Source organism: Pseudonaja textilis, chromosome 3 (assembly GCF_049901715.1).
Source record: "Pseudonaja textilis isolate UNSWEBS1 chromosome 3, rPseTex1.2, whole genome shotgun sequence".
Lineage (NCBI taxonomy): Eukaryota > Metazoa > Chordata > Lepidosauria > Squamata > Elapidae > Pseudonaja > Pseudonaja textilis.
The window spans coordinates 40434555-40570171 of NC_141992.1; the positions used below are offsets into that span (position 1 = coordinate 40434555).

Here is a 135617-nt window from a genome sequence, read left to right on the forward strand (position 1 = left end):
GCATTTACTACCTACAGAACAGTGTTCACAATACTGTGTAACAACTATAACAAAAAGCTATCCTTAGACTTCAATTGTGCAATTTGTGTTCAGGAGAGGCAAGAATGGCACTTGAACTTTAAGTGTTATGCTGACAACTACATACCTGAGAATGAAGCTAAGTGAAAGCAAAATTGATATTTGATTTAATTAATATTAAAATATAGTGAATATATTTTTCTCACTTCTATTTAATGTTCTCTTTTCTACTATACAAAAAAAAAAAAACCCTCTCTTGGAGTAAGAGCAGTTTAAAATTCAGCCATAATTTCTACCCAAATTTTAGGTTAGCATATTTAAAGGCATCCTTCTGGATAATGTTGCTGGACTGAAGAATTAAGAATATTACATAGGCATTTCACAGGGGCAATTTCAAGTGATTCATTCATTTCCAAACCTTGCATTTCTGGCTCAACTCATGCTGATGTTTTTCTCAAAATAGATAGTAATGCCAATCTCTAATAGAAAATATAACACATATAAATGGTCTGTTAACAAAGCTTTTTAAAATATATCTTTCCCATTTAATTGTCCAACCAATTTTGAAGATTTTTAAAGCAACCATTTTAAGGAAGGCAGAAACATCCACGAGGCATACAACTTTTAGCAATCAATGCCTATCCTTGGTTATGTCGAAAATTAAATTCTAAAAATGTGAGTTATGGTTATCTGCCAATTGAGCTGTATTTCTAGAAGACATTGTGGACACTGGATACATTTTTTATTTGTTTTCTCTCCAGCTGTGATTATCAGGCTAGTGCAATAAATATTCCAGCTTGATAGTTATTCAGACCAGTTTTGAAGAGGCAAAAACAATTGCAGTCATTATTAAGAAGTGTAACCTCTTTGTAAATAGGTCTATATTAGTTGATCCGGGCCATGCATTTTATAAGTGCGGGGATGTTAATCTTTTTTTTTTCCACCAGGATTTTAGATTTGGTAGTGGCTGAATGTGTAAATCTCATACCATAAAATGACATAAAAACACAAACCAACAACTGACCAAAAGTAGAGTTTTTCATTGTGCTTCAGTGTGTTATTGCTGCTATCAGTTCAATAGGCTTTAGTAATGTTAAGTTTTGGATTTGTAAGTGAAAAAAGGGGCCTATCTGTAATCTGTTCATGCTTTCTGAGAAAGATTTCTAGCAGCCTTTCCTTGGTTAGGAGTGAGATAATTCTTCCTTGTGACAGAATACCATATCCCTAAATGGAAGCAGCAATGAATACACAATTACTCTGGACTTACAAGGAGCTAACTCATTTAACAGTGGAGGCAATACGTTGACCTGGCAGCAGTTCTCCTGGAGGCTCTCTGCCCAAAAATTCCCATAACATTTAGTTTCTCTCATTCCCTTTTTGTGCCCCTGACAATGTGAAAGATAAATCTATGTTTTTCAAAGCTGTCAAGTTTTTATGCTAGTCATCTTTCCTGAGCCTGCAAAATTCCTAAAAAGCAATGCATTGCAAAAGATACTGCTATTGTTTACAATGTCAAAATCTTTCCTGGGTGGGATGATATTTGCCAAATCTGCAAAGTTGTATTTTCCAAAAAGGGAAGGGTATGCTCTCACTCTTATTGCATCAAAGTAGCTTATCTTGACATATTGCTATGATTGGAGTTAAGCCAGGAGGAAGCTATCTTTATGCATAGCACATATGTACACACCAAGAGCTAGTTTATCGAGAGACAATTGTTACTCAAAGGTAGAGGCTTAGTCTTTCCTGCTACTCAAGCATTTTGAGCAAATACCAATTCAGGGTTCAGAAAAACAATGACAACATTTTGGGTTCGCTCAGTGTGGCTGACCTACCTTTTACTGTTGATTTTATTTATATAAAATCTATAATAAATAAAAATAATAAATAAAAATTTATTTATTGCACATCCCGGCCATAAACATGTTTTAGTCAGGTCTTGTATTGCTCTGTCCTCAGCCCAAGAGGGTGATATCATTGGTTCTTTGGGTTTTGGAAGCAATGGCCACATAGAATGAGTACATAAGGTTTTATTCCAATACAAGATAGGAAAGTAACAGAATATGAGGCAGCAATTTAAAAAAATATTCAAGAATACAATAAGACAAAGAAAGATGTCATGCTCTTTCTGACAATCATGACACCTAAGGATCTTATAGCAAAACGGACCTCTTAAAGCCAGAAAACATGAAGCAACCTTCTAGTTAGACCTACACTGAAGTTCCACCCCATGGTGGGTTTTGACAGCTTAAATAGCTCTTAAATAGCATGATTGAGATTTTTGATGGCCACATCTCACTGGATTTCATTAAGGACAAAGAGGATGAATTTATTTTTTCTTGGAGTGCATTGCCTTGTCCAGCCAGGAATGAGTCCAATTGTTTCAAGGTTATGGGTGTCTGCCAAGGATGAGACCATCAAGGTTAAGGAGTATTAGTTTATATCCGTAGGCAATGAGACTATCTCAAAATTAAGAAGCATCTGTTTCTCAAGTCTTTTGAATTAACAATGAGAAACATCATTCTATTCTATACAAGAACCCCCCTCCAAGGACAGGATAAAACAAACTCTGACTGAAATATAATCCTACAGGGTCTAAAATAAATACTTGTTTAATTCTGTAATATGTACTCAACTGTTAGAGATAAAGTTCCCATGCACCTAAAGAAAAGAGGCATTCAGATCCTCCTTGCCAAACTTCCAGTAAAACTACCAGCATTGCAGTAATATATGTATAATATTTCTGACTTTCTTCCATGTTATGATCTTAACATATATGTACTATTTTCAAGGAAAACATTATTATTTTTATCTATGTTGTTTTAATTTCATATACAGAGCTCTATTCTCATAGATACGATCAATATTTTGCAGACGCAGTCTTACCCAAAATGATGCCTTCCAAATGTAGAGGCTATGAAACATGTAGTGAATTACAACAGGTCTGAATGAATCACTATTACTAATGACCAAATGGTTAATGTGGCAAATCTTCCTACTTGATCATCTTTTGTGCTTATTAGAATGAGTGAATTGTTCTGGAGTGGGATTAAGAAAGAATTGCTGTAACTGGGGAATGGTCAAGAGCAAACACAGACCAGCTGGTTCTAAGATCAGAGCTGCATTACTGAACCTCATACCCTAATCCTAACTTTTTGCCAGAGTAACCCCTTCATCAATTGCACCATTTCCTACAGTATTTATTAGTTCTGTATACCTATAGCAGTGTTTCTCAACCTTGGCAACTTAAGCTGTGTGGACTTCAACTCCCAGAATTCTAGGAGCTGGCTTGGGAATTGTAGTCCACACAGCTTAAAGGTGCCAAGGTTGAGAAACACTATCCTATAGTATAATCCTCCCTCTTTCCATTTTTAACAACAGCACCCATGTGAAGTAGTTTGAGATAAAACAACTGCATCAAAGTGCTCAGTGGGTTTGCTAGCTCAGCTTTGGTGGACTTGCACCTACCTGTCCCTTTCACTATTTGCATACTTAAAACTTCCTCTGACAACAATGTAAAGTGTATCAACAGATCTGGTTGCTTCTACTTAACATTTGAATCACGTGTATGTCTGGTGATTTTGCAGGGTGAAGAAAAAGCATCTTTGAATATAATGACAAGTCAGCTAGTCAATGAGTCAAAATTAGACTGAAAAAGGTGTTACACACATGACTAGCAGAATATATGTCTGCTAGTTTCTAAAGCTGAGTTCAGTAATGTAGGCAAAGATTGAGAATGAATTTCTATCACCCTATTGTTGTTAAATACAAGCTGTAATACTACCTGTCCATCAATGAGTGGAGAATATATGTTTAATCTACACTTGAGGAGTCCACAATAACCAGAAACTTTCAGTTCCAATTTATTTTATCAGTCTTGGAAGGAATTATGTAAACATTTCTGGAAAGTAGAACTGGCTCAAGGCCAGAATTAGTCATGTTTAAATGCCATTGAAATAGAACTGTAATCAATTATGATATATGTCATGACTGTTGCTGAATGTCAGCCTTTTCAAAGAATCAGCCCTGAGTGTCCCTTTCCCTTCAGAATAATTTATTTTGGGTAACTCTTTTCTTAAAACAGGAGTGGTGTAGTGGTTCAGTGGTTAATATGCTGGGCTTGTTGGCTGGAAAGTCAGCAGCCCAGGTTTAAGACCTAAGCACCATACAATGAGGTGAGCTCCCATCTTTGCCCCAGCTCCTGCCCACCTAACAGTTCTAAAACATGCAAATTGTGAGTAGATAAATAGGCTCCACTTCAGTGGAAAGGTAACAGCACTCCATGATGTCGTGTTGGCCACATGACTGCAGAAATGTCTTTGGACAGTACTTGCTTAATGGCCTTGAAGCAGAGATCAGTACCATCCTTTATAGTTAGCAATGACTAGCAAAGTAAAATCCACAGGGTCTTCTTTACTATTTTTTTCTTAACATGACTAACTTCATTGAAACAAATGACATGTAATAATAATGCAAAGGATGTATTGAGTTTGATGGTGCTGATTGAATGAACTGAGATGCAAACAACAAAAAATGCTTCCTGAAATAACTCGAAATTACAAACTGACAGAGATGCAATTCTCAAGCAACTCTGAGATGTTACATAAGAGGGAGGAAGGGCATGCACAATCTATAGTCCAGTCAGATTTCTGTCAGTAATAATTTGTGTGAGGCCAGAAGCATCTACTGGGTAAGCTATGGAAAAGGTTTAAAAAAAAAAAAGAATAGAGGAATATCAATCTTATCCTGAGATATGAAGGAGCTGATAAAAAAGTGACAGAAGTTACTGGAAGGAGTGATAACTTTTAAGGAGGCGGAATTTCAGCAATGTAGGAGACAGATTCATGGGGATTCTTAGTTACTATGGTAAGTATGTATAGTTCTTTATCAGATTAACAAATAGGGAGACCCTACACCATTTCTGACAAATGGCAGTCCAATCTCTTCTTGAAAGTCTCAAGTGATGGCGCTCCCACAACTTCCGAGGGAAAGCTGTTCCATTGGTTGATTGTTCTGTCAGAAAGTTTCTCCTTATTTCCAGGTTAAATCTTTCCTTGTTCAGTTTCCATCCATTATTCCTTGTCTGGCCTACAGGCACTTTAGAAATAACTTGACCCCTTCCTCCCTGTGGCAGGCCCTCAAATATTGGAAGACTGCTATTATGTCTCCCCTGGTCCTTCTCTTTACTAGACTAGCCAAGCCCAGTTCCTGTAACTGTTCATCGTATGTTTTAGCCTCCAGTCTCCTAATCATCCTGGTTGCTCTTCTCTGTACTTTTTCTAGAGTCTCAATATCTTTTTTTTTAAATGTAGTGAACAAAGCTGGATGCAGTACTCTAGGTGTGGTCTTAGTAAGGCTTATAGAGTGGTATTGGTACTTCCCTTGATCTTGATTGTATCCCTCTGTTAATACAATTTAGGATTGCATTAGCTTTTTTGGCTGCTGCTGCACACCGCTGGCTAATATTTAGCTGGTTGTCCACTAAGACATCAAGATCCCTCTCACAGTTACTGCTATTGAGCCTGGTTTCACCCAGTCTATATGTGTACTTTTGGGTGTTTTTTGCCTAAGTGCAGGACTTTACTTTTTTCTACATTGAATTTCATTTTGTTAGATATGGCCCAGTGTTCTAGTCTGTCAAGATCCATCTGGATTTTGAGCCTATCTTCTTGGGTGTTAGCTATTCCTGCCAGCTTAGTATCATCTGCAAATTTGGTAAGTTCCCCTTCTATTCCTTCATCTAAGTCGTTAATGAAGATATTGACGAGTACTGGGCCTAAGACAGAACCTTGTGGCACCCCACTGCTTACTTCCCCCCATGTAGACTTAGACCCATTAAGGACTACTCATTGAGTACGGTTTGCCAGCCAGTTGCAAATCCATCTAGTGATGGTGCTATCTATTCCACCTTTTTCTAGCTAACAAAGAAGTAGGTTGTAGTCTACTTTATCAAATGCCTTGCTGAAATCTAAATATATTATGTCCACGATATTTTGCTGGCCTTCTAATTTAGTCACTGTGTTGAAGAATGAAATAAGATTGGTTTGGCATGATCTGTTCTTAACAAACCCGTGCTGACTGCTTGTTATTACTTTACTTGTTTCTAGATGTTGGCAGGTCTGTTTTTTTATTATCTTTTCCAGTATCTTCCCGGGTATTGATGTTAGGCTGATTGGTCTATAGTTTCCTGGGTCTGTTTTTTTCCCTTTTTTGAAGATGGGAACCACATGATCTCTTTTCCAGTCCTCTGGTAGTTCCCCAGTGCTCCAGGATTTTTGAAAGATATGGTGCAGTGGTTCTGAGATGACCTCTGCCAGCTCCTTTAAAACTCTGGGATGTAATCCATCAGGCCCCAGTGATTTGTTTTCATCAAGATCAGACAGATGTTCTCTTACTATTTTTTTTTTTGCTTATTTTAACTTTTATTTCTGGTCTGTCTTTTACAGTTATGTTTTTGGTGGGTTGAGCTATAGTTTCTTTTTGCATGAAGACAGATGCCAAGAATGAGTTAAGCAGTTCTGCTTTCTCTCTGTTGCCTGTTACTTCCTTGCCATCTTCTCTCTTTAGTGGACCGACTGTTTCCTTGATTTTTTTTCTTGTTATTTATATGTTGGAAGAAACTTTTTTTATTATCTTTGACTTTTGTTGCAAGTCTTTGTACGTTCTGAGCCTTTGCTATCCTGACTTCGTCTTTGCAGATTCTGGCTATCTGCTGATATTCTGCCTTGTATGTCCTTCTTTCCATTTTTTGTACTTGTCCTTTTTTTCTTTCAATTTGCCAGAGAGATCTTTGTGTATCCATGCTGGTTTCTTCTTGGATTTCTTGTTTTTCTTTCTCAGTGGTATTGTGCTGGTCTGGGCTTCTATGATCATACTTTTTAGAGTTTCTCAAGATTCTTGAGTTGTTTTCCCCTTTAGGATTTTCATCCATGGAATCTTTCCCAAGTTCTTGTTCCTTTGCAAAATCTTAGCCCAAGATACTTTGTCCAAAATGAACCAACTTATTGTAGGATACATAAAGCAGAAAAACATAAAGCAGAAAAACCTACCTATTCCTCTTCCCATCATTGCCAATAAAAATACAATCCTAATAAAACAATTCAGTGTCAGACTATATCTTACTTCCATCTAATGAGAAGATTGATCTTGTAGTCACCATTTCAGAATATTATTGGGATTAAAAAAGGAAATAAAGGCAAATATATTTCAGTAGCTTATCTTGTCTTCTAGTAGGAAGACAGTAATTTCAAAAGAATGTATGATTTTTATGAGGATTCAGAGTAATAGCTGAAGTGATAATTTCTATGAAAGGGACATTACATATATAAACATTCAGACAAGTAGCACAGAACCATGTAAATATATTGAAGATACTATTAGGTTTTTTTAAAAAAATCTCTAAAATCAAATCTTTAAAGACAAGTCCTGGTGACTATGCAGGTATGACCATGTAATTTTCTTAACAGCAGTAAGGAATTGGTTTGTCACTGTCTTCTTCTTACACCATCATTACCATAAGATAGTGACTAATTAGTAACATGAGTGAAATACTTAAATGTATCAAAGGCATATGAATAATACAGTATTAATTGCTGAAATTCAACACAAGCTAATTTTTTTAGTAATGAAGCTGAATTGAATTCTATTAAAAGCAACCCATTATAAAATATTGTGCTGCCATAATTCTAATTAAGCATACATAAAGTCAAAATAAAGTTGTGTGAAACTGTTTAAACAACTTGTTTTTCATAACATCTCATACATTCTTTCTGTCCAATCTGTGTCTGATCACTTATGAGACGATAATGATAACATTCAACCCATTAGGTTGAATGTTAAAAAGTTCCAGAATTAATTAAAGTGAAAGCTGGTAATGAAAAAAAGAGTCCACCCTCCGATGTCTGAATGACTTAGAAGCAAAAATTTTTTCAATTGAGTAAATAAAAAAGAAAAGACAGTTAAACCAAGGAATTAACTCTGCTCTGACTTCAACACAGAAAGGGTTACTTTATAATCTTTCTTCAAACATGTCATTTTAGAAACCAGAAGGAAGGGTGCTGATTGAAACAGGAAGTATGTGGCTTGTGAGGTGGAAAAGGATGTATTGACATTTTCACGCAGAGACACTGTCACAGAGAGCTACCCAGAGAAATACTTAAAGAGTATTTTGTAATCCACAGTTCAAGTAACGGAGATGCCCACCTGAATTTTTAAGAGAATATCTCCTCCCACTTTGTTGCACAACCTAAGAGTAACATTTCCAGTTAATAGATTGCTTGGTTTTGAACAAGAAACAGATGTTGCCTAAGGGAAAACATCTGTTCCAGATGGATAGCTTGGGTCATCTGGCAAGGAGCCAGGAGACTTTTCTCACCTGGATCAAGATACCTATTATATCATTGTCTGGTTGGAAGTCTTTATATTCCCTGGAAAGTACAATAGATATATTTTCCACTTACAGTTTGAATTACCAATTAGTCTGTATTTACTTCACTTTTAAACCTTATAGTTAATATAATACCTATTCCTTGCTCACATACCACAATTTGGCCTTATCATGGTTCATCGCACAGCCAGCCAAATGTTCAGGCTTGATTTGGCATTTCTATTATTAACATTTACACACTACCCAACTGCCAGCAACTAGGGTGGTTTGCAAATTATTAAAAATATCAATATAAACAAGGAACAACAAGGGTAAGAAACAAGGGCAAAGATGACAGAATAACAAATTGAGTGGGGAAAATGGGAGGCAATAGTGATCCTCTCCAAAGGCCTGGATGAGGAGCCAGGTCTTCAAGACCCTTCACAGAATACTAGCAGGGTGGGGGTCATTCAGCTCTTAGGAAGAATTTCTCAAGAAGCTGCCTTGAAATGACATTTCTTGCCATGCAGTGCAAAGAAAGAGAGAAACAGCTAGAGAGGATTTCAACAGACATGAAAATAACAGGAATATACTTCTGAATAAGGTAACAGATATTATGAAACAAAAACCATTCACGTAATAGAACACACTACTTGTTTAATACTGGTTAGATAATCTTTTTCCAACTTGATGGGACTCTAGATAGTTTCTTTGAATCCCAGACAATTTAGCTATGCTAGCTAGGAATTAAGAGAACTGAAATCCCTGTATGTAAAGAAAAACATTGGAAAGGCTGGATTAGAATAATTTTCAGTAGCTTCAGAATCTAAAGGGTTTGCCTTTGCTTGTTTCTTCTTACCAATATAAGGCAATCAAATCAGTTCTTAGTAGCCCCTTTATATTTAAGGATTGGGAAAAAAATGTAATCAAGTGATCTAAACCTTTTCATGAGGTGGCATCCAAACACATACACTCGTCCAAACACAAGCCCCCCAACAAAACTATTATCCAGTTCAACCTTCCCAATCTGCTATCTTTCTGATATGGAACTCCACCTTCCATAATTCCAAGCACAGTGTTGACTATGCTGAGATTTATGAGAGACAAATTAGGACTAAAGAACTAAATTAGGTGTGACAGATCTAGCATATACGAAGCCATAACCTGGAGTGAAACAACACATGAGGCTAAAATATTTAATACTCTGACAACTGATGTATTTGAGTTCACTCATGTTGGGTTAATGTAAAGTGGATATTGTACACTTGCAAAGAGAATGTGGGAAGACCTGAGAAAGATACAAGGATGCCATAAAGAAAATGATCAAGAATTATTTTCCACCACCGCAGAAACTAAATCCAGAAATAATGGATGAAATTGCAGCTTTCTAATAGTTTGCTTATATATAAAGAAAAAATTCTTAACAGTAATGTTATGTCCTCGGGGCTGACACCAGTTCCCCATCAGGTCCGCAATTCCTGCGGGGGCGTTCTTAGTCCCCATTGGCTGGCTCCCTTCGACAGTCGGCTATAAAAGCCGGCTGCTAGGTTGAGCCAGCTGCTGTTCGCTGGCAGGTCTGCTGTTAGCTGCAGACGCGAAAGCCCCTTTATTCCCTGAATAAAGCGTGTTATGAGTAATGCTCTGGTGTGGCCTCCCTCCTTCTCCGAACTTAACATTGGCGACGAGGATGGGATCTGGCCAACCAGCAGCAATACAAGAGCTGAATGTCACGAACCTGAAGCGCTGAGCCGTAGCCGCGTCGCTGAGAGCTCGGTCAGCCATTTCTAATGGAAACGAAGCGGAGCGTGTAGCCGCTCAAGAACACAAATGAGCTACAAGAGAGTAGGGCACTGAGAGCCTCAGTCGCCCAGCAGTATTCTAGCAATTGTGCCAGAATTCCGTGTAGCGAAGCCCCAGCGCGACGCTCACGACCGCTGAAATCTAGGCGCAAAATTCAAATCGCTGTCAGCACGCAGCTGCAGCCATTGCCGCCTCGCCCTTGTAAGGGCGTGAATTTCAAACAGACGTCAGTTATAACGTCTGTTCCCAGCCACCAAGGGCTGCAGAGAGCGAGAAACCCAGAGAGATTCCACGAGCTGAATCACTAGACCGAAATAGCACTGCGAGCCGCAGCTGCTACCTGTACAACCCAGAGAGAATTCAAAAGCTGAACACTCGTCAAATAGCACTACGAACGGTAGCTGCTATCTTTCCCAGGGCCTGTATTCCCAGTGAGACTTGTTTTGCCGGCCGCAAGCTGAACCAGACATGAATACAAATCCGGCGTTCCCGCCATTTAAGCCAGACGAAGATAAATGGGACTCTTACAAAAACCGATTTAACCATTATATTGACGCTGTGGGTCTGGCCGACGCTACAGACAACAAAAAGAAGTCATTCTTCCTGAGCTATTGTGGGGCCACCGTATTTGACACAGCAACAGCACTGCTCGCCCCACGAGAACTCAAGAATGTCCCATGGTCTGAGCTGCTGGATACCCTCTCCAATCATTATTCGCCAAAACCGTCGCAGATCGCGAGACGCTTCGCCTTTCGCATGAGGAAGCAAGCGGATGGAGAAACCATAAACCAATATATGGCAGCCCTCAGAACCGCAGCCCTGCACTGCGAATTTAAAGGCTACCTTGATGACATGCTCCTGGACCAACTTGTCTGTGGGGTCAAAGATACGAGGCTTCAGAGGCGGTTGTTGGCAAGGAAGGACCTCAACCTTGCACAAGCCATCGAAGAAGCCCTGGCTGCAGAGTTGGCAATACAGTCAGCGGCTGAAATACAGGGAAGCACCCCCAAAACTAACCCAGTCACTGTGCATTCCGAGGAGGCAGTGAACGAAGAAGAGCCTATCGAGCAATCTGAGGTACACCGTCTCAAGCCATTTAAGCAGCCACAGGTAGGGACTAGACTGAGAGAAGGCAACGCACCTAGGCACACCCAGCTGTGCCTCTCCTGTGGGGGTCCCCATGCCAGGGCAACGTGCAGGTTCAAAACTGCCACCTGCAACAACTGCAGCAGAAGAGGACACATCGCCAGGGTGTGCCAGGCAGCGCATGTGGCTCCACAAAAGCCACCATCTTACGCCCCCTCGGGGCCATCCAGGCAAGTAGAAAATTGTTTTACCTGCTATCAAGCTAACCATACCTTCTTAACACCCAATAAAATTAAACTCTCCATTCATTTAGAAGGTAAACCCTGCCTAATGGAGGTCGATACCGGGTCAGCACTCTCGATTATTTCATGGAGCACACTCAAGAAAGTACGTCCCAGCCTGTCCAGAAAGCAGCTGCAGAAGAGTCGCCTATCCTTGCGAGACTACCAAGGGAAGAACATTCCAGTAATCGGAACAGGCAAGTTCCTAGTAAAATTCAGAACCTTTAAAGGCCACCTGCCATTAGTGGTAGTTGATGGTGCCCTTCCCAGTCTTTTGGGGTTGGATTGGTTCCCCTTTCTTGGCCTTAGCTTAACGGGGGTACATGCTGTCTCATCCTCCGACACCGACTCACTTTTCTCTGATTACGCTGACGTTTTCAGCGATGAATTAGGGTGCTACAAGGGCACACCTATTTCGTTCTCAGTAGACCCCCAGGCAGTTCCCATCCGCTTGAAGCCGCGAAGAGTGCCATTCGTTCTGCGTTCTAAGCTGGATGCGGAACTAGACAAATTGTTAAAACAAGGGGTAATCGAACCCACGGATTTTGCTAAGTGGGAGACACCTGTTGTCACACCCCTTAAAAAAGACGGTAGTATAAGAATGTGTTCAGACTACAAGACCACAATAAATCGCTATCTACAGACTAGCGCATACCCAGTGCCAGTAATCCAGCACTTACTGCACACATTCGAACCCGGAACGATATTCGCCAAATTGGATATGTCACAGGCATACCAACAGTTTCCTGTGGACAACCAAACGGCCGAATTACAAACCATTGTTACCCACAGAGGGGCCTTCCGATGCAAGCGCCTCCAATTTGGTGTGAGTGTCGCCCCGGGCATATTCCAGTCGTTAATGGAACGGATCCTGCAGGGTCTCCCTGGCGTGGTTCCGTACTTTGATGACATCTTGGTTTCAGCCCAGGACAGAACACAGCTTTTTCTCAGAGTCAGAGGGGTGTTGGACAGATTCAGACAGCATGGCCTCAAACTAAAAAAAGAAAAATGCACCATAGCCACTGGGCAGGTGGACTTTCTTGGGTACCGAATAGACGCCTCTGGCATCCATCCAGTAGAATCGAAGGTTAAAGCCATTCACGAGGCACCCACTCCTTCTTCCAAACCAGAACTACAAGCCTTCCTAGGCCTGCTGAATTTCTATGCGTCATTTCTGCCGCACAAGGCATCAGTGGCAGAACCACTGCATAGACTCTTAGATAAAAATGTTCCATGGCACTGGGGACCCAAGGAGGAATACGCTTTCAGGGCAGTCAAGTCACTCCTCACTTCAGACGCTGTACTGATCCAATTCAACCAGAATCTACCGCTAGTTTTGGCAGCAGATGCTTCACCTTTTGGGATTGGGGCCGTATTAAGTCATAGACTACCCAACGGGTCCGAAGCCCCAATCGCGTTCTTCTCCAGAACATTTTCAACGACAGAACGCAATTATAGCCAAATCGACAAAGAGGCCCTAGCTGCCGTAGCCGCGGTTAAAAAATTCCATGAATTTCTGTTCGGGCACAAGTTCGAACTGGTTACAGATCACAAACCGCTGCTGGGACTTCTCTCCGGAGAGAAGCAAACACCGCAAGTCTTGTCCCCCCGGATGACAAGATGGACCTTATTCCTGGCAGCATATTCATACAAGTTAGTTCACCGTCCAGGAAAAAATCTCAGCCATGCCGACGCCCTCAGCCGATGCCCGCTACCAACGCCCGTGGAGGATCCGGCCCCAGTCCACGCCATTTTTGACACCAGTGAGTTCAGAATTCCAGTCACTGCGAGAGACATTGCCTTCCAATCCAGGAAGGACAGACTGATCGCCCAGGTCCTGGACTGGGTACGGAGGGGGTGGCCGGGTAGTAACCCTTCTAATGAATTTTCACCCTTTAAAGTCCGCCAACAGGAACTTTCCAGTTTACAGGGTTGTCTGCTATGGGGGACCAGAGTTGTCATTCCGGAATCACTACGCAGACCCGTCCTGAAGGCATTGCACGAGGGGTACCCCGGCATTGTACGAATGAAGGCATTGGCACGGAGCTATGTATGGTGGCCGGGCATGGACGACGAAATTGCGAAATGGGTAAGCTCCTGCCGTCCCTGTCAAGAATCCCGGCCAGCGCCCCCAGTCACCCCTCCCACCAAATGGGAAAGCACCAACGCACCATGGTCTCGTCTACATGTTGACCTGGCCGGCCCATTCCATGGCAAGACGTTCCTAATAGTAGTAGATTCATTTTCTAAATGGATCGATGTGGCACTCCTACTCTCAACCACCACGCGAGCGATTGCCCAAGCACTGACTCGTTTGTTCGTCACACACGGTCTCCCGGACACTATTGTGTCAGATAACGGTCCTCAATTTACGTCCACGGACTTCAGCCGGTATGTCGCCAACCTGGGCATCCGGCACATCCTAACGGCTCCCTTTCACCCCTCGAGCAATGGGTTGGCTGAAAGAGCGGTCAGAACAACCAAAGAGGCCCTCGCCAGGTTCACCCAAGATGATTGGCACTCCAGACTCTCTAGATTCCTTATAAGCCAACACTCGACCCCTTGCACAGTCACAAACAAGTCTCCGGCAGAGTTACTGATGGGCAGACGCTTAAGGACAATACTAGACAGGCTGCACCCTCACTATTGCCCAGACACACCCATTGGGTCTAACAGTAGGGTCAGGAGTTTTGTCTTACAGGATCGAGTCTTCACCAGGAATTACGCGGGAGACCCGTTATGGGTACCTGGCAGGATCGTGGCCATCACGGGGCCCAGATCGTACCACGTCCAGTTAGAAGACGGGCGCATTTGGCGGAGACACCTGGACCAGTTGAGGAGCCGGCAGGACGAGCACGCCACCACCGATCCAGAGGCCACGGCAACATTCCAGGCACCGCATCCAGCACCTGGCTGGGACACTCAGAGTGACCTGTCTCCACCAACCGAACCGAGGGAGCAGACGGCTGACCGTGACCATCCTACAGAGCCACCAACCATCCCCAGCAGTTCCTCTACCGCACCTGGAGACCGAAGCGATTCGACAACCCAGCCGGCGACCGGCGAGCAAGATCGGGTGGCTGGACAGCTCCCAATGGACCAAACCCCCGCTGTCCCGAACTTTGTGCCACCCAATCCTGCACCCAAACTACGGCGGTCAGAGCGGCAACACAAACCGCCTTCATACCTTAAAGACTATTCATGTTCGTATCTGGGGGGAAGGGGTGTTATGTCCTCGGGGCTGACACCAGTTCCCCATCAGGTCCGCAATTCCTGCGGGGGCGTTCTTAGTCCCCATTGGCTGGCTCCCTTCGACAGTCGGCTATAAAAGCCGGCTGCTAGGTTGAGCCAGCTGCTGTTCGCTGGCAGGTCTGCTGTTAGCTGCAGACGCGACAGCCCCTTTATTCCCTGAATAAAGCGTGTTATGAGTAATGCTCTGGTGTGGCCTCCCTCCTTCTCCGAACTTAACAAGTAAGATCTGTTTAACTCTAGAATAGTTTATTTTGGAAGCTGTGGATTCTCCATCTTGGGAAATTTTAAGAAGCTAAATGGCCATCTCTTAAGGATGATTTAATAGGTTTTCCTGCACATTGTAGGAGGTTGGAAAAGATTATACATATGATCTTTTCCAAATCCACAATTATTTAGTTGAATGATTCTATACACAAATAAAACTAAGACATTCCATTATTCAATATCCAATAGTGAGGCCATTTAAAGAGTAACTGAACAAAAGCAAGCAATGGTGGTATAGATTTTTGGAGCACATAGAAGCAACTCAGAAGATAATATTTCTTTTTCTACTAGAGAAAAGGTGTGGGAAAATATAGGTTAGACACACCCTTGTCACCACTTGGGTGAGAAATCAACACATTGGATTTCCTTAACACATTAAGTGTAGTATACAGGAGAATGTTCCTATGGGACACTGTTGCCATCCTGTGGTCATTTATGTCTACTTTTCTTTTCACTGTGGCATAGTGTGATTTTTGAGATGCCTTATAACTGGCAATGAAGATATCAAAGTGGTGGGCCTCTGCCTTTTATTGTCAACCATGAACAGCAAAGGAGCAAGCAGTCAAGAAATATGCCATAGACTAACACGGTCGAGTAGCCATGAAGGCCTTGGAAAATATATAGTTTGATACCATGATGTCTCTATACCTAAAAAATGAGAATCATGCAAATATCCCTGTGACACTTTATGGAAATGAAAGTTGGACTTTGAAGAAGCAGGCAGAGAAAGAGTGTTGATACTTTTGAACTTTGGTATTTGGAAGATTCCTGAGAATATTAGGGACAGTCAAGAAAACATCATTTTGGAGTACATTTCTTTGCCTGCAACGTGTATCTGCATTGATGTTTGTCAAATATTTATTAAATCTGAAAGGGCAAAACATTTGCTGATCTTAAATCCATTTCAAAATAAGGAAGGAAGACCTAGGAAAATAAAGACCTGTCAGCTTGATATCTATCCTGGATAAAGTCCTTCAACTGATTATCATGTAGCAGTTTTGTGAACATTTAGTTAGGCAGGCTACAATGAACAACAGGCCAACAAGGGTTCGCTGCAAACAAATTGAGCCACACTAACCTTAATTTTCTTCTTTGATAGTCACTATTTTAGTAGATTAGGGGAATGCCACAGATAAGAAGCACCTGGACCTCTACAAAACTTCCAACAGATTATCTAATGGTTCCACTCATTAATGAAAGGAAGAATACCATATTTATTTATATGGAAGACTGTTGACACATCGAGAGTAAACAGGAATGCACTTCCCCATCTAAGAAAACCACAAGACATCAAAAATATGCCCAATGCTGTCTAAGTACCGTCTGGACTGGAAGAGTTCCATATAATGCACTTCTTTCCAAGGTCCTTCAAAGACACTATTCAACTTTTTTTTCTCACCAATCTTCCCAAGAACTTTTGGCGCATAGATGATATTTATCCATTTCTCTTGCATGGCTTGAAGGGGTGAATTACTGCCTCCTTCAGAACTGGCAGAACCACCCCCTCTGAGCCTGCATTAACCCTTACATGGATTTAACCACATGCCATCTGCACACAGGCCTTCACCAACCAGGAGGTACATGGTTCTTAAAACACTGATGACCAAACTTAGTTTCAAGGATGTCCAATTCCTCAGGACCAACTCAAACTCTTCCCTGATAGCTTATTATAGATAATAAACTCCATACTACCAGTAGGTGTATAACTGGCCCCCAAGTCAAAGCAGATCCTAGTAATTTGATCCAACAGACACCAAGAGCATTCCTTATAGGAGCCTAGCAGGTGCTTTCTTTGCTCTTTCACCATACAGAAATAACTGGGTCACCTTAACTATATTACATTCACCGTTCTTGACTCAAGGTAAACCTTTACCTCACACAGATTTGCTCCTTGTCTTCTACTAACAGTCCTGTAGGCCAGTGCCCCCCAACCTTTTGGGCATCAGGGACCAGTTCCGTGGAGTTTTTCTGTGGACCAGACAGGGTGTGGTCTCATATGCTGCCTGCATCCTGAGGATGGAGCTTCACTGCTCTACACCTCTTGTAATTTCATCTCCTGGAGTACTTTTGAAAAACCAGAAGGCTCCATGGGATCTATGTACGGTCTGCATAGGCATCATCTGATCCAATGCTGCAGTTCCTTACCTGTTTTCAGGAACAACTACTTCAGTCAAACTATGCACAAGGACTCTTAGCCAACCCAATATCCTCTCGAAACGAATGGGGATTATCGGGTACCTGGTTGGATCAATATAATATGCTCTTGCTTGTAGCAAAGAAATCCCACACAAAGCTTCACAATTAACAGGAAGTGACCTGTCCAATGCAAAAGAACATTTCCAGATCATGCCACCACTGATCTGAAACAAAATCCGGAGTGTCCGGAGTATGAGCCTTTGATAACCAGGGCAAAGTTCTTGGTGGCTACAAATCTGCTCCCAGTTGGCTTCTGACTCCATGATGAAGGAGGGCAGATTGAAGTCTTCCAGATCTGGAGAACTTCAATTCTAACCTATCTATGACATCCAGCAGTTCAGGTAGGAAGGTAGTTACACAGCAGGAAACCTAATACAGTATCAGCAAGCCATCTGATTCTTAAAGCTCAACTTCAAGAAACGAATTTGACTTTTGGATGTTTGAATAACTCCATCCCTGAAAACCACAACTCTCCCAGATAACAATAGCCACTTCCCAATCCCAGGACTGCAACTGATGCCTCTCCCAAAATCAGATTGGGACATTTCCAATAGGAGCTCCCCTCTTGTTCAATCATAATTATGTTGAAAACTATATAACATTAAAAATGGATTACAGCAGAGCTGTCAAACTCCCAGCCCATGGGCCAGATGTGTCACATGCTGGCCACACCCCTACCCTTTTTAGCAAAGGGGAAAAAAGTCCCAATACACCACGTGGTACCACTGTGACAACGTGAGTTTGACACCCCTGACCTATGGCCAAGCTTGATTCAGAGGTTTTACTTATGTTTAGAAATACATTCCTCCACAAGTTTATGTCTTTACTGCTCTCACATTTCTTTCTGTAAGATTAATACTTACAAGCTAGTTTTTATTGAAAGTAATCCAGTAATATCTTTATAGGACTCTAACTTACACCAGCCATTTAATTACCAGTATTTTGCAGTCAATTCAATTTTAAAATGTTACCACTCCCTATTTTGTTAAATAAAATTAATACAAATAAAGTTCTTACATGAAAGATATATAAGGAATGCTCAAAAGTTCAAAAGTAATCCTATTTTCCTCTCCATCTCCTAAAATACTTTATATTATTGTTTTCATCAAGATACAAATAGTGGTTAATAGTAAAAAAAATGGAGACTTCCGGTTGTCGGCTTTGCTAACAGCAGGGATTCGCCTTCTCTGCGATTCCTGCTGTGCTAGCCGCCTTGGTGCCTCCGATCCTGACAGATTTGGAGGCTAAGGCTGCCCTTTGGGGCAGCTGAAGAGAGGGGATCAGACGGGGGTGAGAGGCATCGCAACCCCCCAGCCGGCAATAACCCCCTTTTCTCAAGACGGTTCCAGCGGTGGTCTTTATGGCCACCATAAAGAAGCCGGCAATTGGATAATAAAGAATGCGCAGGAGGGAGGAGTTTTCTTTTTTTTTTTAAAGAAAGTTTTTTCTTGGTCGAACTGGGACCTTAAGGATATATTTATCACCTGGGAAAGTAATGACTTGGAAGCTATTGTTCCCGATTGATGTTTTTAGCTGCGAAGAAAAGTGACAAACAGGGGAAGTTACTCTCCCTCCCTTATGGAATTAACAAATGGAAAAGGGAAACCAGCCTTTTGGTAGAAGGTAAAACCTAAACTCCTTTGTTATACGTGGGAAGGGAGAGGCTTGCGAAAATCAATTTTTACTCTAAGACTTTGCTGGAGGAGATGCCTTGAAGATAAAGAGAATTTTCTTTCCCTAATTTGACTTCACCCCTAGAAGAGAAACTGTAAAAAGAAGAAGCTTTTACTCTGCCTGGACTGTCTGATGACTGTGGGACGTTTGGGAACTGTTTTAAGCCTTGAAATAACTGATTGGTTTAAGAAGAGGATACAGAAAAGAGAAGAAACTTTAAAATGGCTCTATCTCTTGATGAACTAAAAAAACAATATCTAAAAACAAAGAAAGAAGGCAAAGATGTTATGGGAGAAGCCCTTTGTTTCCTAGATATGGCGCTTGCTATGTGTCAGCAAATTAAACAACAGCTTGAAGAAATTGAGGAAGAAGAAGCCATTTTTAATGAACTAAACGGTGTGACTAAGAAAGAAAGGAGAAAGAGAGGAGCGAAAAGGAAGGACTTAAGAAATAAAAAAATATTTATGAAAGAGAAAAAGAAGATGCAAAAACAACAGAATGCTAGAAAGCAAAAGGAAAGAGGAATGCAGAAAGGGGAAATTAAGAAGACAGAGGTTTTGAGAGGAGGGGTTAAAAAGTTTAGGCAGGCTAAGAAGGAAAGGGAAAAGGGGGAAAAAAGTTTCAAAGATATAAGACAAGATGGAGATAAATAAATTTTTTTCAGGGATAATGGGTAATATATGGGTTTTTTTTTTTAAAAAAGGGGGATTCTGCAAAGTACACATGAGTATTGTAATAGTGGTATTTGTATTATACGTAGATAACCAGAACTTTTTAAGATCTAATAAAAGGCTAAAATATCAAGGTATAACTTTAAAAGGTTTAATAATGAATGATAATAAGTTTTAATAAAATACTAAAGGGAATGTTTAAAATATTAGTTTGAATATAGAGTTTAATGGATTGATGTGTTGATTGTTATGGATTTATTATTGTAGTATTGGTTTTTGAAATAGTAGAATGTACTAAGCAGAATCAGATTGGGATTTAGGTGTTATTTTAAATTTTAACTTAGGGGAATGATAGAAAGGCATCATACTCCGATTAGTGATTCCAGGGGAAACTATTCTTTTTTAAACTGGAAATGAGACAGATGTAAATGGAGAAATGGACAAAAGATATAAATTTTTTTTTTAAAAAAAAGTAAGATTAAATATATAAAACAGAATTAAGATGAGGCAAAAGTGGAGAGGAGTTATATAATAGATATAGAATGGTAAATAAGATGGGTAATGGTATATAAGAAAAGCGTGAATACAACTGAGTCCATACAAAAAGAGGTAATCTGGGGCCAAGTTACTTTCTAGAAGAAAGTTTTATGTTTTTTATGTCTGTGTTTTATGTGTGTGTGTTTAATTAAAAGTTAAATAATAAAATCTCGGAAGAAGACTAGATGAGAATAATTATAAACAAGCCAGAGGGAAATATAAAGTTGATGACTGGATAGCAGATAAATCAGAAAGGAAATATGATTGCATAATGATTAAAGAGAAACAATGTGGAATTTGGTAAAGGGAATTTACGTGTTTATATGGAAATGGGATAAATTATAAGTATGTGATATAAAGCAATGTTACCTGCCTTGTAAGGATCTACAATGGAAAGAGGTTTTATGTTTTAATGTTTAATGATGTTTTGTCTTGTTTGTTTGTTTGTAAAATCAATAAAACTTGTTTAAAAAAAAATAGTAAAAAAAAAAACTTTTCCCTCTAAAACATCCCATCTTGTTTAAGTTATGTATTCTCACATTCCAGTTCACTCACAAATTCCTTCATCTATATCTCCAGAATAAAAATGTCCAGGGAACTGCACATCAAAGGTAATCTTCCCCGTTTATTATTGTAGCTCTTTATTCAGAGTCAGACCATAAGAGAAATTCCATTACATATGAACACAATTAACATTTAATGTTAAATAATGGATTTAGAAATATATAGGAATGCCTGGGAATATCTAATAGGTAGTTGCAATTACTTTCAATTACCTTTTCCTTTTGATATTACTGAGTTACTGGATCTTGTGAAATAAACTTATACAGAAATTAATCCTGTATTTTACATTTTCATCTCTATTAAATAAACATGTGAATTCTTCTTGTTTAGCTACAAGGTATAAATGCTGCTAGATTACTTTGAACATACACTGCCAAGTACTAAGCAATCAGTCCCAAACCAAGACTGACATATAGTGATTCTTTTGTACTTTATTGTTTTACACCAATAGAAAAAATCTTGCCAAACTGAGCATTCTACTATCTTCATTTACAATATACTCTGAGAATTATTAGGGGTTATTTTCATCTTCTTTCTCTCACACATAATATCTGGTGAGAATAACCTCTTACTCCTTTTAAATGTACTTTTCCCTTCTAGGAATCCACCTCCTTTCTACATTTTATCACATAGGTTGCAGTTAGACATCTACTGCATTTGGAGAATAGCAGTTAACAGACCTTACTAGACCAGTGTTAAATCTTTAAAAAGTGCTATTTGCTGATCTACTGAATATCAAGCTTTACTGAAGTTTGATAAAATCTCAACCTGATAAACTCCGATCCTATGCCACCAATGTGCCACTATTTTAAGAGTTGCATTAACTACAATAAGTCAATTTCTTAAAACAGGAAAACCTTTCTCCAAGCTTGTGAAGAGGCCTGACAAAACACTTCTGAATTATTTATAAGTGTGTGAAACAGCCATATTTAGAGAAAACAAATGTAAATTTCATTTACATCATTTTGTGATTAAATTTGCAAAGATATCTCTTTTCTGAATACTGTGAGGTGAAAATATAAGGAGAAGAACCCTTTCAAGGAGCTTTCAGAATAAACGAAACCATGATACATATATTTTAATTAAAGATAGAAATTGTACAATTTTGGAAGTTTCAACTTAATGTTCGATTTAGAGAGATGCTTGGGCAGATTTTGACAATGCTTTCAGGTCCAAAAGGCATTTGGCAATGTTCTCTTTCTCCTGTAACATAAAAAAGAAATTAACATTTTAGTTTAAAGAACCTATAGAAAATATTCAAGATCTGGAGGTCAGTTCACTGCAGCTTTATGATTCTACAAAACTGACTTCTGTACAAATACAAATTACATACTATTAAATATACACAAACTTTAAAACATTTAGTCTTGACTGAAATTAAGAATTTAAAATCAAGAATGAAGTTAAACTGCATTTGACCTTTCTAAAAATCAGTATTAAAAGAAAGATCATCTACTGATCAGATATAAAACTGCACAAAAAATAAGAACATACATGGTTCTTAAATAAAATATACAGGTCCATGAAGGAAAAATGTAACACAAAGAAACCCATTCCTAGATAATCTAATTGATATCATGAAAGATATTTGACTCTTTACCCAATCCTCTCAATCAAAAGTTCTGCTATCTTAGAATGTAGATATATAAGATTTATGAAGATTACCCTAGATCAATATCCCTGTATTTAGAATAAAAATATTTTGTTAAAAGCATACTGTTGCTACATGAAGTAATCTTTTCAGCATGGACTGATATGAAAAAAGATAAGACAATTTTATGAAGGAAAAGGATGCCATATCATATTTTCAGAGTTTCTCCATTTTGAGCTAAGGAAAAAGCCATAATTAATCATGCCTTTCTATCACAATTACAATGGAAAATTATCTCTAAACACAGTGATTACTCTAAAATGTTTTTTAAAAAGCCAAGATCAATACATCTCTCTACATTTGTATTAATGTTTGGAAAAACAAAAGTTATGGTTGATAACTAGACATTTAAAGTAAAATCTGTTTTGGGTTTCTAGAGAAACAATTGCACTCTATTAATTTTATACAGAAAATGAAATATTAAAAAAAGACTTCCCACTCAAAATTCCAATGGTGTTCCACATACTTTATGCATTCTTAACCATGATTTGTTGAATAACTCATACTTAGCTGAGTCTATAAGCCATGCTTTACCAAACTTGCAAAATAAAGAACAAAGCAGTTTTGCTTAGAGACCCACATGGTTCTTAGCCCCAATTGATTTCACAAATAGGTTAAAAAGTAATAGCTGTCATTCTAACAATGAATCACGATGAAGTTCCTAATCTCTACAGAGTGGAGATTGGTGAAGTTTTTGAGGTATATTATTGGGGGCTCTCAGAAAAATAGCTGGGCAAGTCACCACGACACACATATAGAAAGGAAGCCTTTTCCCATGCCTCCTTTACTTTTAAAGAATGAGAATCTCAGTTTATGCTTGTCTTTATTCCCTTCCAAATAAAATACCGGGCTGTCATCTATTACTTTGTAATAATGATTCTGAAGAGAATCCAGTAAAGAAGATTGTACTTTGTTTTACAGTTTGCTATATTTAAAATACAAGAACCAAGATTGAGAAAGTAGTTTGGCATCTAGTTGCTTTCCTGCCTGCCCATTATTTTCAAAATGGAAAGTTGATATATAATTCTTCTTTATAAGAACACCACATTACACAAAGTAAAATAGCACTTTTCTATAGGCTAACATTTATAGCCCATGACAGCCACTTGTGACAGTGCTTATAATTTTCACTTAAAATTTCAGTAGTTCCCACTGGTCCCAAAATATTGCTTATTCCTCAATAAGTGTTAATGAGTAACAAGAGTTGCTTTTGTTTATGTCTTGTTTACTTCAAAAAAGATGTACATATATGCTTTGAAACTAATTCAAAATTACACTGGAATTCAGAACTGTAGGATATCTTTAGAGCAGCCAAGCCACATTTTTTTTAGACTTCTGTGTGACCATGAATGCAGCAGTGTCTCTTTCCAGTCTGTGGAAGCTTGAAAAAAGACATGGTTGCCTTACAGGAGGGTTCCCCAACGTGGTCAATACTAACCCCCCAAAGTAAATGTTGGGTTATTATTATTGCAGTATTATTAAAGAAATATTTATTAAATTATTTTGATATATATATTTGGAGATCAGTGAACAATCTGAAACTTTATGAAGAGGTTGATGAGCTGATAAGTCTGCAAGTCCAGCATATATTCTGAAAACCTCTTCTAAAACCTTTTCTGAGAATGTGCAACATTAAAAATATGTTGCATATACTTATTACATGGATATACACCACAGAATATGAAACAATACGGTACACATGAACATAAATAATTTTGATTAAAATGGTTCATTAACAAAATACAGAAGAGTAAAATCAATAAAATGAAAGATCAATTCTTAGATCAAGAAGATGCATCTATCACCCAATTGGATAGATATATTTTTTCACTATGGAAGTAAAGGGAAAGCTATTTCAGCAGTAAAATGGTCACAAGCAGTGGTGGTATTCTACTGGTTTGTCCTGGTTCTGGCATACCAGTAGCGCTGAAGATCAGTGGCAGAGACCCATTTGCTCCGAGCCTCTCCAACACTCTGCAGTTGGGCCCACCCACCTGCCTGCCCCTGCGTTCTTTTTAACCTCTCAGCTGTTTGGCAGAGAGGATTGCTGTGCTAACCAGCTGAGAGGTGCAGTAGCTTAGTTTTTACTGTTTTAACATGTGTGCAATCTCACACCTGCAGCCATGCCCACAGAACCGGTGGTGGGAACTTTTGAATCCCACCACTGGCCACAAGCCATCTGTAAGGGAATATCTGCTAAGTACCTGCTGGGCTGAAACACTCTGCCAAACGCTTTTTTCTATCCAGTTGATCATATGATCTCGTTCCATACGACGCTTGAGCTGCTGTACAGCAACTTGATAGTCTAGCCTCTTCTTCACCTCCCTGGATACAGTGAGAAGCCTTTCTCTATAGTTGGCCTCCAGGATCATAGCAATATTGTTCTAGAGTTACAAGAAAACATGAGATTCCTTATTATTTGGGTTACAATATTTATGTGACATATTCAGGGTTCATAAATAAGCACAAAATGCAAATATACATAAAAAGCCACAAATTCAACCAATCTGAAAATAATCCATATTCCAAAAGCAAGATATAAACAATAAATTTAAATAGTTGCTATTTTTTGCAGATTTTTATTTCTGACATCTCCGTTCTTCAAGTATGTTATCCTTATAACATGCAGGTAATCCTTGACACATGACAATTGACCCCACATTTTCTGTTGCTAAGAGAGACAGTTGGCTAATGAGTTTTGTCTCATTTTATGACCTTTCTTGCCACAGTTGTTATGTGAATGACTGCAGTTGTTAGGAACATACTTGTAAAGTGAATCTGGCTTCCCCACTGACTTTGCTTATCAGAAGATTGCAAAAGATGATCACAGGACCCCGGGAGACTGCAAACATCATAAATACATGCCAGTTGCCAAGTGTCTGAATTTTGATCATGAAACCATGGGGATGTTGCAATGATCACAAAATGTGAGAAACAGTCATAAGTCACTATTTTCAGTGTTGTTGTAACTTCTAACGGTCAGTAAACAAATTCTTGTAAGTCAAGAAAAGGGATCTCTTGAAACTGGATGAAAAGAGATGGCTGTGGTGGTGGTGCAGTGGCCAGAATGCAGTATTGCAAGCTAACTCATTGCTCACTCCAAGAGTTCAATTCTGAGTGGCTCAAGGTCGGCTCAGCCTTCCATCCCTCCAATGAGGAGCCAGATTGTTTGGGGCAATATGCTGATTCTGTAAACCGCTCAAGAGACGGCTGTAAAGTACTATGAAGAGATATATAAGTCTAAGTGCTCTTGCTATTTGGCATTTTTATCCACCTACTGAATCCTTCCCAAGGACCTGAGATAGGCAGATGATGATGCTTGGTGTGAAGTATATTGTTGCAGGATGTAAGCTGTTCCAAGTAAAGCTTTGAAAACTGATTCTGTCAATGCCAATTTGTGTTCAAGTAGTGTTGCAACTTTTGGGATTATACACAAGAAGCCTACTTTTGTTTCTTTTTTCTATTTCTATTTGCGCTTTTTGTATTTTGTTATTCTTCTCTAGTTTCTTCTCTTCTGCTATTTCCAGGTGCTACCATGTCCACCATCCAGCTTTTTCTTCTTTTTCTTTTTGACAGTTGTTAATTCTGGGGTAGCAGATGCCTATCTGTTTGAATTCTAAAGTTTCAAAATGCTTTAGCTTCGTCATTGTATATTAATTTCTCTATTTTATGGTCCTACTAGTTCTTGCTTGCAGGCAAATGGTATTTCTTGCACACCAGAATAACAGGAATAACAGCTGGAAATGTATTATGAAGCAGGTGGCTGTCTGTTTGAATTCTAAAGTGCAAGAGCAATTTTAACGTCTTCATTTTGTATGATTTTCTCTATTTTATAGTCCCAATAGTTCTGGCTTGCAGACAAGTGGTATTTCTTCCAGATCTTCCAGTGCACCACTGTTGCTACTTTGTCATGCAGTTGCTTGTAGTTAGTCTGTGTGATTTTCTTGCAGCAGTTAACCAGGTGTTGTTGTTATCATCATAATTTCTTATTATTACTACTGATTCATTAGTCAGCCAGATGTTCAGATTAGATTTGGCATTTTTGTCTATTTATCAAGTTCTTTCCAAAGACCTGGGATAGGCAGATATTGATGGTATTATATTGTCACAGGTTGTAAGCTATTCCAAGTAAAGCTGCCTTTTGCAATTGACGGAAGAATTAGTATGTGGTTGAAACATAAATATGTTCATGCATACAAATATAGCATAGCTGATTTAATTGTTTATAATCAAAGTGATATAACTAGTGAAAAAAACACAAGTGATGATAATCCACGTTTTGGTGATGTCAAAACAAGCATAGAAAAGTACACAAAGAAAGGAACACAATGGAAAAATAAGTTTGAAAATAGGACAGCAAAACATATGAATTTTGTATGAAAAAGTGTAAGATGATAAAGTGCAAAGAGCAGAGGGCACCTGGATAAACTATTCTGTACAAGTTGTACTTTTTAGTATATAGAGTATGTCAGAACAGTCCAGTTATAACATGACTAAGGTATTAACTCAGTACTAGTCTCATAAATCACCAATATGATCATAAAAATGAAACATGTATTCATTATTATAATAGCTGCCAGAGGGCTGTGTTCTAGAGTGAGGGAAGCTATCTTGATAACATCCAGAAGTTTGGATTTTAATTCCTGTCAGCCCTTGCTGGTTTGGACAAGAAAAGTGTTTGTGAGAGTTGTTTGAAAGCAATTTTTAGAACTGTCCCATTTCCTACTTTACCCGCTTGGCATCAAAGAGATAGTGGCGACCCTCAAGTCTCCATTGTTCTTTCTTCTCCTCCTCAATTCCCTCCTGACATCTATTTATAAGAGCACTTTTAAAGTTCTCATAAGAAGCAAGTTCATCCTAAAATGAAAGAAGTATAAGTCAGATTAATCCTAAAAGAAATCAGAATCTTTTGCTACATGCCAATTTTACTTTAATGTAATATTATTGGCAAAAGAAAGTATAATTATTACTTTGAAAAAAAATGAAGTTACAGATAAACATTGACAAACACTAGCAATTTAACATCATAGGCTGCACTCAGACTGAATTCTGGTATAACCATTAACAAGCAGAATACTGCTCTTATTTGGTTCCTTCTACCAGCAAGAATAGCCAAGCATATAAAGATGGTTACTTCAGTTTCATTTATATGATACACAGAACAGTGGTTTGTTAGAAGAAACTAGAATCATTAAAGACCTATTTTCTCATTTTGTGAGACAAATGCGGCAGACTTCCCAGTTCATATAATGTTGAATACAGGAGACAGTATTGCCTCCCCCATTAGTTAAACAGCAAACAAGAATACAGGTTGCTTATAATTAAACAGCTGATTATATCAGTTTTCATTTATTTCTCTCTACTTGAACAGATAAATAATACCTAAGCTATTAAATGAAGTATAACTGAAGCACTATACTTACGTCCATTTTTTTGTCAAGAAAAGCTGCTACAACAGGACCATACTTCTTGATTCCATAGATTAGTAAACCCACAATCATAATACTACTTATTGTTTCATGATTTATTACATAAATTTCCTTAGACAGGCAGTAGAGTGTCAGCCCAGTTGCAAGCATATATGGACCTAACAATAAGCAAAATATAATATTATACAGGGGGAAGAAATACTAAATATAATGGAAACGAGCTAAAATGATCCTCAAGAATATTGTACACATTATCTTTCTCCGTATGTAAACTGCAAGTGACAAAAGCTATTGCTCTTGAAGCAGATCACATAAGCCTGAAAGAAGAAGTGCAAACCTCAATTTGTCATTTTTTTCTTACAAAATTTCATCAAGATATAGCAGTTAAGCAAGTTTAATTAACATTCCTTTTAAAAATTAGAGTAATATTTCAGGGGCTTTATCATTTTACCACTTTCTCTAAAATGCTACTGTTTATATGAATCAGTGTTGACTCCTGGTGACTGCCTGGGCAAGCTTCTGTAGTTTTCTTGGTAAGATTTCAGAAGGGGTTTCCCATTGCTTGCTTCCTAGGATTGAGAATGTGAAGGTTATGTACTGTGCTTTTGCCTAAGGTAGGTTTAGACTTTACAGACACATTTCTTAGCTTGGTGCTAAAAGCACTACACCAAACTGCCTCTGCAATCATAATAGAATCAACTTGTAATAGGGCTTTTTCCACATGATAGAACAGCTCTGCTATATTAACTTTGAAATGACTTGATAGATACACTGGTACCTAACTATAAAAAATATTTGTCAATTTTTAAAGAAAAATTGCAGTACTGTTTCTCCCTCAGGATATTTAACCATTCCACCAAATCACACAGGGTGGGTGTGCCCCAGGTCCCATCCCTTGTTATTATATAGTGGAACTTAGAATGTGTATCTTCTCCATTCCTGTTCCTGACCTGTGGAATACCATTCACTTAGAAAACCAGAATGCCTTGGCATTTCTGCAAATATTTGGGGTAGAAGCCCAGAAAGGTAGAATGCTGATATGTGGGAATGTGTCGCCCCAGACTAGGGATCTCTAGCCTTGGCAACTTTAAGACTTGTGGACTTCAACTCCCAGAGTTCCTCAGCCACCCTGGCTGAAGAACTCTGGGAGTAGAAGTCCTCAAGTCTTAAAGTTGCCAAGGTTGGAGACTCCAGCCCCAGACTGTCAGTTTTTATTGTGGTTATCTGGCTATTTGCTAACAATAAATACATGCATTTAAAAATTCATTGTACATTTTCCAAAAATATATTTAAATGCATAATTTAAAAATAAAATCATATATTCATAGTATTTATCATTTTACTGCCAGTAATTAGTATAAAATATCCCTCTGTTAATAATAAGCCCTCAATATTCCCTAATGCATATATAAAATAGTTTGAAAAATCAGAGATTGTGTACTAAATAAATACTAGAATAGTTTCAAAGGTATACCTGTAACTCCTGTTTTAGGATACATATACTGGAAAAAGTCTTCAGGGATTATTCCATGGCGAACTTTTCCTCCTTTCTCTGGAAGTGATGGCACCGGAACCAAGTGCTGCTCACTTTTGTGAAGTGATCTTGATGCATGAATTATGCTGCAATTTAAAAAGTCAGTTAATAATTTTGCTAAAGAAATCCAACCATTTTAATTCATATTATTTTCTTGATAATATTTGAAAGCACATTTGTGATTTTAAAAAATATCTGGGTTCCTAATCTGCATAGTATAGTATGCCATTCATTATTTGTTTGCCCTGCTTTGCCATGGGAGAAGCCAGAATATTTCTCAAACATTTGTAAGTACATTGCACCTTGCCTGATTATGCAAATATAAACATAACTTCCCAAATTCTTACTTCCCAACTGAACTTTTACAAAAGAAATACAATATTGGCTTCATGTTCCATAATTTTACTAAAAATAATCAGGCAATAATGTTCAAGGGACATACATGTGAATAAAAAAACCCTTGCATATTGAATACTATGAATACACATATCATCTTAAGGAGAAATACAAATGTTTTAATCAATTCATTATCACTATGCAAAGTTATGTCTGCACAAGAACATTCCAAAGACCATCTTTCTTATAGCTAATGGAGACTTGAATAATTGTCTCATCCTTCACAGTACGCTTTTCAAAGCTGAATTACTTGTAGCCATTCAATTACATTTTTCAATTTCACCAAACTACCGAAAGCAGAGGGTTTTTTTTTCTTTCTTTCCTATATTTTCTGATAATAAATCCACATCAATGTATAAACCACAGTAAAGGTGGTCAAAAGCCGCTGACCGACTTCAGGGTTCATTGCAATTTCCTTAATTTCATCTAAGGCTTTCAATCAAAAGGTCTTTGCCACCCAAATGTTGATGATATTCATATGGCATGTGTCCCAGTCATCCAGGTCATAGTTGTCCCAAAGGTGCTTTTTTTAGGAGGCAACTGGACTTTTTTGTTTTCTCTCTGAGGAGGTTTCACTTCTCAACATTCAGCTCTGACAGGATAGGAATCCTCCCATTCCCCACTATCCTGTCAGAGCTGAAAAAGCTTCTTAGATGATAAGCAAAACGTCCTCAGAGAGAAAACAAAAAAGTCCAGTTGCCTCCTAAAAATGGGACAAATGGCCGTGTGGTTCATTTGAGGCAGGAACAAACTGGTATTCTTAACAGAGAAGACCCAGATGCCCGACTGTCTTTCAAGGCCATCAGCGCCTTGACCCAGCTATACTCACCCCGATGACAGGGAGGGTAAAGCCACCGAGCTCTTCAGGCCGCCCGGGGCTGCAGAGAGAGAAAAAAAAACAGAAGCAGATCAAGTCACAGTGCAATCACCCCTCCTGGCTTCACGCCCCCTGGGCCACCCCGCTCTCATTTACTCACCCAGGGCACGCAACGCCAACCGAGAGAGCATCGCGCCTTCCCCAGCACTGCCCGACGTCCCAATGACCCCCGGTCACAGTACTAAAATGGCCGCCCCGTCACCAGAGTCTCGCGAGAAAACCGGACTCGCGCTGTGGTCTCTTAGCGCCTCCTCAGACTCCGGGGTTATCGCCATAGTTATCACCAAGGCAACTGAGAGTAATTTAAAAAGATGGGAGGGGAGGGCGGGGAACCCGCGGAGCTTAAAAAAAAAGTTCGACAGGAATATCTGTTGGTGAATGCAGGACTGTATGTCGTTGATGCTGAAATATTATGCTCTTTTTTTTTCAAGCTTCAGTTTGTGGGAAAATCTGATAAACAATTTTAAACAATTGGAAAACTGACAGTGGTTCCTATCACCCCACAACATAAATATACAATTGTTCTCATTTTTCCAGGCTGCGGTTGAGATCAGTTCAAGGCAAGCCAATACCACTATTTTATTTTTTGATAGAACATGTCTATTTCCTCTTTCGCCTCTAAAATGAACCTCCGTAGTTGTTACAATCAAAACCAAAATGAATGAGCAATTATGTATTTACTGCACGGAGAAACGGTTAAGCTTCATAACCTAAATTGCTTCCATCATGTCTTGATTCTTCTGTTAAAGTGTCTTCTATATTTCAGTATTTCTCAAGCTCAGCAACTAAAGTTGAGTGAAGTTTAACTCTCACAATTCCCTAGCCACTTGGGGTATTTAAATAGAAAATTCTGGAAGTAGGACCACACAACCGAAGTTACTGAGATTGAGGAACATTGTTCTGTTTGGTTTCTATTCTACTCTATTGGTTCACACTCTATTCTATAGAGTTTGATTCTGTGCTCTAGAAAAATACCGCAAGAAAATCTTTGACTGTCTTGAATCCCACCTGGAAGGGAATCTTGAAAAGTTCTCGCGAGATGCTGGCTGAGGAATTATGGGAGTTGAAGTCCATACAGTTTAAGTTGCTAAAAACTGAGTTGGTTGCAACTCTACAGAATTCGATGATATGGTCTAGGAAAATATCGCGAGAGAAGCATGCATAGGCTTGAACTCCGCCTTGAGGGAATTTTGGAAGTTCTCGCGAGATAGACAGTACTCTCAGGGCGGTACGGGTGTCTTTTTTTTGGAACACGTGGGCTTGCTTGAGTTTGTTGGACTGCATTTCATTGCTGCACCTATGGAAGAAGCCAAGGCGAGTCCCGGCCCTGCAGTGGAGGCAGAAGCCGAGTGGAATATTCCGCCCAACGCTCCCGCCTGCATGGAGCGCCACCTGGGCGGGGCCCATTACCGAACAGGTACCCCTTGAGTGCTTACCAAGTTGGTGTCCCCAGGCGCCCTTTGTTACAACTCATCACCACCGCTGCCTGGGAATAGTGGCAGGTGCAGCCCCGAACGTCTGAATGGCGACAGGCTGCATTTCAGAGATCTTGCAATCTTTTATGGGGTTTTCGTGGCTTGGGATCCGAGATGTCGTATGCCTTGTGGGTGCGCACGTTATCTTTCTCGTGAACTCCGCTCTCAGATGGAGCCTCTCTTTAATTGGCTATTTCTGCCATGTGAACCGAGTTTCATGCTGTTATGCTTTATGTCGTATTCATTATACGCTATTTAAATCTGTCTTCTTTGATGTGTTTATAATTTCTATTGTTTGGCTTTTTTTAAAAAAATGGCAAAAACCTAATAACGATTATCCTGCGATGTTCTGAATCGTCACAGAGTATAAAACTCTTACTGTAGGATCAGCCTTCCCACAGCCAATCTCATTATACCCATATTGTACTCTGACAATAAAAGTAATAATAGCTTCAAACTCCAGCTATTCTTGCCTACCATTCTCATCCTTCATAACACGTGATCAGGATTGACAGTTGTAGTTGCTAGTCTGTCTGATGTAGGCAACCATCCTCTATTCTAGATCAGTCGATTTCAAAAGTGTGATCTCAACATTTTAAAATGTCTGTTTCAAATTTGAATACAGAAAATATGAATAAGTATCAGCTGGCTATATGAAAGTTCTTTGAGGTCCTCAATCACTTAAGAATGTAAACTGCTGGTAGCAACTGCTGTGCTTTGGTCTGTTTCTATAGTTGTGTCTTAAAGTATTCATGTGTAGTGCATAATCTGTAAACCTGGACACCAATCAGGAAAGACAGCTTTTCTCCATAGGTAAAGGTTCAAACTCCCCCTGTTGATTGAAGGGCACATCTTATGCTCAGGAGGTATTTTTATCATTATTATAAAAGATGGATAAACTTTTGTCATTAAAAAATCAGATTCAAACCTTACCCAAATTGAACAATCCTCTGGTCTTTTTTTAGTTATATAAAAATCTTAGGTAACAGTTTGGTGAGCCCTGAGTCTAAATTTTCACCTTGGTAAACAGCTAGATCATCTGTGAATGAACTCCCTTCCAATACTCAGATATTTTGAGTGCCATCATGAAATATACTTTTGTCCTCAGCATTCCATTAGCTGCTTCATATTTTTATACTTTACACATAAACTCATACTCTTTGGTAAATTGTGAGTATACAGTTGTGCTCATAAGTTTACATAACCTGGCAGAATTTATGATTTCTTGGCCATTTTTCAGAGAATATGAATGATAACACAAAAACTTTTCTTTCACTCATGGTTAATGGTTGGCTGAAGCCATTTATTATCAATCAACTGTGTTTTCTCTTTTTAAATCATAATGACAACAGAAACTACCCAAATGACCCTGATCAAAAGTTTACATACTCTGGTGATTTTGGCCTGGTAACATGCACATAGGTTGGCACAAAGGAGTTTGAATAGCTATTAAAGGTAACCATTCTCATCTCTGATCTGTTTGCTTGTAATTAGTGTGTGTATAAAAGGTCAGTGAGTTCCTGGATTCCTGAGAGACCCTTGCATCTTTCATCCAGTGCACTGATGTTTCTGGCTTCTGAGTCATGGGGAAAGCAAAAGAATTGTCAAAGGATCTGCAGGAAAAGGTAGTTGAACTGTATAAAACAGGAAAGATATATAATATCTTATATATCTTATGGATATAAAAAGATATCCAAGGAATTGAGAATGCCAATCAGCAGTGTTCGAACACTACTCAAGAAGTGGAAAATGAGGGGTTCTGTTGAAATCAAACCATGGTCAGGTAGAGCAACTAAAATTTCAGCCACAACTGCCAGGAAAATTGTTCGGGATGCAAAGAAAAACCCACAAATAACTTTAGGTGAAATACAGAACTCTCTGAAAACGTCGTATGGCTATTTCAAGATATATAATAAGGAGGTACTGGAAGAAAGATGGGCTGCATGGTGGAGTCACCAGAAGAAAGTCATTACTATGTAAATGCCACAAAGTATCTAGCTTATAATATGCCAAACAGCACAAAGACAAGCCTCAAACCTTCTGACACAAAGTCATTTGGAGTGATGAGACCAGAATTGAGCTTTTTGGCCACAACCATAAATGCTGCATTTGGAGAAGAGTCAACAAGGCTTATGATGAAAAGTGCACCATTCCTGCTGTGAAACACGGAGGTGGATCGCTGATGTTGTGGAGATGTGTGAGCTACAAAGGCACAGGAAATTTGGTCAGAATTGATGGCAAGATGAATGCAATATTTTATCAAAAGATAGTGGAGGAAAATTTGCATTCATCAGCCCGGAAGCTGAACTTGGGACATACTTGGACATTCCAACATGACAATGATCCTAAACACAAGGCCAGGTAAACCTGTCATTGGCTGCAGCAGAATAAAGTGAAGGCCATCTCAGTCTCCTGACCTCAGTATCATTGAGCCACTCTGGGAAGATCTCAAATGTGCAGTTCATGCAAGACAGCCCAACAATTTATAGGAACTAGAGGCTTTTTGTCAGGAAGAATGGGCAGTTTTGCCATCTGAGAAGATAAAGACCCTCATCCACACATATCACAAAAGACTTCAAGCTGTCATTGATGTTAAAGGGGGCAAAACACCGTATTAAGAACTGGGGTATGTAAACTTTTGATCAGGGTCATCTGGATAGCTTCTGTTGTCATGATTTAAAAAGAGTAAACAAAGTTGATTGACAATAAATGGCTTCAGCCAGCCACTAACCATGAGTGAAAGAAAAGGTTTTGTTTTATCATTCATATTCTCTGAAAAATGGCCAAGAAATCATAAATTCTGCCAGGGTATGTAAACTTATGAACACAACTGTATGCCAAAAAAAAAAAAAAAATCCCTGTATTTCCCTCTCTCACTTTGAATAAAATCCCAAACTGGACTAAGAATTTAAGAACATCATTCAAGACAAAATTACACTTTTTTATTAGAACAGTTCTCTGCTGAAAAATCCTGGATAAAATGCAAAACTCAAGTCTTTGTATGCTTTATTAATTATACATTAAAATATTTATACACTAATCTCTTTTAATTTTGCTTTTCAGATGGTTCTCTGCTTCTGGGAGCATCCAGTTTAAGTGGACGTTGCTGGGTTGGTTCCATTTGGGTATTCAAAGATACATCAAGAGCTCCTAATGAAGGCTTTTGCTCTGCGGGTGTTCAAACTGAAGCAGGAATAGCAGATCTGAAGTGGGTAGCAGACAAAGGAATCTTGGTAGCATCAGATTCAGGTGAGTGTCAAAAGATATTTGTCTCCTAAAACTTGTTAGAGTTTAAAGATAGTGTCAAAGATAGAATGAAATTTCCTAGAATATGTTCAAGAATGTTGAAAACCACTTCCCATATTGGAACAATCACTTCCACAAAATAGCAGAATGATCCTATAGAAAATCAGAATATTCTGGAGGAACTGGACAGTGGAGTTTGGATACAAAATGCAAGCTTGGGATTTTGCTTTATTTCTTTCTTAAAGCTAGTGACAAATTAAAAGTGTCTACTTCTCTCTTTGCCTTTTCTGTTCCACATGTGTGATTTAGCCAAACAGTCAATGATACAAAAATTATTGAAGGTTCTTGTGAGTGCTTGAACAATTGTTTTGTAATGAAGCTGCATTTTATTGTAGTTTAGGATATCCCATATTTCCGTGAAATTTGATGGAACAAATCAAAACACTACTTATCACAGCTGAGCAACTTGGTTACTATTTAATTTTGACACACTGCTCAGTACTGAAATCTTTTGGGGGTTTACAGTTGAATATTTTTCTAAATGCAGGCATTAGAAACAATGATCATAGCAAACTTAAGCATATTTTAAAATAACTATTAAAACGAATTTTTAAAGCCTGGCAGAAACATTTGCTTTAGTGGGTTTTTAAAAAGTTAATGGAAATATTAGACCCATCTCTGTAGGAAATGTGGTACAAAGAGCTGAGGCTGAAAAGAGAAGGCTTGGTTACAAATCAGACAAATTCTTAACAACTTTAGTTACACTTAGGTAGACAATCTGTAAAAACATGGATGGATGTTCATATGAAACGAAGTGTTCTGTCAGATAGCCTGATCTTTAGGGCCTTAAAATTGTCAACTAGAGTGCTTTAAGCACAGATGTAATGTGGTCTCTTTATATTCTTACCAGGACAAGCCTAGCCGCCAAGTTATATACAAACTGAAGTTTTGGGACTAAGACAATCAAGCTACAGTGTATGGTTTTGACATTCTTCTCCTCTGTTCCTCAGGTGCTGTGGAATTTTGGGAGCTGGATGAGAATGAGACTCTCATAGTGAACAAATTCTGTAAATATGAGCATGATAACATTGTGACAACTGTGAGTGTTGTTTCCAACAACACACAGGCCATCAGTGGCAGCAAAGATTTCAGGTGACTCTTGTGCTGTTATTTTTCTGCTTTATATAAAAACATCTGTTTTTTTTCATAAACCTGATCTGACTTTTATGTCTAGTGTGAAGATCTGGGATATCCCTCAGCAAACAGTCCTCAGCACGTACAGAGGTAAGAACCAAGCTTGCCAAATATTTCCTTACTCATCCTGCCTTTCTTCCCAAGTAAATTGCAAGTGATTCACCTTTGTCCCAGTGTATCCTCATGTGGGAGGTTTGAGGAGAGTTATCTCCTCATGAATTAGCAGAGATGAATTAAAATGTCTTCCTTCAACATACTGATGTCCAGTTACTTACTTTTCTCTTTACATCAGTGTATATGAGTAGTAGACACCCAGTAGTTTGTTGTGATAGGTTTACTGTTTTTCAAGTGGTCTTATCAATCTAATTTTTTTTAGCTGAAATCCTCTCAGTGGGATGAAGACTATGCCTTCCATGCTGGACAGGACTGATTTGCTCCATTTTACAGGGAATTTGGAAGGAGTAGCCATATAGCTGCTCCTTTTCCTTTGTCTGAGCCATGTTTTGAATTCTGTCCAGTATGGATTGGAGACAGAAAGTTATATGAAATTTTTGAATCACCCAGATATTTAAAATTTACTGCAGAACAACTTGATGTTAAAAAAAAACAGGATATTAAAATCAGAAAGAGGCACCCCAATTTCAATTTTTAACAAAGGATTATTAATCTACTTAGCAGATACGTGAGATGAGTCAACATTTTGAGCCATAGCAGTTATTTAAGAGATGATCCAGGAGAATTTTTTTTACCCTTTAATTGTTTAAGTTAATTGTAGTGGCTCAAATTGACTAAAAATATTCTCATACCAACAAGATAGATTTCAAGCAATTCAAAGTATCATGGGAAATTCTTGGATTATTGAAATGCACTCATTTTAGGTTTTTGGCTACAAAACATTGCTTTTTACTGCAAGATATTAAGATTGTTATCTGAATAGAGTTCTGCTTTTTACTGCAAGATATTAAGATTGTTATCTGAATAGAATTCTGCTGATAATATTTTTACAATTGTACTTGCTGTAAGTGGTCCAAATCAACAAAGCCACCAAACACTTAACCATGAAATAATAAATCATATTTCATTATAAAGTAACTCCCCACAAACTTCCTGTTTTACTACTCCCTTTGCACAAGGTCTGTTATCCAGGTTTCACTTGTCTGCTTTTTGAGATTATTTGGAAAGTTATTTAAGAAGAAAAATTGTACTAATCAGGAAAAGACATAGAGAAGCACTGTGTGTCTCGTTCTATGCAGATTAATATATCTGCTACGTTCTATTTCCATATCTTTGGCAAAAATGTATTTGTATAATTGTGTATATATTTAAAGCTTTATAAAACAAACTTTTAAAATTGTATAGACATTTTAAAAAATTATATACCTTTTGAAACTTTTTAGTATGCCTTCTTTAAACTGAGTGCAGTGTTTTAGGAAATGTGGATCTAAATGTATTTTCTCAATTCTAGGATATATGTTTCAAGTTGGTTTTGTGTCTGAATTGGAAGTATTCTCATTCCTTAAATAATCCTGTTTATGGCTATTCATTCCCATTATGGATTTATTTATAATACACATACACACATATGCACAAACACATTCATTCCATTGTGGCTTTATACATTTAATGAATAGGTTGGGCTGAGTAATGATTATCTGTTGAACTTCATAACTAAGGGAGCTTGAACTTTTATTTGTAACACACACACACACACACACACACACACACACACACACACACACAGAGTGAGTGAGTTATTATTTCCACCTTCTGAGCAGCTTCTCAATTGCATTTGTGTAGAAAGGTTTTTGCCTCGTGTGAATGCAGTGATGTTTTCTGGAGTATGTTTGGTTTAAATCTTAAGCAAATCCGTATTAATGGGATATATGATACTATTTGTTTTGATTTGGCTAGCTCATTCTGGACAAGTGGCCTGTGTGGCCTCCTGCCCTGGAAAGGATACAGTATTCCTGTCCTGTGCTGAGGTAAAGTCCAGTTTTTATTTCTAAATTACCGTAGATATGAGTTCAGACTTTCTCAAGACAAAAGTGAATGGAATCTTTAAAATCATCAAAGGGATGAAAGGACAGTACAGTATTACAAAGAAATGGGGAAATGTGGCAAAACTGGAATGTTGGAGTGTATATTTTGGTTGGCAATTTCACTTTTAATTCTGTTTTATTAATTTTGCGCTCCTCTAGGACAGCAGGGTTTTACTCTGGGATACCAGATCTCCAAAGCCAGCATCTCGAATTGGTATGTCTCATGCTTGATAGTTTTGTGGAAATGTTTCTGCTTTAAGTAGAAAAAATGTTGTTCTTTCCCCTCCAACATAACCTTTGAGTGGGCTATTTAGTAGCCATTTGGAAGATCCTAAGAATACCATTTTTTAGATACTCATTCTCACATATACTTCTGCCCACCCACTTCTTGGTGGAGGTGGATAGAGTATTTTCATCCATTGCCACCAGTGGAAAGCCTAAAGAAACATCAATTTTACCTTCTTAATACTGTCACTAAGTTGTGGTGTGTAAAGTCACTTCAAGTCTGAGTTTGGGACATTCGAATTTGGCTTTAATTGTTAGTTGTGGAATGAAGAAATATTATTCCAAGTCAGTAAAATGAGAAGAATGGATTTGAGGTGGGATTGGATAAGAAGCTTACTGCATGATGCAGACAGATGGAGTATATTAATCTGCCCAAGACTAGTGGTTTACCAATATGCCTAAAAGCCAGCTCACATCCCAGTGCTTAACATAATTATTTGCAGCAGACAGTGTCACTTGAATTACGTAATTCAAGAAGGAAATCCAATTATGAATTGTAAAAGCTTTATGTTAAATTGTCCTTACTGTAGAAATGCATGCAGGATCCAGAATCCAATAGTAATAGTGTTACCTAATGAAGTGCTCAAGTTATTTCTGGACAGCAGCTTTAAGTATTCCCTCCGCCCCTTTGTATCCCAATCTTTTTTCTTAGATTTTGGTCTTCTAAAAGGAAAATCGAAAGATATAAGGTTGAAATAGTGTAGCATAAAATATAGAACTGTTTACATTTTCCTCTTAAATTTGAAAGGTCACTTATGGTCAATGATGCATTCTCAAGATAACCAACCTTTCTTGGTGGCTCTGGGAATAACATTAGGGGAATTCCTAATTCTAATTCTGCCCCTAGATCCCAAAGAAAAAGCAGAATATTAATACAAGAAATAAATAAATGACTAAAAAGTTTCTCAATGTTTTGTTTTAGGTAATCAGGTACTTTTAGATAGACGAGTAAAATATTAAACTTCTTTTTTTTAAAGAAATAAGTTAACTAAACATGTTTAAAGGAGGAAATGTCTATTTGTGTGTGTTTCTTTTGAATATTAGCTAGCAATCAGTTGTTTTCTCTGAAACAGATTTGCAAACCGAATTATATTTTTTTCTACCATTTTTTTGCCATTCAGCCTGCAATGCCTCTTGTAATCTTTCTACCTCACTGGCATGGCATCCACATCAAAATGAGACTTTTGTTTTGGGTAAGGAATATTTAAAAAAAAAACCTTTTTACATATTACATATTTTTACATATTAAATACCCATTTAACTCCAGCTGTTGGTTCTCCATTGTTATTTCAAAGGTGACGAAAGTGGGATGATTGCACTTATAGACACAAAGAATCCAGACACTATCATCAGTTCAACTGTGCATTCCCGTAGTATCACAGGATTAGCTTTTTCTGCACACAGGTAGGACTGCAGGGTCAAAAAAAAAAAAGGAACTGTATCTAGTTTGTTATTTTTATTTACAAATGTATGTGCCATTTACTCGTAGATGTCAACTCATTCATGTCTATATGTGTACATTATCTCATAATCATATGAAAGCCAGTGTGAGGTAATGGATAAGAGGTTGGACTGGGAGTGGGGAGACTCAGGTTCTAGTCATGGAAGGTGGCTGAGTGAATATATGTCCCTATATAGTTTTTATCCTGTTAAGATTGTAAACCACTCAGAATTATCCTGTGGTAAGATGGGCAGCCAATACATTTTTAAAATCAATTAAATAAGACAGTTTTTTTCTACCAACCTTTATTGGATCAAGCTGATAGGTTATAATCTATAATCTTCATGAGCAGGCCTTCATCCTGCAGTGGACTAATTCAGTCTCATAATAATTACACATACACTCACCAGACAAAGAAAAGCTTTCTAAACATTGTACGAACAGCAGCATGAAAACTGAAAGGCCTGTTAATCCTGCCTTGCTATTACAAACACTATAAAAGCATTACCACTTTTTACTTTCCAAGTGGATATACAAATAGTTTATCTGCCAAAACTTCTTCCCTTCCTTGGTGTTTTGTAAAATTGCTAAATCTAGAAGAACTTTCCCATGGCCATTTGAATTTACAAAGATCTATATAATTCAGAAGCACATGGCTCTGGTGTAGGTTGTCACTTGGGACCTGGAAGATTATTCTGCTTCAGTAATAAACAGAAGGGGAAGTCTCTGTGGAAAGTCTTTTTCAAGTTTACAGTTGTCTTTAAAAATTTGTTCAACTTTAGATTTCCCTTTGAAACAATGAAGGCTAAAAAGTTACTAATTCTTCTAGATTCTGCACAAGCATTTCTTTTACAATAAATTTTTATTGATATCTTTATTTTCAGTTGATCACATGGTATAACAAAAAAGGACTTGATTGGTACACTTGGCTAAAATTAAAGTACAACATTGATTTTACCAACCAGTTTTCCCTTTTACTAAAATATTGATAATCTTTTAATTTCATATTTAAACTACAAAGGCTACTTTATCTTTGGTCATCTTGTGTTGTGTTGTTACAAAAAAAGATTCTTGTATGTAAACTAGTCCGCTCTTTCTCTCTGGAACTCACTAAATATATAGTGTTTTTTTTTTCCACTTCAGACAATCTCTTTTATACCTCTCCTTTTGGATGACATTGTTTGCTGTATCCCTTATTAATCTGATAATTATTTCTGTTTCTTCCCCAGTTTCAACATATAGATTACAAGGTTTTCTTTGCTATGACATGTATTTTTTATTTATATGTCATTAATAAGCTCTCATATTTGTTTGTCACATTTAAACAAAAACTAGAAAAATATTCTATGTGTTAATAGAAGCTTTTTCTTCCTCTAGTTCACCTCAGCTGGCTTCTATCAGTGAAGATTGTTCTGTTGTTGTTCTTGACTCCAGTTTTTCAGAAGTGTGAGTTTCAAAAGAGTTCAATCCACTTCTCTCTTGCAATTCTCTCAGTTTCTGTGCCATATAATCATTTAGGCTCTTCCTGATTTGATTGTCATCTTGGTTATTTAAATTATTTATAGCTCACCCAGTATTCATTAGTATCTTCAGATGGTGGAACACCAACATTATCTTTAATGTTAGTGTTCCACCATCTGAAGATCCCAATAGATAATGTGCGGGCTATAAACATTTTAAATAAATCGATATTCCTTTGGCTTTCACTAATAAGGCTTTATGTAAAATTGGGAAATTAAATGCAGGTTGAAAGCTGGATTGATGTCTCTCTAGTGGCTGAATATTTTTGGGGAAATGGGTGGGACTTTAGTGAGGACGAGCCTTTCCTCCAGAAGCCTTTTCATTGGTTTGTCTCTCATGCATATGACGGAAATAATAATGTCGTCCTACCTTTTGCTACATGGAGAATGGCCCTTCAAGAACAGAGCAAAGCAGGTTTTGCCCATTGGCTTATTTTTGAAGGAGCATAGTCTATGTTTACAGATAAGCCCATGTGGATTGCTTACAAACATTAGTTCTTCCTCATTTTAGCAATTCACATCTTTCTTCTAGTAATTTGCAGGTAGTCTGGTATTAATAATTATTTCTTTATGAACTCACCTGTGGATTTCTAAACTAACAGAAATGTTTCCTATCTTTCCCAGTTTTAGGAATCGGTCTCATCGAGATTTTGTAACAGGCTTATCATGGTCTCCCTTGAATAAAAACTCATTGACAACAGTTGGATGGGATCATCAAGTTCTACATCACACAATCCCAGTGCAGAATAACCACCTTTCTGGGAAAAACGATATTATCACTGCATAGTTTATACTTCCTGGGTTCTTTCCTCTGGAATTGCTCTTTTTGTGGGGAGAAATAATGGGGCTAAATAATGTTCCATGCAGCAAAGAATGGTCCTATAACAATTTCAAGTTAGATGAACAGAAGATGCCTTCCAGCTGCCTATTATAGCCAGTCAAATTCTACAAGAAGTTGAAGTTTTATAGTGGTTTGGACAATAATACAAAAGAATTGGTTTCCTTTAATTTTGGTTGGCAATACTTTATACAACTTCGAAAATGTTGCAGATGCAATTTTTCTTTGTGTATTTTTTACTGTGGAATAAATCTTACAGCCCTTTCTGGACTTGCCTTCCAGATTTTAGTCAGATTAATAATTTAATATACTCAGTTCACATTTCATATGCATCAATTTAGTTGTAGGGCTTCCATTTAGACATTCTAGTTGGGGAATCTTCTAGTGTGAAGCAAAAAAAAAATCTTTCCAATTTCCTGACACAGAATTTCTTATACATTCAATCGTGTAGTAATAAAATCCAATAGTTGGATTTATGTTTCTTGAACAGCAACTCTTCATGGTTCTCTAGCATACATTGCAGATAAAACCTCACTTGTAACAATAGCAAGATGCATGTAAAATACTTTTTGTTTTAACTTTAGGATGTACTGTTTAAAAAAGGATGGAGACAATAGTTGGAAAAAAGATTTTAAAAATTATTCTGCGTAGCATATCTTGTTGGACCTGACCCAGCCTTCTAAGTTTCCTTTTTAAAGTCCCCATATTTCCCTAAAGAGAGGGCATTTCAGAAAGCTACTGTATTTAGAACTTCCATAGTTTTGTTTTTAGCAGATACTGAATATTTCACTCTACTTCCCCCTACCCAGAGTGATAAGTAATATAACAAAAATGGTAATATGGTAAGTTCTATCAATCTTAAAGTGCAGTTTGCTTTTAAGTTGTCTTACAATCCTCATTAGAAAAGCCTTCCCAATTGGGCTTTCTCAAAACACATTGGGGTTGCTCTTCCCATAGCTCATCCATAATTATCCATATGCTGGATAAGAATTATGGGAATTTCAGAACATCTGGGAATTAGGGCAAACTGTACTAGACACTGTTCTGCAGATTCCCTTGCTTTGCTGCTTGGAAAAGGATTTTGGATATGTTTACATTATGGCTTCTAGTTTGGTTCAACATTTAGAAACGCATGGCAGGAGGAGGGAGACACTTGGAATCTGATTGCTTTAATTTAGATTATATAACACACCCAAATACATATCAATGGAAAAGGGAATTGGCTATTCCGAAGGTATCAAACATTCCAGGATTCCTTGAGTATAAATCAAGGATAAAATCTTGCAAACTCCTGTTTTCAATATGAGCTTCCACATTTTTGGGAAAGGCATAGAAACGGGCAAGTTTGGTGTAAAATGTGTTAGCTGTTGGGGTTGTCCACTACTGATTTTTAAAAATTTATGCTTTTATAAATGTGATATTTTATTCACTGTATTCCAGCCTAAATTTCATAATGGAATAAAAATTATAGACATATTGATGTGGCACATCATGGTTTGTAATGAGATGCTAGGAGAACTTCTTGAGAAGGTAGAGAAACAGTTATTTGATGTTCTTAACGATTGAGTACTGTCCCAATGACTTGTGAAGCTGAAATGCATAACAACCATACTCAAATGAAAGGCAGTTTTTAAAATAAACTTAATTTTTAAATTCGTGACTTTTGTTTGGTTTATTTGAATTTTGTCTTTTTTGTCTTCAGGTTTTAATAAAATTGGGGACTACAAGCAGTCTACAACTTATGACCACAATTGAGCCCAAAATTTGTTGCTAAGTGAGAAATTTGTTACGTGAGTTTTGCCTCATTTTACAACTTTTCTTGTCATTTGTTAAGTGAATCACTTTAGTTGTTAAATTAGTAACACGGTTAAGCGAATCTGGTTTTCCCCATTGACTTTGCTTGTCAGAAGTTTGCAAAAAGGGATCACATGACCCCAGGGCACTGTGACTGTATGAGTCCCTTGTCAAACACCCAAATGTAAATCACGTGACCATGGGGGTCCTGCAAGTTCGTAAGTGAAAAATAGTCATAAGTCACTTTTTTCAGTGCCACTGTAACTTCAAACGATCATTAAGTGAACTGCTGAAACTCAAGGACTACCTGTATTACAGTACTTTTAAAATTGCATTGATAAATGTCACTTAACCACAGTCCATAGTTAAAACTGATCAAGTTTGCATTGCAAATGATCAAGTTCCAAATGCTACTTTATTCCCATGAAATGGAAGATCAAACAACAAAACACCAAAAATGTTTGGTGAGGTGGTATTCATTCTGCTACATAAATATGGCCTACCTACTTAGTCAATAATTGAGGCTTTTCTCCACTACTAGCAGTGAATATTTCCACTGTTGTGCCACAAGGAGGCAGCTTCTTATTATTTACCTTTGCTGAATATAGTACTTTACTGCAATTTGCCCTATGTATCAGGGATATTCAATTCTTCATTTCAAAGAGGAACTATGGATCTTGTGCAGCCAGAGAATATATGCAGCTAAGTAAAGTAATTATGTCTTTTTCATTATGTCCCACCTGAACCTGGAAAAAGAACTTAAGGTCATTATTCCATAACATGCATCCTAGTATAATAGAAAATAGGTGAAGGCTTTCTTCATTGTGACATCTCTTCGGGTATTTTGTTGATTCTTCAAGAAATGGAATATGTTTATATGTTTAAATACATACAGTATTTTAATTTTTAACAATTTCATTCTGGCCAATATGCAGAGTAAAATAATTACTTTCCATGGTTTTGAAGATCATATTGATACAGGCTAAAATCATGTACTGTTCATGAAGCATATCACAAACTCCTATTCAATTGCAATTACAAATTCTTGTTTACAAGCAAAAAATTTGCCATCTTGCTTGCCTAATAAGATAATTTCTGGTTTTCTTTTCTCAACTCAGAGGAGGTCTCTTGAGGTTTATTTCCCATTAACCTCTTGGTCTAGAATCCTACTTATGTTCTGCTCCAGAAGTCTGTTTTTCTTGAAGTTCAAAGTATTCAAGTGGCCTTAGCTCAAAGTCTCATTAAAATCAATATATTTCCCAAATTACATGTTCACTTTCCCCTAAGCATATGCTGCTTTTAGCTAAGCTTCCTGTATTAATACCTCGCCAAAGATAGCTAACTTCTTGTAGCTTCATGTATCTTGAATCTAGAGGATAAAGGGTCTTCTAGAGGGAAAAGTCAAATGACGTATTTCCAGGACTATACTTGGCAGGAGTTCGTCATTCCATAAATATCTATGTAATTAAGATCTCCATCACCACAGGCTGCATGCCTATTTGAATGATCCATAAAACCACTGTGCCTGGATTCACACAGGTGGGAAACTAAATCCTGGCAAACTACATTTCAGTGAGCCAGCCTTTCTTCTGTCAACTTCCCTGTTCACAGAAACATTTCTATGTCATGCAGACAATTCCCATATATGCTGCCATAACGATTGTTTAACTATTTGGTTATTGAATAAATAAAACATGTGTTTACATCATGCATTAAACTTTATATCATGATGTATAAACCACAGCGGTTGAATTGTGTTCACATCAAACAAACCAAATTATAATTTAGTGCACTGTGTGAACTAAACACTTGGCATGGCTACAGGTCAAGAGATTTGGATTTATTTTTGTATTTGATAAATTCCAGCAATCCCTGCAATAGTTCCCTCCAGAATCCCCTATCTGCAAGAAACTTGGGTGTGAGAAATTCTGTGAACAAAATTCTTAAATTTGTTCTGAAGGCATGCAGATAGTACCAAAGAAGACGAAAAAATCCAGAGCACTTCTGCAATTTTATATGAGTTGCTGTAGTTTCCAACAACCAAAAAAGGAAAGACATAAAATACATTTAGGACTTCAAATCCAACAGCTTGCACAGTGGAGGTTAGGAAATTGTAGGGACTATAGCCCAAAAGATGAAGATAATCTGCATCAGAGGAAATCTATTAGCACCAGAGATTCACAGGGTAGGCTCTATAACGGAAGATTAATCTTCCTTGCTGAGGTTTAAATAAAAACATTTTTTTTAAAAAATGGCATGTGACAAATCAATGTGTAGGGACTTAAATCAGAGCCTGGAGAAATTTCAGAATAGCTGTTCCAGTAGATTTGATTGAATTCTGCCTTCTTTTTACTATGTTTTGTGTTTCCAACGCTTTTGCTACTATTTTAAAAGAAGTACTGCAAAAGTGTGAGCTGTATGTTACTGTTTTTATGGGATCAAGCATAACTCTGGCTTGTTTCAAGCTTCCCAAAGTTTTGCTTTGATTGCAGAGCAGGATTAAGGCGAGTATTTGCTATTTCAAAAGGCACTCTGGTTAGGACTTGCTGAAAGGAGTTGCACGGGTTGCTTGTAAAATATGTATTCTGCTTATGGTATGACTCAGTAAAAGTAGTAAAGCAAGATTCCCGGCCCTTGTTGCTCCATCAGCTATGCCTCCTCTCCATTTCAGACGATTCCTTTGGTATTGATATGAAAGACATTAAGGGAGGCCAGACTAATTAAAAATGGAGCATTTCCTTGAAAAGCCTAAAACCTGGCCTTGTGTGTGTGGTGTGAATAAAAATGAAAACCAATCTGCTAAAAGCTTTTTGACAAAATATATAAGCAGTATAAGTTTGCTGCATTAAATAGATTTGGATTTTCTTTGAAATTAATATATATTTTCTACTACTTTCCTTTTTTTTTTCCAGAGGACCCAATCTCAAATGCCCACTTTCTCCCTTGCTTTTTGTTGTTTGCGTGGAATGCTTGGTTTATGCTATGAGACAACATAAGATTTACAGAGTAGTGCATCATTTTGGTTTTATCTGCAGATGGTATTCTTTGTTTCTAAACCTCATGCTGCTATTTCACTATTGGTGCAAATGATAGCTTTAATAAAATAGGATATTCTATTAACAAAAATGATTTTTTTAAAATTAGCCTCCATTAGACTACATTTGTATAGAAAAAGAAAAATGCTAGAACAGCATTTTGTTGAAGACGCGATAAGGGCAATGCTTCTCTAAAATACATTTTTTACAATGATCTATACTTACCAAGTTTTGGGAGAAAGTAATAGACTATATAAATGTGACAAAAGCTAAAATTTTCAGAGGATAATATTCTCTTGAATTACATACTTGTGCCTGGAATTGGACAACATAAGTGGAGTTTCTGTGTCCTTATTATAGATAAAAGACTCATATTGCAACTTTGGAAAAATGAATGTAAGGCTCCACTTACTCAATGGATTGAAGACCTGATTACCCCATCTGTGAGTGGATTGCCTATAAATGCAGACTTTGTATGGATAAAAAAAGGTAAAGGAGTCCCTGCGGGTTTTACTCCATTAGTCATAGCTGACTTTTAGGGGTGGTGCTCATCTGTGTTTCTTTAAGCCATTGAGCCAGTGCTGTCTGAAGATGTTTCCATGATCATCTGGCCAGCATGACATCATGTCACAGAGCACAAAGCATATGGCAAAACAAGGAACGCCATTACCTTCCTACTGAAGTGGTACCTATTTATCTACTTATATTTACATGCTTTCAAACTGCTAGGTTGGCATGAGCTGTGGTAAGTAATGGGAGTGCATTACACTGGGCAGTGGTGAGACTCGAACTGTAGGATCATAGACCTTCTCCAGCATCTTCTAAGCCACTGAGCCTCTTGTATGGATAAATGCAAGGAAATATGGGAGCAATTTATACAAAGTACAGTAGGTTGAAAAACACAATAATCATACAGACATGCACACACACTTTCATGTTTGCATTTGATAATTCTATAGATAATTGTAACTTTATTGTTCTAAGACCATATACTCTATACATTTATTTTTTCTGTTGCATTTTTATTTTACAAGCACTTGTTTATTTTTTAATAATGTATCTTTTGTGCTTTGCTTTTTCCTTTTGCTGTCATTATTTTAAAAGCAATAAAATGTATTTTAAAATTATAGCAATACTATTGCATTAGAATTTGAACTTGCCTTCAAACCATCTCATAGAATACTTTAAATTATTTAAAATAAAGCAAAACAAAACCAGACAAACAAGCAGACAATTGTATACACATTCATGAGGACAAATACACAGACTGCCTTTATTGGGGGCAAGAAAAAAATAGAAATTTCTGCTTCTTCTAGAAAGGAAAGGGGAAAGTCTGTTAGTTTAGATAAAGTGAGTTTGTTAGAGATTAAATAGCCTTTTGTCTGAGGTGTATGGTTTCCTGCCTAAGCAGGGGTTGGACTATAAGACCTCCAAGGTCCCTTCCAACTCTGTTATTCTAGTTCTAGTTAACTAAACATTGGAAGCCCTGAATCAGTACACTTAGCAAATAACCAATTTGAGACAGAAGGACTGGTCCTTGACTGACATTCTATGCAGACAGATAATGACCAGTTTAGAATAAGCAATTATTAGCTGAATGACCACTCTTTGAACTCCAGACTAACCAGAATATAAAAGATCATGAAAAAATCCCAAGGGTGCTTTTTCAAGAGGCGGTTTCTGGTTTTTCTTTGAAGACATTTCTGAAGAAGCTTCTTGGATGAGAAGCAAAATGTAAAGAAAAACCAGAAAGTCCAATTGCAAATGCACCTTTGGGACAACCATGACGTGGAGGACTGAGAATCTCCATAGACATCATTTGAGAAAGCCAGGTGGTTTTTAAAAACTGCAGAAATAATGGCTACCTTTAAAATACGCAATGAATGTTTAGCAATTGGCTGATGTTGTAGCATATCTCAATGATTGTTTACAAACATGCAGTCTGAAATGAGTTTCAGAACTTTGAAAAGATCCTGAGAATACAAAGCTGTTGTTTATTGTTTTTCTCAATGTATGTCTCCTACCAAAATAAGCTATAATCAATCAAAATTATTATTTCTTTGAAACCGGAGTTTGGTCAAAACTAATCATATGAATAATCAATATCGGTAAAATCTAAGACAATTTCATGTAACGTTTATGCTGAATTACTGAAAATGCTACATTAATTGCATACTGGAAATATCCAGTATCTCCATTTTAAAGTATAATGTACACATGAAGAAATCATGAACAGAATATCTCACTATTTGACCTGCAGTTAGACTCCTGCTTCTATTGAAGGTCAGAAGCCTCCTAGATCTTATAGACAAGAGGGTTAGGACATTTTTTTCCCAATCAGTTTATCTTAGTATCAAAGGTTATAATCAGGGTTAGTCCAAGTTGTTCCCTTGCCTGAAGCAGAGCAACAAATGGGTAGTTCCTCTAACACATGAGGCAGAAAAATCACAAAATATATCTTTCCATCCTGGCAGTAAAAATACAGAACAAAAAACAAATCAAAGGAAAAAAACATAAATAACAATTTACTTCGTTTCATCCCACCCATCTTCTGTTTAAAGTAGATTTACTCTGATTCCTGATAGAGGTGGCTTTAGGTTCATGAATATATATACAAGCAAGAAATAAAATAATATGTAAATAGAGTGCATAAATACAATATAGAAGATGCTTTGCAAACTATACCTATTTAAACAATTTTTACTTAAATGTTTGGAAACATTTGATTGCTTTAAATGGGAAGCATCCCTAGAACTCAAACTCAAATTATCATCATCATCATCATCATTCACCATCTTCATTATCACTTTAGCCATTGTCTATCAATTGCAGGACGAAGGCCTCTTCCACCTGTTTCCACCTAATACGGTCCTGAGCTTTGTTTTGCCAATTGGGCCCGTAATACTTGATGTCATCCATCTTGTTTTAGGTCTCTTTCATAGATGCTTTATAATTTAAACTGTTATCTATTATATAAATAAATAATCCTTTATATAAAAAAAATGGCCATAGTTTTGTTTATTTGCAAAATCTATATAAATAAATTGAGAAGGCCACTTTCCCTCTCAGTTCTAAAAACTAGAACTAAATCCATAGATTATTGGTCTACAGGTAAGCCATTAATTGCAACCATAACTGGAAGCAGAATTTCTATTATTAAGTAAGGTGGTTGCTAAATGAGCTGTGCCCAATTTTTTGATTATTTTTGCTCATGGTTATTAATAATTGAAGTTCTTAAGTTGAATCACGTGACCATTAAGCAAATCAGCTTTCCCCATTGATTGGCTTGTCAACTGGAGAGGTCACAAATGTCAATCACATGACCCTGGGAATGCTGCAACCATTATAAATATATGCCAGTGGTTAAGCAGGTGAATTTTGATCGCACGACTGCAGAGATGCTACAACAGTCGCAAGTGTGAGGATCATTTGTAAGTCACTTTTTCAGTGCTGTAATTCCGAACAATTGCTAAATGAATGGCTGTAATTCAAAGACTACCTGTAAATCTCATGTATAACCAATACAAGCCAAAATGGATTACAGCTGTTTTCCTCTACTTAGATAGTAAATCCCATAAGATTTACCTCCAAACAAACATATTTGACATTTTCCAAGGTGACCTTTAAGCATGCACTGTTTCCCCTTTGATTACAGAGATATAATTTGATTTAATTTGTACAGATGCTGGCACCTGTTCTACTAAATACCTCTCATATCCATTAAATATTTTTAACGCCTAAACCAAAATAAAAAACCATAAGAAAAACAAGGTTGTAAATAGAATGATTGCATTCTTGAAAACTAAAACAACGCAGCAATGAATCACCAGGTTATCCTGGCAGGTATATGTTGTTTGGTTCATTTAAATCTTGTACAGTTTTTAATTAAAAATGGCTCCCAAATTAAAGAAGGTGCAAAAACTAAATGACTAAAAACAATTTTGAAGAAGTTCAGTCTCAAATATTTTGCTAGATCTAAGAATATTTGACAAGGGCTCCCGAGTTTCTCTCTTCTTTTCTGTTCAGGATTCTAACAATGGTGTGATAAACAAAAATACAGTGGGTACAACTTAGAGATGCACTTTCTTTTGTGCTAGCACTATTGAAACTGCAAGTATCACAAAATTTTAATCCTTCTCTCTTGCTCATCCTTTATTCCGCTGAACTCCTCCTTTCTTTTCCCACTACTATGCCATTTTCTTCCAGCTAACAGTTGGATTTCTAGGCCATGCATGGCTGATCTAGAGTAGCCATGAATGGGTTGCTGAACTCATTCTTTATCTTGGATCTTGGATTCTGTGCTTCACCTTTCTGTTGCACTCTTCCTCTTTTGCTTACTTTTCCTAAATGACCAATGCATGTTTGTAAAGATGGTGCTAGTAAGGTAAAATTTACTCCATGCCCGTCCTTTCAAAGCATAGACACCTATTAGTCAAATGTGCCCTAGAATGAAGACACATAGGTATTCTTACATTATGCAAAGAAGCTGGTTACCAAGATAGCTTCATAAGACTCATTCATAATATTGTCTGAATAACTTAAAACTAATATGCTTACAAAAAGATACAGGTCTTACGGAGATATACAAAGGCAAGTTATAATACAGAACAAAGAATGAGGTCCAGATTGAGTAATAACAAGCTTGACCCAAGCTGTGTGCAGATGCAGAGCTTCTGACAGAAAGGTCTTAATGAAGACCTTGGTAGGAATAAGAAATGGGTTGTCTTGTTCCAGGCCTGACAGTAAATGTATTTTGAGTTCCATATTGTGGATTAACACGGAAAGGCCTAAACAGAAGAAATATAAAAAAATATTATTAGTCCAATAGAAATTCTTAGCAATAAATAAAGACCTGTGATTCAGTTAAGAGGTATATTTCATTCTAAGTACAAGAAAAAAATGTTGAAGGAAGAAATTTTTCAAATCAATACTATCTGAGATTTTGTTAGCAAGATAGCTTTTGATTACCAGAAACACAGACAGCGAATATGAAATTCTTAATACAGATTTTTTTTGGCATAATGGCTTTCTCAGCTAAATTCTAATAAAAGTTATCTTACCGATATAAATAATAATATGGATGGTTCGAATATTTTTGCTTCTCTTTCAAAAATAACTAAAATGCCAGTCTACCTGGAAACAATAATTCTGTTGAATTACATAAGTTTCTTGGTACCCATATCTTCTCTCTAAATATAATTTGAAATGAACAGCTGCACAGATCAGTCACCCACTACCAATACAGTATTTTCCTCTCAATTGAGCTCTTGCTGATTTTGACAGAGATCTTAGCTATAGGAATAAGTGTGGAAGAAGCAGGCATTTGGCTGAAGTGGTAGTCATCTGGTCACCTGACTGAATAACTTGATTTGAAATGGAAAATAACTCTACTTAGAGCATCATAATTCTAAAAAGGAGAAAAAAAAAGATTCCTTACATTATACTGGACAAAAGAAACTGCTGAATGTCAGCCTGCATGCTGACTTCTGGCCAAAATATTTCCATGCATCCCCTACTTATATTACAACTCCTATATTTATGACAAATAAAACATACCTGCCAGAGGCATTGGTGGAATAGTCTCCATTTTGGCTTTTATATGGAACATCATTGACAGAAATATTGTAAGGTATAATTTTTCCAGGTATTTCCAAGGATACTCTTCGACCCTGTGTACCATTGGGAACATTTCTGTGAGAATAATTTGCTCGGTGAATCCCTTCCACAGCTGAAGAGTTGTAGCCATAGGAGTTAGATGTGCTCATACTGCGAGCAGCCATAGCTGTCCTACTATATAAGTCATCAGTCTCTGATAGATAAAGACGTTTTTTAATTAGGGGGCGGCTATTGGAACAGCTACTAGGGCAATTGGAGGTATAGCTGCCACCTGGATAATGGTGACTATAGTCACTAGGCCTTTGGACTGCTGATGTCAGAGAATAACTGTTGCCATGGTTATAGCTTGAGTTGTTGAAATTAAGTTGCATATCTGAGATCTGAATATCTGAAGACAACTTTGGGATTTCAGAGGTATCATTGCTGAACTCTGGTGGTGGAGGAATTATTTCATAATTGAATCCTTCTTCCACCTCATCATTCTTAACTGTATGGTTTTGGGGTAGAGGGGAAAAGTGAAAAGGACTTTTGGATGTGCTCAATAGATCTTGCTGCTTCAAGTGACTGGAATTTGAGTTGTGAAGCAAAATAGAAGAACCACACTTATTTGATGAAAGACTCTGAGACTCAGTTATCTCCCTGAATTTCATTGTACTCCTGCATTGTTCAGTAGTGTTGGAAAATATTTGTGGCATATTTTCACTTTGTTCTGAAGAACTCCTGACATTATTGTTGGATGCATTTGATCCATTACACTGCTTACTTTCAGAGACTGCCAATAAGTCCTCATGTGGGAACTTTGGGACAACCTTGATAGTGTTGGGTTTTGAATTGCTGTAATAAATGGTGGATAACCCATTCTCTGATTGGCTGCTATTGTTCAGTTTGAGCTGAGGTTTCTCCGATAAAGAACTATTATTTTGAGAGGCAGAAGCAGAACATTTGACTCTATTGGCCCGCTGTTGTGCAGCCAAAAGAAGAGCCATTGGAGACCCTTTCTCTAATTTTTCTCCTGTAACAGGATGAAACAGAATATCATTGCTCGGTTGCTTTGCATTGCTAGATAGTTTGGATGTTGTTGAGGGCATGTTTCCAGTAGAATCTCTTTGATTTTCATTATTACATGAGCTGCTGAGTCCATCATGTGCAGCTTGGGAAGAAATTGCAGAGACAAGGCTGTCAACAGGTTCCAGTCTCGACCTATGAGTCATATATTGCACAGAGAGATCCTTGATGGGAGAAGCAGTCTGTGTGAGTAAGGTAACTTCAGAATTAGAAGAGGGAGATGTAGCTGGACCCAAATATTCACTTTTGTTTTTTAAAGATGAAACTGGTGACTTGCATGTTTGGACAGGTGCACTAGGCATCGTTGGTTCTTTCTCTGTACCTTCCAGTTTTGCTGTTGAAAATTTCAACTCACCATTATTGACCTTATTGCCAGAAAACTGAAGAGTAACTTGTTTTCTTGTTTCTGGATTATGTCTCAGGTTTGCAAGCGCCAAAGGTGGGCCTCCTTCCTTGACTGGACACAATAAAGCTTCCAACTCCTCTTTCAGTTTCATAGCACAGTTTTCTTGAGTGGTGGGAAATTTGTCTGTAGTTGAGAAAGCATCTTTGGTGAAAGCATCTTTGGTGGGAAATTTGTCTGTAGTTGAGAAAGCATCTTTGGTGAAAGATTTAGCTGGAGAATTATTGGCACATTTCTTTTCTTTCTTCTCATTCTCAGCTCCTTGTGATAAACGTGTTTTTTTCACATCATGCTTAACTAGTTTTAATTCATCTGTAGTAATATTGTTGCTATCAATATCTGTGCCTTTAGCTTTAGAAACTGTAATCCTTTCAGTTGGTCGGTCTTCCTTTCTACAAGTTGAGGACAGTAGGGTTGACAGTTCATTCTTCAACTTATCTAAATTGCAACGTTCTTTCCAGATATCATCATCAGACGATGCATGATCTGGAGATGAAAATTCTGTTCTTTCTTCGGTGGACCAAGATAAATTTTGTTTTTTCTTCCGTGGGCGACTTTTGGAATCTGATATTTCAGATTCTCTGGCTAAAGCAGAATGCTTTTCCATAGTAGTTTTGGCTCTAGCTTCTGCCTCTGCGTAAACTATGGTAGCAGATTGTACAGTAGGTGACAGAGAAGTGTGACTGTCAGGTGCCATTCTAAGTAAATATTCTTTGGGACTGGAGTCTTTTTCTCCTGAAGAAATTGATGATGTTCTCATGGGGGTTGGAGGGGGTACTTTTAATGATTTAGGGAAAGTGAGATGAGGCTCTGGACTGGATTGTGGTAACTGTGTCTCCTTGTGAATAGGTATTGCTGGAGAATTGAGAGAAGTCTCTGATTTCCATTTGGACACACCATTTGAGAAGAGTTGTGTATGAACTGGTAATGAAAGTGGAGGAATAGAAGATACTGTAGTATCCATAAAATCTGGAGGAGGGGGAGGGGGAGGAATGAAGTCTGGTGGAGTTGGAGTACTGGGAGAAGACACATTGGAATATGGGAATGACGATGGAGCCATAGTTGAAAGACATGGAACTGGCAATGCTGGTGGAGGTGGAGGTGGAGGAGTCATTGGTGGTGGAGGTGGAGGAGTCATTGGTGGTGGAGGTGGAGGAGTCATTGGTGGTGGAGGTGGAGCTACCATGGAAGGTGGAGGTGGAGCTACCATGGAAGGTGAAACTGGTGGTAAATCAACTGAAAGTGGTGGTGGTGAAGGAGGAGGAATTGAAGGTGGTGGTGGAATGTTGTCATCATCCAAATAATCCTCCCCAAATGCCTTTGTCCTCAGGTCAATTACTGAATTGTACTTTCTATAACTGCCATTGATTTGTGAACCTAGGAAGAAAACAATAGACATATATAAATATATTGCATTGCTCTCATTTTCCATTGGAAAGAGTAAATTTATCTAAGTGAATATTTTCTGTTGGACCATATTGAGAAATACATTCAGCAGGTTTTGAAAGGAATAAGAGAAAATAGCTCCACACTCTATGCCCTGATCATCAGAAAACTCAGAAAAACAACAAGTACAATTCCATTTATAATGCCTTCAATTTTTGGTTTTCAGTTGATTTTCTTTAAGATGCTGCAGTAAGTTAACTGATGTTTTTATAATGGAAAATGGAAGTTTCAGATGCTTTTTCTAATTTAACAAGTGGGAAGTTCTTTAGGGGAAGCTCATTTGGGTCCTAAGAGGAAAATTATGAAAGGACATAATCACTACTGCAGCAACCATGTCAAATTTTTCAATCATACTTAAGAAAGCAGTATGTGCTCACATGGTGACTGGAATCTCTATTGAACAATAAAAAGATATATCCTGTAATAGGAGACATATCTATAATTTGCAATTGAATCTGTTCCTTTTGATGCAGGAGAGTAGATTTCTGTAACCTGCCTTCCCCCAAATGATTGCATTGGAGGAAGGCAGGATTGCAAAATGTAGAAGGCAAAATCCCAACATGACCAGAGGACATTCTGGATGTGAACTTTGAGCTGCATCTGTAAACATCTGTAGAACCTTATGTCGGGGAAGCCGCCATTGCATAAGAGCCAAGCTAAAAGCAAAAAGCTTCTGCCCCCATGGGAAACAATAATTCGTGATTACAGACAAGAAAGCCCAACAAATGACACAATTTATTCTGGATAACAGCAGGAAGGAAAGTTGGTCCCTGTCGTCTGGAACAGCATCCCGCCAGAGACACAAACAGCACTCTCTCTATGGGATTGCATGTCTTTTATTACTAATATCTGAGTCTGTCAGAGTGAGTCTGTATCTGTAGTGCCAGAAAAACCAAATATGAACAGCCTACAGATGTTATGCTATTACGAGAACCTGGTTTAAATCATTTAATTAAAGTTAGTTCAATTTCTTGCTGTAATATTAAATTCTAAATAAAAATGTTAACAACATGCACTCTTCTGTATATTCCAAGTCATGCACCGATGGAGAAAGAGAGGGCGGGGAGGAGAGAGAGAGAGAGAAGTAATGTGCCAGTGATGAAAGGATTTGGTCCTGTCTAGAGATCTTCCTGGGCTAATAACAGTTTTGAGGAGAGAAATAAAAATAACCCCACAAAGGAAGGATGTACATCGCCTCAGATCAAACCAGATCAGTTCAGTTCAATGGCAAACCAAGTCAGATATATTAGTCTACCAGTGTAAATGGCATATTTAGTGCTGCTTGAATGACCTACAAAAATATTTAAAAGGAACAACATAATTGATTACACTAGCTCTTGTATGAAACTACACACAGCACCCTACTTATTTGGTATCCAGGAAATGTTCCTTCCAGAGATGGCACAGATAATAGAGCTTTAGAGACTGGAAAGCCTATAAGGAGTTGCTACAAAGAAGAACAAACAAAATACATTTTTTTCCTGATTCTCAGCAACGGTGGCAAAGTAGATCTGCTCATTAACAAGGAAGTAACTGTATACGTTTAAAAAAACTTTACAAATTGCCATGGCTACCTGACTACAAAAACGAGCTGAACTTGCTTTCAAGAGGCTGATTTAAGTTAATGATAGCTCCCCTCAACTCTGTGCCAAACCTTCCTGTTAGCAATGCTAAATATTTTCCATTTGTTGTAAATGCTTTGAAAGGTCTCAGAGTAGGAAGGCCAGAAATCTAAAACTGAGTTCATAATCTTAAAGATAGTGTTTATTTAAAAATAAAATATGATAACAGAATGTTGGGGGTATTGAAAAGTTATCAGATAGCAGATTAAAAATCTTGGTTGTCTTTAAAGTGATCTTCCTTATGCCCTACCTAGCAAAACTCATGTCCTAAATGCATAGATAATGTCTCTGCACTAAATGCCCCAGTTAAAGAAAATGTGATCAAGAAACTTTATGGTAATTAAGAGTTGACACTGACTTGATGGCATGTATTCAATCAAACAGACAAACAAAGATTACCTATGACAGAGAAGCAGTTTTGTAAGCTTCATGCAACTCAAAAGTTCTGGCTACAGGAAGATTGTACTTAGCTGTAAAGGGGATGGGGATGGCCAAAGACATTTCTTTCCATTACTGGCATCCTGAGCAATAGGCACAACTAAGCATTGTTGTCACTAAATTTAACTTCAGATTTTTTTAAAAAAAATCTAGTAGGTTGTTAGCTGTTATCAGTTATGGAATACAAGTAGTAGGATTCTACTTGATTGATTAAAACTGCCAAAGGCTAAGGTATAAATTGAGACACTGGTATTAAGATCCTTCTTGGCTCAAACATGATCAGTTCTTTTTTTTAAGCAGATAATGTCATATAATAATTAAATATACCGATTATGTATTTATGTAGGAAATTGCTCTGCCACAGGGAGATCCCAAACAACAATCCCAAAAATCACACAAGCATATCTTAAAAAAACATATAAAGGTCTAACAGCTGGCAACTTGGGACGGCAGCACCTCCGAAGGCCAACAGAAATTCCCAAATGACAACTACTTTCTCCCTTCCCCTGCCTGAGGTCTCAGCTGATCCCATACTCTGAACCCAACTGGACACATTTCAGAAAGGGGAACATCCCTCTCCCCCTCTTAAGGCCACAGCCAGGTTTCGGTAACACATGCCAGGTCATCCTGCTCCTCCCTGATAAGACTACAGCTAAGGGAGTTTTATTGTTAATCAATGTAGTATTAAGCAGCAACAGTTAAAAATCCAGGCTTCTGTAAGTCTCCTGACCAGGCCTGGGCTAGAGCCCATTTATCAGTACTAAAAATGACGAAGGCCTTCCCCACAAATGGACCTCCCTCTGTCTCCCATCAAAACATTCCATGCTGTCACCATCACCATCAATAAACCAATGTATTAACCTTCTCTACATTTCCCTCCCAGCTCCAGACTCCCAGGTCTCCTAGCTGAAGATCCTTCCATCTGTTCCTGCATATCAGACATCCCACTTCCATCCCAGGTCCAGGGCAGAGGCAACAATGGAGCTACTTCTTCAACATTTACCAACATACTACTATATAGGCTATAAAAGAACAATTTGAAATATCCAAATAAGATTTAGTGCAGGGGTGTCAAACTCGTGTCGTCGTCATGGCAGCGTCACATGACGTATTGGGATTGTCCCCTTTGCTAAACTTGGCATGGACGTGGCCAGCATGTGACGCATATGGCCCATGCTGGGAGTTTGACAGCCCTGATATAGTGGCAAACTTCTGCAAAGCTTCAGCTCTCAATCTCTCATTTGGTGGCTTGCAAACTCAGTAGTGTGCTGTAGCAATCTCACAAAAACTGTTAAATTTTCTGGAATTTGTGAGCTGGTTGAGAGCACAGATGAGCCACATGCCTAGCACACCGTTCTGGGGCTACCTGGACAGAGGTGGCAATGGAAACGGGTCTTCAATGTTTTCCAGCACACCACTATATAAACTATAAAAGAACAATTTACAACACCCATAATATCATCTAAAACTACAAGACAGCAATAAAAGCAGTACCAAATCAAAAACAACAGTAAGCTGAAAACAATTACTTCCCCCACCCCCAAAAATGCTTTTTCATGGTCACTACTTGAAAGTAATCATAGTTGCCATAATGTCTATAGCCATCACATGGCTGCCTTACCTTAAGAGGAATAATAGACCCTGAAATCAGAAATGATCTTTCTATTCTCCTGGTAGATGGATTGCCTACTTATGCCACCTAAAAGCCCTTTCCATAAAATGTGATCAACATCTAAATATGTTGCCTTTTGTGTCAGTCCTAAGTTTCTAAATGTGAATGATAGATTATACAGTTTCACGAAAGTTCAGGAACATCACAAAAAAACCAACATTGTGCTAACATTGCAAGATGATATACTGATGCCAAAGTAAAATTTATAATTTGGTTGGCAATTAAGATAATGAACTATAAGTAAAGAAATGCAGATAATAGATATGGTGAGCATCCATTCCAATTATCATTTTACCTGCAGGTAGTTTGTCCTGAAAGCTTTCTGGAACAGATGGTGTTGGTACAGCTACCCCATGTGCTTCTTGAGCATCCTGAAAAGGTTGAGAGTTGGATTTTAACATTATATAAAAAGTGGTAAACACAAATGCCTCATTAGACAAATCTAATAAATACATGCACAGCTACACATGTGCATGCACACACAGAGATACATAAACATATACACACACACAGAGAAACACTTTACTATTATTTATTACATTTTACAAATATTTTTCTAAATATTTTCCTGAAATCTTTACAGATTGCTTATTGTTTATATCATTGTTCAAGAACAAGACAAATATTATTTAAACTGTTGTGAGAGTGCAAATTCGGTTCATAAATCCACTCTGCTACATTGCTAACTCACATAGTGGAATCCACAAAGTGCAATCGTTGAAACTTTCCCCAACTTTTATAATCTGGGAGACCTCAGGAAGCATCCACAAACAAAATTGAACCAATCTAGAAAATGCAGAAATAATATTTTTGCATTTCATCTTGACTTGGAATCCTCAAGTACAAAGTCTGCCTGATAATGCTGTCTCTATAGCCCTTCAAATAAGAAAGTTAAGGATATTTATTCATCCATCCGTTAATCAAATTATCACCCATCTAATAGAAAGTGACACTGGATGCTGTACAACAATATTTTGGACAGAATCCAAGAAATTATACAATTATTTCTAAGAGTTCAAGAAACTCTAGAGTAGCATTTCTCATGTTACCATTCCCTAGTGTCACATATTAAACAGTTTTTGAAATCAAAAATGTATGTCAGGTTTGGATATATTAATCAAGGCAAAGAGGTCATTTAGTTTAGGGATATCCAAGTCCTTGAATCCATTTGAAGTAGACTCTTCTTTTGTCCTGGTCCATGGTATGCTTATGCAAGTGGTAGTCACAGGAACAATGGTGTGGACTGTGTCATTGACAGCCCTGGCTTTCAATACGGTTATATAACATTTTGCATAATAAGACAAGCACCACTGGCAACAAAACTCAAAGCACACCTTACGAAAGCTGGGACTTAAACTTCCTCATCTTTTAAAGCCAGCAAACTTAAGTTTATATTTTTTATTTATTAATATCACAGCAATAATAATACACATCCTTCACATAACACTCCAGACTTAACAATTGTTGATAAGAGAGACAAAGTTTGGATAGAGAATGTTGTAGTACCTGAACAGAGCAGAATTGAAGAGAAAGAACTGGAGAAAATCACAAAATACAAAGACCTGGAGATAAAAGTAGAATGACTGTAGCAAAAGAAAGCAAAGATAGTACTACTATGAATAGGTGCCTTGCATGCAATCCCAAAATATCTATAATACCATTTAAATGCTATCTATTTGGAACAACTTACATCCTGTGATGATATATTTAACACAATTAAACAACGATCTGCCTATCCTAGGTCTTTGGAAAGGACTCCTAGGTGGATAAAAGTGTCAAATCCAGTCTAAACATTTGGCTGACTGTAACCAACTACAATAATAATATATGCTGTTAAAACAAATGCATTAATAATAATATGAAGGAAGGTTGAAATGAGTTGATGGTGTTTTGTCAGGATAAGAAACACAAAGAGGAAATAGGTGAGGCAGACAGATTACAGAGATGATGGGCAAATTGGCTTGGGGCTGAATTACCATTTTTAAGGTTACTTCTAGTTTATAGTCAATATTAGTAGTAGGTTTATAGTTCATCCTGTGATTCTAAGCCTGAGGATATAGATTCAATGGTTATGAAAAGGCACTTTAAGACCATTTTAAATGCCCATCTTCCCTGCTACATGTTTTAAACTTTAGTTAATATCGCTGATAGTTGAAATGCCTCTTAATAGCTTAGAATGGTGAAACAGGCTTCTGCCAAAATCTAGCCTCAGAGCAAAAGTCTATTTGTTACACTGCAACTTGAATTTTATTCTTGAAATTATCCCACAAAATAGCAGTTGGTGTTTCTGCTGTTCTTTCAACATGTGTTAATACATCTAAATTAGAGATGAGTCAACCTTGCATTTCTTATGTCCCTAAGTAAACTCAGAGTTACTTAGTAGCAGTACATTTCAGCTTCACCCAAACCTAACTGACCCACATCAAAGGCCAACCCTCTCAGACTCTTGTTGCATATATTATGCCTCAATCGCCTCCTAACCCTGAAACAAAATGGCCCATACATTTTGGTAAACCCAAATGATCAACATCAGTATTCACCTAGCTATTTAGCAAGATTATACCAAATGGCAGCATCAATTCAACTTTGGTTGATTTCCAACAATGGTGAGATTCTTTTTTTTTTTACTACCAGTTCTGTAGGCGTGGCTTGGTGGGCGTAGCAGGGGAAGGATACTGTAAAATCTTCAGTCAGAGGTGGTATTTGCCAGTTCTCCAAACAACTCAAAATTTCCGCTACCAGTTCTCCAGAACGAGTCAGAACCTGCTGAATACCAACTCTGATTTCAAAAAGTTATGTTTGGTTGGGCATGGTTAATACTAAAATAAGAGATCATAAGAACTATAGAGATTGTTCCAAAGTTTTTTTTTTAAAAAAAGGAAGAGGAAGAAGCAATGATTGCATGTATTCATAGGAGACAAAACTGACTCAAGAGACTCTTCGCTTTTTCATATATCTTTTAAAAGTTAACCAGGAAAATAAAGAATATGATCCTCCACCATACAGGACAGAAACAGAAGTCTAGAAACAGAGCACTCATACTCTTTTATAATTAGTTTTACTTTCCCTCATTAACCTGCTATCTATTAACTATTGTGGCTAGATGTTGTCTATTGTTATTCTTTGCTAGAAGTGAAAATGTCTTCTCATAACTGTATTTAAGATTTTATTGAGTTATAACAAAAGGTTTCATTCTATTTTTATAATAGTTGTATTAAACTTTAGAGTTAACAGATTAAAAACTAATGCAAATTATATATATATAAATAAAAGAAAACAAAGAAAAAATGAAAGTACAAAAAAGGGGGAAAACAGTAACACAGAAAGAAAAATAAAAACTATAAAAACTATAGTAAAGAAAAAGAAAAGAAATATAAAGAAATAATGTCCCCCTCCTTGTAGGCATAAGTATAGAAAGGACTTTAATATGACAAACACAAAGTTGTTATGTTCATCTGAAGTGATTCAGAAAATTGGTGAAGTGCATTGTACAACATTCTATTGTCAGCTACAGGTGCCAGAAAGGGACCAAAAAGCCACAGATATGTTGAGACTGAAAAGGTTAACAACTGCTTTAAGGAGTAACTAGGAAATGAAACATCTTACTAGAATTTGGTGTTTTTTCTGTCTGAACATTTACTGCACTGTTCTGAATACAAGTTTGGATAATGATTAAACAAAGCCTGGGCTTTCTAATGAATATTTGCTATCTGAAACAAAAGGCCAAAGTCTTCTGAACTTAGCAGAACATGAAAACACTCAAATCAAAATGTTGAAGGGCAAATAAAGAGTTAAAAAACTGGGAGATGGGTGTAAACCAATAAGCCAATTGATCACAATAAACCAATAAACATTCAGGGGAAGTGTGAAGAACCTTTTACAGTAGTTGCATTGTTACAAAAAACCCCCACCTTTCCCAAAGTTTCATTCTATTGTTTTCAGTGTTCATTTATGTTCATGTTGTTGTTTGGATTTTTTTAAGGACAGTAAGATTACACTAAAGGAAGGAATAATGGCAAAAAATTTAGGAATCTTTTCCGCTCTATACTGTGTCAGAATTAAGTGCAAAAAAAGACACATGAAGCATGAAGCACAAAAAATTGTAAATGCTGCAAAAGACTTGAATGGAGGCTTGAGAAATATTACAGGTTGTTACCAAATTATATTTTTAACATGACACAAGAATTGGCCATCAGTAGAGGGAGAGACAGTCTAAACATTTAAGATAGTAACTTTAATTCCAAGTCATAGTTGCTATTTTGATGCTTTTTATACTTACCATCTACAGGTGCCCTAAGAAAAGAGAAAAGTACCCCATTTAGGAGTAGAGAATACTAATCATATTGTAGAGAGGATGACCTTGACAGAGAGAGGGAAGAGCCATTACAAAGGCAATGATCAGATAAATGAGCCTTAAGCCCAAAAAAAGAGAGGAATTTATGAAAACATCTCAAACAGGCACTTTCTTCCAGTTATCATGAAAATAAAAGAGGGAGGAAGAGAATCACATTTAGAATCACATTTGCAAGGAGTGGGGGAAAATGATTTATCACAAGGTTGCTAAAAATGCTTGCAGGTCTGTCCAGAATGCTCCGCTATGGAATTCTGCTATGAAATTCCAAATGTACAAATCTTTACATACTCCATTATTTGGGATATTTAAAATTCTACAGTTAACTGCCTGAGGGTCAAGGCTGTATTTCAAGATTTAGAACAGTTTGCAGAATGATATTTTATTAGGCACTCAAAAATAGTTCAATTCAAAATATCATATGCTGAGATGCCATCTGTTCCCTGCTTAGAGTTGCAGGGAACAGGTGTAACTTCAGCAAAATCTGAGACTTCTTTTGAGCCTCAAAGTAGAATTGATCTGGACTGCAACATACCTCTGTCATGATCCCATCACTGGATGCAATTTTTATATGACACTTGGGGAATTTCAGATCTCATTAAAAACACAGGGTAGGACAAGTAGGCAGATAATGGCTTCTAGAATTCTTTCAAACTATCTGTAGCCTTGCAAAGTGTCTTTGTTTTTGGAGAGGGGGAGGTTAATTCAGTAATATTGCATGATGGGGGACCGAGTGTTTGTGTACTTGTTCCCCAGGGCTTAACTAGTTTGTAGATATATGTTACTTCTGGCAATAGTTCTATTGTGTGCGTGTGTGTGTGCGTGTGTGTGTGTGTGTGTGAGAGAGAGAGAGAGAGAGATGGATGCATATACATTACCTCTGTTTGTATATTCTGTTTTCCCCTTGTGATGTGTCTCAGTTGTATATTGGGTTTAAGATGTCAGTGAAGAAATTTATACTGAAAAATGGTTACATATTTCAGGTAAGACAACTATCTGAAATATACCTCAAAATCAACCACGACCTTCTTACAGAAGGAAAGATTTTGGAATGGCCCACATGGCCCCCAGACTTGGACATTATTGAGAATCTATGAGGGGTTGGATTTTAAAAAATGCTGCCCAAATTTCTGCATCTGCCACATTCACTATCTTCTTATTTTGAATCTGTAAAGAGCTATGTCTAAGTATAATATGCATTAAAATCTTAAAGCATGTATTATGTTAATTCAGTACCATGTGAACATTATATTAGCTTATATTCATTTAGGGATTCATTGAAACATATACATTTACCAGAGATACTTACATTTTTGCTTACAGCTTGATGTGGGGGGTGTGGGGGGGGAGGGAGGGAGGGAAAGGGAGAGTGTGTCTTTGGGGTGACTATATTTGTTAATATTTTGGATATGTGTGGGTCTAATAAAGATGGGTCCATATGTGGTGTCTTTGTCGCTACATGCTACTGTATGTTTGCACAAAGTGGGCTTCATATGGCCCTTTTTGGGTCATATGCCAAGAGACAGATAGTTTAATTCTGAAAGTATTACAAGCAACTGTCCAATTGCCTCTCCCAGAGGGTGATTTGGGAGGGGAGATTATCTACCCCTTCTTGATTTGATCCAACCTGGTTTAGAACTCTTTCTTTCTTTCACTGGCTTCTCCTGCTACATTAGATTTCATCCTTTTTTGTTCTATCATCCTACTGATGACAAAAGATGGGCAGGCAGACAGAACATAATTTATGTCCAACACTCTGTCGGGTTGGAAAGAATAAAAAAGGTCAGCAAAACCAGTATTTCAGGTTTGTGGAATCTAAATCAGTGTCATGCCCCTGGTGGAGTGTGACTCTGAGGAAGAGGAGGAACAGCCAACAGGGAATGGGAGTGTGGCTCCAGAGGTGGTGGAGGAGGCTGGGGAAGGGCAGAGGCCAGCCAAGCAGTCAGAGGAGGATCCAGGCCCATCCCCCATCCATCCTAGGTCACACAGGGAGGAGAGGATCAGGGAAAAGCGAGGTCTACTCAAGAGGAGATTACCATGATCCTCCTCATGGTAGGAGGTGGAAGCTATGCAGGTGGGAGCTATGTGTATAAGTTTGCAACTGTGCAGTTAGAATTGCTGAAGTCAATTAGTGTTCACCTTGGAAGAGGCTTATCTTTGCTGGCGTTCTTCCCATGGACTCTTCTCGGTTATTTTCCTGGAGTTTATAATTAGTTATCTCGGCTTGCTTCAGAACTCTCATCAATGCAGTTTGTTTTGGTTTTCTGTTTGCCTCATTATTTACTTTTGTGACTTTAAACTGTGCCTAATAAAACAGTGAAGTTAAGTTGAAGGCTTTACCGGACTTTAATATATGTTTTGGGTTTGGGGTTATTTTGAGAGACTTCGGGTCATCACATTTTGACTTCAGCCACCCCTTCAACTTATTTTTGCTTTTTGTGGGGTGACCATGGATCAGCTCAGAGCAGAGATTGCCCAGTTAACCCAGAAAGTGGCTCTTTTGACTGCACAGGTGGCACAAATGCAAGCTGCCTGGCCACGCCAAAAATGCCCAGTGGCAGTGCCAGATAAATTTGATGGTTCACTGGCCCAATTTCCAGAATTTTTTGGGCAGTGCCAGCTTTACATGAGCCTTTGGCCTGAGGACTTTCCCACTGACCGGGATAAGGTGGGGTTTTTGATTAGTTTGTTGTCAGGCTCTGCAGCATGTTGGGTGATGCCTCTGCTGACCCAGCCCAACCAGGTGTTGGACAATTATGCCGAGTTTTTCCGTCAGTTTCAGGCCATGTTTGAGGACCCTGTTCGAAGCCAAACAGCAAACAGATGTTTGAGAGAGTTGAAGCAGGGGCGTGGCTCACTCATGGATTATATTGCTAGTTTTCAGGTGGTTGCTCAGGATGTACAATGGAATGAGGCAGCACTATTAGACCAGTTCCAGGAGGGTTTGTTGTCGGAGCTCCTGGATGAGTTGCCGTGCACTGAATGCCCTCACATCCTTCAGGAGCTCATGCATTTGTGTCTTCGTATCGATGCTAGACTTCAACAGAGACGGGTGCGACAACGGACAGAGACCGTATCTGTTTCCAGCAAGATGGCACCCTTGGTGGAAGTGCCTTTGGAGGAACCCATGCAGTTGGGGGCTGGCTGCCCTTGCCTGACTCAAGTATAAAAGAATAGATGTCAACGTGATGGTTTATGCCACTATTGTGGCAGTCAAGTCCATTTTGCGGCCAAGTATCTTGTTAAGACATCCACAGCAGCGACACCTGCGGTGGCGGGAAACGAGCATTGCTTGGCCTACGGGGGTCTGCAGGTCGGGGTGTAAAGTCCATAGGCCCGCCATCTTCACCACCTTGCCACCCTCACCACCTTTGATATCTTCAACATCTCTACCACAGTCGCTATTGGTGAAGCATCTTGTACTGCCAGCAAGTGTGTTCGTGCCTGGTGTGGGAGCGGTAGAGATTCCAGCTTTGGTCGACTCAGGGGCCACAGCCAATTTCATGGATACTCATTTTGTCAAGCAGTGGTTCATTCCTCAGCAACAGGTATCCCCACCAGTAATGGTGGAGACGATTGATGGTTGGCCCCTTCGTTTGGGACCTGTGGTTGCTGCAACCAAACCCCTTTGCATGCGTATTGGGCAGCATGTGGAGGAAACCGTGTTTTACGTTGCCGCAGTGCCTCATTTTCCGGTGGTGCTGGGTTTGGAGTGGCTACAGGCCCATGATCCACAGACTGTCTGGTCATCTGGAGCTGTGCAGTTCCTTGAAAGGAACTGTGCCAACCATTGCTTGTGCTCCTTTGCAGGAAGTGTGGCTACGCCCGTGGACTTGGATCTACCTGAGGAGTTGGTGGACTTTGCTGATGTGTTTGGGGAGAAGGAGGCGGATCAGTTGCCTCCGCATCAGGCATATGACTGTCCAATCGACTTGTTGCCTGATGCAAAATTGCCAGTGGGTCGGATATATTCCCTGTTGGAACCAGAGTTGGCCATGTTGCGGGATTTTATTGACAAGAACCTCTGGAAATGGTTTATCTGGCCTTCTACCTCCCCATTGGCTGCACAGGTGCTTTTTGTAAAAAAAGAAATCAGGGGAGCTACGTTTGTGTTGAATGCAATCATAGTGAGGAATCGGAACCCGCTTCCCCTCATCCCTGAACTGATTGAGCAGCTTCATCAAGCTAAGATCTTTACGAAGTTGGATTTGCATGGGGCCTACAATCTGGTTCGCATTCGTGCAGTGGACGAGTGGAAAACAGCTTTCCGAACGAGGTACGGGCATTTTGAGTATACCGTGATACCTTTTGGATTAACCAACGCCCCAGCTATGTTCATGCATTTCATGCACGATGTTTTCCGTGATTTGTTGGATCAATTTGTGGTCATTTATTTAGATGACATTTTGATTTACTCAGACTTCCTGCAGGAACATTGGCAGCATGTGCGGCTACTGTTGCAACGTTTGCGTGATAACCACCTGTTTGCTAAACGTGAGAAGTGTCAGTTTGTACAAACCACGATTGACTTCTTGGGACATCGTATTTCACCTGCTGGGGTGGAAATGGACCCAGAAAAAATTCAATCGTTGCAGGAATGGGAACTCCATAGCGGGTTAAGGATGGGCAACGACTGTTGGGGTTTGTGAACTACTACCGCACATTTATTCCCTGCTTTGCTGCCTTGACTGCTCCCCTTTCTAATCTGCTCAAGAAGGGAGAGAAGTTCCATTGGGGTGCTGAGGAGCAGGCAGCTTTCGAGGCATTGAAAGTCGCCTTTGCTTCTGAGTCTATCTTCAAACACCCTGATCCAGGCCAGCCATTTATGATGGAAATAGATGCTTCCAATGTGGTTGTTGGTGCAGTGCTCCTCCAGGCCTATGCTCCCACAGGCACCTTGTTCCCGTGCACTTATTATTCCCGGACGTTGTTGGCTCCAGAGCGCAACTATACGATTTGGGACAAGGAGCTATTGGCAGTTAAGGTCGCTTTTGAGACATGGCAGCACCACCTGGAGGGGGCTCATCACCAAATCGAGGATCGGATGGATCATCGCAATTTGGAACACCTACGTACAGCTTGGACATGGAACCAGCGGCAGGTGAGGTGGTCCTTATTCTTTGCTCGATTCGATTTCTGGGTGACCTATGTTCCAAGTGGAGGGAATCAATGCGCCGACACCCTATATTGGAAGCCCGAGTATCCCCGAAAGGAGGATAAAATCTTGCCCCAGACGGTGATTCTGTTGGAGTGGTTTGCAGCCACCGAGGAACCTGTGGACCTTCGAGTGAAGATTCAGGAGGCACAGAGGCAGGACCCATTTGTGACAGCTTGACATCGAGAATTGGATGAGAATGGGAGACAAGAGACTCCTTGGGCATATATTGGGGACCTGTTGCGGTTCCGTGATCGCATTTATGTGCCTGGAGGTACTCTTCGTGGCCTTATCCTATGTCAATGTCATGGCAGGACACTTTGGGGTGTTCAAAACACTGCACCTCATCTCTAGGACATTTTGGTGGCCGAGACTTAAACATGATGTGTCGGGATATGTGGCATCCTGTGGGATCTGTCGCCAAGCCAAGTATGCTCCTGGTGTGCCTCCTGGTCTATTGTAGCCCTTGCCTGATACAAATACAGACATTCACCATTGCATTTGAGAAGCTCTGAAAGGATATGAGGGAAACGGCCTTTTCTTCCAAGCTCCAAGATCATGATTTAATCCTGTTTATCCTAAAGGAGTTCCCTTTGGCTACATTGCTGTTCATGTAATTATTGATAGTTATGAAATTTGATTTGTACTAATGGGTTTTGGAACTGTCGCTTTAGCTGCTAGATTGTTAACTGGGGAGGCTGTATGCAATAGCACAAGTTTGAAAAAGCTTATTATATCAATAATACATTTTTTTTTCTTAATTGCTTTGAACTTCTCTCTTTTTTTTAAGAAAAATGAAAAAAGCCCACAGCTATAAGTAAAATACTTTTATTTTTGTACAACACAAAGCCCTGTCTTTAAACCAGGGTTTAATCCATTATAATGGTCTGATTCGCACATAAGGCTAAACCCTAGCAAATACTTCCAAAACAAATTTAAAACAGGCTTTTTAGATTCTAAACTATGAGCTAGTAAGGCAGATGCCAAGTTTGGCCCAGGGTAGGGCCAAAAAGCTTCATTCTTATAGAGTATTCTTAGAGTATTGTACAATAATACGAATGGGCTTCTAGCCAAAGTTGGGTGTACACAGTTCCTAAGCAATTTCAAATATTGACTCACTCCTATATTCAAGGTGGCTGGTCAAACCTTCATTCCTTTCTGGGGTAGAACTGTACAGGGGTGAAGGCGTGCATAAGGAGAAAGTCTCAAAGTCAGTCACTTTCAAGAATGCATGGCTAAAGCATGGGCTGAGACTCACATACTTCATATTTAAATTAATCTATTAAATTTACTCATCATTTAAGAGTTTAGCTATGTGTTGAGTGTGACAGGAAGCCATACTGATCTCTTCTCCTTGAATTTTTTTTGTGGGGAGGAGGGAGTAGGTTCTGATGAATTTGGAAGAGTGGGGGCAGAAAAGTGCATTGTACAGGATAGAGGGAATGTCAACTCTTTTCTTACCAGCTCTTTTTCCCTTTCCTGATCATATAATTGTTCTAAGTGTACTTCTAATGAAAAAAATAATTGCCCATGAAAGCCCAAAGGAAATAGATAAAGCACATCATAGATTAACCTTCAGGGATTTTTGCTTTAAACACACACACACCACATACAGTATATACACACACACACTATACACATTATATATAAGGGGCGTGCATAAGTACACCATTGTGCCTACCGTTCCTGTTCTATTGTCCCCATTTATTTGTATCTATTTCCTCTATTCTTACTCATGTTTATATTTATACCTATTATCTTGTAAGCAATTGACAAATCAAATCAATCAATCAATCAATAAAAATACACATACACTAAACTTTTTTTTTAATTACAAAGCAATTGTTGGAGAGATGTCAGTCTGTTTACACATATCTTACTTAGTAAATCTGAAAATCTAAATATGGTCATGAATTGTATATGTTTGTAGGTATATGCATATGGTTTGTATATATGTAGTCACTGATGCTTTTTGGGGGTTCCAAAGCTGCCATAATTTGAAAGTGAATTGCCCTGGAATTTATTTATTGATTAGACTTTTATCCCAGCCTTATTTTTGGGGATACTTCAAAACATTCAAATTTTTAACAACTGGTTCTGTGGGCATGGCTTAGGTGGTGGGCATGGCTTAGGTGGTCATGTGACTAGGTGGACGTGGCTTGGTGGTCATGTTATTGCTGGGTGTGGCCAACTCAATATCACTCACATCAAGGCACGCATCTCCTTGCGTGGCCTCTCATGACTGTAGGGATGCTGCAACAGTCATAAGTATGAAAAATGGTCATAAGTCACTTTTTTCAGTGCCATTGTAACTTTGAATGGTCCCTCCACACAAGCAAAGTACCAGCAAAGGAGGGGAAAAAAACTCCAGAGACATTCCTGAGACAACAAGTCTAGTCCTGCCAAGAATGTAATAAGGGTTAATGGAGAGGCAGTTTCTGTAAGCAACACCAGAATGTTTCTTTCTGCCTTCCTTACAGGATTAGGCCAGTAATTTCTTCTAACAACCGGTTCTCCGAACTGCTTAGAATGTTAGCAACCAGTTCTAGAAAATAGGTGTGAACTGGTAGAATCCCACCATTGCTTCAAAATGGCAGACATGGCTAATGCTCCTATTTCCTCACATGAACAATGTTGTTAGGTAGACTGGTCTGAAAGAAAATGACTGGGCCAAAGCCATCCAGCCAGCTTTTATTGCTAAGGGAGGATTAGATCTAAAGTCTCCTCGTTTCTTGCCACTTTTTAAATGGAAAATAGAAAACAAATGTGAAAGTCTTAGCACATGTAAATATGCCAAGTAAACATGGAAATTATAGCTCTACCCAATGTGACCTCTTTTCTCTGTGGCAATGTCACATTGGGTAGAGCTGTGATTTTGGGATTTTCTTACCAAAGAACATTTCAAAGGCATCTCCTGTCTGCTGAGAGATACTAACTTCCCTTAGACAATTCCTTGTTTCAGTAAGCAAATGCCTGTCGTAGCTTCCTTTGCAGTTTCTTTGCTTAGTTAACTGATGTATATCTTGCCATAAAATTGAAAATATAGAAAAAAAAACACCTGTTTGGGGAATTCTGGGAGTTGAAGTCCACACGTCTTAAAGCTGCCAAGATTGAGAAACACTGCTGTAGAGAAAAGAATTGGAAGCAGCACACAAACGTATTTTGAGAAGAGATTTTACATATAGAGCCACTATGCAGGAAACTATGTTCCCTTGCAGATATACTGAATACTAGAGATGAGGCACAAGGAAAGCACAGGAAAAGGAGTTCAAACCTTCCATAGCCAATGCTATTCAGAGTTTTAAAAGGCAAGTTATGACTCTGAAGTATGGCTAGAAAATAATTGATGGTGCATGTTTATTTATTTTTAATAGTTTAATATTTTTCCTGCTATTTTATCTAAATAAAATACTTGGAACAGACTTCAAAGAATATCCCATGTATAGCATACTGAATTAATATAAGCTTTATGTAAAGAAGAAGTAGACACTGACAAGAGTAAATAACTAATTTGTTGCTGACTCATTCAAACCTGTATTTTTTTTAATGCCCATTGAGTAATAATAATGGTAAAGCCAAAATTAACACCCAGTCAGACCTGTTTAAAATAAGAGGGTAGTTCCAGATATATCCACACCTCAGTCTAGAAAGCTGCTCATCTGCTATGCATACTACATACAAAGCAAATGCATAAGGAAAAAGATAAGAATATTTTCATATATGCTAAGCAACATCAACAAGAAAACAGTGCACATTTCTTGTAGAATTATATGAATTGAGAGGTAAATATGTGTACATATAGTGAAGTGCCAATTTTTAAAAGTTAAAAAGTAACTAAATACTTTGGAGTAGAAGAAACAGAAGAAAGGAATGCACAAGTATTTATTATGAGCCATTTCCTCTTCTGAATCCTGCGCCTAGCTGCATTTATTACAAGACACCAAGTCAGGGAGCATCTGTTGTGTGTATGTGTGTGTAAAGCAGTCAAGATAGTGGCTGTGACCCCATAACTGAAAGCATGTGACACAAATAAAAAATAGGCAGGACTTTGATGATGGGTTTACAGCTACCATTTTGACTTTTTAAAATTCAGTCTACACATATCCATGGATATTTCTGAAGCAACTGCACATTTTCAGGGGGAAAAGTAATTCTCTGACAAATTAGTAGTTTAAAAAAAAGGAAACCAATTTTTTTCATGCCACCCCAAAAGAGAAGCTCTTCCAAATTTTCAAAATGCTGGTTCTTTGTTAGAAACATTTGATTGTAAATTTCACTCGGTAAAAGTCATAGAAGCTGGAGTAGAAAAGAAGAGTCAGAAGGAGACAACAAGTAAGACAAGCAAATATATCCTGCCTTATTTAATGCTTAATATTGTCCAGTAAACATGTGAGAAGATAGGAAAGAAGCTGTGTGACTAAGGTTAAAGTTCAAAGCCTGTCAAAATCTGAGAGTAAGCAAATTCAGGAGTTTATTGTCAATTCCTAGCAACCATATAGATAAATATTTTACAAGAGGATCTGTCTTCAACATTGTCCTTCAGATCTTTTATGGTGCTTTCATGGTGCTGCCTTAACTACCCTAATGGAGTCTATCTATTCCATTCACTTTTCTGTTGGTTATTATATTCTTTTTTCCTTGCACATTTCCCAGAGTTACGGAATTTTCCAGAGAACTAAGTCTTTGTATAATGTGTCTGAAGTATGATAATTGGAGCCTGATCATTTGGAGACCATAATGTCACACATAGATATTGTAACTTCGCATCATTTAAATGCGGATTTTGTAATTTTCCTCAATTACATAATTTGCATCATTTGTGCACATATCTCACATTCCCTTAAGTGCCTCCATCCTCAAGGTTAATGAGTACCGGTCACTTCCAATCTGCATATCTATATTTTGTGAACCAGACCATCATGCTAAGCAATAATATAATTGATTTGTTTGGACACAGTGTGTTATATGAACGTTGCAAGACTTGCAGGCTGTTCTGGACTTAGGGTTAGGCACAAAAGTACAGTCTGTCTATGAAAGTGAGAAAAAGACTGAAATCTGCAATTAGGCTTTTTCTCTGCTGCTGGCTTAGCACTATTTATCCTTGACTTGGCAGAAAATGATACTGACATTCATTGTCCATATTGCTGATTCCTCTCTTCCTGGTCAACAACGGTCATCTCATTTTCTCTCACATAATTGACAAAGCCCAACAGATTTATAGTGTCTTGAGGCTTCTCTTGGATGATGAATAAAGAGGAAAACATTGCTTTAGGTAGAGCAAAGGATATTCAAGTCTCTAACTGACAAGGATGCAAAAAAGGCAATATCATGCAGTCATAGTAGAAAAATTGATATTGCCAGAACAAGTTTTTAGTGTGGTTATGTACAAAGGTTGTTGATTAAATTAATTATGTATGTGAACCACATCATTTCCTTTAGCTTAAACGTACAACATACTAGCTTTCTATCACTACCTTCTACCAGATTTTTTTTCTAGATAGCCTTATTCCTAGAATACTGATATTCTGATATTTACATCTGTCATGTCTCTAATCCTTCGGCAGATAAGTACGGTTGCAGACTTTGCACTACCTTCAGTTCTGAGCCCTATTTTGCTTCAGAGGCAAGGGAGGGATACGGTCCTTACAGTTTTAGTGTGAATAAAGTTAAAGAAATTGACTGGTGGATTCTCTTACTCCTGTTTAGTTTTCCACCAAATCTCATCAGCTGTTGGGAATGGGGGTGGAGAAACATCCACCAATCATTTTCTTTCACATGAATTGTATCTGGACAGGAGGTGAGCTTTGACAGGTGTTTAGACTTGTTAAGGCTTGCTCTGGTTTTACTAGGTGTTTTTGTAAAGGTGTGCAGCTGATACTCTGGCTTCTTTTAGACAAGGATCAAACTGATTTTGAATAGTTTTACTTTGGAATAGGACTAGATCTTTCTCCAAAAGAATAAGCCCAAGCTTGATAGGAAAGAGGTGGCAGTTATGAGGTCGAATGGGAAAATCTGCCCCACCCTTTGCATTTCTCCCTTGTGCTTGTCAACTGCTTTACTAGGGTGCCCAAACCATCTTGCAGATCTGGGGTTATAGTTGTAGTGGGAAGGTGCTTTCCACTTCAGGGAGAGAGAGTGAATAACTTGTGTCTAAAACAGTCTGATGGCTACAATGGGAACCATGTAATGAAGCAGGATCTCCCATTGTATGGTAACCCAACAGTGCTAGTCAGCTGCTTCTCAAGTTGGCTGCATGCAGCAAACTCTTTCACCACCAGATTGCCAGGCCATCAGATGTCCACTGACAGAAAATATCAGTTCCCTTCTCTCCTTCTTCCTATCATACATGCTACCATATCTGTAGGAGTGCTAAAAGGAGTGAGGAGAGATAGCTTTTGAGTCCAGAGAAAAAGGACCAGACCCTCCTGCTGCCAAAATCAAAAATGGTTCTGCAAAAAAACTGCCCAGGGAATGGACGGCAGCAGGCCTAGAGTACATTCAACAGCCTAAAATAGCCCATGAAAGCTAGACAAATATGATTGTATCATTGACCACATGGTCAATGAAGGGACCAGAAATATCAGCCGCTATAATGTGCAGGAAAATGAAATAAACCAACCATGAAAGAAAACTGTCCAGCCTTTTCTTAAAAACCTACAACTTCATAGGTAGATTTTTCCGCTATTGCAAATTTCTTAGTAAGTTTATCTTTATATTTAAATGAAATCTAGGTGGATGCAGTTTTGTTAGTTAGTTGTTTTAATAATAATTTCTAACATTATTTTATATGGCCATTGAAAGCACTTCTTGATCATTTTCAGTGTAGTTTCCCTTTATGGCCCTGAATATGGCTATGTTGTCTTTCCTTATCTTTTTTGTTTCCATACTGAACATCCCAAGTTCCTTTAGCCAATCCTCCAAGGCCAAATTCACTCATACCACAAAGCTTATATTAGGAAAAGAAGATCACTACCTTAACATCCAAAGAACTATGATAAGCATAAGCCACCTCCATGGTTAGTAGGGAATGAGAGGAAGGAAAGATATGTCCTTTAAGAATACTTACTGAGGCACCTTTGTGACAAGCTTAATAGGGTGTATCAGTTATATAAGCCTGTCACAAAATGGAAGTCTGTGCAGTTTGGTTTGAAAAGAGAAATCTGACTGACAAATCTCTCTTGAAAAAAAAATTGGTTATTTTTTTTTACTCTATAAATACATACACCCTAAATACATTCATGGTATCAGAACATCTCTGCTTCATCTCTGCTTGTTTCCAAATTTAAATGTATTTGTTCAAGTTGTTCAAGACTTATCTATCTAATAGTAATCATTTTCTGGCAAAGACAATTTGACTAAAAATCACTTGATTATCTTCCTAAAATTGTTATAAAGAAGAGTTCAGGGGGAAAACCTTTTTTGTTTTGTTTTGCCTCAGCTTTCATCATTTATCTGATTCATTTTGAAAACTAGATTATCAAGTAGTGATGTATCGAATAGCGATCCCTTCAACATTCCTATGAACCATATGTTCTGCAATAATTTTCACTGTATTTGCAGAAGGGATGCTAGTCCAGTCATGTAAGCTGATAGCTATAATAATTGATGCTCAAAATAGTTCTTCAAACATTCCTCTTTGAAAAGTCTTGTTGCAATCCAAAGAGGTTGCAACATCTACTAAAGTCATATCCAAAGATCTTTCAATACTTTAAGGACAAGCCAAGTGGAGACATTATTTGCATGAATACAGTGAATAAGCATGATACTGCAATAGTACACCCTGAGCAGAATCAAACCCCCATGAAATGGGCTAAAGAGTGTAACATTTGTGTCCCCTTTAGTCTTGATGAAAAGTGTCTCTCATTCCAAGTATTGTTGCAAATTTTTTTCCCCAACCCTCCTTATTACTGATATACCTGGTCTGGTTCTAAATAAATATATTTCCATGCTATATGCAAAAAATCTTTTCCATTTCAGGTTGATTTTCAGCATGTATCTAATATGAGGCTTGAAGCCCACTTCAGTTTCCATAACATCAACTTATATTTTATGTTAATTGTGATTATTCCCTTCATCCACATAAAACCAGTATATACAATCTCACATAAACATTTGTTTGATATATGAAAGCTTTGGAATTTTTTCACTTCCCTCTTCTCCAAACCCCTCCTCCCATTTTATTTTCAAAGCACCTATATTAAGCTGAAATTTTTTAAACTGAAACAAATAAAATTGCACTCTACCTTCCTTTACAACAACAATAAGATTGTTAGATGGATGGATACCATCCAATATGATGTAATGTGTGTAAATACTCACTAGAGGCAAGAAAGTGAGCAGAGGGCGCACTCTTGGACGTGGTTTAAGTGTGGCTGTTCCGGAATCTGTTATTGACCCAAAGCGATTACCGCCATAATAAATGCCATCCGCTTCACCTAAAATAAAACAAAGGCAATAATAAATAAGCAAAGGAATGAAGACCAAATGTTGTTTTTGAGATGAGCTGTAAACTTCATAAATTATCCCACTCTGTATTTTTTTCATCTAGCAAACCAATCCTACCAATTAAATCGTTTGTAATAATATTTATCCATGAGATATATCGGATTCCTTTGACAGAGGCTGTAACTAAAGGGTATTAAAAACAGAAACACATAAAAGGTCACCATGGTTTCACAAACACTTGGAAACCACTTCAAATTATTTTATGCATAGAATCTAAAAATCATTAGAATCATTCTAAAGATACAACCTCAACATGTTCTTGGAAGCTTCTCCATGAGTATATCAATATGATACAAGATGAACCAGCAAATATGTACATCCTTTCACTTTCAGCCTTGCATCCTTACAACTTTGGGAATTAAAAGCTGAGCTGGTTAACTATGAGTTCAATTCCTGATTCAAAGAAAAGACTGTAAAGACTTCCTCTTGGACTATGGTGTGGAACTATTTCCTTTAGCAAAAGAACCCTATCGTCATGTGTCTGTTTACCATAACACCAACCTTTGTTCTGCATAAGCAAATGGACAGGGAGTCTTTCTGCTAGAGCTTATTGATGGTGTTTCTGCTTGCTATTATTAAAAGAAAAGTAAAGGTAAACAAGTAGAAGAGAGTGAACTGATTGGAGTGTTCATGTTTGTGCTTCCTTTTGGTGACCAATTTCCCTTGCTAGTGGGCAGGTGGCAGGGGTGTCAGCAATCACAATTGACCTTATGTTCCTGACAGCTTCCACATTAATTTTCAGGATCATGAAGCCGGAAAGAAGTTGCATGTCCAAGGCCATCAAGCAGGTAGGAGAGGGAGCAAAGGGGTGCAAGTGCAGAGGAACTGGGAAACAGTTCACTGGTGGAGTAAACTTACTCAAACAGTTTGTGACCTTACCTGCCAGCATCATCATTGACTTTCACCCTGCAAGCTTCCCATAAGCAAAGACTTTGCTATCAGAAAGCTGTCAGGGAACATTGGAAATGAAGATCACATGATTGTGGGTGACCAAGGCAGTGTGGCAGCAGAACTGAAGCAGCACTAACAGCAGTGCTGAAGAGGCTACAATTTCTCCAAATTTTGCTCCCATGTCCAGGATTCAAGACACATTTTGTAAATTAGCTCATTTGTTTAAAAATTGTTTCCCTCTGAGGAACCATTACAAACAAACAAATATGAGAGTTTTAGTAGTATACAGATATTCTAATGGACACTCACTCTTGGAACTATTATTCAGAACAGCACAATTTTTACATTTGCAGATGAACAGTTTTTATAACACCTACATGTCATACTTCTGCCTTATTCTGATATTCAGCTTTTGCTTAAAGATAAACCATATTATTTATAAACTAATTCTTGTGAGAGAAAATAAAATCAAAGTTGGTTACTTCCTTATAAGCACCAATAAAGATTTGTGAGTTAAAAGAGATGCAAATCAATACATCCCTATCAAACTAACACACCCTTATTTACAATTCCACCTAGCTAGCTAGCTGGCTGGCTGGGAATGTGGGCGTTTGCAATTGCATGCCAGTCAGAAGTATCAGACACTGCATTACAATTTCAAAGTACCCCATGTTTCTGAAAAACCATCATAGCCATGTTGTTTATGAGAAAAAAGTCCAAATGTTTCTGGGTGATAGTTCTAATATGATGAACAAAAATACCAAGGGCATATGAAAATTTGGGTTTTTCAGAGTGTCCTAGCAGGAAGGATTATATAAATCAGGGGGTACAGAAGAAGCAAGAAATTTGAAAAAAAAAAAGAATAGATGTTTTAAGCTATAAGACTTTCAGTTTAATGCCATTTGCAGTATGAAGTACTGGCAACTGAAAAAAGAATGAAATCAAAAAAGCTTTTTCAAGTGTGGTGAAAACATGCTTTTCTATTTTTATCAGCCTTCCATCTAAAGTGGAGTAGCTAATCCTACTGACAACTCAGCTTCTTTCCCCCCATGATCTTATCTGACAGGTTTTGACAGACCAGCCAATTAAACTGTGGTGTTAAAGAACAAGCAACAACCTGCTATTGACCACCTTCCCAAATTCAAACTTTAATGTTTCTTTATGTCCTTCCATTGATAGTTCAGAATCGCAAAGATAGGCACTCTATTCTCATACTCAAGTGGTTTAGCTGCTTTTATCACCTCAACAGTTCTTGGTCATTTAGTTATGCTCAGAGCACTGAAGGACAAAGCATCCTCAGTGTTTTTCAGTTTTGCAAGTCTAAAATCTGCATCCACCATAGTGTTTTTTGTCTGGTGTCCTTGAAGGAAGTATCAAGCAAGATCACAGATATAGATTCAGTGTATTCAAAGGATGAGATTTCACTGAAAGAGGCCTGTTCTTGATGTTTCATTTTTTTTTACTAAATAAGGCATTGGGGAACAGTAAAAATTAGAAGGCAACCTTTCATGGTCACAACAACAATATGTATAAATTCCTGAAAATGCTTACCCTGGTTCATTTGCTGGATAAAATAAATGCATTATTCCAATAATAATATCCCATGAAGACTAATTTCAAGATGAACTGGGTATATAGATGAAATTATTCCTATTTCTTAGAAATAAAAAGCAACTTGGTGGGAAGCACTGAGCCTGGTAGAGAGGAGGGATCAAGCATGGAGTTAGCCTGGAATTCCTGCACAACCACAAAAGGGCTAGGAATGGACTATCCCCCTAGGTTCCTTAGAGTTATCACTCTTCTACACTGAGGAGATTCTTGTATTATAGGCAGAACTTAATAAAATACTTAGTTTGAATTCTGCATGTATGGGTCGAGTTGTTCATGCCTGACACAACTAGACAATTTGTGATCATTATGTCAGACATATTTCCTGACCAGATTTCTCAATGCTTTCAACAACGGCAGATCTTCTAATGGATTTAAACTTTTCTTAAAATATGAAGGGAGATATTCAGAGATGTATCTGCCTTGAAAGTAGCCCATGTTGAACTGTATAGCACAGTCAAATATCAGGAGTTAACAAGAAGAAATGTCTTATGACACTTGTGTTATGTCACAAAATGGTTTATGATATTTTTATGTCATAACATGTTTTACAAAATTTGCAAAAATTCAGTTACCCAGGAGTTATGAACCCCAGATTTTAGGTACCTTAATTGAAAAGGTTTTGCCCTATATTTGCCCTATACATTATTTTGCCCAGTTAAAAGTTACATACACAAAACCTTTAGCAGTATAGCAAGCAACTCAGAGGGTGTGGAACAGAGACAGTAATGTTTTGGTACCAGGACTGAGTATCAAATCATAAAAATATAACAGCATATCAAAGAATTTGGTTTGTGTTTAATATTCTGCCAAAAAAAATAGTCCTTAGTTCCTTGGTTTTCACTTTAAAAGGTCTCCTCCTGAACTGGTACCTTTTTAGAAAACAATAATTAGATCTATTTTTACATTGTAGCATCTCATCTTAAGTTCTCAACTGGAGTTCAAAATCAGTTGACAATTTGACAGAAGAAATACAGATTTAAATCTGTTAAAAAATTATTCAAGAAACTTTAACTAAAAGAACTATAATCCTGTGTAAGTCTACAAGTAAACTTCAGGGCTTTATATCCAAGAAAATCTATAAGGTTTTATAGCCTTAATATATGTGATTTAGCCTTTTAATAGATTGATCAATTCAGCTACATATTTCTATATTTGCAAATGAGTAAACCAAGCCTATTTCTCAATATGTATGTCTGTATTTTTTTCAAACGAACCTAGCACATATATAGCAGTAGGCACTACTTTAGAAGACAAATTCATTTGTTTGTAAAACCAACAAGGAAATGAAAATTTTAAAGTTAGGTTTTAAAGTTATCATTTTATAAGAAGTTCTATTAATGCATTTTTTAAATTGGGATACCTTACAATTTTACATGTACATAATTAGGGCTTTCATTAAAATAAATAATACTTTCAAATTAATATGTATTAGATTGCATAGTTTATAATGAATTAATGTAAGCTGTTTATTCCAATAGCCCCATAAAAAGACATTGAAAACATATACATGTTTAATCAGAAATATAAATGATATATTTTATCATTTAAATTAAATTATTAAATTAAGTGTTGATTTAAATCAACCTTTTACAATCTGGTATGTCTGAAGATGAAGTGGGGTGGAATTATGGCTTCTAGAATGCCATGCTAGCATAGTCTTTGATCATATGAGGTTGGTATTCCAGATCACAGTTTCTAAACTTCAGCAACTTTAAGACAGATACTTCTACTTCCCAACATTCTCTAGCAAGCATCTTAAACTTGCTGAGGTTAAGAAAACTAGTCTAGATGGTAGACATTTGGTATATCTGGATGGCAGCTGCTTGGCCCAGTTTGTTTAACCTATCAAACATCAGCAACCTAAATGTTAGTATCTCTCCCTTTGTTTTACACTTGGTACATATCCAAACTAATAGTGTTAATTGATTATATAAATATCTTGAATATTTGGAGAAGTCACCCTTATTATCTTTCTGCATACCTTCCTAGAACTATCTTTGGGAAACATAAAGGAATTTAAATTTGACCTCAGGAAAGGTGTATTTATATTTATATGGGTCTGTTACCTGGAATCCTGACACAAGCAGTTGGAAAGACCAGAGACAGAAGGAAGTGTGAAACTCAGAATAACCCGCCTTACTCTTGTTTAATATAAGATGAGACAGGGAGAAACTTGAACAAGATTCTGTTATTCATACACTGCAACAATAAAATAGCATTCCTGGAAATTCTGTGTTGTCTGTGTTTTGACCCAGCCCACTTTGAAGACATGACAGGAATCTAAGATTTGTAGAAATCTCTATCACCTGATAAATATTCAAAAAAACTGCCTTTGGGAGGGCATCCCAAAATAGCTCAGCAGGGACTGACTTGCTCCAGGAATGAGGCAAGCTCATAATTCTTGAGGGAGAAGGGAGAAATTAGCAGAATGGAAGATCGACTACAGGACCCAGAATATTCCGTTGTTCTTTCCTTTTTCAACACTCAAATATGTTCTGTCTCACCTTTCTTCTTAAAAGATGAAAGAGTACAAACTCACACAAACACAGGCAGGCAAGCTGGCTTGGACTTCACAGAATTAATTCTTTAGAACTGATAACGTCCTTCGCATTCCAACACACTCTGCCTGCCAAGTCTGAACTGATAACAAGTAAAAAGCTACTTACAGAAAATTACAAGGCAGACCACAAAAATCATTCACAAAGAAAAACCTGAAGTAAGATCAAACTTTGTCCTGTACAAAGTTCCAGCTGACAACACACCCACTTTTATCCCCTGTGGGGTGTGGCTCAATGACTCCGCTCACTCTTGACCCTCCCATGCCTCCTACATTGCTGGTCATGTTTCTCCCTACGACGCTGCCTAGGATCAAGCCAACATTCTTCCTCTTGACTCCCTGTCAGGGGCTGCTCCGATATGCCTTCCTCCTGATTAATCTCAGGCTGTTCCTCTCGGTTGTCTGATGAAACCTGAGGCATTATCAGGGAGGAAGGCATTGCCAGAGAGGAAGGTCCTGGGGAGGAAGGCATTCCCAGTTCCTCCTCCTCATCTTCCAAGTCCTCTTCCTCTAACAGCACAGGCTCGAGAATCGGAGCCACAACACAAATATATCTATTTTTCTGTAGCCAAAACTACAGGGACCAAAATATGCATGGAGGAAAATAAAATTAAACAGAGCAACAAAAATGGGAATAGGAGGAATGGGAATTAAGAAAATGTGATGGATTATAGTAAGAAGGTGGACTCCCAGGAGGGACGTGGTATATTTTATACAACTAAGGGCAACACAGCTCAGATATCATGTGTGAGAGAAAGAGGATGAAGCCAGCTCCTCCTTAACAGTTCACATAGTATATTGTAGATGCAGATAGTAGAGTCCTTAGTCTGGCAAGATTTTGTCTACAGGTGTTAAACAATAAAGAACTAAGCTTATTATGGCCTGATAAATGAGGACAGATGGTGTAGACCAGGGGTGTCAAACTGGTACTTGCAGACCACACCCACTCCAGCTCCATGAAGGGAAAAAACATCGAGATATGTCACGTGATGGTGTGATGCCCCGAGTTTGAAACCTGTGGCATAGACTGTCCTGAACCAACATAGCATCAAGGATAAGCTTCTTGTATTTTACCAGTTTCCTGAAAGACAGGCCTTTTGCTCTTTCTCTTTCATTACCTGTCCTCAGACTTATAATTTGTTGAATTGAAGTATACTTCAATTTGGTATACACAGCTGTTTGATGTGAATTATTGTTTCATAGAAAGGGAATGTTTGGGGAACATTATCACCTTGTTGATAGCATCATCATGATCATTCAACATTACTGGAAAAAAATATGTTCAGAAAGACAATAATAGAGATTAGACCAGAGGTGGTATTCAGCCAGTTCTGACCAGTTCTGGAGAAGCAGTAGCGGAAATTTCCCTGCCCACATCTATTCTCTGCCTCCCATTGAGTCCCAGCTGATCGGCTAGGTCTTCTTTTGTTGCCCTGCGCAGGAGCACAGAGCTGGAAAAGCAGGTTAGTGGAGTGGCCCACCAAGCCACGCCCACAGAACTGGTAGTAAAAAATTTTTGAATCCCACTACTGGATTAGACCATATTTATTTTCCAGACCTCACATTTTCCAGATATTTTTTACAATGACAATTGGGATCTAAACACAACTAAAGACCTATTTAAAATGGCAGGGAAGAAACCTTGATTGTGTTGGAACATTCTCGAACCAGAACCAGTGGACATCTTAGTTTCCAACCTCACATTCTTGCCACATAATCACACCTCTCTGAGCTGTGTTTTCTAGTAGTTAATACAGCCCATAATTTACTTTAACAAGCTTCTCAGGTGAACAGCATGAATTAACAAGTATGATCAGCAGACATACTCAAAATCTATAAGCCCCACCTCTGTTGGAAAGCTCTGCAGGAAGTTGCTGCAAAGAAAGTAAACATTAAAGCACATCAAAAGAAGGGAGGCAAATAAAGTATGCATGATCCTTGCCCACTGCAATTCCATTACTGATTCAAAATTGGAAATAGACAAGGAATTAAATATAATTTTATTACACAAAGGGCATCTGCGTGTGTGTGCTTTCTCTCCCTCTCCACCCACTAGCAAATCTGTATGCTCCTGCTGTTTTTGTCAGATCAATTAAAGCACCACTGCACCATTTTAAGCTCTGCCCATTTCAGGCATCTGGATCATGATATAAATAAGAAAAGTTATTATTTGCACGCACTTGCACACACATGCAAAAGAGCCCCAAATATCTGCAAAATACTTGTCTCTATCATATGTGATTTTTTTTCTGTTTAGCAGATGTAGCTCATTAATTCCCTTTCTAATTAGGAAAGAGCTGGAAGAAATGTATTTCTTATGGAAATACATATCTGACTATTTCTTCTATAACAATGAGCATGCACCTGAAATTCTTCAAATACCTGTTCTTCCGGATTGTCATGTCAATAAAGATCATGCACACTAAATTAATCTCTCCTTTTAACTTATGAATTCTTGGACCAATTTTCCATCTAGATAGCCAAAACAAGCTTTGAAAACTAACAAGCTATTTGTAGCACAGTTGACACAGTATTGCTTGTATAAAATATTATTATTTTCTCATGAGTAACATATATTTTAATCTCATTTAACTGATATCTTAACTGGCACTGTTCCAGTGTTCTCGTATAGTCCAAAACTAAGTGTAATATTTTATAGCAAGGACAAGCTAACAGGGTAGACTCACAAAGAGCAGAAATGCAAAGCATTTGAAAGATCCTTTCAATTCAGAAGAAATACTAATTTCTGAGAATAATAAGGAATTATGAAATGGTAGGAAGAGGGTAGGGAATATAGATAATGGTAAGATAAAAACAGTTAAGTGCCAGTTGTTCTAATGGGCTATTGATACCTGACAATCATCTATATACTACTAAAATTATTGTGTCGGTAATTTTTAACCAAGTGAAATGGTGTCTCATAGGGCAATGCCCATGGAATTGAAACTTGGCAAATTTTATTAAACATTTTATGGCATAGCATTATCATAAAACATTTTGGCATGAGTATTATAAAACATTTTATGATATAAAATTATCATGAAGCTTTTTATGACATAACACAAAATGTCATTAAACATTTCCTGTGGTCAACTCCTAGAGTTTGATTGTGCTATACAGTTCATTATGGCCTACTTTCAAGGCAGATACATGTCTGACTATTTCACTGAATTTTCAAGAGCTTTTCAACACCATAAGAAGCTCTGCTATTGTTAAAGGCACTAAAGAATCTTGTCAGAAAATGTCTCTGAAACAATGATCCAAAGGGTCACAAATTGTCTAATATTTTCTAAAGGTGGATTCTCAGGGTGGCTATTCCATACAGGTAATTTTGGGATTGCTGTGTATCAAGTTGCATCTATTATCAGAAAATATTAGGATTTAATTAGTTATTGATATGGATTGGAAAATCAACATGAGAAGAAAAATAACACAAGACATTTGAGAAAGAATAAATATACAACCAAAATAGAAACGTTTTCAAAACAGTTGTCCAAATTAACTGCATTTTAAGAAGTCAGTCAACCCGAACTGACATGGAATCAGTTGGTTGTATGATACTTTCAACACATTTCCAAATTGCAGTTCATCATATCCTTTATTTTGGGGGGCGGGGGGAATTTTTTAAACCTTGGCAAGTTTTTATTTGGATGTCCATTTCTCACAACTTGCAACCAAGGTGTGCCTAATAAATCATACATAGTTGCTAGCTTGCCACACAATGGCTAACTTTACCAAACCAGAAAATATAACCTAGAATGGGCCTTTAGGATCCTCTATGGAAAAAAACCCCAATAATAAGACAGCGTAAGAGGGAAATTGTACTGAAAGCCATACATGTAATCTTTGACTCACAACAGTTCATTTAGTGACAGTTCAAAGTTACAACAGCATTGAAAAAAAAAATGACCTATGATCCTTTTTAATAGTTGTGACCCTTGTAGCATCCCCAGTCAAGTGATCAAAATTCAGATGCTTGGCAACTGATTCATATTTATGATGGTTGCAGTGCCCTGGGATCATGTGATCTCTTTTTGCAAACTTCTGATGAATAAAGTTAGAGGAGAGGCCAGATTACCTTAATGACTATGTTGCTAACTTAAGAACTGCCACCATTCACTTAAGAACTATGGTAAGAAAGGTCGTAAAATAGGGCAAAACACACTTAACTACTGTCTCACTTATCAACAGAAATTTTTGGCTAAGTTGTGGTTGTAAATTGAGGACTATCTGTACCTATTCTGTGTATTCCTCAGGATTATTTGCATCCAGGGGTAGGCTGCTGGGGGTTCACAGCAGTTCGGGAGAGCCTCTAAAATTCTGTGCAGTTTGAAGAATCTCCAAATCCCACTCCTGGCTGGCCACCCCTCCCTTCCCAGGAGTCCCCAAGTGGCCCATTTTAATTGGTAAGTACTGGGCACGTGCAGAGGCTCGGGGAGGGTGAAAAATGGGCCTCCCTGAAGTTTGGGAATGCTAGAAATGAGCCCATCTCTGGTTTCCAGAGAGCCTCTGGAGCCCATAGAGGGCAAAAATGTCTCTCCCCCCGCCCCACTGTGGTGCAGGAGGCCGACTAGGTCACCCACACAATGGCCATGCTCATCCAGCAATTAAAATTTTTGAAGCCCACCCCTGGCTGGATTGTATTATTAAGGCCTATGATCAGGGGTGGGATTCTACAGGTTCACACCTATTTGCTAGAACCGGTTGTTAACATTCTAAGCAGTTTGGAGAACCAGTTGTTAGTAGAAATTACTGGCCTAATCCTGTAAGGAAGGCAGGAAGGAAACATTCTGGTGTTGCTTACAGAAACTGCCTTTCCGTTAACCCTTATTACTTTCTTGGCAGGACTAGACTTCCTGTCTCAGGAATGTCTCCAGAGTTTTTTTCCCCTCCTTTATTGGTACTTTGCTTGTGTGGAGTGATCATTCAAAGTTACAATGGCACTGAAAAAAGTGACTTATGACCATTTTTTACACTTATGACTCTTGCAGCATCCCCATAGTCATGAGAGGCCAGGAGAGGAGATGCGTGCCTTGATGTGAGTGATATTGAGTTGGCCATGCCCAGCCAATAACATGACCACCAAGCCACGTCCACCCAGTTACATGACCACCAAGCCACACCCATCAACTAAGCCACGCCCACAGAATCGGTTGTTAAAAAATTTGAATCCCACCCCTGCCTATGATGGGATTTCTTTGTAAGCAAACATGCATAGGATTGCTCTGTAAGGCAGAACCATTATCAATAGCCATTACATTTGAAGAAGGGACAATTAAATGTGAAGAAAACAGACTTGCCTGTAACAATGCAATACATGTATTGTCCAGCCTACATCAAAGACTAGATTCACACTCAGTTTACTAAGTGCGCTAACTGTACATGGAGATTTGTATGTGTCATACACTACAAGGCATTCCTTATGTTTTCCTTGCATAATCAAAAGGTTTCCCAGATGTAACAATCCCTACCCCATGAGAGCTGCTTTTTTTCCCTTCAGCTATCAATCTATCTCCTCTGCCCACATAGGTTCTATTCAGGTAACTTCTATATTGCTTCTGTATTACAACTTATTAACCACAACTAGCTTCATAGAACTCCAAGGAAGCCAGGCACAAATTATATTTACCAATCTGTTCCCATCTCTGCTTAAGTTAGTCTAAAGTAGCCAGCCATTGAATGCAGTTTTGTTCATTTACTAGAAGATAGCATCTATGCAAATAGTGCAAATTTTTTTTGGAAGGTTAACTCTGAGTAGTTAGAATACATATAATCTTGGAAATCGCAATGCATCCACAAATGATTGCGGGGTGGGAGGGGGGGGAGTTGGGGAAGCCACTGGATGCCAGATCAATATATAAAGAATGTAATACAATTGTATTTAATGAACAGGCAATTAAACAAACGTGGAGTATTTATGTTCATAAACAAGGTTGCTAAATATATAATACAATAATATATTTAATGATGCACAATGCCTGGTTTTGCTGAAGCAACATCTCTCCGAGAGGAATTCAAAATAGAAAAAGCTTAGAAAGAGAGCAACTCTAATTATTTCTCCATTTATTATCTTTAATGGCTTTTTCATTCTAGGAATGCAAATAAAACCTGGCAAAGATAAAGATGAATTTGAAATGGGAGTAAAGGATATTTGGAATCAGAAGTTGAAAAAAGAAATATAAAAGGGATGAAATTTCCCACATTAGTCATTCTCAATCTGGTGTCTTGAAGGTGAACTGGATAACAAATTCTATTGAACCAAGATACTGTGCATGTTGATTACAAAACACATTTGCAAGGCACCAGGTTGAGGAAGGCTGATTTGCCCCTATGATTTGCTAAACTAAACATAGCCCCTTGTTATAATAATGTAAAATAAGAATGTCTAGGAGACCTCTTCCTTACCAAGTAGCAAAGAATAAGAAGGCTGAAAATCTGAGATTGGCTTAAAATACTCTACTAAACCAAAGGCTATGATGTGTACAAAATTTGAAAGCATTATGGGCATGGTGAAAGTTCCATATTGATAGTCAGTTGATTATTCAAATGGAAAAACATGAAATAGATGAAATATGCTTACACTGAAAAGGAGCACGAATCCCTATCTGCCCTATCCTTTATAAGGCAATCATATTTCCTCAAAATTCAGCTGATTGCAACAGTTTGGTCTCCTTAGTATAAAGCAGGGGGTAATAAAGAATATTTTTGCATCCAGAGAGTATAGCATTTAATAGATTTCTTTCAGTGATCAAGAAGATCCAAATGTTATGATGGTGATGTGATGATCTTATTTCAGAAATTGAATTTTTGATCCTTTCTTCATATTTAGAACAGTAAACAGTGGCATCTTTAACATTAATAGGCACATCAAGCTGTTAGGGGATTAATGCACCAAGAATGTGGCAACATAATGAATTCAAGTCAATTAATCTTTATTTAAAGCAAAGATTTGCAAACAGCCTTCTTTAGATATTTTTAAGGCATCTTCTTGAGATTGAGATGAAATATTGGAATAACATAGATATGCCTCTTTCATATGAACTTAATCAGATGTTATACTTTTCTCTTTACAATTTAGCCAGGAAACATTTAACTCAAAGAACAAGAACCCAGACGCTCTAATTAATAGTATTTATTATGAGAACTGCAAAAGATAATATATTTAATATGGTATATATAACAAAAGAATTCCAATATATTCTAAGGAGATGCTCATTTATAGGCAGTAAAAACATTGTCCATTTTTTTATGCTTTTTAAAAAAGTTGATAGGTGGAGATTGACCTCTTTGTGAAGGTGGGACAATCTGTATCTATGTCCATCATTTTGGGAACTATTCTTCCTTTTATCATTATGAAAATTAATTATTGCACCGGACTCAGAAGAATTTTTAAAAGCAAAAGCCTAATTTAAAATGTGATTTGCTGATCTTTAGTCAACAATGATGAATTGCATCACCTGATTTCATATAAATGTATCAGAATGGACTACTAACTCTTGGTATGATATAGCTTATACCAGTTTTTGCTAAAAGGTAGCCAGGTATGTTGGAAACAAATGTAGGCAGCTCTCAGAATTCCTAGCCATGTTACACTTTGAGATCTGTCATTAATCAGGTAAGCCTCTGGTTGTGATTGGCACTGAAAATGATGTGCATGTGTTTTTTTAAATAAAAATAAATAAATGAATATGCCTAGTGCTCTAGATTCATTGGTAGCAGTATTTAGTTGGGAAACAATCTTAAATTGTAATGTTTGTATCCCATATGTTGTCAACATCTTTCAAAGAACTCTCTAATTGCAACTTCTAACTCTAAGGATTATGAAGAATTGAAAACAGTAAATAAGGAATCAATGAAAATAACTCCCACAAGTGAAGATGAGTATTAGGAGATAGATGCACCCTGTTTATAAATTCAGAGCTGCCTAAATGGCTCATTTGAGGGCTCATTTGACTTGGAATGCAAAAGTAGAATTTGGTAGTTTTCGGTTATTCTTACAATATTTATTCAAGTCAGTTCAAAACATTCAGGATTATTATACTATTGGAGTTAAACTGTAAAATGAAAACCCAATTTTCCCCTCAGTGTGCTGTCAAGGTTAAAAATTAAACAGTAAATTAGTGTTTTGCAATCTGGGACATCTTTAAGAAGTTTGTCAACTTTCAAAATTCTCCAGTAAGCATGCTGGCATAGTTCTAGGAATTGAAGTCCAAACATGTCAAAGTTGACAAGTTTGAGACACATTGCACCAACCAACAGTATGGTTTATTTCCCAGGAACATTTGTGAAAATAATTAATCAGTGATAAACTTGACTATATTCAACTAGTTTCTCAGAAATAAGATGGAAGAAAAGTTAAATCTGTTGACAATTTTCAGGGAACTTTTTACAAAATTGGACATTCCTGATGATTGGGTTGTATTTGCAAAAGTGACAACATCTTCCTAATCACTATATAATTAATTTGGTAGGTAAGGGATATTTTTCAGATATGTAGAACACTGTTGTGTCATTTTTTTTTGCATTACACATGAGAGGTGTAGTTGTATTTTATGCTGAGTACATCCATAGCTTTAAGGGAAGTATAGGAGAGAGGGAAGGGCCAGAGACTGAATCCAGAAATCTTTGAGTCAGTGACACCCACAAGTCCACACCTATTGCAAGTTGGGTAACTTGTGTTTACTTTGCAATTCATTTATGCAAAACTAAGGTGAGGTTCAAGCTGCATCCAACTATTTTTTTAGTCCATGCAGCATAAAAATGTTGTAAACATTTCATTCAAGCAGCTGTTTAATATATAGGCATGGAGCATCTTCTACATTATTCTTAGCTATTCATTTTACCTCAGTAGCTTTCTCAAAAAAAAGCATCAAAACTTTGGATGTAATTTTCCACAGTATTCCATGCTAATCACAAGCATGGATGGACCAGAACAATGTTATATCCTATGGAGCAAATGTCCTCAAACTTGGTATATATATTCCAAATTCTCAGTGATATATGAACTGGCTGAGGAAACGTGACAAATCAAGTATACAGATTGAGATAGGGAATCATAAATATATAGCAATAACATGTTTTCTTTCAAAGGATGTGCAGTCCAATGTTAGCAGCAGAAGAATACAGAGACAATTATAGGAAATACAAGAAAATAACCAACTGAATTTTATTTCTGTACCCAGTGTTGGACTAATATAGCTAAGGCAGCAGATCTTCTGAAGGCATGCAGGACAGCCTGTGTACCATATACATATCTGTGGATACCCGTGAATAGCCTCAGACTGACAGGAGAGAAGTTCAAGATAATGTAAGAAAGTATTGCTTCTCAGAAAGAATAGTGGAAACTTGGAACCAACTTCCAGCAGAGGTAGCGGATCAGTCATCAATAACATGCTTTACAGATGTTTGGGATAAACACATGGCCATCATTAAAAAAAAATAAAAAACAAGAGAGAGCTCAAACTGCATATTTTGTACATTTTTTTATATGTGATAGAGAGGAAGGAGACATTAAATTTGATTCCCTTTGTCATTCCAACCTTGCCCAGTACACACAGACTTGCTCAACTCATTGTCCAGACTATAGATGGCCCTTGCTGGCAAAAAAAAAAGTTCACTTCTATTTTAAGATCAACACAAAGGTCTCAGGTAAACAACTAGAAATCTTGTGAGCAAAAAGTGTCTCATAAATATTTACAAAGTAAACTAAAGTAAAATATTTTTTAGGATTTCCCTGTTTATTCCATCCTTGACATGAACACAAAATCACATTAGCAATTTTGCCTACATCAAGCCACATCCTAGATATGCCTTTATAAATCTCATTTCTCTGTAGGAGCTATAATTCACTTTTGTGAAAAACGGTGCATTGATCTATGCATTGATACATTTATATTTCACTCCATTCTTTCTGCCCTTCTTCGTTACACAGGGAGAAATTGATATCGCAAAACCTGAATTATCTTGGCACAAGATAGAAACATGTTGTGTAGGGGACAGATTGCTCAGCTTTGTATATATACAAAAAGAACATGGAATCAGTTTTAGATATTTGTGCAACAAAGAATGAAAAAAAAAACATTGATCCACTCTTCCTCATTTCTTCTTGAGCTTATTTTGGAATGACACAGAAAAGTGGATGCTGAGCTAAAAAATAAGTGTAAGAAGGAAGCAGAGCCCTCTAAATATTTTTTCAGGACTAATTCCATAATTAGGCTGCATGGTAAGCAGTAAGAATTCCTTCCTCTGGGAAATTGCATTGCCTAGGCTGTTAACAGTTATAAGTTATACTGAAGCCTCTCATGATTCAACTGTGTTTTCATTTTTACAGACATATTATCATATTTATACCTTACGGCTGAGAGTTGAAAGTATATGTGGACAGGAGTAAGAACTACGAATAGAGAATGTGAAGAATAGCAACAAAGATGTCCTTTGTAGATTTAATTCCTTACTCTTCAGTCAAAATATGCACACCTATTCAATCTTGACAGCTTACCAGCCCACCAGAAACAATATCTGAATGTAATCGGGACATCTCAAAACACATATCTCTAACGGTCATACCTAAAATAGATCAAACGTCAGCAGATACTATCTCAAACTGAGATAGTTTTAAGTATTTAATTACCAAGCTCTATTTTAGTTAATTAGGAACAAGTCAAAGGATAAAGTTTCCCATTTCTTTAATTCCATAGGGTTTGCTCTTTCTTTCTCTCTTTTTTTTTTGAAAAAAAAAAAGGGGGGGGTTGTCAGATTTGGGCTGCAAAAATCAGGAAACTGGCAAAGAAACCTCTAACTCTTTGCTGACATCTGGCGATTGTCCAAATTTTTGCAGCTCAAAACAAGAAGCCCTAAACAAGAAGTAACAATCCTGGATACTGAAATGCCCCTATAGTATATATGCTGTGGAAGCAAAACATTTTGTCTCTGGAGGTAACATATGGGCACAAGTTGCATATAGTAGTGACCTTTAAAGACACCATTTATGAAGAATTTCAACATACCATTTCCATCTATTCCATTGGCCTTTGCATTCAATTTGTCTGGACAATTCCTGGCTTAAGCAAATAAGAGTTGCATCTTAAATTTGCCAGATTAATCACATCATAGACACTCTGCATTTCCACTGAATTCAGAGTTAATACCCACCCATCTGAGCCTGAAGGCTATTGTACCACAATTACAGGCTACAAGAGAGAATTACCACCCACAGAACAAGTCTTTTGTTGTCATTACCAGAGGCCACTAGCACATATCCATCTAAAGGCCTTCTGATGGCTGTAGTCAAAACAATTCTAATCCCATATGAAATGACAAACATTTTATTAAATTGATTCAGAAAATCAAATCCTCATTCTGCTCTTTAAACAGTGTTTTTACAGGAGCTACAGTTGGAATCTGCTGTACTCATTCTTATGTTTAATTATTTGAGACGGCACAAGGATCCAGGCTGCTAGCTTGGTTTTACAGGTTACAACATGTTTCTATTTTATACAGTCATTCTTACCAAATACTTAATGTAGATTTCTAGCTGAATTGTTGCTTAATATAGATCTCTTGGAGTACAAATTAAACATGCACACCACTGCCACCCAGGTAAAAGCTCTGATGGCTGGATCAGTTCTACAGTACAGAGCCAGTTCAGGTGAAAGTCCACAGGGTATAAATCATTTCTCCTTTTCCTTCCCACTCTGCCTTGAAAACTCAAAGAAGGCATACTCACCTGAGGTTTTCAGGCTGTCAGAGTTGACCTCTTGTGTGAAGATCCAAGGAGGGTTGGTGACAAAGAGAGAGCTGGTAGAATTGTTGGCATGCTTTTTCCCAAAGAGTCGGCTAAAGGTTCCCTGAACTGAATTATGCTTCTTCATCCTTGTTTCTGCTTTCCCTAATGTTTCTTAGCTCCTCCGTTTAGCAAAACATATTTCCAGTTTGCTCGGCTTCCACCTAGCACACAGAGCCCCAGCAGGTGTTACTCTGAGGAACTCTCTTTTCAGCTGCTTTAAAGCTAAACCACCTGAGCAGGTAGAGGGCTGGCTGCTATTGCCTGGCCACACCCCACAGCAGCTCCTTCCGTCACATTCTTTACTTGCTGCTACAATAAGTCATTGTTAAGCCCAAACAGTTCTTTACCTCTGAACTGGTGAAGGTCTTCCCCAGGGCAGTGCGACATCCCAAGGATGACTATAAGCTTTACAGTGCTTCCCCAGAAAACTGCAAAAAAACAAGCACATTGTCCAGATGTTCAGATTAAAACCAAGTAAACGAGTATGTGTTTGTTAGCAACACAGATTCTTCAGCCTGCCGGGTCAATATTTATTTAACTTTATAACCTTGTCTGTTGTTAAAGATTCAGAAGCAACATTTGTAAATGTGCATTTTTAAAGAGAAATTGATATATTTTCAATTTAAGTAAGTTTCATCCATGCACGAGAACTCAGCCATGGCAGAAGTTCAGAAGCGGAGGTCTTAAAATCTTTCAGGAACCTCTGAAAATCTGGAATGTCGCTGTCATGTGCCATCCAAAAGTTATCACCAAATTGTCATGTTTAATGTCATTGAAAGGCAAAATGATGAATATATATACTACAGCTGCCGAAGCAGGTGCTTCCAGGTACACAAGCATATGTATTATTTGTAGGAATGACCTAAAGCAAATGTGTCTTTTTGTGAGAGCACAGTGCAGCTGCAGAAAGTAATCACACAGTCAAAGAGAGAGGAACAGTTGCTTCAAAAAAGTTCTTTACCTTTTAGACAGCTGCTTACATGAGCACCTCCAAACATTCCAAAGCACTACGTGGCATTTCATATAACTCTAAATAGAATAGAATAAGATAGGATAGGATAGGATAGGATAGGATAGGATAGAACAGAATAGAATTTTATTGTCAGTTATTTTTATTGTCACATTAATCAGAATATATTAAAATTAAATTTTGTTGAATTCAGCTCTCAAAGGATAACCATGATTCATATGTCCATATACACACATATATATGACACAGAGAAACATCACAGTCTCGTTCGAGTGTATACTTATACATAATGGAAAAAAAAAGAATTCTGCGAATTTGAAAGACAGATGGCATAAGGAACAAAGCTGTTACAGAATCTAGTAGTCCTGCTATAAATATTTCAAAACCTCAGTCATGCCTCTGTAAAAAGTGACTAGAAATGGAAAGATGTGTTCTCCTCATCTGATGCAGGAAATGCAAACACTGGTTTGCACACTTCACCAAAGATAATGTATGAAGAGACCAATATTTAATACTCTTGATCACCTCCACAGCTGCAGCCTTGATACAAAGTGGTTGTATGATTATATTGGCTTTCTAAAATCAAACAATGATCTCCTTTATTTTATTAACATTCAAAACCAGGTTATTTTTATTGCACCAGTCCACCAAAGCTTTCACCTCCTCCCTGTAAGAATCGTCATTGTCATCTGGGATAAGCCCCACCATTGCTGCGTTATCCGCACACTTCACAATGTGATTCATAGAAGACTTGGCACAGCAGTCATGGGTCATCATGGTGAACAGCAATGGACTCAAGACACAGCCCTGTGGGGAACCTGTATACTCATGGAATTGGAAACTTTTCCTCCAACTCACACAAACTGGGGCCTATCAATAAGTGAAATCAAATTTTGTTGACCTGTTTCCATTCATATTTTGCAGAGCAGCTTCCCTGGGAAGATTTTATATGTGAAGGAATCTAGACATGATCTTGAAAGAATAACTGATGAGGCACTTAGAGAAGCAATTATATACAACAGGGGTATCAAACTGGTGGCCCGTGGACCGGATGCATCATGTGCTGGCCATGTCCACCCCAGCTCCACAAAGGGTTAGGGTTAGGGTTAGGGTTACGTCACATTACATAAGTCACATCTGAATATACTACTTTTTTGACATGGTTACTATAGTTTGACATGAATCACATAGTTATTAAACAAATATGGCTTTCCCCATTGACTTTGTTTGTCAAAAGTAGGCTGGGAAAGTTGCAAATGACTCTGGAATGCTGCAACATGCTGGTTGTCAGCCACCTGAATTTTGATCACATGACCATGGGGTCATGTGATGCTGCAACAGTTTAGGACCAGCCTTAAGTAACTTTTTTCAGTGCCACTGCAATTTTGTACAGACATTAAACAACTGGTGGTAAGTCGGAGACTACCTATGGTCTATGCAACGTTTCTCAACCTTGGCAATTTTAAGAAGTGTGGACTTCAACTTCCAGAATTTCCCAGGCAGCATGCTAGCTGGGGAATTCTGGGAGTTGAAGTCCACACATCTTAAAAACACTATAGTTCAGAAATACTGGTCTAGAGACTAAAGCAAGTATGAGAAAAAACTCAATGATTGTTTATATAAGATGGGACATAGAAAAAGACCAGTTTCCAAATTTCTCTTATTATACTTTACTACAGTATGGAGCACTCCTGGAATCCAGAGGTGGTATCCAGCAGGCTCTGACCAGTTCTGGAGAACCGGTAGCAGAAATTTTGAGTAGTTTGGAGAACCAGCAAATATCACCTCTTACTAGCCCTGGCCCCATCCATTTTCTGCCCCCTGAGTCCCAGCTAATCGGCTCGGTCTTCTTTTGTTGCCCTGCACAGGAGAATGGACCTGGAAAGCAGGTTAGTGGGGTGGGCAGGTTAGTGGGTGGGGAGGGGTGGGGCAGTAACTTTCCCCTGTCATGCCCACCAAACCATGGCCATCAAGCCACGCCCACAGAACCGGTAGTAAAAAAAAATTGAATCCCACCACTTCTGGAATCCCTGTGATTTGTTGAATTTGGCCTATTCAAAGGGCTGGCAGTGTGGCTCTTGGACTAGAAAAAGACAAATAGCCTGGAATTGGGCATTGGTGAATCCTCTTGTGAAAGATAGCAGTCCCTGGAAATTCTTAATATAGCCTTTCTAAGAATTAAGAGAAGATTGTTCCCAGGCTGGAATATAGGGATAAAAGAAAATCTGCTTCCTAAGCAGGAAATGACAATATTTATTATGATTTATGATTAAATATTATCATAGGAATGCATATTCTAGGAATTTAAATTTTTAACATTGTAGGAATCATAAATATAATACATAAAGGCACAAACCCTTTTGGGGTCATTTATAATTTATAAAAGGAAGAAGAGTCCTGAGGGCAAAATGTTTAAGAAGTACAGCCTCTTCTTTACAAAAAAAATAAAAAAAAAAACCTTTGAAAATGTCCATTGAAGGATATTTTCACTCAGTTTTTAAATTATTTCAGTGAAGGAGAAATATTGTGTGAAAATATGACATTAAGATAGATGTGAGAATTCAGTAGTTGCTACTGAAATTCCTGATCTCACTCCTGTTGAACAATGATACTGTCATAAAGATTAGCATGTGGCAGGGACAGCAGGAAATGCAGCAAACTGGATTCTTGCCAAAAGGACTACATGTATTATATGATAACGTCGCCGCACGACACCTTTGCATATTTTCACTCTGGGATCTGAGTTGAATACTAAGTTGCAGTGTTTGTGAAGTGATATAATTGTCACCCCTTCCCCTCTGCAGACACCTGTGGCTCAGTCATCTTCCAAGAACAAAGGTTTGGGAGGAGGAATAATTCATTACATTTTGATTACATTGTGATGATATTACACCTCTTTTGTACTTGTATCAGGATGTGACACAGAAATATGTAAGGGGTGGAATTGTATTGTGATGTATGAATGTTTTATCATTTTGCTGTGGTTGCCCACAGTTCTTTGGTCAGGGAAGACTTTGAGCCAAAAGCTGCAGAGACAAGGCGGAAAAAAAAATGGGATGGAGCGCTATACAGCAGGGGTGTCACAGTGGCATCACATGATGTATCGGGACTTTTTTCCCCTTCGCTAAACCAGGCGTGGGCATGGCCAGTGCATGACACATCTGGACTGTAGGCCGCAAGTTTGAAAGCCCTGCTATACAGTAGACATCAGTGGCTCCAGAGTATTCTTTTTTCCTTGAGAAGATATTGAGAAGATATTAGCTAGGGTTTTTAAATTTTAATTAAGCCTATTATAAGACAATTTTGATGGTTAGGAAACATAGTTGAAACAAGCAAAATTGTCACACATTTATTTGAAAAAACTCTATTGTGGAAATAGGAAATATGAACTCAGCTCTAGAAAACTGAGCTGACTGAAGGCCTCAGCATATTGATGCTTGGAAGGAACAATTGCATGGGCCATTTTAAATACACAAATAGGGTTAATTTCTCAAATGTACTGATATGGTCCTTTTGTGACAGCTGAACATATCTATTCAGAAAAAAAAAGTAGAGCTTTAAAAACAAAAATAGAGATTTTAAACTTCTTATTACACATGCCCAGATTAGGGTGAAATAACCATTCTTGAAACCACAATAGAATATACATATATATTTCCATTCATAAAAATATATTAATATATTAAATAATAATAGTAATCAATATATTAAAATTGAATATATATATATGTGTGTGTGTGTGTGGATATTATTATTATTTAATATATAAATATGCTTATATATATGTTTATATTATATTAATAAAGCATATATATATATAAAAAAATATATATTCTTAAGTTTTCGCAGGTATTTACATGTATGGCATTCAGCTTTGTTCGGATATTTTCCCACGTCATTGTAGTTGTGCTTTTAAAGTTGTAGCAACGTTTCGGCAGAATCTCATCTGCCATCATCAGGCATGTATATATGTATATGAATCTAAAAGGAGGGATAGAGGCATTAAATGCATGTAGAAGAGCATAAAGATCAGTATGTGGAAGACTATATCAAATTAAATACCATTCTAGTTTGACAAAGGAGATCTTCATTATGTCTAGTTTATGGCAGAGCCATCATCTGATGAATTTTAATTGCTACTGCTCAGAACCTGGCAACCCTATTTTGTAGCAGGGTTGGTCTCTGAAAGGAGCAAGGAAGTGTAGAATTGTCATTGGTCTCTAGGTTTTTGTGCAGTACTGGTGAGCTGAAGCTAGTACCAATGTCTCTGTAATGCAGGCACTAGAGAAATAGAAGCTCTGTTATTTCAGTGTCCAGAGGCACAGGGGCATTTTTTCTCCAGGTAAGGAACCTTCCTGTATCGGCCTTCAAGACATTGTGCCAGAATAAAGGGCCTCCAGTATTTATATATGCCATAGGGCCATGATGGTGAATCTATGCCACACGTGCTAGAAGTGGCATGCAGAGTCATCTCTTTGGGCATGTAAGCCATCTCCTGTTGCTCTTCTCGGTTCCACGACCAGCTGTCTTCGCACATGTGGGAGCGCCAGAAACCAGAAGAGCAGCTACCCGGCGCGTGCACGTGTGTGCGCGCATGCTCCCATTTCAGCTCTCAGTGCCGAAAAGGTTCACCTGATACATAGGGGAAGCAAAATACCTGTTGGATTAACCAGCACTTCGTGTCTGCTGCACACAATATAATGAGCATTTTGGCCTGATCATATCCCATGCTGAGTGGAAAAATGAAATTTTAGTTTCCAATGCCTATTCCGTGTGGACTGAAAATCATTACTCATCATCAAATACACATAGAGGAAATAATTCTTCTTGAATTCACAAAAGAATATATTTATAGAAAAATATAACAGATAAAAGCTGTTTTTATTTGAGATTATGAATTTTACTATTTTAGCATTTTTCAGTTATTAAATACAGAGGTAAGCAGAAGTAGATAATGATTCCCAATTTGTCTATTTCCAAAGGTTTCTGTCCACCTTTCAGCTTTGGAGACTTTTATGTAGAATGCTTGATTAAAGCAACACGCCCCCCCCCCCCACTCCCCAAAGTCCTCCAGAGGTTTCAGTGAGATGGACTAGGCCTTCTAACTGGGAAACGAGGGAATATGTAGAAACCACAAATGGATGAGAAAGGCTGGATTAGATTTAATTTGGACCAGTTCTAAAAAGCACTAAACTTATTTAAGCAAGAGTAATCATTTACAATGGATTAGTTAAAATATTTATCTCTTAACATCAGGTGTTTGTTTATAAAAGTTAAATGTATGAGACTGTAGTAGTTGTATGGTAGTTCTTAAAGAACAAAATATATTTATGCAACTACGAGGTCAATTCCTTTCCATTTCACTTCATCAGCAGAAAGTACATCAATATGAAAGACATCTGCTAACCGAAATATGCTGTCATACTGCATATTTTAGAAAATGAACAAGCTAAAGCATTATTTCCTTGAGACATTAAATATTTATGAAACATTACCTGCTGTTTAAGATGCAACTTTGAGAAATGTTTCATATGCTTACAGCTTTTTTTTTACAACCATAATTTGCCAGAACTACGTGAAACACTTAGAATTAGGGAGCTTAAGCTCTGCTTAAGTTCAAACGGCCATTCTTTCTTGGTAAACCTGACTGAACTGTCAGTCAGAGTGCAATTTTCATTTTAAGCATTGTTCCAACTGCAAGAAAAATCTTGCAAGTATATTTAAGTTTCTGGACAAATATATCAACAAATCAGAGGAACACTCATGGGATCACCACTTTCAGGACTCATAGCAGAAAGTCTAATGCAATGTCTCGAAACTATACCTCTCCCACACATACAACCCAAAATATGGATCTGGTATGAAGATGACATCTGTCATAATAAAAAAAGAAACAGGAGAAGACCAACAACATCTTCAAAGGAATAAAAATCACAAGGAAAGAATAAAACAACAATACACTACCCTTTCTGGATATCTGCATCAGCAGAGGCAATGATGGCAAATTAGAAACGTATGTTTATCATAAAACCATCCACACTGACCAAGTGCTCCATTACCAAGGTAACAACCCAAGAGAATATGTGAAAGAACACTATGTAGACAAATACAAAAACATTGCAGCAGTTCTGAAATCAGGAAAAGGAAATATATCATCTATACAACATCTTCCAGCAAAATGGTCTGAGAATTATACATTGATTATACATTGATTTCTGCTTTGTTCAGATTTGTGAATTCAGATACAGATAATCGATCTTTGAAACATGCTATTTCAGCAACTGGACCAATCTTCAGAAACTTCTTAGTATAGGGAACAACTGAGAATGTCACTGAATAATGCTTTATGAATTCAAGATCAAACTTAAGATCAAACAAACTTACATTTATTTGTTTAGGGATTTGCAGGCTGCCTCAATCTATTACTATTACAACTGCTGGCAGGTTACAGAATAACTATAATTTAAGAAAGCAAAGTAAAAACAAACAATTTAAAAACTCTAAGGGCATATTCACAGCCTGGTTGTCATTCATTAAATCCTTCTCAAGGTCTCTGAAGCAATTTCTTGATGGCCTAGACTTGTCTCACTATAGCTGCTGAGAAGAACTCCAGATGACCAAGCAGCACAATGGGAATACAAAAATCAGCATCTAGTAACTGTTTTCTTGTCTTTCTCTTTTTCGAACCAGAGAATTGTAAAATTGGGAGTGATTTCAAAAATTATCTAGTCCGGCCCCTTGCTAGAGCAGGAACCAATGAGTATCTCTGAGAAATTACCATCTAGCTATTATTTAAAGATCTCTCTATAGTGAAAGACAACTTGCTATATTAGGGGTGTCAAACTTGCATTGTCATGGCATCATCACATGATGTATCACTTCTCCCCTCTTTTGCTAAACTGGACATGGGCGTGACCAGCACATGATGCATCTGGCTTGTGGGCCACGAGTTTGACAGCCATGCCCTATATAATGTGTGATAGTCTATTCTATTAGCCATCAACTTGTACAAGTGGTCCTTGATTTATCACCACAACTGAGCCCAAAATTTCTACTGCTAAGCAAGACAGTTGTTAAGTGAGTTTTGTCCCATTTTCTTACACTGCAATTGTTAGTAATACAGCTGTTTAGTGAATCTGGCTTCCCCATTGACTTTGCTTGTCAGAAGTTCGCAAAAGGTGATTACATGACTTCAGGATACTGCAACCATTATAGATATATGCCAGTTGCCAAGCATGTGAATTTTGATCATGTGACCCTCAGGATACTGCAATGGTTGTATGCAAAATGGTCATAAGTCACTTTTAAGCCATTATAATTTCAAACTCTCACTAAACTAATGGTTCTAAGTCAAGGACTACTTTTATAATCAGGAAATACTTCTTGATGTCTAACATGAACTTTCTTCCTTGTAATATTAACATGCTAGCTCTGTTCTTTTTTGAAGCAATAGGTAATAAGTTCAATCACTTCTATATGACAACCCTTCAGGTATCTTAAGATGCCTATTATCTCCCCTCAATCTTTTCCGTAGGCTAAACATGCTCAAATCTTTTAATAATTTCTCATAGTAGTTGGTTTACAAACATTTTTACCCTCTTGGTACCTTCTTGTTCCAATTTGTCCCCTTTTTTAACCTGTTGTTTCTTACTGGATCCAAACTCTGTGCTTTTGTTAATGCACTTGAAGATAAATTTGATATTTTTAACAGTTGCACATTGCAAGCTCTTGTTTAATTTGTAGTACAACAAGGATACCCAGAACTATGCTTGCATTTTTTTCATCCCAGGTCCAGAATTTTATATTTCTTTCTTTAAAATTGTATACTGTTAATGTCTGGTCACTGCTAAACTATATCTAGTGGAACTGTCTCATTTTTATCTAAAGTCATCTAGCTTTGTGTCATCTGCAAACTTTATAACTGTCACTCCAACTCCTTCATCCAAGTTCCTGATAACTCCACTTGATATTTTCCTCCAAGCTGAGATGGAGCCCTTAAGGAGCCCTCTTGAGGTATGATCATTCAGCCAACCTAAGAAATCTAAGAAAAGTAGCATCTTATTGGTGTGTTACCATTTTATGAAGGAAACATAACCAGAAATTCTATGTCCACTAAGTCTACAGCCTTCTGTGACATATAAAGCTTTCCCCCCAATGCACTTATTTTCAAGGAGAGCAACAAAATGGCCCCTGAAAGAAGAAAATCTCAAAAGTATTCCTTCACTTTAACATAATGGCAGTTTGACAATTGCAGGGAAGAGAAGCCAGGAAAGCAGGATGAGGCAGTCACTCTTGCCAATGGGAAAAGAGACTTCTATCAAATTCTACTGTTAGTTTCAAAACAGGATGTTGCAAGTCCTCTGGAGTTGCAATCTTGTGATTGCAATCATATCATCCAGCAATGAAGCTGGAAGTAAATTGACTTGGTTGTTCATTTATCACAGTGGTGTGGTTGACAGGAGCAGAGATGATCCAGCACTGGTGCCAAAGTGCCAGGTGGGAGTATCCTAGAAGTCATAGCTAATGAGAAGAATCTCTTGTGACCATTCTTTCCTCAGCAGCTGCACTGTTTCTAGATGAACCTCCAGCTTTTCGACAAATTGGCTTAGCAAATTAAACTATAGATTTCTTTCTATCTGTGGCACCAGAATAGGAAATTAAAGAAGAACTAGGAACTTATCTGAGGAGCTGATAATATTTGGGAAGTGATTTTTGCATCATGTGGCTGTGTGTTATTCTGTTACTGGTTTGCCTATTTGATTAATTATGATTTGCTTGCATATCAATATGATTCCAATTTATTTGCACATTTCAGGTGTAATTGCAAACTTTTCACATACATACATACATACATACATACATACATACATACATACAAGATGCAACCATGCAGGAAATTTACTGCAGATGCATGTGAGGCTGCAGTACACAACTAGAATTGCACCAAGGTTTCTCATACCCATATTGCAGCCATTCTGTGGATCAGCTTCCTTGTCCTGAATTCTACACTACTGGTCTTGAGAAATGCAGGGAATCAGAATGTTTTTGTTATGCATTGCTTCTGTAGTATAACAAAAATTCATCTGAGGTGAGAAAGAGGGAACTGTTTTTGTGAGTACAAACATTCTACTCCCTTCCTTCTAAATATTTATCTTGCCAATCCATTTATAAAACAGGATCCTGAGAAGCTGAAACAATGGGCAGAAACTAGTGAGATAAATTTCAACATCTTAGTGGTTTACAGGCTGAATTTGAACCAACAGTGTGATGCAACTGGGGAAAAATGCTATGATATGTCAGTGGTAATCTAATGTGACGATCAAGGGAAGCTATCATTCCTCTATGTTGCATGCATCAGGCTGCATTTCAGTTCTGGCATTGTTTTTTCCTTGGCAAACAAAGTGAAGCCTATCCAGAGAATGGCAATCAATATGACAGGATGACTGCAAGGAAAACATTATGAGAACTGATTGGAGGCATTGAATATGTTTAACCTGAAGAAGAAGAGATAGGATAACTGTCTTCAACAATCTGAAGGACTGTCATATGGAGCAGAAGTGTTCAGGATTGTTCCAGAACACAGTGCAATATATTGTGGTTTTAAAGGGATTAAGATTTAGGTAGGACATTAGAAAAGATTTCCTAATGGGAAATTCCCTATTCAATAATGAAATAGATTGCCTTGAGTGGAGTCTCTATTGCTAAGAGTTTGGATGGTCATTTGTCAAGCATGTCTATGGAGATTCTCAGTTATCCGAGTCATGGTTGTCTCAAATGAGTTTTTCAAAAGGCAACTGGACTTTCTTTGTTTTTCTTTGAAGACATTTTGTTTCTCATCAAAGAAGCTTTTCAGCTTCTTGAACTGAAGAAGCTTCTTGGATGAGAAGCAAGACATCTTCAAGCAAAAACAAAGCCTGGTTGCCTTTTGAAAAAGCACCTTTGGGATCTATCAAACATGCTATAGTAGTGGATTCTTGTTGTGGGCAAGGACTTAAACTAGATCAGGGGTGTCAAACTCATGGTCCACGGGCCAGATGTGTCATGTATTGGCCACGTCCATCCCTGGGTTAGTGAAGGGGAAAAGAGTTGTGATACATCATGGGATGACAACACGTCATCACGAGTTTGACACCCCTGGAGTAGATAATTGAGGTAACTTCCAAACCTTACTGCTATGACTCTGATTCATACAAGTCTACATATAGCCCACTGAATTCAGTGGGGTTAAAGCAGGGCCAGTAATTTTCTTATACAGTGGAGAAGATATGTGCATGCCAATGGGCAGGATAAATACCTATGAGAAATATGCAAGACATATTGACTGGTATTTGCACTGTTTCATCAAACCTGTTTAGCAAGCTATATTATATACACAGGAGAAAGGAAGGAACAGAAATGGGAGGTGCCTTTAAAAGAGTACTATCTTGAGGGGTTGGTAGAGACATGTATTAGGGCAGGAATGATTTAAGAAAAAAGGAGAAAGCTTTTGATTTTATCACACTACTGGTGAGCTTTAGGGCTTGCTTACTGCTGTAAGATATTTTATTTTGTCATGAAAATGGCATAACACTGCTATTTGGGGATTTATTTCTATTGAACCAAGAGGGATGTCTACTACCCATGATGTTAGAAGAAAGCTAGTATGTCTTATGTATCATTATCATTATCAATTCTCTTCCCCCCCCCAAAGACCTTTCTTTCTTTCTTTTTGAAAGTTTTATTTGGGTTTTCACAAAAACAAAATACAAATAAAACATCTTTTTTGAAAATAGCATGGTCCCAGGTTATCACTTCTTCATACAGACACCAAACTCAATTTCATGCACATTTTTATATTCTATTCCATATCTTATTACCGTTTTATATTTTCTACATAGTTTTTCCCCTCTTTTGATTTTCTCAACTTTATTTTAATTATCTCATCTTAATCAAATCATTATATTTATACTTTTGTCAGTCCTGTTTCAATTTCATATTATCTTTTCTTATTAAACAATTTTTCCCTGTAGTTACCAATTGGAGTATGACACCTTTATATCTTTTAATTTTATCCATTCAAACTCTTATTTAAGCTTCAGTGTATACCTTTAAGATTATAGCATTCAATATAATACATAACTTCCAATCGAATTCTGCTTGGTACATTCTTAAAATACACACTATATTCTTAAAAAGAAAAAATTATATATATATATATATATATATATATATATATATATATATATATATATATATATATATATATGTAAATAAAGCACACATTCCATTCCAATTCAATTCTATCATTAATATTCATTAAAATCTTAACATCTTTAACATTTCTTTTCAATTAAATATCATACTTCCTTGGGAACACTTATAAACTTTCCATAGTTAATAGTTTTTTCCCCATATTTCTCACTTATATTTTTATAAATCATCACTAATAATTAAAAATGTTCCCATTTAATTCTCTCAATCATTTTAATTCATTTATTTATTACGAAACAATCAACTACATTACAGTAAATATTTTATCCACCATTTTAATCATATTTTCTAAAATTATTTCAGTTTATAATATAACAATGCTATTTTATGTACCTTTGCAGAATCCCTTTTGCAATTAAATTTTCACCCATTATCTCTAAACAAGCTTATGGTTACAATCCTTATATCTTTTCCCTGTTTCTCCATTTCTTGTTTCTATCTTTTATAACTTCTTTTCCTTGCCTTCTTCCCCCTCTTCTTCTCCCTCCCCTTTTTACCCCCTCGTCTCTCTACTTCTAACTCTCTCATCTGTAAGCCCCTCTTCTGTTGCTTTCTAATATTATACTTATCTTTCAAATTCTTCTTCTTCTTTTTGGTTGTTTTTTCTAGTCTTAAACCTTTCACTCTCTTTCCCCACTTTTCTTTTTTCCCCCCACTTAAAATTATTTGATCATTAAAGATGGCTTCTTCTTTGTCCCAATCTTCTTGTTCTGCAAGCATTTCTTGTTGTTTCTGTTCCAGATCTCCATTTCTAAGAATTGAAATACGAAGCCAAAAGAACCTCTCCCTTCTTGTGCATCTTCTTTCCATTTTTTAAGTTCCATTTTCAGTTCTTCTAAGAGTGATACCATTTTAAAGACTTTTAAACAACCACCCGGTTAATTTTAGTCATCCAGATTGCAAAAACCAAAATCACCAAAATCTTTCTGCTTCTTTTTTCCACTTTCTCTTCCTGGGGTTCTATTATTTTGTTACCAAGTTGCAATTAAGATGTATCTTTGAGGAATCTTGTGGAAATTTCATTGTAAGTTCCTTTTAGTTACAGTTCCATTCCTTAGTTCCAGGCAGTCTCCTCCATTTTTCCAGATCCTGCCCTTTTATTCTTTTTTTTTTCTCCTTTCCTGCTTTTAAAATTTTTTAAATATCCAGAAATCTTTATTATCCCTTTGACTTTTATTTTCAGCTTAGATGCCTATTAATGTCAAAGTGGATTTTTTTTTTCAATTTCTTGCTTAAGTCTCTTAGCTGTCAGTATAAGGAAGGGAAGAAAAAAAAACCTAATCCTTTTCCTTCTCTCTCTCCTTCGCAGCTTCAAAATCTTCTTTGAGAACAATGTTATTAAATTTAAATTCCAGGGTACCTTATTTGTTGCTTTTGCTGTTTGACTCGGTCAACCAAAACTTTCTCTTCTTATCTTCCTCCTGCACATTCTTTTCTGGTAGAGTTCTTCTTTGTGGTGGCCATTTCTGACCACCGCTACAACTGCCTTTGGGAAAGGGAGTAATGGCTAGCTGGGGAGGAGAGATGCGGCTCTCCTTAACCCTGCAGGCAGCCTCCCCCTTCTTCACCACCTCTACAGGGTGGCTTAGCCCCGAAACCAGCCGGCTCAGGGCGCTCCGGCGGCGAGCACGGATCGAAGCCTCATAGAGATGAGGTTTCGGTCTGTCGACGAAGAAGCTCAAACTGGAAGCCCCCCAAGACCTTTCAAGTTGGCAATGAATTGTATTGTGTTAATACACCTCTTATATTATGAGGATGTTTCTTTTATGTAGTCTTCTGATCATATATGGAATTTTCACATTGCTTATGCTATCATTTCCCTTAGTGTGAAAGAGGAAAAAATAGGAAAATATAAAACAGCTGCAAAATTTAATTTGTCTGCATGCTGTTTAGCTAGATGGGTTCTAAAAGGCAGGGTACTTTTCTAAACCTTCTAGTTTCTTATGTTATATGAAGATATCACATGGTAATGTAGGCATATTCTGCATATATTTCTTTTTCATTAAATAGCTATATTGTCTCTTAATCATATCTATGCACTGAGAGTGGAAATGATAGACAATCATAGGCTAGTTTCCACCGCTGGTACTTGAATGGCTTATCCAGGTTTCAATCTATCATTATTTTAGTTTGTGGCTTATGGGACACATTAGTACATAAACTGTACAAGGCTTTGAGAACTGTAATTTTGGTTTTTGTTTTGGTTGATCATTGTTTTAATGTCTTCTTAGTCATTTCCTGTTCTCATATAAACCAAATAAAGTGAATAAATAAATAATAATCCTCCAGCTGGCCTTTTCCAAGTTTGGGGTGTTATCAAGATACTGATAAAAGGAATGGTACTATTTATGAAATTATCCCCAACCTCACCTCAGGGTAGAAAGCATGGATACACCAGTAATTCTACCCATGATATTCCTATTCCAGTTTTCAACCATAGTACAGAATGTACAATTCTTTCATCCATTTGTGGTGCAGTGCAGGAGGTATGTAAATCAGGGAGGAAGCAACATGCATATACCAAGGGACATTTTAACGCCTTGATTTGACAAACTCAGTTTAGTACAAGGTCATCTGTTTTGTAACATGTTCTTTAAGGTAATCCTGTATTTCCATGCTTTCAGTTAGGTAAGACACTGGATTATCTCTAAGAATAGAAAATTCTGATGTAGTTGCTCTTTTAATATGTGCTTCCTTATTTATTTTGACTTCATTTTGAGACTAGGTGGTGAAATTTCTAGGAGCTGCCATTCAGAATGAAACTTTTGCATGTTTTAAAATATCCAACTGTTTTAGGCTTTCTTTGCTCCCTATCCAAGAAGTTTGTGCAATCACATTGCATTTCCACACTAACGATTAGTAACGTTTTATGATATCAACTAGTCATCACTGTTGCAAAGTAAAGCATATATTCATTACTGCTGCTTTTCCATACAACTGCAGAATGACAGTATTGTCATTATAAATCATTAGTGGGGAAGAAATTGTTCGTTCCTTTGCCCGTTACTATTACAAACCTTTAAACCATGGCATATCATAAATAACCCAGAGACAAGAAGTCAGAAAAACACCCATGACAGGCTCTATCCATAATCAGTTCTTTCAGTCAAGATGTGGTTGGACAAGTTAAGGCTTGCCTGTCATCATTTGTAATGCTAAAGTAGAGCCTCAGAATAGGTGTAGCAGTGAGGTTAGAACAACTGAGCATGTACAGGAAGCATTTTTTCTGAGAACTGAATAACAGGGTTTCCTATCAGAGGAAGTTCTTTTCAGATAGGTATTAGAAATTGACAATTGTATATAATATTGTATTTGTAGGCTCATTTAGGACTAGGATTAGTATAAATATTTTTTCAGTCATCAAGTCATATGTTAGAGAACAATAACTTTTCAAAGCTTCAATTCCATTTGTAAGAGCTCCCATGATTCCAATCCTTTGGTGTGAAAGTCACAAGATTTCAATTATCTCATGGAAATCTTATTATAGATGATATGTGATACCCGGTTAGCATTTGGGTGGAAGACTTTCAAGAAATCACAGGTTAATAGGTTAGGCTGGGAAGTTGAAAGAGCATCCTGAAAGAAGGCACCAAGCCACTTCTATGCTGTTGCCACAAAAACCAACAAAAAAAAACCCCATGTCATGATGTGTCTATAAAATCATCAGGAATCAAGCTGAACTCAAACTTTCACCTTTTAATCTGCATCTGTGTTGACAGAACCTTGAGGAAAAACAGGCTGCTCTGGACTGTTTGTGTGATTCTGTACAACAAAGGCCTTCAAATGCATCTAAATTCAATGCATCTAAATAATGTAGAAAAACACTGTATTGGCAATCAGTGCAATCCTAAATGTTTGCTTCTAAAAGACAGGAAGAAGGATGGAGAGAAAAAAATTGATTGAAATGAGTGACTGACATAGGAATAATTCATCAGAAGCTCTCCAATCATAATTCAACAGGATTAAAAATACTGAGTTCTTTATCCACAAATATAATTTTGACCTACAAATAGTTGCTTGCTTCCTTTTTATATAAAAATGAAAACGTAAAGTAACCCAACTCTGATTCTCTATGCCTATTTCCATAAATTTTCATGTTTCCTGGCAGAAATTTTCCTCTAACATCTGCAATTTTCCCAGGTACTGTTCATTAAAAAGAGGGCAGTTGATTTCTTTGTCCTACAGTTCTGTACCTTTGCACAAATTGCCTTGCCTTTACAAGACTGAAATTGGACCTGTTTGCTGTCCAGGGAAGAGGCAGCACCAAATGCTTGTTCTGTCCAAAAGAAATCTTTTTTCTTTCCAAACTTCCCAGCCTAATTCCAGTTCTCATTTTATGTGAATAGAGCTCAAACTTTGCAATGTTAAGATGTGTGGACTTCAATGCCCAGAATCTTTTAGCCAGCCTAATTCCTGGGGAATTCTGGAGATCAAAGTCCATACAGAGTCCATACATAAAGACAAAGTCCATACATAAAGAGCCATGGTGGCCTATTGGTTAGAATGCAGTACTGCAGGCTAACTAGCTGTTCACTCCAGGAGTTCCATTCTGAGCTTTTTAATGTTGATTCAGCCTTCCATCCTTCTGAGGCAGGTAAAACGAGGACCCAGATTGTTGAGAGCAATATGCTAACTCTGTAAATCGCTTAGAGAAGGCTGTAAAGTACTGTGAAGCAGTGTAAGTCTAAGTGCTATTGCTATTGCTTAATATGCTAAAGGTTGAGAAATTCTGGTATAGAGATTTGATGAGACCTCTCCTGCCAGCACACTCTTCCCTAAAACCAACCTTCCTGTGCCTGAAATGAACTATTTGCTTGGCAATTTCTGTCTCTGAGCATCATTTTTCCAGGATTGTTGACCAGTAACTGCTACTTTAACACAATATGTTAGAACTGGGCAAACAATAACCTTGAAGGTGCATATTTGTTGTCCATATGATATTTAATATTTTGTCTTGAGATATATTTATCTGACCTTGGTCTTAAGTCTAAACTATTTCATAGGATTGTTTTGCAGATAAAATGGTGGTTGGGAAGGAAGAGTACATTCATTGCCCCGAACCTCTCAGAAAAATAATGATGTAGTAACCATAAAGCAAACAAAGAGCAGATATAAAAATGCCCATCTTGAAGGATGATAAAATGAGAGGGAATTTTCTTTCATGACTGTCCTACACAAAACTTTACCAGCACAGATTAAGGGCTTGCTACCTAGTTTAAAACGTACATTAACTTTTGTTAGAAATCTTGTAAAAGCTAAATATAAATTGCCTTTTTATTCTGCTTGACAAATCAGTTTTCTGCCAAAAGCATTTGTGGCAGCAGAATTTAGTCCAGCAACAGGAATGAAACAACCTTTCTACTTCTGCTCATGCTGTATCATAAGCCCTGATTATTTTTTGAATGTGGCAATACTCAATTTCCTGCATATTTTGGTCTTGTTTTGTTGAAAACTTTAATGTAATGGATAAAAATATAACATGCACAATAACATATTCCTCTAAACCACATCACAGTGTGAAAATAAACATGTTTGTTTTATACCAACAGCCGATTTTAATATGCTTCAGTACAGGTCAAAAACATATAACTGGAAAGCACTGAATGGTATGAAGCCTAAACTAGAAAATGTGAGAAAAATCTAGTCAAATGATTCACATACTGATGATAAACAAACATTTAGTAATCTGACATTTAAGTTTGCCACCCTCAAGCAGTAATAGGAATGGTCTCTCTGACACTGTTCATTCTCAGAGGTGTTTTCTGATGACATTTGGCTGACTTACAGCTCTTTTGCCCAATAGGAGTTGCTTTTTGTTGATATTTCTTTAACTACAGTCTACTACAGGATGTGTCCCTCAAATTCTAGGAAAAACATTTTACATTTGATCTGTGCCAAGTAGCATTTCGTGCTAAACTAGTTGTGGGTGATCCAGTTTGTGTCGATGATTGATGGCAGTTTGAGGACATTTCAGCTAATTTTCCAGATTAGAAGATTTTCACTGCATTTTTCATATTTTTCTCAGCTTTTTATATTGAAACAAAGCAAGAGAAATTGAGAGAGAGATCATTCCCCAATCTTCATTTTGCAAGTAAACCAGTTTCTACTGCATTAACGTCCTGCATAAAGGTAGAATCTAATGCAGGGTTTTTCTTGCTGAATGAAGACAGGATAATTTATGCTCTGCAGTCACATGGGCAAATAACAATAACTGCTTGTTATTTCCCTTATACAGTATATTTCCAATGAAACCCTATGGGAAATCAAAAATCAAAACATTTAAAACAGAAACTTAGATGATTTTCCTGAAATAGAAGTATATTTCTCAGAATATAAGGTGGGAAATGAATGTCATAGTAGAATTAGCATTTGTGATGGTAGTGATATGTATTCAAAAATAAAAATTGACTGGTAATGTTAAGAGAAGAAATAAGGTGACAAATTATTTTTCCACAAGAGGGCAGTGCTCTAAAAAAACAAAAGATATTTAGCATCAATATTATCTGATATCTCCATTAGATTTGTGTGCATTCCATACCACCTAAAAGGTAAAAATGTATGAAGGGAGAATCCTGTTCATCTCAGTCTCAGCCATTTTAGAAGTGGCACATAAAACCTGAATAATCAAGAACATCTTTAGAAATGCTTTGCAGTAACAGAGTACATTTGGCAATAGAGGCACTTTGAGTATACCCAGATATTTTGCTTTGCATTCTCAGGGAATAGAAATTTATCCACATGCAAATGTCAGTGGATAACACCAGGAATAGCATCTAAAGTTGAAAAAAGGAGCTTCATATGTACTTTTCATGATTCCTTGTAATGGAAACACCCTGAAATAAATAAGATTGTTACTTCACTAGAAAGAGTTGAACAGCCTGCAATGCCTGAGAATTTGCCCTGTTAGCTGCAACATTAGAACTCATTTCATCCACGATAATTGGTAGAAAAGAAATTGAAGAGTGTTATTGTGATGACATTATGTGATAAATGTTAAGTGTAATGCTGTTATGGGAAGGGAAAAGCACAAGATGAGCTTGGAGGTAGTCCTGCACCATGCTCAGCGTTTTAGTAGTGGAACATAGAGAAAAAATACATTTTTAAAAGGGGTGGGGTAGGAAGGAGATTAAAGCAAAGTCGTTATGACATGGTATCTCTGGATCTAAGTATAATTACTTTGGAAATCAGAGAGCCCTTTGATTAAGGAAAAGACAATAGTTGAAATTATGCACAGACATATTCCCAAATCTGAATATGTTCAGCGATGAATATGCCCAGTGATGACAAATATGTGCTTTTTGTATAAGAAATACAGCAGAGAGGTTATATAATAAAATCACAGCACTCCCTTTCCTGTAAGTATCTGTTATGACATGACGCAAGTTATTCATGCTGCTAACTCACATGAAACTCAGCTATGCATAAACATTAAATGATGCATGCCTGAGAAGGGTGTAGTCCCTTTGAAAAGATTTTAAAGAATGATAAGCTGTCACAGACAACTAAGCAGGAACAAACGGATTGATACGGCATTCCATCTACAATCATGCAATTATGCACAGGATTTTTTAATTGAGTGTTGTGTAGGAGGCAAGCTTGTAGTTTTACCCTTCTTAAGTTTATGTAAACTTACTGGCAGCCAGATTAATTAATAATTGCATATAAATTATGATAAATAATTACTGTATAAGGTTATGAAAACTATTAAGAATATATTTTTGCCACTTAATAGATCAGTTTCCAGGATTCTTGGCTAGTATGGCTGCTAACAGCTACAGTCTTCCTGTGTCTGGAGGAATTCAGGTGAGGTAGGCAAGAAATATCATATAAAATACCAGAAAATATTTTATTGAGACAGGCTTTAGTAACAGAATCTTGAAATCCTGACAATCCTTCTGTCTCTTCTTCCTATAACAAAGACAGTCAAGGTGGGATGATCTTGAGTTTCTTTCTCATGCTTTCTTGTTTTCACAGGCTAAGTTCATGTTTTACTTATGGTTGCCATATATCTATTTGTACCAGTTTAATACAGTTGTCTTAAGCTACATTGCCTATTAATTCATCTCTCAGGGCACAAGTAGTTTCTTAACTAAAAATTTCTCGTATGGATTGTTGCTCTGAGAGAGGCAGTGTGGTGTAGTAGTTATGGCAGTGTTTCTCAACCATGGCAACTCTAACACACATAGAGTTCAGCTCCCAGAATCCCCCAGCCAGCACATCTTAAAGTTGCTGAGATTGAAAAACAATGTTTCAAGGTACTGGATTAGGAATGGGGAGGCCTAGATTATAGATCTCTATCAGGCATGGAATCCATCTGGGGGACTTTGACCAGTCATGTTTTTTGAGTCCTAATGAGGGTCAAGTTGGCACTCAATAGTTAGCAGAAAGACAAAACCTCATATACAAAATCCCTCACACACTGATAAAACTCTGCTAAGCAGGAAAAACACTCAGAAGAGCATCTATTGTTGTTCTGATGGGTTGTCTCTCAACTAGCTTGATCACCCCAAAAATAATGACTGGAAGAGCAGCCAGAAAGTTTCAAAGAGGTAAATGTGTTTAATTCATTTAACATCATTACTTCTCTAAAATTTACTTATAGGATTTATTTACTGCCCTTCTTCTTTCAAAGTGATTCTTTCAAATATAGCCAAAGGAATCATAATTGATAAGGGGTGGGGGGGAGAGGTGAATAATTGCAAGGCATGCAAAGAAAAACATCAGATTAGCTTTCTGCACTTGCCTTTTTGCTGGAGAAGGAGAATATTGAAATATTTGTTTTCTGTAAGCTATCTGTCCCTGCTCATCTCTGGGCAGGGCTGCACACACACACACACACACACACAGAGAGAGAGAGAGAGAGAGAGAGAGAGAGAGCATTATTTATAAAATAGTACTGCAAAATAGTAAATCTTAATATTATAATGTTAGTATGGCCTCGCTTGTCATGCAAGAGCGTTGCTACTGCTTTCGCAACGCCGTTTTGGGCCAAAGCGGGGGGGGGGGGCGGGCAAGAGGGAGAGCTAGAAGGCTCGTCCCTCGACCCCCAGAGTCCCCAATTCCTTAGCTTTTGAAACAAGGACTCGGCTTCAGAATATGGATTTGAAGAATACCGCTGAGCGACTGCGGTCAGTCAATTGCTTAACTGCTTTCTGATTCTGTCTGGTGTGGCCTTCGCTTCTGGGCCAGCAGAGATACGGGCTGCTCCTAAACAGGAAAGGCGGTTTTTTCCCTCCTCTGAAGTCTCAATCGCTTCTTGACTTTCCTGCGAGTGAGGCGGGAAACCAGCAACTCCCAGCCGCTTGCTTCCCTTTGCAGGAACAATCCAGCTCTGCCTCGCCAACTGACGCCTTTCCCCAGTCACAATGGCCCAGATCTGGACCGGGCGGCGCGGCACAGCGCCATCCGCAGCTGCAATCAAGAAGTGGCACTGGACGGTTGAGGTCATCATGTGTCCGGCAGCAACGCCCATCTATTCTCTCCTCTCTGCCGGCCGCATTTTTCCAGGAGCTTAGGAAAGACTGGAAGAGGAGGGGCGCGGTGCTCACGTGGAGGAAAACTGCAGCGTGACGGCGCCAAAGGAGAACCCATAGGGAGGGATTCCCTGGAAGGTAGGAGCCGGCTGGGCTTCAGAGGATGGGGCAGAGCACGAGGAAGGGAATCCCCCATTTCATCATAATCCCATTTGTTCAGGATCCAAGGAATCCGGGCTGTCTAACTCGTGGATGTGCTGCAAAATTCCAATCACTGCAGATTTTGGCAATGTGACCTGGAGAACAGCTTCCTTTGTCAATATGCCTGGATCAAATAATAAAACAATGGTCTGATATTTAAAATCAGAAGCAGTAAACGGGAGTTAACCGGGCAGCTGTGTCAAAACCTATCCATTCCATCCAGTTATCCAGTTAAAAATCAGTTTTCCTAATGTCCTCCGCACGCTGAGACCCTGGGCACCAGATTGTGGAAAGTTGGCTAAGTAGCACAAAAGTCTAATAGCAGAGTACTAGAATCCGAGTTGTTTCAGGCTGAAGGATCCTGTTAACAAAATACAGATGGTTCTTGACAGTTTGTTTAGTGGACATTCAAAGTTACAAGGGCACAGGAAAAAGTGATATGACTGTTTTTCACACTTATCACCACTGCAGCATCCCTAATGGTCATGTGATCAAAATTCAGATGCTTGCCAACTGACTCATATTTATGACGGTTACAGTAACTTATGGTCATGTTGTGATCTCTAACAAATAAAGACAGCAGGGAAGCCAGAATTCACTTAACAACTGTGTTAAAAATTTGAGAGCAGCATCTGGTCAGTGTTCCTCTGGAAAGCAAAGCAGCTCCCTTCTTCATTGCTCAGTAGCAGTGGCTTTGGGTCAGTCTTTGCAAGGTAGGAGTAGTGACCTTGGCTCTGAAAACTTATTCGCTAGGTCAAAGAAATGCTCAACAGCTCATCAAAGAAAACTGTTTTGTCAAACTGAAGTGGCAAGTTCTCTTAGGACAGACTCTAAGTTTTTTTTATTATTATTTCCCACCAATTTCAAAGTGGTATTTTCAGTACCCATTTGGAGTAGATTCTGTAAGCTATGAAAAGGGACTGGGGACTTCTTGAGTCCATGGATTGATTTCACTTGGAAATGTATCATATACTGCAGTGGCTCCTAACCTTTTGGGCACCAGGGATTGGTTCCAGGGAGAGAGGTGGACTGGAGGGGAGAGTGTGGTTTCGTGTGCTGCCGGCATCGTGCAGATGGGGCTTTGCTTGTTTGCATTGCCTGGTTTCTGGCATGCCACAGACTGGTGCCAATCCATAGACTGGGCATTGGGGATCCCTAATGTACTGTCTTACAGTATAATGTACTATATATCATTGTATAGCAGTGGTGGTATTCTACCGGTTCTGCAGAGCTGGTAGCAGCGATAAACAACAGAGACTGAACCAGTTCTCTCCACCGGTCTGCTGTTGGGCCCACCCTCCCGCTCATGCTCCCATACTCACCTTTATCCTCTGAATCTGAAGTGCAGCTGCTTTGTGCAGCAACTGCTGAAGTGACCGATATCATGCATGCTTGCAGGAGGTGAGTTAGAACACCTCTGCGCCTGTGCAAAGTGCGTGTTTGGCACACACATGCACACAAACGCAAACTGCTGGTGACCTACCGCTGCACCATAGAGAACATTTTAACATACTGCACCTCTGTATGGTTTGCCAGTTGTACCATGGCAGATCGGACAGCACTCCAGAGGGTTAATGTCATTGCCCAGAAGATCATGGGTTGCCCTTTCCCCTCTTTGGAAGAGCTTTATAGCTCCTGCTGCCTTAAGAAAGTTCAAAACATTCTCAAAGATCCATCTCATCCTGGGAACCCTTTTTTTGAACTATTACCATCTGGCAGACTGTACCGAATAATAAAAACAAGGACAAATAGGCTGAAAAACAGCTTCTATCCCAGGGCAGTAGCTCTTTTGAATTCTTCTGTACAGTGCAATATTAATACAATATCAGGGGTTTTCAATTCAATGTATAGAATGTGAAGGATGTGTGTTTATGTTTATTTTCATGGTCATGGTCATGGTCATGATGTGCACTGAAGATGGTGTTTGATTTCGTTGTACGAGGTGCAATAACAATAAAGTAAACTAAAATGAGTGCAAAGTGTGCCCACCAAGCCACGCCCACCGAATCGGTGGTAAAAATATTTGAATTCCACCACTGGTGTATAGTGGTTTTACAATAGAGTGTACACCAGTGCTTCCTCAATCTCAGCAACTTAGTGATGTGTAGGCTTCAACTCTCGAAACTGGGAAGATTCTGGAAGTTGAAGTCCGCACACATCTTGAAGTTGCTGAGGTTGCGAAACAGTGGCCTACACTAATAATCTGCATTTAGACTGTTACTCTATTAAACTGAGCTTCTTCTTTAAAAAGAACATCTGTGTTCTTTAAAACTTTTATTTAACAACAACAACAACAACAATCTTTTCCTGTGATGCATGGCTGATGAAAGGTGTCTTTTCTTTGAACAGAAAACACCCAACTAAAACAAGGTTGTCTTGCTCTATTTACTTGGCTGCATAGGCTTTGACTGTTGTGTTAGGTAATTTCCCTTCTTAGAGGATTAATGGCTTTATAACTTAGTGGACAGAACTAGATTTAGAGAGCTGAATTAGTGCAGCCTAACAAGCTCAGAGCGTCATGGAAAGTAGAAAACCATTAATAAGGTTTTAAAATAGCGTCAAGGGCCCTCCATGTTTAGAATGCATAAACAGTTTCATTAACTACTGAATAAATCATTTGTTCATTCAATAGTCTCCAGGAAAGTAAACATTACAAGAGAGACAGGTTGGAGAATAAAATATTTTATTTGGAATTATATAACAATTAAAAATAGCTATCATGCCAGGATGTCAAAACACTGGTTGAAACAAAGGCAGAATTAGCAAGACTCACTTCTGATTTGAAGAAAGCTGTTTTGCAATCTTGTTGACTCTTTTTATTAGTTTTCATAAAATGAATGATAACTGATTGTAAAATATTTTCATTGCCTTTTTTAAAAAAAATAAGCACCCAGAGCAGGGGTTTCCAACCCCTGGGCTTTGGACCAGCAGGTTCTGACCAGTTCTGGAGAACCGGTAGCAGAAATTTTGAGTAGTTTGGAATAGCCACCTTTGGCTGGCCCCGCACACAGCTATTCTCTGTCTCCTGTGTCCCAGCTGATCGGCTGGGTCTTCTTTTGTTGCCCTGCACAGGAGAATGGAGCTGGAAAGCAGGTTAGTGGGATTGGGAGGGAATGGAGATTTTGCAGTATTTTTCCCCTGGAGTGAGGTGGGAATGGAGATTTTACAGTATCCTTTCCCTGCCATGCCCACCAAGCCACACCCACAAAGCCACACCATGCCCACCAAGCCATGCCCATAGAACCAGTAGTAAAAATTTTTGAATCCCACCACTGCTATGGACCAACACTGGGCCTTGAGCCATTTGCAGCTGGGCTGTGGAAGTGGAGGCCGAGTGGGCGCTCATCCCCACTTGCACGAGTGGTAGGCACATACGTGTGCAGCTCCATTTGTGCAAGTGGTGAGCACACTTTCCTGTCATTCATGCAAATGGAGCATGCATGTACTTGTCTGTTGCTCGGGCAAGTGGGATGCATGCACACATGCTTGGCTGCTACTCGTGTAAATGGGAATGCACATAGATGCACACTTGTTTGCCGCTCAGGCAGAACGATCCCTTCTTCCCCTCTACTGGGAATGGAGTTTCAAGTTCACAAAGCTGGAAAGATTGGGGAACTCTGACTTAGACCACTTACAATCACCTCACTAAAGTTTTTGAAATTTTTCCATTTTTTTAAAAAAATCCCCTTTAAACTGCCCTTAAGCTATCACTTTTTTAAAAAAAGAACTAAAATTCAAACAATCTGACTATGCACTGATTTTCTTGCAATCTGAGGCAGATAATAACTATCCGCACGTTTCCCCTTGTCTAGCCCATCAGAAGAAAATAAAGAAGTAGAGATGCAGAGAGTTTGCATAAGCAAATAAATGTTGGCTCTTTTCCCCCTTGCACCTGCCCTGACATAAACTTCTCCTGACCTCTTTTTTTCTGCTGAATCCCCATGACGTTGTCCTCTTCTGAGCTCCATGAATGAGGTCTCCTGAGGTCATTCTTCATTGAACCAATGTCAAAATATTCCCTCCCCTCTTTATTCCAACAACAAGCAAAGATATGTAAAATCTGGGGGATGGGGGTGGGTGGGAGAAACGAGGAGATTGGCAGTGACTGGGAGCAAAGGCAACATATGCAAGCTAAAGGACTGACAATAGGGGCAGCAAATTTCAAGTCAGTATGGTTTTCTGCCATAGGTGATGAGCTTTCTCGGCATTGGAAAAAGCACATAGTGAGTGTCAAGACAGATCAAGCTGTTGAGAAAGGCTGGAAGTAATTGTTCAGTATGTTCCTCACCCTTGTTTTCTATTTTCTATTTTAAGTCATAACAATAAATGTATAAATTATAGATATTACTGCTAGAGAGGGGCAGTAGAACACACATGGTCCAGCATTAAACTACACACTGAACTTGACTTGCTACAGTGCTCCCTATACTGAGATCGTCCAGAAAGACATGATGGTAACAGGGCCCCTGAGATCCCCAAAGCATACTAGCTGCTTTAAACCAATGTTTCTCAGTTGAAGGTATGTGTATATTACCAGGACACAGAAAAGCTCAAATAGTATGCAATATTTTCATAAAAATACTAGGAATTCTCTTTCCCCATGTAATTTTGCAAATTTGACATTATGGACTTCTGTTTGACAAACTACAGGACCTGCAAGTTGAAATGGCTTAAAGTCAGATGGGCTTAAAGCAGAGGTGGGATTCCACCAGTATAACAACCGGTTCGGTGATTGCTTTGTGAGCGCTCCATGCACGCATTCCACATTTTAAAAACTCTAACACTTACCTTCCACTGCAGTCCCTGTGAATAAAACAGCTGAGGCGCAGCAAACTGCTCTGCCACGCAAATCAGCTATGCTCCAAACAAAGGAAATAAAGCACAAGAAACAGTAGGGGCGGGAGGGTGGGGCCCACATGCTTGTTGCAGCGAACTGGTTTGCTGCCAGCTGATCTTCAGAACAAGGGATTCACCCAAACCGGTTCGAACTGATAGAATCCCACCCCTTGCTTAAAAAGACAAGAGGTGCTGGGTGGCCCATAAGTTCCTCTATGGAAAAGTCTTTACTCAGATTTTTTTCTTGACTTTTTTTACTTGTTTCAGTTTTTGATTTCCTCAGCAAATAGCCCCTTCTCTTTATGTCCCATCTTGTGAGCTCTTTCCTCTGCATTTTTCTCCCAACTGCTATGATGATGATGATTATGATTATGATTAAAATTTCTTATCATACTTCTCACAAGTTAGCTAAGGGTTCTTGAAGCAGGAGAGAAGACTGACAGTTCATGTATGGAAATTGCTGGGGGGAAAAGGCAACCTTTCCTTTCTGCTTGAAAGAACCCTGATTTTTCTCTGGGGCTCCTAAGAGTTTTGGTGTTTGGAAAGTAGCTTCAAATTTCAATGGAGTCAATACAGAGAAGAAGGGAATAATGGTTGATCTGGACAAGCTGCTGCACTTTCTACCAAGAGTGTCCGCGGGGTATGATCAAAAAAGTAAAAATGTAGCTGTGACAGTGTGATTGAAGCTTTGCACAGTTTTGTGGGCATTATATGTGCAACACATGTAAAAACAAGTGGAGTCATGCATCATGGCTGCGTCTTGACTTTTTTTCACCATACCCTCTGAACACATTGATTCTTACTCTCAATCTTTTACTTTCTGCCTGGAACTGCTGGGCATCTTTTCTGTTACTTTGCAATAAAAGCCAAAAGCTATAGGCAAGCTTGGGGGATAGATTGTTTATTGTTGTTCTGGGAAGGGTTTGATTCATTGTTGTTTTTCCAGTAGGGGAGCACGACTGCATGGCCTCTTCTGCAACGGAAAACATTTTCAAAATTAATTGGAAAGGTAGGAAAAGAGGAAGTTACTTCAATTTTAAAAAAAAGTGCGTGTAGACATATAGATGTCTGTAGAAAAAGATGGCCCTTTTGTTTCTGTCATAACAGAATACATGCTGCTGGATAGTATCTTTAGGGATGGAAATCTCAACTTTGTTTTACATCTCAAAGTGGGTTTTCCCACCCGCCATTTCTTTTTCTTCCTAGCTATAGTTACTTTTAATCAGTTTGTTTCAGATTTAAAATACCCCTCCATTAGGGGAAAATGGGTTTTTAAAAAAATTTGGGAAAGAGTTTGATGGTGGGTGGCTTGTTATTGTTAACATCCTCCTTGCTGTGAATTCAGGCTAACACAAATATTCACAGAATTCTTCTGCACATTTACAATGTGGCCCAGAGTTTGGGGACAATCAACTGGCCAAATGCTGCTCCTCTTGCTTGTTGTATAAAAGGGAGGCTAAATCTCTCACCCTCCCCTTGGCTTTTCTCTTTACAGACCAAGTTATCCATGAAGACAAGGTCTTAAGTCAAGCCTTGCAAGATGGCACACAAGAAGAAAGGGGCTGAAGCTTTGTTCAAGTCATCAGATCCTGAATACAAACCGCAAAAGAAATGTCCTATAGCTCTGGGCTACAAGATAGAGCAGGCTTTAATTTCTGAATATGTCCCTAGGGTCATACATCTAGGAGGATTTAAGCCCGAGTATCTTAGCTTTGCCTTCTATAACCCTAATTACTCCAATTCCTACAATCCATTTTACACTTTACAAAAACCAACTTGTGGCTACCGGTATTGCCGAGACACTGACCACCGAAGGAAAGTCATGGATATTGAGAGAGTAAATATTCCAAAATGGAGAACTATTGTGGGGAAAAAGCCAGGTGTGGCTTCAGAAGGCTCAAAAGTCTGAAACAGTCATGTGTTTCTCCTGAGACTTTCCTAACAGCATTCTCATCTGAACTCTGTCATCCTCCAAGCATGCCTAAAAGCAGATGCCGTGGGAGCTTGCAGCAAGAGCTTCTGGAACCAACTATGATGGAATAAATCAAGTCCTACAAGAAAGGTATCAAAGCCGCCTTACTTTGGCTTTGAAACATCTACAGCTGTAGATCTCCCACCAGCAAGAAAAGCACCAAAATGAAGATCAAATGAGCAGTACTTTTCTCTTTGTTGCTTTGTTTACCACATATATTTATTATTCCCAGAGAAATAGGAAGAACTAAAGCCAAAGCAATTTAAGATTTGCTTTGTCGAGCCAAGCGTACTTCTGGGTATTACAATGAAAAAAACCCACAATTCTCTCCTTAACATCTCTGTAACAGAACTGTATAACCGTACAGATCAGGGCTGTTAAACTCCTGGCCTGTGGGCTGGATGCGTCATGTGCTGGCTACGCCTATGCCCGGTTTAGCAAAGGGAGCAAAAATCCCAATACGTCACGTGACACCACAGTAACAAAGCAAATTTGACACATCTGACAGAGATATTCAGAATCTAATAACTAACCTGTACAATAGATATAAAAGTTACAAGGCCAGTTTAGTGAATTAACTCCATTGGGTTACATCATTACTTCCCAAACCTGGGTAAATTATCCAAAATTAAGTAAAGGTGTTTTTTCTTTAAGCAACCTACAAATTCAATCACAACAGTACATTTAAATAAGGACTTTCTGATAAGCAATAAAAAGGATTTTCTGATAAGAGGGTTTTGAGTAATGAAAAAAGGTTTGGAAAGCACAGGGTTATATAAATTCTTACAGGACCTAAAAGCATCTGACTTTTTATGTGTTTTTAAAGAGCTGGTTAAGAAATTCAGAAAAACAATTGATATGAAAGCATTCTAGTCTGTGAATATACAACACACACACACACACACACACACACAAGCACGCACACACAGTTATATATTAAAACAATGAAATGTGAAGCAATATATGCAAGGCTGAGGAACATGTGTGCAAGATAGACCAGGATATTCTCACACATTATTTTCATTTTATTTTCATTCACATATATGCATTGGAAACTTTATGTTTAGAACAAAAGTTGGAAAAGGAATCTAAAACAAACAACACTGATAAGAGTATGCAGATATACTAATAACTAATAAACACCTGCAATTGATCTGTCTATAAGTTGACCTAAACTGGCTTGGTAGACATGAATGTAGAGTGCCAGTATGGGGTAGGGATGTGTGTGCATCTATCTATAAGGTCTTTGCCCTGTGTCTTGTCTGCTTGTCTAGTAAGTGTTTGAATTTTCTGTAAAGAATTCTCTATTTGCTCTATTCAGAGCTCCTATGATGAGCAGGCCTTCCTCTTCTGAATTTCTGGATCATCAGAGCTCCCAAAAGTTAGCTGAATGTGCTGAGAGAATCCTTTGCAGTGCAAAAATCTGTAGAAAGGAGCTTAAACATATACCCACATTTCCTGATTCAGTTTGTTTATACCCCTGAGCAACCACTGTCTGCACAGAATTTTAGGGCTTTTAGTAAAAGATAACAAAACAGGAAAGCTGCCACAAGGGCGGATACAGTATGCTGCTTATTATATACTTAATACATGAAGAAAGTCATTAAACATTTCTTTCCTTAGCCTTATCATTACTATGTGATGCTATAGGCATACCTCAGCAGAACACATGGTTATGTATAACATGCTACTTAGTTTGCTCTGTTTGTTTCATCCTCAATGTATAGTTATTCAATACAACCCAGTGGATTGTTTCTTGCACTGTGTTTATTGCGCAATGAGCTTCAGAACTCAGTTGAGGGCATTGCTTAACCTTATTTGAATGGGCCTGCTTTCAAATTGAATGGCCTTTTCAAATTTTATGGTTCAACAAGGAAAGTAATAGGAACTGTGAAAGATAACAATTGTTTTCACAAATTCTTTCTAGTTTTCTCATAATCATCTCTGACATAATGAAAAGTGGATTATATAATATTAAGCTATTTTCAAAGCTATGGTTATGGCCAATTTAATCTTTTTCTGTACCTTATAATCTACTACTCTCTCATATTACATTGTTCTATTTTTGGTCTCAATTTTCTGTAAACTAGTAACCCATCACAGGACTTTTCTCTCATTGGCTATTTAGTGTTAAGTCTTTAGCGCTACTTAAACATCAGAAGCTGCTTTGAAGAAGCTGTCACTATTTTAAAACTCTCAAAGAGCTTCTTCACTTCCCCTTATTAAAGAAGTTTATTTTTAACAGCTTCTGTCCTTCTTTCTACTTCATTAGTTTTCCTCTGAGCTATCCCTTCTATATGAAAATTTAATAAAGAGGGGAAAAACTTTTAGAATACCTCACTGTTCCTGAAAGACGTGCATCTCTGTTTAGCTTTAAATATGGGGAATATGGATGGCAAATCTGTTGAAGAACTGAGTGCCACAGAATGTCACCAATGGTACAAGAAGTTTATGACAGAATGTCCCTCTGGACAGTTGACTCTGCATGAGTTTAAACAGTTTTTTGGATTGAAAAATCTGAGTCAACCATCAAATGAATACATTGAACAAATGTTTGAGACATTTGATTTTAATAAGGTAAGTGATTAATATAATAGTTATAGCTTCTCAGTTTCATTGAGAGTTTAAGTTTGCAACTTTAATAAATTATTATTGCCTATAGTATTCTGTATTTGCACATGTGTGTATGGACAGAGTAAACATTTAAGTTGCAGAAGATTTAGAAATGTTGATCTGATCAAGATAACCATATGGAGTATTGTGGTTCTTTAAAAAGCCACACATTTATTATATGATATATTTGTGGATAAGTGTAATATATGAAACATGATGCCAGAATGATTTATTAATTTTTAATGTGCCTCAAGAGTTTTGCTTGTGCTGACAAGCAAGATGTACACAATCTATTATGCAATGGTCAATGAAATAACTTATATGTATTGATTCATTTTCTACTTTGGTTGATAGCATTTATTTCTATGAAAATTAACTATAATGATTAGTTTTAACTCAAGCACAAAAGCATTATGTCAGCATTAATTCTGCATACACTTCCTATGTCATATTTCAAATTGTTTTTATGATTATGTTATACCAATAAATCATGGTATATCTTTTAAAAAATGTTTGTTACAGTGGCTAAATTAATTATTTTTGGATTAGATGGTGATTTAAAAGAATAAGCCTAGACTTCAGAAGCTTAGAATTGTCTCATTAAAAGACTCGTAAGTAGAAATGGAACAGAATGATTTTCATTGTAATTTCCTTCTACACATCAGGTTGCTCCAGTTTTTCTCGTGTCACTTACTTTTTTAGATCAGTCTCTACATATCAGTCTCTACAGTCTCTACTACCCTACAAAAATGTTTTTCATATTCAATTAATTTCAATGTAGCAAGTAGTAACAGTATCAATCAGTTGTAATTGTGCAAATATAAAATGATAACGCTGAATCAGCTTTCCGTAAGACAAAGATAAAAATGCTGGAGGGAATTTGGGGGGACTATAGTTCCAACAGTCCAGAATGGAGTTATCTTATGAAGTTCATGATTTCAACTAAGTCATATTATGAAGCTTGACTATTGGCTACTAACAATGATAGGGAACCAGGTTCAGAATGCAGCGTCCCTACTTTGAGGAAAACAGCTCTTTCTGAGGGAAAGCATTTAAATGTGGAATCATTTGTTGTTGACATTAAAGAAGCAGGCTGGGCTTTCTTGTTGGGTCAGCTTTGCACTTGAACAGTTTAACTTCATGCGTCTCTGTGTCAAAGCAAAATAGATTGAAGCATGCAAAATCCTTTCAAGGAGATTCAAGGAGTTCCTAGCTGTAATGCATAGGTTCCAAAGAGACATTGGCTCGGAAGAGTCAAATCAAAAATAAAAATCAGCTTAATTTAGTGACATGCTAAATTCATGTGAATTACATTATATGATATGGAGATGGACCACACACGCTTGACCTTGAGAAATCAGGCAGAATAGAGATCGTATAGAAGAAAAGTTAATGATAGTAATTCTTCTAACAGAAAAACTCTGTAAGACATGGAAGATATGCAACAATTATAGGGTCCAGAAATATAGGCTATTCTATAAAAGCTAGGGTGTAATCAAAGGCAATTAAGCAGATATATATTCAATCTAGCAGATATATATTTCAATAGAAGAAAATATCTGTAATTCATGGTTTTTTAAATATATTTTCACATTGATATTATTAACTTTCTTACATAATTTGATATTAATACATATTATCAGTCTTAATCATTCAATATTCTCACGTACTATTTTGTATCAATCTCTACATCCTTTGTAATTCATGTTTGAATGTGGAATTCTTGATGCTTTCTAACGTTTGTTTGCAGATGTTTCATTACTGAACTGTTAAATCATCATCATTCATTCACTGTATATGTATATCCAAGTATTTGTTTATGTGCTGAACAAGACTTTCAAGCTGAAATCACAGCTTTTGTTTCTAATTTTATTAAATCCTATCATACAAGCAAAGCTCTGATATAATCCCAAACTTTGGTAATAATGGACAAAGAAATCAAAATTACAATGGGGCCTTGATTAGGTTCATTACCCAATGGGTCAAACAAGTAGCAAATGGGCAAATCTAGCCTATAGAAATATTTATGCAAAAATGAGTCTTGTATTATTCAGCAGGATATAATTTTTATGAATTGTTTAGTCAAGCTGCCTTAATTCCAACTATGATATTATATAAATAAATTCATCTGTACAAACAGAGTTATTCATGGTGTGCCAAGTTTGTGATACCATTTTTCAACTTCATTGAATACCATTACAGATGAAGTGAGCTTGCCTCTCCTTTCCTAATCTGTTCTTTCCTAAATTAATTTATAGGGTTGATTAATTTGTATTGGCCCATTTAGGAAATGCCCAACATGACTTTTTAGTTTGTAGTCTTAATTTCTCCTAAACGCAGTGCACTATTCTGTCCCTGAAAACCTTGTTTTGACCTCATAACACCAATGAACATCAATTGACCAGCAAATTATTGATAGTTAATAGCATACTATTATCTTAAGAAACAATGTGCAAAGAATTGAAGGCCTATAAGGCAGATTGAAAAAGTGCCATATTTATTTTCTTTGCTCATCAGGATTGAATGTTGACAGTTGAAATTAATGTTAAAACATCCTGTGTTTGAACATTTCCCCATACAGTACTATCTACTTTTATGATTACCTGTAGCAATTTTATTATATAATTGCATGGGACAGTTTTCAGCAGAAAAGTTCCTTTCTGGCTATGCTATCATAGAAATAATCCCAAATTTTACTCTTTACAAAATATACTGGTCTGGTCTTTTAACTTTCACTCTAAAACAAGAATGTTTGGCTTTAAGCAAAATAATCAGTAAAAAAGGAAAAAATAATAATTTTTAAATAAGAACTTTCAAACTCAAGAGGATAACTACAACATAAGATGATAACTGCAACACCAGCAATAATCATAATCATAAAGCACAAGTTCAAAAACACTTATAAAAGCTGTAGCTTTAAGTATAGCTCTAGCTTACTTAAATTAATGGATATGTCATTTCTGCTCTTCAATAGGATGGCTACATTGATTTTATGGAGTATGTGGCAGCTCTAAGCTTGGTTCTAAAAGGGAAAGTGGAACAGAAATTAAAATGGTACTTCAAGTTGTATGATGTCGATGGGAATGGCTGTATTGACAGAGATGAGTTGTTAAACATCATTAAGGTAAATTGTTTTCTTCAATGTTTTCTTCAGTCAATTCCACTTTTCATTATAGATTGAATGTAGACCTTTTTTCATTGAAATTGAATGTAGATCTTTTACATGTTATATATGTATATATTTCTTTTCAGGCAATTCGCACCATTAATCCATGTCAAGAAATCATGTCAGCTGAGGAATTCACAGATATGGTGTTCAATAAAATTGATATAAATGGAGATGGTAAGAAACTTACTGGTTGGATACAATCCAACAGTATATTGGATTGTGTGTGTGTGTGTGTGTGTGTGTGTGTGTATCTGTGTGTGTGTTCATTTATTATATATATACTTATACCTGTTTATACTTATATATTTATATGCTATGTTCATATTTATATTTGTTTTCTCATATATGATTGACAAACAAATAAACAAATAAAATAAATATTGTAATATCTGAGTAGGAAAAAGGTTACAATTAACAATTTGTCAATGTTCAGAATGCACTGAATGTTATCCCATTTCTATTTGGCTAGATGGACTTAACTGAATCTAGCTAAACAGTTAATAATTGTACCTCCTTGAAGTCTATTTTATTTCCATCCACCACCACTTCAAATTAGTCTCAAATATGAAGAAATAATAATCAATGCCCAAAGGACACTTCAAGAAGAGAAAGGTAAAGCTAAAACCAGCTAAATATTGAGGTCCAGAAATCAGGTCTTCCAGTTATTTAAGATCAGAAGCAGAAGAGTTATTTTACAAGCTGAAGCCTGCATTTTCTTATGCAAAAGTAAGAAAATGGTTAGTGGAATGAAACCCATATGCCTATCCCATCCATTCACTCAGCTGCTTCAGTTTTGAGTCTTACATCTATCCACAGAGAGAAACTTGAACAGGTTTTGAAGTTTGATGTCAGCCTTTGATGCAGGCTAGATCAAGAAACAGGCATGGCAGGGATTCCAGGAATGCTTGTTTTGGATAGGATAACAGAACCTTGAAAGCTGTCCAAGTTTCTCCCTGTCCTATCTTATACCATATATAATCAAGGTAGGGTTGCTTTGAGTTTCTTTCTCATGTTCTCCTCTTTCTCAAGATTGAATAAACTTAATTGCTTGTTCATTTTTTTCTCTACCTCCAAGATCAATTCTAAATTCCATTACAGATGGCAAATGCTCATGGATTTGAATTTGGTTGATTGATCCATGAAACTTTTTAATGTTCTCACAGAAATGTGAATTTTGTATTTGTCAAAAGCATAAGGAAAGACAACAACTTTTTTTTCTTTTTCAAAAAATGACCAGACTTAAGCACAAGGGGATGATGCAGTTAGTGCTAACTCAGGGGTGTCAAACTCAAGGCCTGCGGGCTGGGCCCAGCCCATGGGGTGCTTAGATCTGCGAGGCCACCATGGAAACACTGAAGGACTAGCCCACATTGCCTTTGCCAGTGAAAATGAAGCTCAGAAGGGCAGCCGTCCCAAGCTCCGTTTTCACTGGCAGAAGGTTGCAGAAGGTCGTTGCAGCCAAAAATGGAGCTCACAATGGCCACATGCAGCCCTCTCAAGCTCTGTTTTCACTGGTAGAGGGTTGCAGAAGGCCATCACAGCTGGAAATGGAGCTTGGGAGCCCATTTTCACTGGCAGAGCGCTTGGGCCGCCACAGGCACCCCAACATGAGTGATACTGAGCCCCCCTGGTCATGCCCTCCATTCCTCCCAAGGTCAAACACAACCCTCAATGAAATCAAGTTTGACATCTCTGTACTAACTGGATACCCATGCTTTGTATTGTTCACAAAATCAGCCTTAATTCATTTCGGCAGGCCATACACGAACCAAATTTTCTTGTTTGTTTCTATAGGTGATTTGTCTCTTGAAGAATTCATAGATGGAGTACAGAAAGATGAAGTTCTACTTGACATTCTCACCCGTAGTTTAGATCTGAAACACATCTTTGAAATGATCCAGAATGATGGAAAGAACCCTGAAACATCTGGAACATCCACAAAAAATGAATAGGAAAACTATTGTTTTTTAAATAAAAAATATTACAAAAACTCAACACTAAAATTGTAACAACTTAGAATATTTGTGTTGTATGTAAAAGAGGCACTGTCTATTATAAACACACTGTATAATTGTTATCACCAACTGATGAAGACATCAGATTGACCTAGAAAATTAAGGCAGTTATCAATGCTTCTGGGTCAGAGGAACACATAAAAATGGAAGAAAATTCTTAGTTTATTTGGTCTTTAAAGCATCAGTGAGGAACATAAGTATAAGAGTATTTTGAGACAGATCTACAAGATGCCTTACGTTGTTTTGACTGCTTCTTGTGGTTGCTTCTTATGGTGAGGACACAAGTAAGTTAGAAGAGAATTAAATTAAGTTGAAAAATACAGCTTTGGTTAGAAGGTCTGTTTTTTGATTATCCTAAGCAGCAGTGGAACTACTGATTACCTTCTACTTCGTGAATATCTAAAAATGGTTCTTTAAAATCAGTGCTGCAAATCCTATTTACTCAAATTGACCTTGAGTCTATAAGTCTATTACAAATCCTTTGATATAAGCCTTTGTGCATATTCAGAAATTCTTTTTAATACATGAATAATATTGCCCAAATAACAATATTTTGTTATTGTTATTTGTTATATATTTTGTTATCTATATTGATTAAGCTTTAAATGGTATACATTTATTAGGCATTTTGTAGCCTAAGCATTACAATGACTACAATGAAACATCCATTCTTTAAAAAATACAGAAAATAATTGACTTTTGTAAGAGAAATTCTGAACATTTGTGATTACATTTTTAACAAAGAATAATTATGTGAAAGCACCAATATATACTTGACTAGAAGAAAATACTTCTCTTTTAGTTTTGGTCTAGTGGTTAAGGCACCAGGCTTGAATGCTGGAGATTGTGAGTTCTACTTCTGCCTCAGCCATGAAAGCCAGCTGGGTGACCTTGGGGCCGTTCATTTTCTCTTAGCCCATCTCTCACCTCTTAGGGTTGCTGTGAGGAAAATAGGAGGATGGTATGTTGGATATGTTCATCACCTTGAGTTATTTGTAAAAAATAATAGTGATGGGATGTAAGTAAGATAAATAAAAAATAAATAAAATATTAATTTAATAACAGGGATTAAGGACTCATAAAGTACCTGAAAGTACTAGAAAGTACTTTCAAGTATGAATTACAAAACCTACATGCAGAACTCTGCATGGTTCAGTCAAATTTTTATTGTAAGGTGGGTTTTTTTTTACCAATCAGTGGTGGCATGAATAAAGATCTGTTTGAGTTGCATGTGTCATCTTTGACGTGAACAATGGGGCTGAAAATTGCCACACAAAATGAATAAAATGGTGGTGTCATTTCTTGAGAAAAGTAAGAGAATAAGCAGATTAAGTGACATTATACTTGAAAGGAAGGGGGAAAAACTCTAAGATCTAATTCCATAAATTAGATTTTGGGGGGAATAATGCTTGCTTTAAGCATTTCCTTCAAACAAAAGGAAAACAAGCATTATTTCTTCGTGTTTTAGCTTCAAAATAAGTACTGTGCCACAGTACTTTATGGAAACTGTAATATTCTAGGGTACTTGATATAGCAACACACTTGCCTTTCCTTATCATTGCCATACCCACTGATAATAAATATAGGCAGGTGTGAGAATGATTGAACTGATACTGGAATTAATAATTTCCTTGAGTTTTAAGTATTTTTATATTAGATTTGTTTATGTAGACTTCTCTGATTTTCTTTATATATTTCAGTTTACATGTCTGATTTTATTTTATTTTTTATACTTGTAGTACAATGAAAAGACACTTTAAAGTTTGCATTTTATAAAATCATCGGTTTGAGATTTTTATTTTTGGAATCAGTACTGTATATGGTGTTTTTTTTTCATTTTTCCAAAATGCTTGGTATAAAGATGAACTATAGCTGCTGGAAACTGCAACAAACTTGAGCAGGGGAGTCAGTGGCATTCGTGGGGCTGGCCAGAAGTTTAAAATGGTAGTTCTGGCAGCGTAGTCTAAAGCCTCCACCTCTTTTGAAAAAAGGAGAGGAGAGGAAGAGACTACCTTGGAAGGTAATACAGAGTTAGCCAGGGTATTAGTGGCTGAGATAAGGAATAATGAGCATGACTTATTGACATACAATATTGTTATGACTCCCCAACACAATATATTCATATCAAACAATTTCATTTTTTTTGCTCACCAAGCTATTTACATGTTGGTGGTTAAACAATTTATTCCTTAAGCTTGACTGACAAAAACATCTCTAGAATCATAAAATGCTCAAAACCATTTGGCTATCAGTTTATTTACTCTGGAATTATTTATACCACATGCAGGATTTATTGTTAACTATCTTTTATCAACTATATTTCAGTCCTGTTTCCTCATTAGATTGCTCCATAAAACACCCACATAGATCTTTAGTCCCTTAAAATGTGTATTATCTCCAGACTTTAAAGCCAGAATTCTATTCCCACTTGTACCCCTTTATCATCTGCTATCATGATAAAGGACGTTATTCATTGTATGCACTCTTTTAGCTTTTTTAATGTATCTTATTATTCATCAAAATATCTTTTATGTGTATTTATGTAACTGAGACTCAATTTGAGCTGCTTTTCTGTACTGCACTTGCAGGGGAAGGAATTAAAATTTGTGAAGAATTCAACTTGCAAGGATTTTCATGAGATATCTTTGTCCTGTTTGTTTGTATTTAAATCTTCTGTTTTGGTTTCTTCCATAGCCTAGAATACCACCAACTGGCCATTTTTAAAATTACACCCCTTTAATTTTTATTCATGTCACAAAAATGTTATGTATTTCTGATACCAAGACATTTTTCATACTCAAGTTTTGTTAAACCTTTATCAGAATAGAGAGTAATTATGTACAGTATTCTCTATTCAATTATCCAGTTCTTTATGGCCGAACAACCACTATAGTCAGTGAGATTAAAAAAAGAAACTGATACCAAATTGTGGATTCTATGCTACTTTCTTTACTGGCTCTTCAAGATCTCTTTCTACCTGCCACTGCAATGAGCTTTCATGGAGTTGATAGGCAAAACTAATGTCTGGTGGCAGGTTTGCACTGCTGAGCTATGTTTGGCTTCAGCGAGGCCAGTGATTGGCACTGTTTATCCAAGATTTAATGTGGGGCATTAGCTAAATGATTGGTGTCACCAGTTGGTAGGAAACAAATTGGAAATCACTTCTTATGGGAGGAGGAAAACTAGCTCATTAATCAAAACTGGCCTTATGCTAGCTAATCCATGGGCCAAAAGGGGGGAGACTGCCTTACCAGATAGATTCTATCCTTCCCACATACAAGGAATTGCATCATCTGATCTCAGAGATGATAACAGTGAGTTGCACAGTAAAACAAGTGATGTTGTACAGGACTCTTTTTAGGTTTCTCTTGGGTAGCAAAGCAAAGGTTTGATAGATTTCAAAGAACACAAAAGGCTTGGAGAAGTAGAATTTCTTGTAGAAAATCTATAAGGCCATTACAGAAGACTGCTGTGTATCAAGCCTTATTTATAGTAAAATCAAAACAAAAAGTTTTCTGCCTTTCTCTCCCCTCCCTGCCCAAGCAATAGAATGGGCTAGATTCGTTTTGAGTGGGAGGTTCAGTTTATATATGTGTCTTGTTTTGGTAATGGATAGAGTGGTTATCTGTCCATTAACATTGGTAACTTTAACAATTCACTCTACAGATGAGAGTAAGCACCTACTTTTGTGGTGATGGTAGTGGACAGCTTTACAGTGAGAACTCATCCTTCTCCCCATTTCTTTTTCTACCTCCCTAAGCCCTGAAATCCTTTAGGGGAAGCAAGAAATGGGTCTTTAGCTATCAATTGTCTCATCCCAGAAACAAGTATCTAGAAAGCTGTTTCTCCACCACCACAAATACATAGACATCAGAGGTTTGGAATAAAGATTTCTCAAACTGTATAATTGGGCCATGGGAGTATGCATGTAAGCTTTAGGAAATTTTAAATCACCAACTAACTTTTTGAATCCTGCAGCAGGATTTCGTCTGACACAATCAGACCCTTAATTTCATAACATACACACACAGCTTTATTAGATGAAAAGATTTCACCAATTCACAGGCGATAAAGGGAAGCTGTACATCTATACATCTATGGTTGGCTCTCAGGACTCAAACCCATGCTGTCAGCTTTCCAAGCCTACCATCTTAACTGCTGAGCTATTGCACTGCCCTTGTCTCAATTATACAGGTATTAGAAATAACTAAATTAAAAGTGGAAATAATAGCTAAAAGGGAAGAAATGAAACTGAAGCAAAACAAAAACAAGCCTTCAACCCATTAAGGATGGGAAATTCTTAGCATCCCATGAAATCTTAAATTATTTTCCCCCTTGTACTTAATCACTGCACAATCATGTCATGGCAATTCTTATTGCTTTCCTTGTCCCTATGATGCTACCTGCATTTTATTTCATGAGTGAGAGACAAACTTGCATTAGTTGTACTGGTATTAAAGGAATGGTATTATCTTCTATATTCTGACATTATCCAACAACAGTTTTAAGATGCATAAAATCTATTAAGTGTTGTCACCATTG

General features: G+C 37.6%; 5 protein-coding genes across 9 annotated transcripts; 3 read left to right on the top strand and 2 right to left on the bottom strand.

Annotated features, from left to right (window-relative positions):
* Positions 1-20746: 20746 nt before the first annotated feature.
* On the bottom strand, positions 20747-30756 carry ATP5PB (ATP synthase peripheral stalk-membrane subunit b). Its single transcript, XM_026712975.2, has 7 exons — positions 30693-30756; positions 30545-30593; positions 29260-29405; positions 27780-27943; positions 27088-27213; positions 24561-24740; positions 20747-21908 (listed from the first exon to the last, which is right to left on the bottom strand). Exons 1-7 carry the CDS (start codon positions 30721-30723, stop codon positions 21837-21839), a joined length of 768 nt encoding a protein of 255 aa, XP_026568760.1. The 5' UTR covers positions 30724-30756; the 3' UTR covers positions 20747-21836.
* Positions 30757-31648: 892 nt separating this feature from the next.
* On the top strand, positions 31649-44283 carry WDR77 (WD repeat domain 77). Its single transcript, XM_026713049.2, has 10 exons — positions 31649-32009; positions 35131-35316; positions 36324-36465; positions 36548-36597; positions 38419-38489; positions 38706-38760; positions 39953-40024; positions 40127-40235; positions 41650-41718; positions 42417-44283. The coding sequence occupies exons 1-10, from the start codon at positions 31892-31894 to the stop codon at positions 42577-42579; spliced, it is 1035 nt and encodes a 344-aa protein (XP_026568834.1). The 5' UTR covers positions 31649-31891; the 3' UTR covers positions 42580-44283.
* A 4106-nt stretch (positions 44284-48389) lies between these two features.
* On the bottom strand, positions 48390-95047 carry C3H6orf132 (chromosome 3 C6orf132 homolog). Of its 3 annotated transcripts, XM_087929333.1 has the most exons (6): positions 94517-95021; positions 77547-77662; positions 60017-60092; positions 55735-55920; positions 53016-55686; positions 48390-52246 (listed from the first exon to the last, which is right to left on the bottom strand). In XM_087929333.1, exons 1-6 carry the CDS (start codon positions 94659-94661, stop codon positions 52147-52149), a joined length of 3294 nt encoding a protein of 1097 aa, XP_087785459.1. In that variant the 5' UTR covers positions 94662-95021; the 3' UTR covers positions 48390-52146. The 3 variants fall into 3 exon arrangements, with proteins under 3 accessions (XP_087785459.1, XP_026568831.2, XP_087785460.1); XM_026713046.2 differs by having other exon boundaries at positions 53016-55920; positions 94517-95047; XM_087929334.1 differs by lacking the exon at positions 94517-95021 and adding an exon at positions 80175-80222 and having other exon boundaries at positions 53016-55920.
* Positions 95048-105978: 10931 nt separating this feature from the next.
* On the top strand, positions 105979-123306 carry CIMIP3 (ciliary microtubule inner protein 3). Of its 3 annotated transcripts, none has more exons than XM_087929348.1 (3): positions 105979-106186; positions 122253-122315; positions 122802-123306. In XM_087929348.1, the coding sequence occupies exon 3, from the start codon at positions 122847-122849 to the stop codon at positions 123213-123215; it is 369 nt and encodes a 122-aa protein (XP_087785474.1). In that variant the 5' UTR covers positions 105979-106186; positions 122253-122315; positions 122802-122846; the 3' UTR covers positions 123216-123306. The 3 variants fall into 3 exon arrangements, with proteins under 3 accessions (XP_087785474.1, XP_087785475.1, XP_087785473.1); XM_087929347.1 differs by lacking the exon at positions 105979-106186 and adding an exon at positions 116292-116407; XM_087929349.1 differs by lacking the exon at positions 122253-122315.
* Positions 123307-125360: 2054 nt separating this feature from the next.
* GUCA1A (guanylate cyclase activator 1A) lies at positions 125361-131079 on the top strand. The gene is made up of 4 exons (XM_026713007.2): positions 125361-125855; positions 128866-129015; positions 129144-129234; positions 130855-131079. The coding sequence occupies exons 1-4, from the start codon at positions 125658-125660 to the stop codon at positions 131010-131012; spliced, it is 597 nt and encodes a 198-aa protein (XP_026568792.1). The 5' UTR covers positions 125361-125657; the 3' UTR covers positions 131013-131079.
* The last annotated feature ends 4538 nt before the right edge of the window (positions 131080-135617 follow it).

Bases quoted from the DNA above. Each gene is read 5' to 3' on its own strand.
- CIMIP3 (XM_087929348.1), top strand. From the start codon at position 122,847: ATGGCACACAAGAAGAAAGGGGCTGAAGCTTTGTTCAAGTCATCAGAT.
- WDR77 (XM_026713049.2), top strand. From the start codon at position 31,892: ATGGAAGAAGCCAAGGCGAGTCCCGGCCCTGCAGTGGAGGCAGAAGCC. The intron at 32,010-35,130 runs GTACCCCTTGAG...TTTGCTTTTCAG, and splicing joins CGGGGCCCATTACCGAACAG to ATGGTTCTCTGCTTCTGGGA. The intron at 40,236-41,649 runs GTAGGACTGCAG...TTCTTCCTCTAG, and splicing joins TTAGCTTTTTCTGCACACAG to TTCACCTCAGCTGGCTTCTA.
- GUCA1A (XM_026713007.2), top strand. From the start codon at position 125,658: ATGGGGAATATGGATGGCAAATCTGTTGAAGAACTGAGTGCCACAGAA. The intron at 125,856-128,865 runs GTAAGTGATTAA...GCTCTTCAATAG, and splicing joins AGACATTTGATTTTAATAAG to GATGGCTACATTGATTTTAT. The intron at 129,235-130,854 runs GTAAGAAACTTA...TTGTTTCTATAG, and splicing joins AATTGATATAAATGGAGATG to GTGATTTGTCTCTTGAAGAA.
- C3H6orf132 (XM_026713046.2), bottom strand. From the start codon at position 94,661: ATGAAGAAGCATAATTCAGTTCAGGGAACCTTTAGCCGACTCTTTGGG. The intron at 55,921-60,016 runs GTAAAATGATAA...TTTTCTTCCTAG, and splicing joins TCAGGACAAACTACCTGCAG to GTTCACAAATCAATGGCAGT. The intron at 52,247-53,015 runs GTATGTTTTATT...TCTTCTGTTTAG, and splicing joins TCCACCAATGCCTCTGGCAG to GCCTTTCCGTGTTAATCCAC.
- ATP5PB (XM_026712975.2), bottom strand. From the start codon at position 30,723: ATGCTCTCTCGGTTGGCGTTGCGTGCCCTGG. The intron at 24,741-27,087 runs GTAAAGTAGGAA...TTGTAACTCTAG, and splicing joins ATCTCTTTGATGCCAAGCGG to AACAATATTGCTATGATCCT. The intron at 21,909-24,560 runs GTACTTAGCAGA...TTTATGTTACAG, and splicing joins AGAGTGTTTCAGCCCAGCAG to GAGAAAGAGAACATTGCCAA.